This window comes from Peromyscus californicus, unplaced genomic scaffold (genome assembly GCF_007827085.1).
Source record: "Peromyscus californicus insignis strain IS unplaced genomic scaffold, ASM782708v3 Scaffold_10__1_contigs__length_136768540, whole genome shotgun sequence".
NCBI classification, from domain to species: Eukaryota; Metazoa; Chordata; class Mammalia; order Rodentia; family Cricetidae; genus Peromyscus; species Peromyscus californicus.
The window spans coordinates 50719710-50844126 of record NW_026294391.1 but is presented as its reverse complement, the minus strand read 5'-3'; the positions used below and the strand labels follow the sequence as shown (position 1 = coordinate 50844126).

At 41.3% G+C, this 124417-nt stretch overlaps 2 protein-coding genes and 1 long non-coding RNA gene across 15 annotated transcripts; 2 read left to right on the top strand and 1 right to left on the bottom strand.

The window, feature by feature from the left end:
• Positions 1 to 21122: 21122 nt before the first annotated feature.
• On the bottom strand, positions 21123 to 72991 carry Apoo (apolipoprotein O). Of its 5 annotated transcripts, XM_052732773.1 has the most exons (11): positions 72191 to 72403; positions 71117 to 71194; positions 70644 to 70708; positions 58621 to 58728; positions 56218 to 56337; positions 51818 to 51872; positions 49190 to 49285; positions 44503 to 44594; positions 39965 to 40045; positions 25401 to 25466; positions 21123 to 21376 (listed from the first exon to the last, which is right to left on the bottom strand). In XM_052732773.1, exons 4-10 carry the CDS (start codon positions 58633 to 58635, stop codon positions 25431 to 25433), a joined length of 495 nt encoding a protein of 164 aa, XP_052588733.1. In that variant the 5' UTR covers positions 58636 to 58728; positions 70644 to 70708; positions 71117 to 71194; positions 72191 to 72403; the 3' UTR covers positions 21123 to 21376; positions 25401 to 25430. The 5 variants fall into 5 exon arrangements, with proteins under 5 accessions (XP_052588733.1, XP_052588743.1, XP_052588723.1 ...); XM_052732783.1 differs by lacking the exons at positions 71117 to 71194; positions 72191 to 72403 and adding an exon at positions 70813 to 71001; XM_052732763.1 differs by lacking the exons at positions 70644 to 70708; positions 71117 to 71194; positions 72191 to 72403 and adding an exon at positions 72867 to 72991.
• Positions 28674 to 44496, top strand: LOC128107192 (uncharacterized). Its single transcript, XR_008216997.1, has 3 exons — positions 28674 to 30835; positions 33252 to 33342; positions 41904 to 44496. It is a non-coding gene; the product is annotated as an uncharacterized LOC128107192 (long non-coding RNA).
• Positions 72992 to 73179: 188 nt separating the features above from the next.
• Positions 73180 to 101726, top strand: CUNHXorf58 (chromosome unknown CXorf58 homolog). Of its 9 annotated transcripts, XM_052732733.1 has the most exons (8): positions 74285 to 75499; positions 78668 to 78758; positions 81828 to 81922; positions 82316 to 82427; positions 91991 to 92122; positions 96502 to 96731; positions 99934 to 100090; positions 101521 to 101726. In XM_052732733.1, exons 1-8 carry the CDS (start codon positions 75348 to 75350, stop codon positions 101686 to 101688), a joined length of 1137 nt encoding a protein of 378 aa, XP_052588693.1. In that variant the 5' UTR covers positions 74285 to 75347; the 3' UTR covers positions 101689 to 101726. The 9 variants fall into 9 exon arrangements, with proteins under 9 accessions (XP_052588635.1, XP_052588644.1, XP_052588628.1 ...); XM_052732675.1 differs by lacking the exons at positions 74285 to 75499; positions 81828 to 81922; positions 91991 to 92122; ... (1 more) ...; positions 99934 to 100090; positions 101521 to 101726 and adding exons at positions 73180 to 73289; positions 74197 to 74277; positions 83833 to 86232; XM_052732684.1 differs by lacking the exons at positions 81828 to 81922; positions 82316 to 82427; positions 91991 to 92122; ... (1 more) ...; positions 99934 to 100090; positions 101521 to 101726 and adding exons at positions 73180 to 73289; positions 74197 to 74277; positions 83833 to 86232 and having other exon boundaries at positions 75364 to 75499.
• The last annotated feature ends 22691 nt before the right edge of the window (positions 101727 to 124417 follow it).

The following is a 124417-nucleotide window of genomic DNA, read 5'->3' as shown; positions in this document are numbered from 1 at the left end:
CTCAAGCTGTTTCTCTGGGTTGTTCCAGATATCTCTGATAAGCATTGGATTCCCAGTCATTGGGTATCCTCCGCTGATGCAATAAGCCAATCAAGCCAAATTAATAAGACCAGGCTTAAAAACAGAGCAAAGCAACTCCGGGGTGACTCTCAGAAAGGCAGGAGAGAAAATCACATGGCAGGTCTATCAAGGAGGTTTTAAATGGGGGGGGGCCTGACCCTTAGTGGGCTTTCTGAGGGTGGGGTTTGGAGAGGGTCCCCCTCCCCCCAGGCTGGAGATCCCCAGCAATCCCCCAAACAACACAGGTTGTTGCTAGTGGTTGCCCACTAGAACTTGCTGGTAAGACCCTATTGCTGAAGACACCATTTGGCCACAGGACTTGGAGTAATCAAGTTGGTACTGACTGGGGAACTTCCTCCCACTGGCTAGCTTTCCCACTAATGAAAGCTACTGTGTAGGCTGGCTGCTGGGAAAGAAAAGCCATTAACAGTCCTACCCAGCTGTGAAGCCTGCAAGCTGTAATAATGACCAGCCTGTCAAGGTATGCCAATAGGTACAGGGGTAATTTAATGCAAGGCATCAAGGAACTAAATGACTGGTGACAAGTACAAACAATGCTAAAAATAAAAGGAAGTTTAACTAGCATCTATATTATCTCTGTGAAGGGAAGAACATCTCCCTCTGTTGTTGTTGGGTTTTTTGTTTTGTTTTTGTTTTTGTTTTTAGTCTAAGAAAAGTCAGTATTGGTACAAAATGACCAGTGGATTTTTTGGTATTTACATAGCACTGAAAGGTGCTTTGTAATTATATAAAGAATCGCTATAGTGATCAAGTAAGTTAGACACACAGATATTACTTCTCTATAGAGACATATCAAAGTATAAGTGTGGCAGCATTATGTTCAGGGTCATTTCAAAAATCACTAGAAGGGCTGGAGAGATGGCTCAGTGGTTAAGAGCACTGACTGCTCTTCCAGAGGTCCTGAGTTCAATTCCCAGCAACCACATGGTGGCTCACAACCACCTGCAATTAGATCTGGTGACCTCTTCTGGCCTGCAAAGACACATGCAGGCAGAACACTGTATACATAATAAATAAAATAAATCTTTTAAAAAAAATCACTAGAAATATCTACTATTCCTGTTCTATTTCATTTTCAAACATGTCAGAAGCTGGTCACTTCAGAGAACTGCTGTACATATGGGTCTGGCCTGGTACAAGATGTATAACCTCTCCCCTCATTCAGAGTTCTCACATGATTCTCATCATTAGTTGTATTACTGCACTGGAGGCCTCCTAGCCCCCATCTCCACAACTTCAGCATTAGGGATCGGAATCTGTCTCCCTTTCAATCTGCCATGGGAGAAGGAGGCCACCCCCTGTCCCTTCAGAACGGCACTGGCCAGTCTCTCAATATTGACTGACCTATGTTCAACTGCTATTCATCTACTCTTCTATAATAGACTATGCATTAACTAAGGTATATAAATGAATAAAGGCAAACAACTGTGTTTCACAAGACATATAAGCAGGGCATGGTGGTGCATGCCTTTATTCCCAGAACTAAGGAATTCAAGGTCAGCCTGGACTGTATAATGAGTTTCAGGCCAGCCAGGGCTACATAATGCAACCATATATTTTTAAAAATAAAATAGGAAAAGTATCTCATGTTAACAATCTCATTTTTAAAAAAGTTGAAATCACTATGCAATATGAACTTTTGTTTTTAAAGTATTTTCAACCTTTCTACCCTAAAAAAATAATAAATGGTGTAGACTAAAGTTCTCAGAGGAAAAGCCACATCTACTTTAAATATTCTACAAAGCTATCGACAGTTGGAATGCTACAGGACCAAAGCCAAATTATCTTGGGCTATCATAACTCTGAAATAGAGCTCTACTCAACAGACATGATTGAACAGCCTGTGACTAGTAGGTACATCCCAAAAGCTAAGAACAGGATCTGAGGCCTAGAGCAGAGCTCCCCAACTCCCTCACTATAACCACTGTCAAGGAAAGAAACAGCTCTCACCTCAAAGCAATAAAAGACGTGGTTTATTCTGGAGTCAAATATGAGTTGCCATGGTCCAGGAACATAGATTTAGCTCTCCCCCAAATACCATCCATGTTCCAGTGAGGTAGCAATTTCATACACTTTTTATAGTGACAGAATAAAGCAGCCCACAAATCAAGACACTTTTCCAAATACATCAGTGGGCACATCAGGCAGGCAGGTTGGAGCAAGATGGGGAGAGGCCTGCTGTAGGCCTTCAAGGCTACCTGACAATACTTTTCGCCCTTTGGTTGGTAGAAAACTTGATTTGGTTTAGTTAATTCATTCCTAAATGTTTTATCTGTTTGTCAGGATGGTAGGTCTGACAGAGAGAGGGGAAAGAAAAGGCTTTTCAGTAGGCTAAAGGTCACTAAGATAAACTGTTATTAGGTCCTGGTACTGCCACATTCCAGCCTCTCCACATCGAGGTGGGCTGTTTTGTTTGTTTGTTTGAGACAGGGTTTCTCTATGTAGCCCTGGCTGTCCTAGAACTCACTATGTAGACCAGGCTGGCCTCAAACTCACAGAGATCTGCCTACCACTGCTGGAATTAAGGCAGGCACCACCATGTCCAAGGTTTTAAAGAGTCAATAAGCCTTTGCAGACTTGATTTCTGTCAAAGAATTCTCACTCACATCTGGTTACCTAAATGTATTTGAAAAGGGTCTTCAATTGTGATTTTTCTTTGTCTGTTACTATAAAATTTCATGAAACTGTTACCACATCTAAACATGGTATTTGGGGTAACCTAAATCTGTGTTCCAGGGCCAGGGTCACTCATCTCCAGAATAAACTCTTCCCTTTGAGGTGAGAGTTATGTTTTTGTGGTGACAGCAGGTAGATATTGCACTGAGTATTACATAATGAATGAACAAAACTTCACATACCTCATAAATATATTCAAAATTGATTTCAAAGTATGAAAAATACAGTTTAAGAAAAAAATAAAATGTACCACTAGGAATGAAAAACTTGTAAGGAAAATTATAAGATACTATGACCACAAACAGTATGTGGCCTCAATATAAAACTAGATCCTTACATGCCAAGATAACTAAAATGACAGAACATTTAATAAAGAGAAAATATTAGTTGGAGTTACCCAGAAACCAGATATTGCATTTTAGTAAAAGAACCCTGAGAATACCCCCACTGAAAATCCCATGGAATCTATAGCATTTAAGGGAGAAGAAAAAGAAGAGGGGGGAAAATGAAGGGGCGGGGGGCGGGGGAGAGCTCTGTCGCATTTTTTTCTAGCACGAAGGGCGGGTTGGGGGGGGGAGACAAGCAGCAGGCGGCAGCAAAGAGCAGCACTACCATCTACTGGACAGAGCAGCCTATATTCAACCACTGCGAACGAAAATCCAGCTTTTCTTGGGCTCGTCGACCCACTGCCCAAGTGAGAAAGGCTGTGGGAGCCAGGCGGCAAAAAAAAGGGGGTCACAGGCTACAGGATTACATTCACTAAGAACATGCTCTGCAAGGTAGTCTTTGGTCCCGCCCTCGGAGCCATAGCAACAGCAGCAGGAAGTCCGAGGCGCACAGGAAATACACAAGCCAACGAGTCACTGGATTGGCGGGTTTTGGGTCTGCGCAATGGTCAGAAGTGAGGTTGCAGGCATTAGCCCTCACTCCTGGATCCTAATAACCTACCTCCGAGCCTACACGAGTGGGTAGGTGCCCCTGCAGTCTCTCCTTTTCAGGGACCCTTCTGCTTATCCATCCCAAAGTCTCCCCACCTGCAACCCAGCCCAGGGCAGCACAGAAGACCGTGCTTTTCTGTGGTGTCCAGGAGTAGCCTGTCACCAGCATGTATCGAAGCAGGACAAGACTCTGCCCTTAAGAAAGCTTTGCTTATATATAAACAAAAGAGGTTACAGTCCGCCGGCCTACATGATCTCTAAGCTCTTCTCTATGTTCAGAAAGCAAAGGAAGCTGGAAGACAAAGGAAATTATGAAAACAACTAAACTTAGCATTCCTGAGGCGTACCAGTCACCCTGAAGTAACCTCTAAGCTCCAATCTGCAGCACTGACAAACTACTGCACCATCCTTATACTTAAGCAATGATTTGTAAGGAAATGCCAATCTTTTAAAAATCTAATTTATTTTTCTGCCTATAAAATAGCCTGTGACTCACAGAAGCAAGTACAAAAGTGCATCATTGAAATCTAAGTTCCATAGAAATTTTAGACCTATTTCATGTTAGTAACTTTTAAAAATATAAATATAGTTGCACGTTTCATCTGTGTGTATACACACATTTTTTTCCAAATAGCCTATCGTACTTTTTCCTATATGTAATTCCTTCCCAATTTTTAAAAACTGTTTTGTTGCAGGACCCTTTGTTTGCATGTGTGAAGATGCAGAGGAACTCCCCTGCTAAAATTAGGATTCCAGGGCTTGTGCATAATCTTACCCATCATACCATCATGTGCTAAGGACTGAATATGTACTTCTAAGAACCAAAGCTTACATGCTTTGGGATGCAAGGAGACACCAGAACAGTGACCTGACAGCAGTGCTCCAGAATGTTCTGTCTTTGTCTAAAATTTTAGTGTGGAGAGATTGTATAGGTCATCCAAGGCAAGGTATCCTGTCAAAGGAAGAATAAAGGGACTGAAAACTTAAAGGTTATTAAAGGTTAAACTGATGCACACCAAGGTCAGTGAGGCCAGATAATAACACCAGAGCTGAAGCAGGGTTAAAACTTACTTAGGGAAGGAGTATGGCACACGACTGTGGTGATTCCCAGTTTTGAAACTGCTGTTAAAGATACTAGAAGTTTCTGACTGCCAGAATGGTCCTTAGAATGTCTGTCTTTCTTTCATTACATTCCCTGGTGCCAAAGACTGATCCCAAGAACTCTCCATACTATGCATATGCAATACCTTGAAACTATATCACCAGTCACAAAATACTCATTTTAAAAATCATAGTCTCTTACATCCTTTCAACTAGTAGATAGAACCTTTGAGGCAGGAGGATCAAGAGTTCAGACACCACAGGGCAGTGGTGGCACACGCCTTTAATCCCAGCACTCGGGAGGCAGAGGCAGGCCTGTGAGTTCCAGGCCAGCCTGGACTACAGAGATCCAGGACAGGCACCAAAACTACACAGAGAAACCTTGTCTCGAAAAACCAAAAAAAAAAAAAAAGGTGAGACACCACACACACACACACACACACACACACACACACACACCCCAGTGGAGCATAAGCAAGTACTTGAGTTCTATATCTAGTATAAAAAAAAATCATGCTACACTCCCATCACCCATTTATGTACCTCAATTTTTTAAATTAATATATAATTACATCATTTCCCCTCTTCCCTTTCCTCCCATGCCTCTTCCCAACCTCTCCCATGCCCACTGTCTATTCTCTTTCAAGTTCATGACCTCTTTTTCTTTCATTATTATTATGTTATGTTTTATATTTGGGAATGATTGCCCCATGGCCTTTCTAGATCTATAAAATGTCTACACAAAACACAGTGCTTACCTCAAAACAAATATGAGACAGTTAGCTCTTAAGCAAAATATAAGTAACCATGGCCTGGGAAAACAGTACTCAGGGCACTCTGAATCCAACACTGTTTTTAGTTACGGGACAAAACGAAGTCATAAGTTGGAATATTTTTTAAATACTTTCACAGAAACAGCACATTATAGCAAAGCAGGGGCAATCTTCACTGGATGTCTCAGCTACTATCAGCTGACATTCTTAGCTCTTGAGGTGGAAGCTCTGGCACAGAAACACCTCATGAGGAAGGAACAAGGGGCACTTTACAGAAATCCTTAAAAGTGTTTTACAAAGGACTAAGTCACAAAGTCCAACTAACTCAGACAACCAACAGTATTGCAAGCATCATTATTTATCAATCAATATCCAAATATTGTGTTCATTGTAGAGATTCATTTTATAAAGTGCTTTCAACCTCTACTTTTGCTGTTTTTAGCAAATGATTTCAACATTACTCTAGGTCAGGGGCATGGAAAAACTGCATCTTTTAAGATTATGGCTATACATTAGCTTAGGCTGTAAAAACTGATTGCATGGAAAATCCAAGGCAAGCAAGGTTGGTAGTTACATTCTTCTCTTAAAGGCAGGTTAAAACAAACAGGCTGAGTGCACAGCAGGACAGCAGTCTTACGTCTTAAGTGACCTCAGAATATATTATTAACTACAGCTGTGAGGTCCAGCATAAGTTCCAGTCTTTTAAATATAAGAGATTTTGCCACCTCCCGACTCCCTATTTCCCTCTCCTTCCCTCTCCCCCTCTCTCCAAAAAGGAGGAAGTGTTTGAATGTTTGAACCATCATCTGGTACTCTAGCCAGCTTATGTATGATAATTACTGTCTAACTTGCAAGTATTTGGAAAAACAGAGATTGAACTAAAGATAACCTAAACATTTACTACCTCCAAACTGGTTTTACTTTGTATACTTAAGGAAGTCCTAGGCAATAAAATTTTCAAAAAAACACAAATAGGTGGCCTGTTTTAGTTAAAATGTAAAATAATGTGTAAAAAATACTGGAAAAAACTGCTAATTCATATTAAAGAGTTTATCAAATAACTACGAGTTAATGAGATACTAAAATAAAAAATTTAAAAGCTTGTTAGAGTTGATATCCTAAGGATAAATTCTAAAATAGCTCCCTACTCATCTCTTCCTCTGCCCTTTCTTCTTCATCTCTTACGTATCTTACAGTGTTCCTTGAGCAGCTTTTTTCTCCTTTGAACTCCCATGCTTACATTAAAGTGTCTTCACTACACAAACCAGTCCTAAATTCCTTCCAGCCTGAAAGCTCAAAGTCTGTGGAGTTTGGCCTGAGTGGAGGTCCCTAAAGCTTAGGGGAACTCCTCAAACTCTTAAAGATTACCAAGTGAAGCTAGGTCTGTGTCCTCACCACAGCATTCCTGAGGATTTATGCTGAGATCCATCTTCAAGCATTGTTGAGTTTCTCTATCTGGCCTTTGTCTGATGGATCCTGTTAAACCTGGGTTCTGTGTTCCTTGGCTTCTGTTTTTCTACCCAGAAACCAACTACATGCCTGAATGCTACTGACACCAGAAACAGACATTTCCTAGAACTCTGCTCCTGGGTCATATGTAATAGCATGGTTTTTTTTGTTTAGTTAGTTGGTTGGTTGCTTTTTAGTTTTTTGGGTAACATCATAAAACCTGATTCCCTATGTAACTGATCTGGCAGAAATGAAGATATTATAAAGAGACACAATCTGGCTATCAGATTGTTGAAACATAGACCCTAAAATATGAAAATTTCCCCAGGAATCTCACGGTGGGAGAAGAAAAGGGCACCAGGCAGGGAGGGCACTTGTCTTAGGAAAGAGATTCTTTTCAAACTGTTCTAACAACTTGTGAGACCACCTTACAGGATGAGACTGAAGCCCAGTAAGTGGCCTTGACCACACACTGACCAGGACTGCTTAGATATGCACCTGCTTGGCCTTCTAGTTAAACCTTGATTTCAATTGGGGGCCTGAACAATGGACTTGAGGGGTTTCTGGATCTTTCTGTACTCTTCCCACCGTGACCACACTGAATAAACCTCCCTTTTCTGCGTTCCACTTTTAGTTTGGCTCTGTTAATTGCCTTATTGAGGAAGGGTGACCAGACCTGACTTGGGACAAATTGTGACCTCTGAGTTCCATATCACCTCACATCTAAGTCAATTTCTTACCTCCTAGAAAGCAGCCTGGTGCACAATAAACAGCCCCTTCAATCTCAGCTAATTAGAGAGAGAACGAGGAGAAAAAACATTACCAAACTTCACCTTTTGATCTTTTGTTAAGCTTTTCTCCCATCTTAAAGAAAGAGAGATAAACTTTCTTTTATGTGTCATGTGTCTGATAATTGCTTTGTCATTTTCGTATGTTTTTGTGTCAAACAAAATTTTAACAAACCATGAACACTTCAGTTCTAATTTTTATTATGTGCTAAAAATATTTTTGGCATGCCCAATTAAACTGCATTTGCAGATTTACAAATTTAATATTGTGATCACATATTAAAAGGCTTGATAAATACGTACTACCTTATAAATTTTGGTACTCTAAACATCTTAAAACCTACTAAATAAAATGATACCTTTGGTTATATATAGTAAATGTTTCATAAAACCTTAAACTGCTAATTGTTTATATAAAACAACATTCATTAGAGAGCCATAAAGATTTCATTAAGCTTATTATTATTATATACATATATTTTGATAAAGATTTCAGTCTAAAACAGATTGTGTGTGTGTGTGTATATATATGTATATGTATATATATGTATATACACATATACATATATATATATATATATGTTTTTTCAATTGTGTTGTGGGGAACATAATAATAATGATTTCTTTTCCCAAATGTTAAATGTTAGGCTTTTTGAAAATTAAGGCCAGATTATATAAGTTAACAGTATGTTTACTGAAGATCTGTTAAGTTTCCTTTTCACAATGGGGATTATAAGAAAAAGTAACAGCTCATTCTGGCAAAGATGTGGGGTAAGAGGAACATACCTCCATTGCTGGTGGGAGTGCAAACTTGTACAGTGACTACAGAAATCAATATGACAGTTCCTTAGAAAACTGGGAATCAATCTACCTCAAGACCCAGCTATACCACTCTTGGGCATATACTCAAAGGATGCTCCATCATACCACAAGGACACTTGCTCAACTATGTTCATAGCAGCTTTATTCATAACAGCCAGAAATTAGAAACATTCTAGATGCCCCTCAACAGAAGAATGAATAAAGAAAATATGGTACATTTACACAATGGAGTACTACTCAGCCATTAAAAAAAATAACAAGCATATGGGAAGAACTAGAAAAAAATAATCCTTAGTGAAGTATCCCAGACCCAGAAAAAAATATGGTATGTATTCACTTATATCTGGATATTAGCTGTTAAGTCAATGATAATCAAGCTACAATCCATAGAACCTCAGAGGGTAAGTATAGAGAGAATAAGGTATTAGAGGAACAGACAGGAAAGGGAAATAGAGTAGATAATTATGGATAGATGGAGGGTGGGATGGAACTGGAAAATCAAGTGGGGAGGTGTAGTGGCATTCCTGCTGAGCTCCTGGCTTGGCTCCAGAGAGCAGCACCTAGCCCTAATCCTTCCTTTGTTTAACCACACCTTTTGTTTCTCTTACCTTTTGTTTCCCTTATCGTACTATGTGAATCTTATTTGAGAGTCAAGGATCAGAGAGTCCCCCAAAGGATCAAAGGCCTATACAAAACTTGGTCCAGGAAACCCAGAAAACCAAGGTACCTACCTGATAATTCAAGTAAATTGCACCTGGCATTTGGTCTCTGGGAGCTCCTTTTGGTTTGCTTTGAAGGTACGAAAATTAACTATCTAAACTGTAAAATGGAGTAAATAAATATGCCCTAGGTGAAGGGAAGAGTGCTTCAGTCCTTCGAGGCTGGACCCCCCTGCAGTCATAAAAGACTAGATTCATTCTTAAGATGCCTCTGTGTCTTCATTCCACGGACCCGCATGAACCCACATACTTGTGTAACGACCACACAGCTACATTTGGCGCCCAATGTGGGGCTCAAAGAAGGAAAAAGATCCACAGAAGGACAGAGGAGCCGGTCATCTTAGGACTGGAGGGAGCGCTCTCAGGGTAAGAGGACTCCAGGATCGGCAGGGTCATGGGGAATTTAAATTCCCCATCTCAGGAGCAATAAAATGTACAGTTGCTAAATGCTTGTCAAAATAAAAGCGGTAACTGCACAATTTTTAAAGATAAAAATACAATGGCTCCTGAGATAGAAAATAACTTTTGCCGGGCGGTGGTGGCGCACGCCTTTAATCCCAGCACTCGGGAGGCAGAGGCAGGCGGATCTCTGCGAGTTCGAGGCCAGCCTGGGCTACAAAGTGAGTTCCAGGAAAGGAGCAAAGCTACACAGAGAAACCCTGTCTCGAAACCCCCCCCCAAAAAAAGAAAGAAAATAACTTTTAAAAAAAGGACCTTTCTCAATAGAGAAAAGGGAAAGAAAGAAAATTAAAAAAAAATCTTCCCAATAAAAAAGAAAAATAGGGTAATTTCCCAATTTAAAAAAAAAAATTTTAATCAAAAAAAAAAAAAAAAAAAAAGGATTTTCCTGGTAAAAAGGGGAAAAATATTGAAACTAGGCCTAAAGATTTTAAGGCCCTGTAAAGAAAAAAAGAAAGAAAGAAAAAAGCCTCTTCCCAATAGTAATAGAAAAAGAAAAGGCTCTTTCCAATATAAATATTTCACGGTAGCTAAAACTATGAGCTCTTTCAGTCTAAAAACACAGAATGGAGGTATCTGAATTACAAAGAGTCAACAGATGGGCCTCACTGCTGCTGGCTGAACTAACAAGCAAGCCCAGAGCTTAGAATTTTGTTGTCTGTTTGCTTAACTTTGGTTTAAATTTTTTTTAATTTTATTTTTCCCTCAGAATGAAAATAACTCAATATTAAAAATCCCTTTGTGAAAAATATTTTCTGTTTTTCCTTTATGGTGGGAATAATTCATTATTAGGATAGTCCCTTCATAGGAGAAAGAGGAAGTTTTAAAAGGCCCAACTTCTGGTAAAAAAGGGTTACAGTCAAGACATAAAATGCTGAGTCAATGCTGTTTAAATTTCCAAAAATATTAATCATTCAATGGATAAATGATGTTCTCTTCTTTTGATTGTCTAATAATGTTTGGATGAATGTTTGATTTTCATGATAGATAAACTAAAGAAACAGTATTCATAATTTTCAACTATATATTAGGTATGGCTCTTGTCTGTTGATCGTTACTAAAAATTTGGCTCTGCTCTTTAAGTTGCTTTCTAGAAATTCTTGGTTTAATTCTATGAAAATATAACACCTGAAACAGATTGGGTTGTTAGCTTATTAAATAATGTGATTGCTAGGATAAAAACCCACGAAAAATAATCTCTTACTAATAAAGAGGTTACAAAATTATTTTTCCAGTAAATAAAATACAGATAAATTGTTTGATCCACATTGTTAATAATTGGCGATTTACATTAATGTGTTACTTGGGATCTATAAAAAAAAATCCTCTTTTTAAGATTTTATAAAAATACTCTAAAAGAGTATTACCTAAAGTTACCTCTTCAAATCCTATAAAGATTGTATTTAATGCCTTTATAGATAACATATATAAAAAGGACCATAAAAATAAAAGCTACTGATACCTTTAACACAAAATGATGCCTATATGTAAAACTAGAGGCTTTGAAAGTACAGGAAAAAAATTTTGACAAACAGTTATCAATGATAAATTACCTAAATTAAGGTAAAATTAAATAGGATTGAGATTAAAGGATTATTGGATTCTAATGCTAGATATATCTATAATTTCACAAGAATCCTGGGATCTCAACTGGCCTCTACAAAACGTCTCCACTCAATTTGTAGACATTTGAACCTTATCTCAAATAAAACAATATAAAAGAGATTAAATGTATACAGCCTAAAAAACAGATAAAAATGTTAAAGCCTTATATGGCTGATATAGTCATAAATTTATAAAAAAAAATTGTTACAACAATGGAGACCTCAAATTAATATTCTTACAATTTCAAAAACAGCTCATAAATTGATGTTTAAATTGGGATATATTCCTAGAGAGAACATCAAAAAAAATTAAAAGGATAATAAAGGTTATACAAAAACAAGGTAAAATAAAAATTGGCTATCCAAATTTAGAGTAGGGACCACTGCCAGTAGCCCAACATTATGTCAGTATTTTCTAAATCAGCCACCAAAAAATGATATGTAAATAATTTCCTCAATCTATTATTTATCATTATATGGATATTGTATTGGCTGCTTCTGATACAGATACCTTAAAAAATGTTTAATGTAGTACAAAAAAAATTTACCCTGTTACGGATTACAAATTTCTCCTACAAAAATACAAAGAGGAGATTCTCTTAGCTATTTAGACTATAAATTAAATAAACTGACAATTCAGCCTTAAAAAGTACAGATTAGGAGAGATAGACTGCTTGCTCTTAATGATTTTCAAAAATTATTGGATGATAATAACTGGTTATAGCCTACAATATGATTGTCTACTCAAAAATTAATTGTTTCAAAATTTACAAGGTAACTCAGATTTAAACATTCCAAGACAGTTTACAGCTGAGGCTAAAAGACAATTAGCCTTAGTAGAACATAAATTACAAAATACTTATATAGATAGATTAGACCTTATAAAGAGATGCTTATTAAACAGAAGGGGGGATATGAGAACCCCCCAGAGATAGACTAAATAATGCCCTATTAATTTTAATTTTTAAACGCTAATTAAACAAACAAAATTGAGTTATGAAAAAAAAATTGCTGAATCGAGTCAGCCCATGTATTATAAATATTTAACATCAAAGTAGTTTAGAGAAAGTGTTAAGTTAGGGCCGAGGTTATGCTTATGTTTCCACAGGAGACCTTTACAACAACTAATCTTTCCACCTGGGGACAGCTTAAGAGTTTATGTGACAAAGGAGAGATGATACTTCTCATGACTCACAAGCTTCTAAATGCTACAAACTTATTTCTTGCCACACTTTCTGTGGTAACGGTGCAGGTAAAAGGGATGGATCATAATTATTGGACTTATATCCCCAATCCTTCAATTAACATAACAGTAAGTTGGGGAGATAGGAATATTCCTGTAGTGGTTAATGAATCTTCTTGGCTACCTGGTCCTTATAACAACTGAGGTCCTGCTCAGCCAATATAGGAGGGTAGAGTGATTGACAATTACACTGTTGGAGTACAAGGAATTCCTATTTACATGGGGGAATAGAATTCAATGCCTAAAATTAACCTCTCAAGTATGGTTATCCATAGTCAATACTACCCAAGATTATTGTAATAAGTTTTATAGGCTTCATATGTTTGGTTTTAAAGGACAAGAGATTAATGCTACTAGTTCCATAAATCTACCGTTCTGTGAGATGAGGGTTACCAACAAAGAATCTGACTGGATACATTGACAACAGTTAAAGAGTGAAAAACCTCGAGTGCTAATTAATATCTCCAATAGAGACGTCATTAATTGGAGCCCTTATGGCTCACCTCAAAAAAATATTCTCACTCAGAGTTAAGATGGAAATGGTATAATATAAATGGAACTATGGAAATCAATGCTTCTACTAATAAACCTATTCGATGGCATGGAGTTGGAATGACAGGTCCTTTCCTACAATTTGGCGATTCAATTCAGACTAACTTGTGGAAATTAGCTTCCACCCTCTTAAGGCATGAGAAGAAAAATTAAACATTAAGGATAAGAAGTACACTGTCCTTTAGACTAAATCAAAGCCATCCTATTATGGCATGTGTACCATTGCCTTACTTGCTATTAAAGGGGCCTGTATGATGGCACCCAAATAACTACAGTATCGATTGTAAACGGTGTACCCTTCATACCTTTGTGAATTCTAACACGTTTTTAAATTTGACCTTTAAAAGTTTATATATTCTTAGAGCAAGGCCATCAATCTGGATACCGGTAGAGTTGTCGAGGCCATGGCAAGACTCTCCTGTGATGATCCTGGTACAGAAGATCGTTGAAAGAATATTAAAAAGAACACGTCATATGGCTGGACTGATGGTTGCAGTTATTATGGGAATCACTGCATTGACAGATATGACAGTGACGGCTGGAGTAGTGCTTCATAAAGAAATCCAAACCACTAAATTCATTAGAGACTGACATAGACATTCAGAAGAACTTTAAACTAAACAAAGTCAAATTGATAGTGAGATAGTAAATGAATTAACTGAATTAAGGCAAGCTGTTGTAGTGTTAGGTAATCAGTTAGAGATTTTAAAGAAACAAAACTAAAATGTGATTGGAATGTTTCTTGTTATTGTATCACACCCTTAAGATTTAATGAGAACAAATATGATTTAAAAAAGTTTAAAATGCATTTGTTGGGTCACCCTAATGCTTCTCAAATGGTTTTTCATTTACAAAAAAAAAAAAATCAAAAAAACTTTTACAAAAAAGTTACCTGATACAAGAATAAATATAATAAAAAATCTAACAGATACTATAGCCTCATTCAATCCTACAAATCACTTTAATAGATTTCTTATCCTAACAGATGTTGCCCTTATATTAGCTATAATGACTTTAATGGCTTTAAAATATGTTTTAGTATACTTGCGTAAGATTGTAAGACAAATCGATAAAAAGAAGGCTATATTTACTGTAAGGCTATATAACCTTCAAGATAGTTGATTTTTTTAATTTTTTTTTTTAATAAAAGGGGCATCTGTAATGGCATTCCTACTGAGCTCCTGGCTTGGCTCCAGAGAGCAGCACCTAGCCCTAATCCTTCCTTTGTTCAACCACACCTTCTGTTTCTCTTACCTTTTGTTTCTCTTATCACCCTATGTGAACCTTGTCTGAGAGTCAAGGATCAGAAAGTCCCCCAAGGATCAAAGGCCTATGCAAAACTTGGTCCAGGAAACCCAGAAAACCAAGGTACCAGACATAATAATTCAAGTAAATTACACCTGACATTTGGTCTCTGGGAGCTCCTTTTGGTTTGCTTTGAAGGTACGAAAATTAACTATCTAAACTGTAAAAAAGAGTAAATAAATATGCCCTAGGTGAAGGGAAGAGTGCTTCAGTCCTTCGAAGCTGAACCCCCCTGCAGCCATAAAAGACTAGATTCATTCTTAAGATGCCTCTGTGTCTTCATTCCACGGACTCGCATAAACCCACACACTTATGTAGCGACCACACAGCTACAGGGAGGGGGGAAAGAAGGGGTTGAGGGAGGGAATATGGGGAGAAACAGTTAAAATGAAGAGGCATCTAAGGGGCAGTATGGAAACCTAATACAGTAGAAACTTCCTAATGTACGCATATATGAAGGCGATCTAAATGAAATTGCTAAATAATGAGGGAGGCAGAGTCCCAACTGGCCATATCTTGTCACTAAATGAAGCTTCCAGTACCAAGAATGGATTACATCTAGTTGAGTTGTTGACCAAAGGAGTTCCATGGGAATCCCCCAACAACCCAGGCTGTTGCTAAGACTACAGGTTGTTCTCCACAAACTGATGGCAAGACCCCATTGCTGAAGACAGCACCCACACAACTAACTGAACATGGAGAGGTAGAGCTAGTGACTACATAGAACCTTCACCCCTATGTTCTAGTGTCTTTGGTACAGGAAGGTACTCTGCAGGTTACCAAAAGAGAAATGCAAACACAAACCCAGCCATGTAAACCCTTTGATCTACAACTGTGTCCTGCTTGTAAGATATGCTAGGGCAATGGTGACACAAAGCTTGTGGGAGTAACAAACCAATATCTGATTTGACTTAAGGCCCACTCCATGATGGAACCCTTACTACCGATAGCACTAGGGTGACTAAGAACCAGAGACTAGATAGCCAGGGACCACGGTAAAAGCAAATACTCCTGTCTAAAAGAAGAAAGGGGGTGTGGTGATAAAATGACTCCTAATGACATTCTGCTATACTCATAAATCATTGCCTCATTCAACCATCATCAGAGAAGCTTCCTTCTGCAGCAGATGGGGAACAAGTACAGAGAGACCCATAGAAAGACATTATGCAGAGAGTGAGAGGCCTTGGAACGTTCAGCCCTAGACGGGGTGTCTCCATCAAATCCCTCCCCTCAGGGCTCAGAAAATGACGGTTTATACATCACTATGGGGTCCAGAAAATAATTGAGGAGCTGTGAGATTGCTCAGCAAGTAAAGGTGCTTGCAGATAAGCCTGAGGAGCAGAAAGAGTGTAAGAGCCAGAGGGGATGGAGGACACCTGTACAATAAGGCCCTCTAAGAGCAAAGCACATATGAACTCACAGAGACTGAAGCAGCTTCTACAGCTGCCTACATGGGTCTGCACCAGGTCCTCCACATATGCATTATGGCCTCCAGTTTAGTGTTTTTACAGGACTCCTAAATGTGCAAAATAAGTGGGTCTGAATCTTATGCCTTCTCTTGGGTTCTTTTCCCTCTGTTGTTTGTCAGATTCTAATGTAATAGTTCTGTCTTATCTTATTATATTGTATGTTATATTTTAATATATCTCTTAGCAGCCTGCTCTTTTCTCATCAGATTCAGATGGGTTAGAGGTCGGGAAGAACCTGGGGGAGTAGAGGGAGGGGAAACTGTAACCAGGATATAGTATGTGAGAAAAAAAATCTATTTTCAATAAAAGGGAAAACTAAAATAAAAAAACAAAGCTCTATTCACGTCTTTAGCAAGAACTGATGCTGGGATGAGATGGGAGGCTCATGCTCCAAGCAGCCTTCACCTTCCTTAAAGCCGAGGACAAACCTGGCTGCCATCAGTGTTCTCAGATACAGGCAGCCAAACAGCCTGTAGACAAAACAAAAGAGAACTGAGGACATGCACTGTCATAGTCTTTTGACTGATTGGTTTTCTCCTGTTTGGGATTAAAAATGCCCTGTGTTATTTAACCCTTCGAAACCTTCATGCTTTCTGTATTCCCTGGAAAGTTGATTTTACACAATCTAGATTCATCTTAGAATAATGCACCACTTATATGTCTGATCTTCTCTGATCCTTACTAATGGAATTTCTTGGTTTCGAACTAAATTAAATTACGCCAGTCTCCTGAGGATTCAAGAATTTGTTTCTCCTCTATTAACTATTAATAAGAGACATTAGTTTTGACTTTATAAAGTCTTACTTTGTTATCAGCACAGACAAATTAACAAGAGACAAAACCAGAAAATGACGCTTTGTACATCATTATGGGGCTTAGAAAACAACGGAGGAGCTGTGAGATGGCAGAGCAGGTGAAAGTGCTGGCGGACAAGCCTGATGACTCAAGTTTAATCCCCATGACACACTTGATGAAAGTAGATGACGGCTGGATGCTCTTCTCTGACCTCCTCACATGGACTGTGGCATGCACTCTCCCATACATAAATGTAAAGTAAGATTTGGGGGGGAGTAAATTATAGTCCACATCACCTGACCCTACCAGGCTAAATGCCATTTCCACATCCATGATGACTTTTAGAGAGCAGTCTTCTTCCTTATGATTTGGTAAAAAGGCCTTACCCTGTCAGTATCACAGATACCATGCTTATCTGTATGGAACACCAATGCACCCTGTTATGCTTTGTAGGTGGGAGGATAAGTTGGCATAGTTATTATATAAAGTACTATTAAGTTTCTTTACAAAATGAACAGATCCATCAATACCATTTATGGGTATGTATCAAAAAGAAATGCAATCTATGTTGTGGATAAATGTCTAATGTCCCAGGTTCATTGTAGCACTACCACAACAGCTAAGATACATGGATGAATGTACTTTTTAAAATGTGTTCTCACTTACCGTGATAACCTGTGCATCTCCCTTATAGCAATTCTTGGCTATTTCAGATGTGTCCTATACACTACAGCTTTAAAAATATCCCTGTGTATTAAAATACAGATGAATACAACATGATGAAAGAGACCAAGTACTGATCTGGTTCTTAAATACATTTATTTGAAGACTGGAGCATTTAGAGCAAGTATGAAACCAGCAAGGATTGATGCACGGAGTTTCAAATATGTTACTAAATCAACCCAGGCCAGAGATAATATTGACTTAGACCAGGATGACAGGATGGATTTGGATATGGACGAATCTAAACACATTCCTGGCACTTCATGTAAAAAGAAATCAATGGAATTAAGTGAGTAGAAGAGAATATCTTAAAGAGGACAAGTAACACAGAGCAAGAGCTGCAGCTCCATGCTTTAGAATAATTTCATTACACAGGTTTGTTACTGCTAGGCTCTGCCACAGAAAAATTCATTGAATCTCTCTGTGTGTCACCTCTTCAGATCTGTAACTTGGTGTAATAGTGCCAGCTCACTATGGTATAAAACTCATATGGATTACAGTATACTCCAGACAGTCCTGAACTGTAGAGTGTGGAAAAGTTAAACTGAGCGTAAGCAATCAAGCAAGTTGGATGTGACTAGCTGTTGCCCCTGGGACTTGCCTGCCATGCTGGACTGTAACCTAGAATTATGAGCTGAGTCATTCCTTTCTCTGCCTCAGTTTTTGTCAGGATATTTTCTCACAAAAACAAAGCTGAAACTAGGATCTATTTTCTGGGTAGAAATGAGAGACAGAGTCAGGCAGAAGCATTATATGAAAGCACTAAATGACTACTTCAGAATATCATGGTCAAAAGTATAGAAAAAAGGAATATCCAATTTACATGATCCTCTGTGTGTGTGTGTGTGTGTGTGTGTGTGTGTGTGTGTGTGTGTGCGCGCGCGCGCGCGCGCGCGCAGGACATTTTGGAGAAGATAATGAGGAACAAGGATTTTCATTCCATCTCTCAATGTTAAAAGAAATGAAGATGAAAACATTTGGTTTCTAGAGAAATGTCTTATAATCATCAGCTATCAAAGGACCACAGTGGGAAAAAGCCCCCAAAGAAATTGAGGAACTTATTAACCATGTACCATCCTTGGTAGCAGGAATATTATAGAAAGTTTTGGAAGTTATGGTCCTCCCCTGTTTGAGTTCCTGTCCTGACTTCCTTTGATGATGAACAGTGATATGGAAGTGCAGGCAGCACTATTCATCATCAAAGGAAGTCAAGACAGGAACTCAAACAAGAACCTGGAGGCAGGAGCTGATGCAGAGGCCCTGGAGGGGTGCTGCTTACTTGTTCCTCATGGCTTGCTCAGCCTGCTTATGGAACCCAGGACCACCAGTCCAGTGATGACACCACTCACAATAGGTTGGACCCTCCCCCATCAATCACTAATTAAGAAAAAGCCTTACAGGCTTGCCTCCAACCCAACATATTCCCATGACCAGGAATAGTACACATGTGAACACACACGTCACTAATATATGACCATTCATGCTCAGAACTACACAGGTGACCACATGCATATGTACCAACATATACATCAGGACTCGGGATTTTCATGCATGTGAACACACACATATGTGTCAACATACGGCCTTGCTCAGGAACTGCCTGTGTGTAACAACACACATACACCACCATGTGGCCATGCTTGGGAACTGCACTTATGTGAAGACCACCATATGCACTGGCACAATCATACTGTGCTCAGGAATTGTATATATGTGAATAGCACATATGTGCTAACATGTAATTACACCTAGGACTGTCTGCATGTGACACTCACATATGCCCCAACATATTCCCACCATCCAGAACTTACAGTTAGGAGACATTCAGGTAATTATTGATTAATAATCTCCAAAGCATGCTGAGGTATAAATCAAGTAATCTCAGTGAAGAAACTTGTGGAATCTCTACTCTGCAGAAGTATCAAAGATGAGCCAAATGAAGAAAGCCTAAAATAACAAGAACATAGTTGTAATTTTGACACAGCTTAAATAAATGCAAAGTATGAGTCCAATAATACAAAAGTACTTCAGCATAAAAGAAAACAAAAGGCTTCTGGGTAGCTAGGAGAATACTTATAGAGTCCAATTTGTTTCAGCTCATTAAAATGAACTGAACAGGTAACAATACCAGCACTGTTCCTGCCAATTTGGCTCTATGAAAAATATTCAATATTAATTTAATAAGTATATACCTATTTGTGTGTTTACTGTCTTTCCAGGTGCTGTCAAAACTAAACTGACAGTACAAGAATACAAAAGGATTAGGTTCCAAATCTTATGCATTTCACATGCTGTCCACTTGCCACCCTTCTGGGCTGGCTGACAAGTCAAAAGAGGCTCCTGTTGGCCCCATTCACCCTGGAAGTCCAAGAGTTCCATGAGCTGTGAGCTGAGGAATCACAAAAGAGGAGGCCACAGACAGGGAACCAGTACACATAGCAGTATCTTCACTGCCCCACCAGCATGGACACACACTACTTCACTATGCATTTCTCCCTGGCATTCAAGAACTGGAAGGCCTATCCAAACTAGAAGACAACCAAGACAATCAAGGTCATTGTTACTGTTTTCTGAATGTGTCAGTATCTTACTTACTGTTTTATTGCTGTGAAGAAGCACCATGACCAAGGCAATCCCTATAAAAGAAAGCATTTAACTGGAGGCTTGCTTACAGTTTCAGAGGGTTCGTCCATGATCATCATGGCAGAAAGCAGACAGGCATGACTCCAGAGCAGTGGGTGAGCTTTTCATCCTGAATCACAGGCAGAGAGAGTGAACAAGACAGGGCCTGGCATAGGCTTTTGAAACCTCAAAGCCCATCCCTAGTGATACACCTCCTCCAACAAAAGGCCATAGCTCCTAATCCTTCCCAAACAGTTCCATTGGACTGTGGACCAAGCATTCAAACATATGAGCCTATAGGGGCAACTCTCATTCAAAGCACCACAGTTAAGAATCTGGTTCCTTCTGTTGGTTTCTGAAGCATCACCTCTAAGCTCTTCTCCTCACTTCTGGGTTGTAGGGTCCAGTCTCCTGACTGCCAGCTGGTGCTACCCTAAAGAGTAAATATTGCTAGGGAAGAGCGCACTAATTGGTTATCCAGTGCCAAACAGCCAGCCCTGAAAACATACATACAAGTAACATTATATAGATTAAAGAGGTTATGGTTAGGAATATGTGTGAGGTTATGGTTAGGAATATGTGTGTGTGTGTGTGTGTGTGTGTGTGTGTGTGTGTGTGTGTGTGTGTGTGTGTGTACATATATATGCATGCAATAACAACTGATGGCAAAAAAGGCCATGGATGTGACAGAGAGCAGGGAGGGGTATATGTGAATGTTTGAAGGGAACAAAGGGAAGCAGGAACTAGTGTAATTAAAATAAATCTCAAAAACTAGCAACAAACAAACAAAAAGATCTCAAAGTGAGGCAAATAAAAGCCAACCCTTAAAAAAACATTGCCTTTAGCAAACATACACATGCACACACAGAGACACAGACACACACACGCACACACACAGAAACGAGCCTCTCACACTAACCATGTGTACACATAAACCATACAGATAAGCACTAGAGATGCTCACTTAACCTGTTACTCTTATCAGTAAAGAAAGCAGGCCAGCTCTTTTTGAATCTGGATTTTAATTATGTACATAAATAGTGATATAAGAATGAGGAGTTCTAAGGCTTGTACATTATTTCCATGTGAAGGACTGCAGATTAGTTGGCCTGTAATATGGCATCACCCAAGATAGCAAAGAGGCTTAGTGTTGTTTTTCCTGAAGAAAGCCAGTTTACTATATCAAATACTGACTCTCTGCCATTTGTCTGTAGAAATACTGATTTACCGACTGGAGTTTCCAATGTTTACCTATAACTAAAAGAAAGAAAGAAAAATATAAGTTAACTGTACCCAGGAAAACAAAAATGACCCTAAAATTATGCATTTTGAAATTTATTTAGGTTTAAATTAATAAACAATATTTTTTTTTACATTACTATTTTCATCACCATAAAGAGAATGAGCTAGAGAACACTGTACCTAGTCTCATTTTGCAGACAAGTGAACCAAAACTCAGATTGTGTTCCATCCATACTCCATTCAGACTTTCAACCAGCTGAGTACCCAAGCATGCTGAGGTATGATGATGCCAAGCACATGCCTAAATGGCACACAGCAAATATCATGAACCTCTTGCCCTCTGAAGCCAGAGACATACTTCCATGTATCAGCTGAAGGACAGTGCAATCCTCATACCTTCCTTTACCACACATCCTTCCTTCCAGGAATGAAACACACAAAACTCACACCAAAGCCAAGCTTAATCTTCTCCAGAGTGTCTTTTCCTTCATATGTGATAAGCATGCTCAGGAACTAGAAGTTTATCAATATTTTTACATGCTGGGGATTGATCCCAGGGCCTCACATGTTAAGCAAGCACTCTAGCACTCAACATATAGCCCAACATCTGAGAAGCCAGTGACTGATTATTCACTTGATCTTTTAATGTAAAATCAAAAATTCTTAAACATGGAAACAACTAGCTAATTGTTCTCTCTCAGTTTAACCTTTTTTTGACTTCCTAAGAATTTAATAGATTTACTGTTTTGTTAAATTCTGGAAACAACCTATATTAACAAGGATTAAGTAAGCCATGGTAAAAGTATAGACTAGGAACTAACTATGTAAATAAAGAAGGGGCAAAGTGGACCTACAAATACTGATGGAGAATATACACAATAAATTAAGCTGAAGAAGCAAATTCATTATTGAACACACCTAAACATAATGCTGTCTATTAGATATATTAACAAAAAATGGAGCCTAATCCAATCACACTTTCAGATCCAACTGTTGCTATATGAGCAATAAAGACAAGAAAGGAATGAAAAGTGGAGTTGACACTAAATGGATGTATTTAGTCACCATTTGAACGTGGCAAATGTTTTTTATTTTTATTTTTCGAGACAGGGTTTCTCTGTGAAGCTTTGCGCCTTTCCTGGGACTCACTCTGTAGACCAGGCTGGCCTCGAACTCACAGAGATTCGCCTGCCTCTGCCTCCCGAGTGCTGGGATTAAAGGCGTGCACCACCACCGCCCGGCTGAACGTGGCAAATTTAAGACCAAAAAAGCCAAAGTTTTCAATGAATAAATGAAGAACAAGAAACTATTACATTTAAAAGACAATTAAGAGACTTATTCACTACAATGTGAAGGACAGATGATCTTTGAGTCCTAGTTCAAATAAACCAACTAAAAAAGTTATTAGTGAAAAGCCAGGATGGCTGTACAAGGCTGTATCCCCAGCACTCAGGAGGCTGCGGCAGAAGGATCACAAGTCCAAGACCTACCTGGACTACACAGTGAGGATGTGTCTGAAAAAATAACAGTAAAGTTATTACTGACACAAACAGGAAGATCTATACACCAGATATTAGAGGGTATTAAGGAATTACTGTCAGTTTCTTTTGGTATGATGATAAAATTATACATGCTTTCATGGAGTTTTCTGTGTACTTGCAGAACAATATAAAGAAAATGATCTCATTTTGTCAAAAAAAAATAAAAGCATGCAAATGTGTATCATCTATTTAAATACACATATACTAAAAAGTCTGTAATGTACCAAATTATGAACAGAAACTATCTGGAAAAGGAATAATGACCAGGCAAGCTTTTAAAATGTTTATCTGGGGTTGGGGTTTACTCAGATAGAATGTGTAAAACCCCAGGTTCCACCCCTAGTTTCCAAAAAAATAGTTACAACCAACATATACTGTTTCTATTTTTCTTGTGCACAGAGTGTATATGTGTATGCATGTGTTCATTCATGTGGGCATGCACGTGCACATGTACCTGTTGGCCAGAAGGTACATTGGGTATCTTTCTCATTGTTCTCTACCTTATTTTTGAGACACGGCCTCTCAATGGATCTGGAGTTCACTGAACTGCCTAGACTAACCAGTCATAACGCTCCAGGAATCCACCTGTTTCACTTCTCCAGTGCTGGGATTACAGGAACATAGATAGCACCACATCTAGCTTTTTACATGGGTGCAGGGAATCCAAACTTAGGTCGTCATGTTTACATGGCAAGCACTTTGCTGACTAAGCCATCTACCTAGCCCCCTACTGCTTTTATAATTAAAAACTAAACCACCAATGAAGTTCCAAAACTTCAGGACCAAAACTCAAGGTTGTATATACAGTAAGTTGAACACTGGTCTAGACTACCAAATGGCTTATTACCCAGTTTTTCTTTGTCAGATCTCATCCCTATAGAGAAATACAAACACTTCTGTGTAAAGTGTCTGAAGAACCTGTATGACTCTCTGGAAGCTCACTCTCCAGTATCCCTTCTGCTGCCATATCCACAGAAATGCTGATTCCGGGGTGGAGGCCAGGCCTCTGCCTTTTAACAAGAGCTTCTTGGTGTCAGTTATTAAATTATTTGTGTAACATCAGAGAACTACCGACTTTGCATTAGTATAAATGTCAAAGGAGAACTGGATTTGTTCTCTGTGACCTGTCAACCAGGATCAGGACCACTCTGTAGGAGTCACAAGGAACTACCTTTTGCTTCCTATAAGCAACAGCTTCCTAATCTAGAACTGTCCAAAGACAGATGCTCTGGGAAGTGTTTCCTATCAATGGAACAAGAGGGTGATGAGCAGAGCAACAGGGGATTCTGCTTAAGGCTAGGGGTTGCACTGTATGATCTCTCAAATTCCAAGTGATATGACTCTCTGGCTCTCCAAAAACATGGAGAGAGTTGAAAAAGTAAAACCTCAAACCCAGAGTTTTGTGAATTTGAAATAGCAACTATGATGTACAATACTATAACACAACTTTTTAAGACGGGTTGAGTTTTAGCTCACTGGTAGAATGCATGCCTGGCAAGAGAGAAACCTTGGGTTCAATCTCCAGTCTCTCTGTCTCTCTGTCTCTCTGTCTCTCTCTCTCTCTCTCACACACACACACACACACACACACACACACACACACACACACACACCCCTCTGGTCATAAAAAAAAAAACTCATGTTCATTTCAGGAAATGTGAAAAAAATATAAAGTTAGAAATAAAAATGCACGTTCAAATTTTCTATATATCTCCTGGTCTAACAAAATATACTGTCGCCGTTCTTCTCCAATAACTGTGGCTCTGGGCCTGTCCTCCTAGCTACTCAGGAAGCTGAGGCTTGAATATTGCAAATTCAAGGCCAGTCCAGGCAACTTCATAAAAAAGTGTCTAGAAAATAAAAAGGAAAGTAAGGACTATGGGTATAGCTCAGGGGTAGAGAGAATGTTTGCCCAGCATGTGTGAAGCCTGGGTTCAATCCCAATACCACAAAAAAATTTATACATGCTCCCATGCAATTAAGTATTATCGAGACAATAATAATCCTCTTTATAGATCTATCATAACTAAGCTAGTTTCATGCAGCTGAATATCTAGGTTATTTTTTAATTCCTTATAATTTGCTAATGATCAGGAAATCACAAGATCTATTATATAATTTTAATATATACACAAAATACTAATATAATTGTTTTTTACTTAGCAGGTGCTTGGTAAGTAAATATTAAACAAACAGACAAAAAGTAATAGTGAGTTGAACATAATACCAAAAGAAATTGCATTGAGTTTCTAACCTCTGTCTGGTTCTAGCTTATCTAAAAAACCCTAGTACTTCTCAGAAAGAAACACAAACATAATTACATAAGCCATGGCACTTAAAGCCAGAAATTAAAGACAGAATAAAATATGACTCTTACGTTTCCACATCAAGGTGAAAGTGTACTATAATTAGTTAATTAACAATAAATAATTTCAGCTAGCACTAACAGTGCTGAAAATAACCAGGTTTTTTTTTTGTTTATTTGTTTTATTCTTTACCTGATTAAAATGGGCAGAGCATGGAGTTTTCTATTTATTTCCAGGTGAATTCTTCACATTTCCTGGCTTGTAAAACAAAATTGAAAGCTTTAATGCAACTTGAAAAGAAATAGTGAAATTCAGCAAAGTGTCTTCAGTATTTGGCTGAATACAAACATGAAATATTATTATTTTCTTGGAAGGTCGTCAAGCCATTTTGTTGAAGGTCTGAGGTAGGGTGTCAAACAGCCTGGGAAATACGAAATTCTCACCTGGGGCTGCAGTTAGAGATGGTAAAGGTGGTTACAATACAGGATGACCCATTTCTCAGTAACCTGAAGAGATTAGTTGGTTTCCTTCAGTGCCCTCTTGTGGAAAGTAACTTGGGCACAGGGGATAGAAAAAAAGCTACAGGAATCCTTATTCTATAGATTCAGCCAAACGGTTGATTCCATAAAAGCAAAATCAAATCAACAGTGAAAAGATTTCTTATTTCCCCGAAGTTAGATTTAATTACTGCATGCCACTATCACTGTAGAGGGCTTGACACTTGTGTTATCCATAAGGGCCAATTCATTAAATGTACACTCTCAAAGAGGTTTCAACTGAACGACAACCATTCTGCCTGGCTACCCTTGGCAAACATATAATTAATTAGGTCATATCATACATGAAAAGAAGTATAGTGGGGGAAAATTCATGTGCTAAAGTTAAGGCTTTCCTTTCCTGTATGTTTCTAAGACTTAGATTCTGAAATCCCATTAATAAGAACTGCTTGGATATCAAAGATAAAAGTCAGGAACTGGCAGTCTGAACAACTCTGGGTTGCAGCTGGACAGGCCGTGAGGCTGTGCTTCTGTAGACTAGACTTGATGCAGGTGTCCCTGGTGGCACTCTCTCTCATCAGCACTCAGGACTGAAGAGGGGATGAAAAAGCAAGAACATGTGACTGATGGCCACTGCACAGCATAGCTTCTAGGCAACTTTAAAGCCTGCTGGGGTGGTTTAGAACCGTTCTCTATGTGTTGCTTTATGCCCATTATACCAGCATAATTAACACTGTCCTCTCTCATTCACAAGGGTACCCTAGTTTGGATGATAATATGGTCACCCATCTACATACCACAGCACTTTATAGGGGAGTTCTGGGGATCAAGACCATATGCACTGCTTGTGACTCAATATAAAATCCAGAAGCTTGTCTGATGGAACTCTACAGGCCCTAGTACTAGTGCTGCGCTCTCCCTGCACAGTCACTCCCCACCCCCCATCCCACATGTACACACATGTGAACACACACCTCACTACAGCCCCTTGGGCCTTTCTGCTGTTACTCAAGCTTGTCAAGCTGCTTTCTGGGACATGGTTTTTGCAAAAATGTACTCCTTGTCCTAGAATGGTCAATCCAAATTGCCTGGCAAAAATAATTATTCATCCATTTCTCAAGATTTTCCTTGTATCTTGTCCTTCAATTTAAGTTATATTAGAACCTTTAACACTTTCACTATTCCCATCTTCTTCCTGATCTGTATTATGTCCTTCATGTTTGAGTCTTTCATTAACCCAGAATCGTCATGAGCACATACTAGCCCTGGAACCTCCTATCACACAGCATTCAGATGTTTGTTGAATAAAACAAATGGAATAGAAGGGAAATTAGGGATCTAGTGAGGATCTTTGTTGCAAAGTCTAGGACCAAACACAGTGTTACAAACCTATAATCTAAGCACTTGGAAGGTAGAAGAGGGAAGACTGTGAGCTTATGGCCAGTCTTGTCTACACATAGAGTCTCGAAAAGGGGGGAGGGGAGGTTGGGTAAGCGATTCATTAAAAAATAAGAGATAAGGCCGGGCGGTGGTGGCGCACAGCCTTTAATCCCAGCACTCAGGAGGCAGAGCCAGGCGGATCTCTGTGAGTTCGAGGCCAGCCTGGGCTACCAAGTGAGTCCCAGGAAAGGCGCAAAGCTACACAGAGAAACCCTGTCTCGAAAAACCAAAAAAATAAATAAATAAAATAAATAAAAAAATAAGAGATAAGTCAAGTGTGGTGGCGTACACCTTTAATCCCAGCACTCAGGAGGCAGAGGCAGGCAGATCTCTGAGTTTGAGGCCAGCCTGGCCTCAAAAAACCAAAAAAAATTTTAAAAAGACATAGAAAAGGTAATGGCTAACTACTGGGTCTGCCATAAAAGTAATGTGGCTTCCCACCTAATTAAACATATTTACATCTCAATTAACTTACTACTTGCCAAGTATATCTAATGATATTCTTAGACAGTCTATCTATACCTGACAGTCTCCCAACCTCAAAAAATAGGGTGCCAAACTTACAAGCTTTTCAAAAATCATTCAGAAGAAAATAAGCAGGCAGAGCATTCCATTCTACTGATTGAGAAAAACAGTCTGTTGCTAAGAACATGGTCTTATTTAGATATGTATCACTTATAATAATATAAATCAGAACCAATCTCACTAAAAAAAAAATACTGAACCCATCCACCCATGACCACATTACAAATTAAGAGCTCTCTTGAGACTACACCATGATCTCAAAGGAAACAACATTCTCACTTCAAAAAGCAGCTTGTGATTTAAGAACAAGCCAAAAGTCTATTTTTGTGTTTTCAGAAAATTTCAGAAAAAATCTCCTTAAAAAATAATTTTCCTTATGTGATTTTAATGCATATTTTTCATTTTTCAATGTATTATTACCATGTGTATGAAGACAAATAACAATTTATGTTAGCACAACTGAAACCGTTTTTAAAAAAATCAAAACATTGGTTCCTAATTACTATGCACTGTTATGTAAAGGGGGATTGTCAGTGTGGTGGTTAATCTTCATTGTCAATTTAACTGGATTTGGAATCACCTAGGAGACACAGAGGTGTGTCTGTAAGAGTGTTTCCACAGAGGTTTAACTGAGAAGGGAAGACCTTGCCATGGTCATGGTCTCAGGTCCCAGACTAAACATAAAGGAGAAAGTGAGTGGAGCGTCAACATTCCCTGCACTATGCTTCCTGTTCTGTTAAGATGTGAGGAAATAAGAGTCACAGCTGAGAGCCATTTCCACCACCATGCCTTTCCAGCCATGACGGACTGTACCTTCAACCCAAGACCCAAAATACGCCCTCCCTCTCTTATGGTACCCCTTATCAGGTACTCCATCTCAATAATAAGTAACTAATACAGCCAGCCAAACATTGGAAGCACTGCAACCTCCTAAAATGTGTGAGTCCTAGAAAACACACACACACACACACACACACACACACACACACACACACACCACACACACACACACACACACACGGGTCCTGAACTATTTTTCATCAATTGCTTAACTCCTACAAAATGCAATTTCCTTACTTGTAAAATGGAGGTACTAAAAGAGTACCTGACAGGCTCCTGAGTAAAGAACACTCTGAGCTAGGTTCAATGGATGTGACCTACTGTATATGATAGTCTGTATATACTGTATATATATAATAAAAAGATACGTACTGTATATGATATAATAAAAAGTAGCTAATAAATGGAACTAGCCTAAATGTCTATTAGAGTAGATAAATGGACAAAGAAAATGTGGCATGTATCCCTTAGTAGATGGATTATAAACAACAAAATTTTTGTCATATTTGCAGAATAATTATATTTGCAGAATATAATTGGATACAACTGAAGATTATTATGTTAAAATAAGCCAGACTTGGAAAGACAAAGACTGAATGTTTTCCTTCATATGTGGCTCCTAGATTTTAATTTGTATATGTATATATACATGCCTGTGTGGGTGTAGGTATAGGTATGAAACTAGAAAAGTGAACCATGAGAGGTGAAGAAGGGGTCTTTAGAGAAGGGGGGTACTAGAATATATCTGATATTAATTAAATACAGGGGGTTACTGTATAGAGAAGGAAGGCTAAAAGGGGGCCAGGGGGATGAGAGGTGGGAGGAAGGAGGATCAATAAGAACAAAGTATTTATGGAAATGCCAGAAGAGAATCCATTATTCTGTATGCAAATGTAAGAAAACAATGCAAAAGTATGAAACAAGCAGTGAGGACAGATGACCTGCTAAAGATGCCAACAAAACTCCAGTTCACTGGAGCATGACAGGCAGAATGTGGCTCCACAGATGTCTGTGTCTGAGAGCCTGTTACTGGGCCACCTTCAGATGAAGCATGCATCAGAATTACCCTGGATTATGTGACTGGGCCCAGCGGAATGTGAAGAGTTAATAGAGTCTGAGGAGGAGGCAAAACAAGGGGGTCAGAGAGAGGAGACTTGAAAAAGACCTGTGTTGCTGCTTCTGAAGACGAAGGAAGGGGACTGCCAAGGAAGTCTCCAGAAACTGGGTCAGCCTCAGTTGCCAGGCAGCAAAACAGACCCAGGTTTACAACAGCAAGGAACTAAATTCTGTCAACAACCTAAGGGAACAGGAATTCTGCTCTAGGGCCTCTGGAGAGGAATATAGTCCTGCTGACACCTTGATTTAGTACTGGACTTCTGACTTACTGTGCAAAGATAATAAATCTGCATTGTGTTCAGCTGGAGTATATTTATTGTTTTCAGAGACAACAAGAGACAAGATTGTGCTGGAAACTTCAAAATTTGTTACGAGCACAGAGTGTTATTTAGCAGTAGAACACTTAGCTGGCCTGTATGCAGGAGCATGGCAAAACAGTACGTATCTGTTTAGAGGGTAGGTCATTTACTGTTCCTACCTTAGAAAATTAAAGAGAAAGGAAGGATAGTGTAAGAGATTTGCCATAAAGCTAAAGTTCTTCTGAATATATGCCATTGCTCTTATTTAAGACTATTAGAAATAAAGGAAGTAGGTAATGATATTTTTTTAAATAAGATTGAAGAGCAGACCTTCAGAACTTATTCATCTTGTTTGAAACTTTCTACCCATCAATTAGCAACCTCCCATTTCTCCCTCCTCCAGCCCCTAGCACCTACCATCAGTCAACCTTTGCTTCTACGAGCTTACTAACTCCATATACCTCACACAAGTGGAACCACATGGTATAGGACCGTCTATGACTAGCTTATTTCAAAGGCAAAATTTTTTATATATAACATAATTCTTTATTGACTCTCTGGGAATTTCACATCATTCACCCAAATCCCGCTCACCTCCCAGTCTCTCCCTATCCACCCTTCACCTCTGCATCGTCCCCCGAAAAGAAACCACCCCCAAAAAATTAAAAACAAAAACAAAGCCACCTCGCTCTCCCATCTTTCCTGCCTCTCCAACACTTCTTCATTCATCCTAGTGACACTGGAAGCTTTAGTGTGTCACACAATACACCCTTTTGTCCAATCAGCTCCACCCACAAATGTTCACTGCGATGAGTCATTGGTCTGGTTCAAGGCCTCTGGCACTCCATCATCAACCAGACCCTCGCTGAAACTCCTCTTGTATATTCAAAGGCAAATCTTTGATGATCACGTAAGTTACTCTCAACTAAACTTGTGTTTAAAGAGCTAAGAAATCTAGAATGGAGGACAAGAATGAACAATGTTTACTTAGGGTGGTGGCTGCTGTTTCTCTTGCGTTTTCCCGCTGAGCAAGCAAAGGCCGGACTAAAACTGTTAAAAGCTCAGCTTGAGAAGTTCTACTCAGTTTTCATGTTGAGAAAAGTTTGTATTTCTGTGTTTTTCTGACCTTCAAATAATTATTTTTGGCCTTTAACACTCATTTGAAAGTAACTTGCTGCAGATTTTAAAAAACATGGTGAAAAGCAAAAATCTGACATTTACTGGGAGATAGTTGTGTTTAGCTAATAATTATAAGAGAACTCGAGCTCTGTGGAGCTGCCTATGGTAGACAGGCATGTAATCCTCCCAACAAATAGGAGGCTGAAACACAAAGACAGCCACATGTTCCAGGCTACCCTAGACTACAAAGTAAGACCCTGTCTTTTAAAAGAGCTATCTGTGACTCTAAGGACTGATACATGAAATTGGCCTCTACCTCTGCTCCTCAAATCTGAGGGCTGGGATTATTCTGAAGAGGTTTCAGATTAACAATGAATAATCAAATACCTACATTCTTATTAAGTTTCTAGAATAAAAGAATTACAGAGAAGATCAGTAAGTCAACTATAGAAAGGATTTTTTACTATCTAAACAGTAGCCATGGTGTACATGAGATCCCAGCACTCCTAAGAATGAAGCAGGAGATCCTAACTTCAAAGCCAGCCTCGACTACACAGCAAGACTCTCCTCACAAAAACAAGACAAACAAGACTTCTGTGCCTACATAGAGCTTATCAAAGGATCCAATAGAAAGCTGCTCAAGCAGCCTCTGGGTTAGCTTGCCCTTTTGCAGGCACTACAGAGAACTGCTAACTGTATGTTTCCAATCAGCAAAACCCATGTAAGAAACACCATAGGCCAACTGTGTCAGATTCTTTCAACAAATAAAAATAACAGAAAAGTAAAAAGGCTTGTTAATTAAGGATCTTAAAACAAACAAACAAAAAAAGAGGTAACTAGAAGTCATAAAAAACTTGGCCTGGTGGCACACGCCTTTGATCAGGAGGCAGAGGCAGCCTTTGATCAGGAGGCAGAGGCAGGCGGATCTTTTGAGTTCAAGGCCTGCCAGGGCTACACTGTGAGTAAGAACTTGGGGGCGGGGGAGAGAGGGAGAGAGAGAGAGAGAGAGAGAGAGAGAGAGAGAGAGAGAGAGAACACTAAAGTGAAAGGATTAAGTACTAAGGTGATAAAGCCATAAAGAAAGGTAGCCAGGCATGCTGGCTATAATCCCAGCACTGATGAGGCAGAGGTAGGAAGATGACCAAAAGTTGGGGGCCACCTGAGTTACACAGTAAGCTCCTGTCTCAGAAACAAAATGAGAAAGTTATTACGATAAGATCCAGGCAAGCAGCAGCTGTTTCTGAAGAGCTGGAGAGGGCTGGGCCTCAGATCAGCTCCACAGAGGGTTAAGTGGGAAGCTGGCTGACTCTTATTCATCTTAGATCATGGTTAACAAGTGTTTGCCTTTAATAATTCCCAGCTGTAAAAAGGGTTTTAGAAGGTTCTAAAAGGTTAAAAGCAGTTTAGTAGGGGAAACTAAAGAAATCTTGAGTGTGAGATATATATTAGATAATATTACTTTCAACAGTGAAAGAGCTTTCCTGGGTATGATGTTACCATTGCTGTTCATATAAATGAACCTTCATATTCTTTGGAAATACATACTGGATTATACATGATGTATGAAAAGTGTAATGAATATCTAGAACTTTCACATGGTTCCATAAAAGAACATACATGTGTGTATGTGAACAAAATGCATGTATTAAAGGATGGTAAGACAACATAGCAGATACTAATTAGTGAATCGAAGTGAACATGCTAGTTTTGCAACTGTCCTGTAATTTTAAAACTTACAGCTTTGGATGGTGGCTTATGCCTTTAGTCCCAGCATTCTGGAGAGACAGACAGGTGGATCTTTGTAAGTTTGAGCTCAGCCTGGTCTACCTAGCCACGGTTACATAGAGAGATCCTGTCTCAACAAATAAATAAATAGATAGATAGATAGATGAAAACCTTATTTATTTATTCCCTCTCCCTCTCCCTCTCCCTCTCCCTCTCCCTCTCCTCCCTCTCCCTCTCCCTCTCCCTCTCCCTCTCCCTCTCCCTCTCCCTCTCCCTCTCCCTCTCCCTCTCCCTCTCCCTCTCCCTCTCCCTCTCCCTCTCCCTCTCCCTCTCCCTCTCCCTCTCCCTCTCCCTCTCCCTCTCCCTCTCCCTCTCCCTCTCCCTCTCCCTCTCCCTCTCCCTCTCCTCTCCCTCTCCCTCTCCCTCTCCCTCTCCCTCTCCCTCTCCCTCTCCCTCTCTCTCTCTCTCTCTCTCTCGTCTAGAAGCAGACCGATCTCTGGTCTACAGACATGAGTTCCAGGATAGCCAGAGCTGTTACACAGAAAAACCCTGTCTCAAAAAACCAAAGAAAAGGTAAACCAACTTCCAACCAAGTCTCTCTCTCTCTCTCTCTCTCTCTCTCTCTCTCTCTCTCTCTCTCTCTCTCTCTCTCTCTCTCTCAAAATAGACACTGGTAAGTATTTATTTATTCTCTCTCTGTGTCTCTGTCTCTCCTTCCTCTCCCTCAGAGTTAGATGTGGTAGTGCACACCTGTAATCCCAGCACTCAGGAGGCAGAGGCAGGTGGATCTCTGTGAGTTCAAGGCCAGCCTGGTCTACAAAGCAAGTCGAAAAACAAAACAAAAACAAAAAAAAAGCTGCTCATAGTTCTGTGTACAACAGTATGCTGAAAACTACCCAATTAGCCATCATTGGATATATTTTTCCACACAAAAATATATAGTCTACAGAAGTCAAAATAAGTAAGCTACTGTCTTATATTGCTTATAATCATAATATTAAAGGGAAAAAATACACATAGTAAGGCTCAACTGAGGTAGTTTCTATGTTTATATATGGTATATGTATAAGCCAAGATAAAGGAAAACTACCCAAGCTAAACTGTGTGAGAGGAGGGCCCACACTTACAATCCGAGCACTCAAAAGACTAAGGGAGGAGACTCGGGAGTTCAAGTCATCCTCAGCTGTATAGTGGACTCACGGCTAGTCAGGACAGCATGGGACCATGTATAAAACAAACAAACAAAAAGGAACATGGAAAATCAACCACAGTGTTTTATAATCTATACCTACATGGTTGAACACAGAATAAAACTTTAGAGAAAAACAAGGAGTAAAGAAACACATGTCAGTTAGTGTTCCCTCTGGAAGATAGGAGGGGCCTTGGTAACTTCCTAGTTCTGAAGGTAGGTAGATGATTCAGACATGTGTGGCTATATTGTTGGACTGGAAACTGTATTTATGTCATATATTCTTTCATAGAAAAAAGAAACACAAACCATGTTGTGATGGCAGTATTTCTGGATACAGTTATCTTTACATTTTAGAGAAGTTCATTTTAGCTGAAGCAAATAACTTTTAAGTGACCAATGACAATGGCAAAATAAAATATGCCTTTATCCTAATAACTATTAGAAGACAAAATGCAAATGTTTAGAATCAATTCCTAAAAAGGAGATGGGGCCGGGCGGTGGTGGCGCACGCCTTTAATCCCAGCACTCGGGAGGCAGAGGCAGGTGGATCTCTGTGAGTTCGAGGCCAGCCTGGTCTCCAAAGCAAGTACCAGGAAAGGCGCAAAGCTACACAGAGAAACCCTGTCTTGAAAAAACCAAAAAAAAAAAAAAAGGAGATGGAATATGGCAGAGCAGCAAAATGCCACAGATTTGTTTTGGGTACTTGAGAGTACTATAGTTACATAGAAAAGAATACAGCTAAGACCTGAGCCACTGATGGACAGGGTAGCACACACCTATATCAAAGTTACTTAGGAGACTAAGGCAGGAGAACAGTGTGTTTGAGGTGCCAGACTCTCCTATATGGGAAGAAAGTCTCAAACAAACAAACAAACAAGAAAAATCCTGGTCATCATTCACACCATTTTAATTTGTGTATCTGTGTGTGTGCAAATGTGCACAGTGTACCTACTTGTGCGTGTGTGCAAATGCACCGCACACGTGTGTGTGTGTGTGTGTGTGTGTGTGTGTGTGTGTGTGTGTGTGTGTATGTGTGTGTAGGCCAGAGGATAACACCAGTTGTCATCAGGTGCCATTTGCTCATTTTGAAGAAGGGGTCTCACCGGGCAGTGGTGGCGCACGCCTTTAATCCCAGTACTCGGGAGGCAGAGGCAGGAGGATCTCTGAGTTCGAGGTCCACCTTGGCTACAAAGTGAGTTCCAGAAAAGGTGTAAAGCCCTATCTCGAAAAACCAAAAAAAAAGAAGAAGAAGAGGAGGAGGAGGAGGAGGAGGAGGAGGAGGAGGAGGAGGAGGAGGAGGAAGAAGAAGAAGAAGAAGAAGAAGAAGAAGAAGAAGAAGAAGAAGAAGAAGAAGAAGAAGAAGAAGAAGAAGGGGTCTCACTGGCCTGGAGCTCTCTTATTAGGTTAGGCTGGTTGTCTAGAGAGATCATGGAATCTACCTACCTCCACCTCCACAGGGCTGGGATTACAAGGGCATGTCAGCATGCCTAACTCTTTTTATGTGGGTTCTAAGGTTCAAACTCAGATCCTCATGCTTGCAAGGCAAGTACTTTACTAAGCTATCTCCCCAGCCTGCATTTAAGACTTTAGGTTCCTGCTTTAAAACACAATGTCCATTAATTTCTTTGACTGTACACACCCCAAAATATGTACTGCATCACTACAGTACAAAAAAATCCAAGTTAGAAAACACTTAACTGAGACTGGTAATTACACCTGACTTGAGGGCAGTGGCAGCACGCGCCTTTAATCCCAGCACTTGGGAGACAGAAGCAGACCGATCTCTGGTCTAAAGACATGAGTTCCAGGATAGCCAGAGCTGTTACACAGAAAAACCCTGTCTCAAAAAAACCAAAGAAAAAGTAAACCCACTTCTAACCAAGTCTCCCTTTATAAAGTGCCCCACCCCAGCAAGTCCCCTTCAAACAGCCTTTTTCTGTGCCTTTCTTCTGACACTTGTGTTTGTTTTGTATTTCAGTTGTATGCTTCATCCCCGCAACTATGTTATGAGTTGATATATATTTAATTGCTCTGATATTCAATGAAGAAAATATACTCAGCTTCAAGGCCCCCAAAGATTCCTGTCCAACATTGCTTAACTCTTTGCTCTCAATTCAAAAACAAATTCATGGAGCTTAACTCACAGGTTAAGATCTGTTCCTGCAGAGAACCTTAATTCGGTTCCCAGAACCCACATGGCAGCTCACAACCGATGGTAACTCCAGTTCCAGGGGATCTAACATCCTTTTCTTGCTTCTCTGGGCACCAGGCATGCAGATGGTGCAGACATACATGCAGAAAAAGCACTCATACTCATGTAAAAATAGTAATAGTAGTAGTAAATTAATGAAAAGAAACCCTTCACCATATGATTAACATGCACAATGAAAAATAAACACATGAAAAACAAAAATAAGGGGGCTGGAGAGACGGCTCAGTGGTTGAGAGCACTGGCTGCTCTTCCAGAGGACCCACGTGGCAGCTCACAACTGTCTGTAACTCCAGTTCCGGGGATCCAACACCTTCACAAAGATATATGTGAAGGCAAAACACCAGTGCACATAAAATAAGAGTAAGTAATTTTTTAAGGTTTTTAAAAAAAGAAAATTAAAGTAAGAAAGGGAGTCCTCCTACAAGGAGGTCATCGACTAAAGGTTAAAACCATTGTTTTCCTGCTTTCCACTTATTCTCAACTGCAAATAGTCTTGAACCATGCTGTCCTTCTGCTGGGTTATAATTAGCATTTGACGAAATAGTTAATTGAAATGTACCTGTAGTTTTAAAAAAGTCCAAAGACCTCTAAAAACCATGAAATCCAACAAGGTGCTGGGGGGGGGGGTCGTCATAATATGTCATCAGAGAAAAGGGTACTTCATTATCAAATAATTTCTGAAATCTAAGTCTATCAAACCTTGATCTAATATGACTCCCTACTATTTTTCTCTGAAAACTTGTAGTAAACATCTAACATAGTGAACATCAATTTTCTTTCTCTTGCTGAGGACAGCCATCAGGAGGAGTATGCTTTGCTGGGTAAATCCATGAAAGAGCACTATAAAGTTCCTAGTCACTTTGAAAAAGGCAGCGGTGTAACAGACAAAACACAACTGTAGACCCATAATGATGAATTATTTACTCATTTCATTTTTATTTTATGTGTATGGGTAATTGCCTCCATGTATGTCTGTGTACCACCTGCATGGCCAGAAGATGTGGAGCACCTGGAATTGGAGTTACAGACAGTTATGAACTGTCATGAGGAAATTGAATCCGCATGTGCGAGAAGAGTAGCCAGTGCTCTTGACCACTGAGGCATCTCTCTAGCCCCCAATGATGAGCTACTTAGAAATCTTTACCACCCAACTCCAAGAAGACTTGCATAAAAAAATCTATGAATAGCTTTAAATGCCTTGGGTTTTATCATTTTTTTCTTCCTAGGGTCTTCAAATTACCACAAAATGTTGGTCTGTTTAATTTGTTCCAACTACAGTCCTGCGTTAGGTTGAATTCTCTGAACAGAGAAAGGGGTTTCCCAGTGACACCAACCTTTGCTTTGGTGTGCATGCATGTCTGCAGACATCACAGCAACCCACAGAGGCTCCTAGAAGATCCTCCTCTAAAGTTAGTATGCCCTAGTCTGTGGTTGCACCACAGCCCAATGAGCAGTAGATACTAATTTGGTCTCCCTTTTCATGATTCTTTCCAGAGACATGTACAGTTTTTTTTTTCTGATGTTTAATTTTTTCCCATATAAAATTCTGGTGTGTGCTTGTTAAGGAGATTTTTAAACAGGTAAGAAGGCTTCCAAAGAAAGTATCAGAAGTGAAAATAAAAGTAGGTTTATTCTTTACAAGGCAGTGCCAGGTGACATGTGATACTGATGCAGAATTTCCTTCTTAAGAGCTAGTTCAGCCAGCCCTGGTTGTTCACACTTGTTATCAGAGCACGTGGGATGCCGAGGCAAGGACTGCTATGAGTTGGAGACTAAAGGCTGGGTTGGGTTTTTTGTTTGTTTGTTCGGTTTTGTTGTTGTTGTATTGAGTGGTAGTGGGGACTGAACCTGGGGTCTTGCACATGCTACATAAGCACTCTACCAATGAACTATATCCCCAGCCCTTAATAAAAGAGCTAATTTAAATGGGCTCAAAGGGGACTAACTCCTTATAAACCACCAGTATAAAAATCAGTCTTGGGGCTGGAGAGTCTGCTCAGTGGTTAGAGCACTTGTTCTTGCAATGAACTCATATTCAATTCCCAGCACCCACATGGTGACTCACAATCATCTGTAACTCCAGCACCAGGGAATCCAACACCCTCTTCTGGCCTCATGGGCACTAGGCACACATGTGGGACACAGACATACATGCAAAGAAAACATTCATACACATAAAATAAATAAAATCGGTCTTAACATTGCACTGAAAGGCTATTTATATATACAATGAGGAGGGCTTATAATTTACTCTGATTAATGTTACTCCTAAATCCTGATATTTACACATATATATGTATGTGTATCTGTGGTGCTGGGGCTTTGTGCATACTAAGCTCACATTTTTCTCTTCCTTTTTTGCTACTAAACCACAACTCTAGTGAATCTATTTAAAGACATTTTGATGAGTGCATATTGTGGTACAAAATAACGGGCTTCATTATGACATTTTCATGCATGTATTTAATATACTTTGATTATAATTGCCTTTGTTACCTTCCATTTACATATTTTATGAGTATTTTCTTTTGAAATAATTGGAGTCCAAATGAACTTGCTTTGATCTATGCTGCAGGTTTGTTAACAAAAGAGCCCCAATTTGCCTTTAGCTGGATATCTGAACACACAGGAGGCACAATGCCTTGTTCTGTACTGAGTCTGCTTTATCACAAAAAAAAGAGACCATTTCTACAGGCCACATGCAATCAGCTATGTGGCCACTAGGAGACTTGAAAAGTGACACATCCTTATGATGGCACAACCTCCTCTTTCTCTGCTACTCATCCACCAGATAACACAGAGAATGTGTGGCCTATGACAACTCCCCAACACATTTGAGCCTCAAATGGGAGATGAACAAATAATACTAAAGATAAGAACAGAGCTTATGATTAAGTGTAAAATCAAGGGAGGGTATATGTCTCAATTATCCTTTTTTTTTTTTCTTGAGAGCATAATATATTCCATTGGAGTCCAGGGCTTTTTTCTTTCAAGACAGGGTTTTCTGCGTGTAGCCTTTGCTGCTGTGGAACTCCCTCTGTAGAGCAGGCTGACCTCAAACTCACAGAGATCTGTCCACTCTGCCTCCCCAGTGCTGGGACTAAAGGTGCCACCACTGTCTGGCAAACCCAGGGCTTTTTTACATTACTTAATTACTTTATGTGTGTAGATGTTTTGTTTGCATATGTGCTTATGTACCACGTATGTGCCTGGTGCCTTTGGAGGCCAGAAGAGGCAGATTCCCCAGGAACTGAGTGACAGACAGTTGTAAAGCCACCACGTGCTAACCCAGGTCCTCTGGAAGAGCAGCCAGCGCTCTCAACCACTGAGCCATCTCTCCAGACCCAAGTATTTTTAATTTTTTAATCACATTTATTGTGTGTGTGTGTGTGTGTGTGTGTGTGTGTGTGTGTGTGTGTGTGTAGAAGTTAGAGAACAACTTGTGAGTTTTCTCTTTCCACCATGTGGGTTCATCTCACTGACCTTGAATTCATTTATGGTACAACTGTTAGACAATACGCTTCACTCTGAGGAAACTATATATAGAACAAAATAGTATAAGGCTACATTGGGATGCATTTTAGTCACCATTTTTTGACCTATTGATAATAACCAAATACTCAGACATTCTACTAATCTTCCAAAAAGGAAACTTCAAAAGCTGAGTAGGAGATATAACTAAAAGCCAACAGAAAAAGCAATTAAAGGAATAAGGTTATTTAAGTATTTTACCAAACTTTAGAAGAACCACATATTTAAACCAAAAGGAAGATAATAAAAATGTTTCTCACCTTCTGAAAATGTTCCTTCCACAAATCTTCTACAACTATGTACCCTCGTAATCCCCAGTCATATAACTTCTCCCCGCTGACCTTGAAACACAAATAGAAAAGATTGATGAACGTTCCATTTGTGAATGATAAACAAGAGAATTTTTCTCCTGTCTACAAAAGTACTGCATTTGACTGCTGTGTGTGGGGGTATGTAACTACTATAGGAAGTTGTGGGACACATCCATTAAACCTGCATAACATTCAATGGTAGAGCACTTAACTAGGAAACATCGTGGCTTCAGTCTCTATTAGCACAAAAGAAAAAGAAAAGATAATACTACCTCAGTTTGGTGGCTCACATCTATAATCTCAGCACCCAGGAGGCTGAGGCAGGTAGGTTGCTGCAAATTCAAGGCCAGCTTGAACAACAGAGTGAAATCCTGTCTCAAAAGCAAAAAAAATATAAACAGAAACAAGTAAAAAATAAAAATAAAAATAAATGAAAAACCAAAGATAGGAAAAAGGACGAGAAGAAAATGGTCTGGTTACATTTAGTTATCTCTTAAAATAGCTTGATAAAAATTGTAAGTATATATATTTTTATGACTGGTGCTAATGATCAAACCTGGGGTATTATATATGTTACTGATACCTTCATCCCAGCTCCCAGAAGATGTATCTTCTAAACTAAATGTAGGAGACCACTGATGATATGGAGAATTCTTAAAATCATACAGAGGAGGAAACTTCTACCTAACCCATCTAGTACATTACAATCAACCAAGCCAAGTTAAGGTGAAAAAAAAATCATTCATTCCTTTTAAAGACTTAGATATAAAATATGTGAACCCAATGAAGATACATACAATTTTCCTAGGCACAGCCATGATGAAGTCTTTTAATTACTATAGAGATTTTGTAGGTAGCATGATCCATAATCATCTTTCCAACATCCCATGAGTCCCTGGCCTTAGAGAGGTCATGACCTTAAAATGTATTTGCCTATCTTTGGCTATCTGGCTTGAATTACTAGAATTTGTGTGTGTGTGTGTGTGTGTGTGTGTGTGTGTGTGTGTGTTTCAGTGTTTTGCCTGTATGTATATAGCATACCACACACGTGTCCAGTGCCTGTGGAGGTCAGAGGAGGTCAGAAGAGGGCATCAGATCATCTGGGACTGGAATTACAAACAGTTGTGAGCTGTCATGTGGGTGCTAGAAATCAAACCTGGGTCCTCTGCAAAAACAAGTGCTCACAGCCACTGAGTCAACTCTCCTGGAAACTTTTTTCCCAAGTAGTGGGCCTTCAAAAAAATGCTTCTAGTAATTTGCATTCATTGGTTCTACTTATAACAAAGAATGCTGATTGCTCTACTCCATAATAATACTTCAAAACTGTTTTTATTTGGTGTGTGTGTGTGCTCTTGTGCACACAGGCACATGTATGTCTGCCACATGCACACAGCTACACGTGGAGACCAAAAGAGGACATCAGATCCCTTGGACTGGTTGTGAGTTGCCCTGATGTGGGTGATGGGAATCAAACACTTCTGGATAAGCAGTAACAGCTCTTAACCATGGGGCCATCTCTCCAGCTCTTAGATTTTTGTTTGTTTAGTTTTTGAGGAGACAGGGTTTCTCTGTGTTGCTCTGGCTGTCCTGGAACTCACTTTGTAGACCAGGCTGGCCTCTAACTCAGAGCTCTGCTTTCCTCTGCCACCTGAGTACTGGGATCAAAGGCGTGTGCTACCACTTAGAACTCTCTTCTTAATTTTTATAATTAATCTTTGTATAGTGCTGTTTTACAAAACACTTTCACATGAGTTATCCCTATCCTACAGAACAATAAGGACAGGAAGACTGTAAGGATACACTCAAAGGCCACGACCTGTCTAAAATCCCAATGCTTGTAAAAAAAAGAGTGGTCTCAGCCTAGCAAATACCCTAACTGTCATCATAGAGCCTTTGTCCAGTGACTGATGGAGGCAGATACAGAGATCCACGGCCAAGCACCAGGCTGAGCTCCGGGAATCCAACTGATGAGAGAGAGGAGAGATACTGCAGGTGAGGGACGTCGAGATCACGATGGGAGGACGTGCAGAGATGACGGACCACACTAGTGGAAGCCCATGACCTGTGGACTGGTGGCTGTGGAGCCCCCCATGGGACTGGACTAGGACCTCTGCATACGGAAGACGGTTTTTTGGCTCAAATTGTTTGGGGGACACCCAGGCAGGGAGATCTGTCCCTGGTCTATGGGCAGGCTTCTGGAATCCAGTGCTGTGGTGTGACACCTTGCACAGCCTTGGTGCAGTGGGAAGGGGCTTGGACCTGCCTAGGCTCAGTGTGCTGGGCTTTGCTGACTCCCCATGGGAAACCTCAATTTGGGAGATGTGGGGATGTGGGGTGGCTTGGGAAAGAGGGCTGGGGGGGTGGGAGGAGGGAGGAGGGGGGGTCTGTGGATAGCATGTGGAGTGAGTAGAAAATTTCCTAATAAAGAAAAATGAAAAAAAAAGAGTGGTCTCTGTAACATGTTGATTTCTGCATGTCATATTCCTCAGTTTCACCTACTACTCTTAAAATATATGATATGCTAAGAGTCTTAGGATCCTTGTTAGATATGTTGAGCATTTACCACATAGGATACTGCTATTTTCAGTGTTTCACATTTCTAAAAGGAAAAGAACATTTTCCATCAATATGAGGGTATTGTATTTTCTTTTTTGTGGTTTGGGTATGGAACCTTACAAATGCTGGGCAAGTGCTCTACCACTGGGCTACTACTTCCCCTGCCCCAATCTATTGGATTTGTATATTATTTTTAGCTATATACTACTGAACAGAACAGAATTTAAGTGGCTAAGTGGTCCATCCAAGTTTGAGGTTTCTAAAAAAGAAAACTGAAACTGTAAACAACATGATAAAAGATCGGAAAAATCTCTTTCAAAGTTGGTGCTCTTCTGGCATGGTTTTCTTGTAGAAAAATATGCATGACATGATTTTTAAAAGAAAGTCAAAATTAACACAAAATTTACCATCTTAACTGTTTTAGGAGTATACTTCAGTGGTAGTAAGAATATCCTTATTACTCAACCGTCACCACTACCCACTTCCAGATCTTTTTCATTACGTCCTACTACCTTGGTGGTGGATACAGAAGATGTTTTGCAACAAATGGGAGGCACAGAAGGCAAAAGAGTGCCTCTCTCTGAGGACAACCACAGCTGCCTCACAACCAGCAGCCAGGCCCTGCCTACCATTTACTTCTGAAACTGGAGGAGACTAGAATGACGTTTAGTTTTTTTGTTTTTGTTGTTTTTTTTTTTCTTTTCTCTAGGCAAAGCAGACATTATTAATTCTTCCTGAGCTGGAGCAAGAGCAGGGACAGAACATTAACTTTCTGCTTCCAGGACTGTTACAAACAATCTCATAATCAAAACCATCAATTTCACTGCTGTGGCCACTAGATTCCCACCTACAACTGCAGCCCAGTCTGGGAATTGGGACTTCTATCATGAGGCATTCAAGGGACCCAGTGTTGAGTTGGCCTGATTCTGAGGACTGCACTGCTGCCTCTTCCTAGGACAATATGTCCATGTGATAATGGAAGTTCTGCCCAGCAGTTCCCTATGTCCCTAAAGCCTGTCTTCCTCTTGCCAGTTTGCCCAGGGTAAATCAGTGGTTCTCAAATATCATGGCATGTGAGTCACCTGGAAGCCCTGCTAAAGAGATAGCTAATCCACATCCTTACACTGCCTAATTCAATTAGTATGGGACAGAGCCTGAGAATTTACATCTCTGACAAGTTCCCAGGAGGTGCTAATCCTACTGATCTTAAGGCCATGCTTGGAGAACCTGTGATCTATCCTTCCCCAAGTTACCAGTCAACTATAGTCTATGTACTTGACATATCATCAAACTGAGGTCTGAAGGGTAAGAAAAGCACAGTTAACTAACTGAGAACCCCAAATAGGACCTTCACACCAGAGGAGAGCACACACCTCATGCTGCAATAAGGAAAGTGAGTATGGCACCAATACTAAGGAGAAAGCATGAAGGCCAGAGCACAGACTGTGCAGTAAGGGCAGGCTGAAAGTCGCCTGCAACTATCAGCTTTGGACAATGAGTCTCTAGACTTCTAAGTGTATGAATGGTATCTTAACTTTTCTTGGATTAATATTCAAACTAGCATGCATTCTCTGAACAGTGACATTACTGGAAGGAGGGCTGGCACTGAGGTAAATAGTGAGGAAAAACTTTTTTTTTTTTGGTTTTTTTGAGACAGGGTTTCTCTGTATAGTTTTGGTTCCTGTCCTGGATCTCACTCTGTAGACCAGGCTGGCCTCAAACTCACAGAGATCCGCCTGGCTCTGCCTCCCGAGTGCTGGGATTAAAGGCCTGCACCACCACCGCCCGGTGTGAGGAGACACTTTTAAGTTGGCTATGAAATAATTTTTAGTTTGGTGTAATAAGAACTGCAAAATAAAATAAATCAGGAGAGCTATCAGTCACACAAAAGCAGGACTGGGGGACATACTTGCTTACTGGGTCTGACTTACCTGGGCAAAGGCAATGGCTTGTTGTGGGTAATAGATAGAGGCACCTAATCCCATGAAAAAAGGAGGATACACCAGCTTCTTTAGTTTTGAACCTGATCAATAAAAATTTGGACATTATCAGATGATATCCTTACTCTCACAATTTACTTTATACTTTTAATGCCAAACAAGGTATCTTTGACTCTGCTGTGGATGTCGCTCTGTATAAATAAAATGCTGATTGGCCAGTTGCCAGGCAGGAAGTATAGGTGGGACAAGCAGAGAAGAGAATTCTGGGAACAGGAAGGCTGAGTCAGGAGACATTGCCAGCCGCTGCCATGAGTACCAACATGTAAGATACTGGTAAGCTACAAGTCATGTGGCAAGGTACAGATTTATAGAAATGGGTTAATTTAAGATGTAAGAACTGGATAGCAAGAAGCCTGAGCCATTAGACCAAACAGTTTAAATAATATAAGCGTCTGTGTGTTTATTTTATAAGTGGTCTGTTGGATTGCCGGGGCTTGGTGGGACCCAGAGAGAAAACTCCAGCTACATGACTCTAAATTGTAATATTACTTAATAGTACATACAATAAAACGAATTGCTACTTCTTTACAGCTTTGTGATATAATTATACATTTCACCCATTTAAAGTACAAAATACAAAGACTTAGCATAGTCACAAAGCTCTGTAACCATCATCACAACTCCGTTATTCTCAAAAGAAACCCCCCACCTTTGATGGTAAAACATATGCTTAGCATGCACAAGGCCCTGAAATTCCCAGCACCAAGAAATGAAGAAAGGAAGGTAGGAAGATAGGAAGGTAGGTAGGTACGAAGGAAGGAAGGAAGCTAGGAAGGTAGGTAGGTAAGTGTGAAGGAAGGAAAGAAGGAAGGAAGGAAGGGAGGGAGGGAGGGAGGGAGGGAGGGAGGGAGGGAGGGAGGGAGGGAGGGAGGGAGGAAGGAAGGAAGGAAGGAAGGAAGGAAGGAAGGAAGGAAGGAAGCTCAGCCAGCCAGCCAGCCACATCCTCCATCAATAACAACCACATAATGCTGAGGTTGAGAGAAACCTATTTTCAATCTCTATGTATTTGCCTACTCTGGCAATTTTATACACATAGTATCATACAAAGTGTGATCCTTTGGGACTGACTTCCTTCAGTCAACAAATATTTCAATAGAGCCACCATTTATTAATTATTAAGGTGTCAGGTGGTGGTGACATATGCATGCCTTTAACTCCAGCAGTCAGGAGGCACAAGTAGGTGGATCTCTGTGAGTTTGAGGTCAGCCTGACCTACACAGTGAGTTCCAGGACAGCTAGAGCTACACAGAGAAACCTTGTCTCAAAAACAATCAAAAATATTAAGTATTAAGGCAATGTAGTCTAAGTTGGCCTAAAGGTATGTACTCCTTTGCCTTTTTTCCAGGTTTTATTTGTTTGATTGTGTGGCTTTGCTTTTCTGGCTTCATTTTGCTTTTTGAGATGGTCTCACTATGTAGCCCAGACTAGTCTTGAACTTGTTATTTTTCTGCCTCTGTCTCCTATGTAGTAGGATTACAGGTGTGGGATTACAGTGTTGGGACTACCAGCATGCCCAACTTGAGAACGTTTCTAAGGAAACAAACTTAAAAAATAATAATAATAATTTTGTTTCTAGGGTTTGATTTTTTTAAAGCAAACTGACCACCTTCGTATTTAAATACAAAAGACAATTGTTCCATTCCTCTCCTTCCTGAGATTTCATTAAAACAGCAGTAAGAAAATAAAATACAGATCAGAAACCCCTGGCATATAAATCATGCAGGTTGGGAATGTAGGTCAGTGGTAGATTACTTGCTTAGCTTAAGTAAAGCCCTGTGTTTCATTCCCAGCACCACAAAAAAAGTATCACCTGCTAGGACTATAGCACAGTTGGTAGAGCATTTGACTGGCACGTATGAGGCCCCAGGTTGTTCCCCAGTAACACACACACACACACACACACACACACACCAATTAAAAAAGAGTATGGATGCCGGGCGGTGGTGTCGCACACCTTTAATCCCAGCACTCGGGAGGCAGAGTCAGGCTGGTCTCTGTGAGTTCAAGGCCAGCCTGGGCTACAGAGTGAGTTCCAGGAAAGGCGCAAAGCTACACAGAGGAACCCTGTCTCGAAAAACCAAAAAAAAAAAAAAAAAGAGTATGGACAGAAATGAAAGACCAGTTGGCATTGTCTTGAAGAAGGGATGTGTGGCAAAGGAGAGAGCAGATCTTCCCAAGGCACAGATGGCAATGACTATGGGCAATAGAGAGAGCAACCAGGAAGCAAGACAGGAAGATAAATACAAGTCCTGTCCATGGAGTGGGTGACTCCTTTCTTCCCTCCATGCCATCCCAGTGCAAACCTGCTCCCGGAAGTCGTGACAGGCCAATTTCAAAAGCAGGGCCAAGTCTCACGAAGAAAAAAAAATCATTAATTTTATGCTGAGAACCAATACTACACACACACACACACACACACACACACACACACACACACACACACCAGTGTTAGTGCTTAAGACCTCCACACAAAGGCAGCTCCCATCATCCAGCTTGCCCTAACATAGAACCTGCCTACCAGCAAGCCATATCTATACACAGAGTTCTTACTAGCATTTCAATTGCCTCATTCAGAAACATGACTGGACAACCAGGGATCAGCAGACATTGGAGGAGAGCCTGCAACATAAAACAGAAAGACCAAGACAAGCAAGAAGAAAATCAAATGACCCAACAGGAAACAGAACTGTAAAAACAAAGCTAAACCTGTTAAGTGTCATCGAATCAACAGAAGCTACTACACTAGACAAAAACAGTTCAACATAAAAACGAACAGCCACAGAAAAAGACCTCATGGAAATGACCAAAGGAAAATATTCAAAAAATGAAAAAAAATAAGCAAGGAAACATAAGACACACTATGGCCATTTAGAAAGAACTCAATTCTTAATTAAAAGCATTCAGGAAGGAAAAAGAAAGCAAATCCTCAAAGAAAAAGCAGATACGTATCACTCTGGAGCTAAAGAAGGCACAGTACAAGGGCTAAAAGTATCTGCATGTAGTCACCATGCCATACAAATTCAGAACATTGAAGATCTTCAAATTGTCCAAGAATTTAAAAAAAGGAGAAGCAACAAGTATCCAGACTGGCTATCCATTCTGCCATCTGCAATGTCAGATGCTAGTTTGGATGGAAAAGAACTCCAAGCTATCTAAACTGTCAGTATAAGGAATAGATATATAAGGTATTGGCAAGTTTGCCTCTCATAATTTTTTTAAAAGCAACTTAAGCATGTAGTTCACCAACATGGCTTGAACACACCACGAAGAAGGTGACATAAAAGCCCAGAAAATAGGGCTCAATAGTGGATCTGAGAAGTCCAGGCCAGGTTACAGGGTGATACAGAACTAGGCAGATACTAAGTTTGGAGAACCTAGCAACGAGGTGAAAACAAATGGTAGAGGGTGAAAGAGGAAAACGTGCGGGGCTTTATTCCTCAGCGGAACCAAGGAGGGCACCAGTGCAGTGTTCAGCCTCTGCCTCTAAAACCACTTTCTGCACGAAGAGGGAAGCCTTAGAGCAACCGCTATAAATCTCTGCTTCTCTTTTATGGTGGTCAGATTACAGAGTTCTTTGTTGGGATATTTCTATTTGGAATTTTTGTTTGTTGTGTTTTGTTTGAGAGAGAATCTCAGTCTGTAGGCCAGGCTGGCCTGGAACTCACTATGTAGCCCAGACTGGTCTTAAGGCAAGCTTCTTGCCTCAGCCTCCTGAAAGCTAGAATTACAGGTATGAACCATCACACTAAGCTTCTAATTGGAATTTTTGTAATATCTGTATTTTATGCCATAAACATTTATTTTACAACTAGTAAAATTCCAGATATATCATAAAAATAATTTCTTCCTAGAGAAACCTTTTACCACCATTTTGTGATACAGCAGTAAAATAGAGTAATATTTTCTTGTCTTGGGGTAGAGCCTAGGGCCTCAAGCACACTAGGCAAGCATTCTGCCAGAGGTATCCGGCCCAGCCCTACAGTAATATTTGGGGATACTTACGATGTTCTTTAATTGTAAGCATTTGTAAAGTCTCTATATCATCACTAACTGAAGGTGTGACAGCTGAAGAAGTTAAAAAACTAGTAAATCACTGTCCTACTTGCTGTGATTAATAGCCTGATCCTAACAGTTCCAACATTTACAGTTTGACAGGTGTGAAAGACTTTGTTCACTCTTTCTATACCAAAGAGCAATAGATATTTGAACAAGCAGATGTGCTTATTAATTATAACTAATTTCTTTTTCTTACCAAGAATATACAATTTCTATGTATGTTTAACATCAAATGTAATGGGGTGAACAAGGAAATGAATTATATGTTAAGAAGTCCGGTGGCGCACGCCTTTAATCCCAGCACTCGGGAGGCAGAGCCAGGCGGATCTCTGTGAGTTCGAGGCCAGCCTGGTCTCCCAAGCGAGTTCCAGGAAAGGCGCAAAGCTACACAGAGAAACCCTGTCTCGAAAAAACCAAAAAAAAAAAAAAAAAAAAAAAAGTCCACATTTAGGAACCAATTAATCTGAAAACAAGTAAATATAGATAAAGAACCTAACATATATCCCATCTCTCCCATATAAACTGACTGGGAGATATAATAAACCTACAAAATTGCACCTACCTCTAGCAAAAAGGAGTCCAATAAAACCAGCAAAACCAATAACACCAAGTCTTGGGAAAAATCCAGGAGGTGCACTTTGGAGATAATCATAGCTGTCTACAATAGAATCAGATTGGGAAATAACTCCATAAATTACTCATTAAACCCAAAGCAAAAACTCATACATAACTAGACACACAGTACCAAATGTTTCCCAACCACCCATCCTTTGCTTTCTGCTAACAGACATTTGTTTTTTGGTTTCTTAGGTCTGGTTTCATTTAGTACGGAGAGGCTTTGAACTCATGATCATCCCACCTCACCTCCCAAGTGTTCGGATTGGAGGTGTGTGTCAGCAAGACCAGCTCACACTTTTTTAAAGATAGTCTGGCTATGTGGCCCACGCTGAATTTAAACTTGCATTATATCCCAAACAGGCTTGGAACTGGCAAACCTGCTTCGCCTTCTGAGAGATGGGATTCTGGATGCACACCACCAGGGCCAACTGTGTGTGTCAATATGCTTCTTTTCAACACATTCTTTCAGGAACCAAACACATTCAACTCAGAAAAGCAAGCATCCTTTGCCATCTGAACTTTTTATTTGAACTCAAGAACAATATATTTGGATAATGAAGGAAAATTTGTGATGGCTAGGTTCTGGTCAACTTGACACAAGCCAAGGGTCATCTGGCAAGAGGAACTTCAATTGAAAAAAGGACTCTATCAGAATGGCTTGTAGGCAAGTCTATAGGGCATTTTCTTGATTAATGGCTGATGATATGGGAAGGCCCATCTCACTGGGGGTGGGGCCACCCATAGGAAAGTGGTCCTGACTGCTATAAGAAAGCAAACTGAATGAGAAACCTTGGAACACTCAGCCCTAAATGGGAAGTCTCTATCAAATCCCTCCCCTAGAGGCTCAGGGACCCCACGGAAGAGGAGGAAGAAATAGTGTAAGAGCCAGAGGGGTTGGAAGACACCAAGAAAACAAGGTCCTCTAAATCAACATGAGCAAAGCTCACATGAACTCACAGAGACTGAAGCAGCATGCACAGGGCCTGGCCAGGTCTGCACCAGGTCCTTTGCTTATATATTACGGCTCCCAGTTTAGTTTATGGGATTCCTAAGTATGCAAACAAGTGAGTCTCTGATTCTTGTGCCTTCTCTGGGGCTCTTTTCCTTTTGTTTGTTTTGTCAAATTCCAATGTGTTATTTATCTTATTATATTATATTATATTATACATGACCTTATTTGCCATGCCTACGTATGTCTTAGGACTTGGATTTGCACGATGTCTCCTCTCCTCTCCTCTCTATGGAGCCAGCCAGTCTCCCAGCGAATTAGAGCCTGCTTAGGCATTGTCTCCTCTGGAGAGCTCATCCGAAGCTCATCAGCATAGAGCCTGCCTCCTTCTCTGAAGTACCATCAGATGTGATTCTCTGCACCACCCTTGCTATCTCATCCTAGGGTAGCTCGTACTTCACATTCATGTGTGTCTATTCTCTCCACACAGAACATATGTTCCCTCACGGTGGATTGCTTAGACACGTTTTAAGACTGCACCTGAAGCCAAAGCCTAGCTTCTTCTGGCTATATGCCTTAACTGTGACTGCTGGAAAATGGACTCACTGTCTTGGTATAATGGAATGCTTCTTCTAGGAGTCTTTGTAGTAACTCTGTGTTCAGGAGGAGAAAAACAAATATCTCAAATAATGCCTGCTGCCATTAATCAGTGGGAAATGACAGGTTAACAGTGAGGGTCACTCCTCGGTTACAGGTCTTATTCTGCCATGAGAACAAACCCCTGGAAAAGCAAGACTTTAATGTGCTGAGATATCCTAAAGAGAATTAAATACTTGTCAATATCTCTACTGTTTAACTAATTCCAGGCTGAAATTAGACAAAACATAGATCATAAACTCAGTCTGTGGGTGCACATGGTAAGTGCCCATAAGTGAGACACAATCAAGGACAATAAAATCTAAAAAATGTAAGAACACTACTATTTATGGAAAAACCTCTCCCAAATACAGAAGCTCAGTTCCTTCCTGCACCTAGATTTGTACAGCTTTTTTTTTAAATAAGTTTTTGTTTGTTTGTTTTGGGTTTTTTTTAGACAGGCTCTATGTAGTTCTGGCTGTCCTGGAGCTCACTATATAGAACAGGCTCCCTTGAAATTGCAGAGATCCAGCTGCCTTTGCCTCTGCCTCCTAAGTATTGGGATTAAAGGCATGAGCCACCACGCCCGGCCTGTGCAACATTTATTAATGGCAACTAATGAATTACTATGATTCAGAAAATCTGGTGAGGAGTAAGCTCACATTGCAGTTTTTTTTTAGCACTGGACCTCACATAAGCTAAGAAAACATTCTGCTACTGAACTACATATCCCCAGCCTGAACATTTTTTGTTTAATTCAGGGCACAAGCACTTGCTAGCCCAACAATCCTAATAATGTTGAAGAGATTGATGAACTCTGAAATCTGATTCAAACATAGATTGTCTTCCAGAAAACATCTACATAGCTCTAAATTTTTCCATTCAATTTCAATGACTCTATGGTCTCCAATACCTATTCATGAAAACCCAGTTCAATAGTTCAATAGGATGAAGTAACTGATTGTGCTTCATTAAAACTCAACTTACCTAATCCCCACTGGAAGAAGCGTTCCACCCTGGGTCTAGTTTGGGAGTATATTTCCTAAGAAGATAAAAAGAAACAGAATGAGTAGGTTTGTTGATTGGAATCATTATTAACCCTGTTCAGTATTAGAGATGAATCTTGAGCCTCCAGCAGATTAAGCATATACACTACCATTGAGCTACACCTCTAGCTATTAACAGTTTTTAAACAAAGTGATCTACTTTAATTTTATTGCCTTTTTTATCTTTTGTAATTTCCCTTTCACTAGTAGCCTGTTCATCAGAATGCTTTACTATTGCCACAGGCAGCAAAGATTTCAGTAGAATGGTTTTTTAACAACCTACTCCTCTAACTCCTAAGACTGAAGGAAATAAAATTGAGGAGTTAGAGAGATAGCTAGCTCAGTGGTTAAGAGCACACATTTTGGGCTGGAGAAATGGCACAGAGGTTACGAGCACTGGCTGCTCTTCCAGAGGACCCGGGTTCAATTTCCAGCACCCACATGGCAGTTCACAACTGTCTGTAACTCCACTTCCAGAGGATCTGACACCCTCATACAGACATACATTAAATAAATAAACCTTTTAAAAAAAAAGCACACTTTTTTTTTCTTTGCATAGGACAAGAGTTCAATTCCCAACACCCATGTCAGGTGGCTTACAACTAAGTGTAACTCAAGCTCCAGGAGGATTCAATGCCTCTGTTCCTCACGGACACTTTAAGTCAGGTACACATATCCACACACACTTAAAAATAACAAAAAAAGCCAGGCGGTGGCGGAACACTCCTTTAGTCCCAGCACTCGGGAGGCAGAGCCAGGTGGATCTCTGTGAGTTCAAGGCCAGCCTGGTCTACACAGCAAATCCAGGACAGGCACCAAAACGACACAGAGAAACCCTGTCTCAAAAAACTAAAAAAAAAAAAAAATCCTAAAAACAAGACAAAATTGATATTCTTGATAATCAGAGGTGATCCTTTCCCCATGAGATTATTAACACTGTCTTTCAAATCAAGGCTATTTTATTATTTGCCATGATTTTAGAGCCTACATTTGGAAAATGCTGCTTTGAAACAGGAATGGGCAGCTTTACTGAGACCAATGAGTTGATAAGTCAATTTTAAAAAGACATCCCAATCCTAAAGTAAAAGAAGTTATCAACATTCTCTTAACAATACAATGGCTTTGAGGAGCTAGAGATGTCCCTCAGTGGCAGCGCTTACCCAGCATGAGTAAGGAACTGAGCTTTATCACTAGCTCTGGCAAGCAAACAAATAAACAGGTCCCCACCCCAAAACAAAATAAAAGTGCAACCAATAAAATGGATTGTACATGGGGCTGGAGCAATGGTTCAGCAGTTATATTCTTGCAGAAGACCTGGGTTTGATTGTCAGCTTCTGGATAGGGGCTCACAGCCATCTGTAACTGTAATCCAGGGAACAGGACACTCTCTTCCACATGGTGCACAGACATACATGCAAGCAAAACACCCATACATATAAAGTAAATAATAAATAAAGATTTAAAAAATGGCTTGTACATGAATATCAAATGGTCCTAAAGGAAATGAGGACTTAGCTAAAAGAACCTTCAAGAACTCTACAGTGGAGAAGGAAAGTAATACAGGGATTATCAAAGAGTATCAGAACTAGCTGTCACTTAGGAAAGGATTGTTTTATAAATGTTGGTCCAAATCAAAACTAGTTATCCACATACTTTTAAATGGGCTTGTATAATGAATGCTGAACGTGGAGGAGGATGGGAAGAACTGATATCACTTCATTAAAAATCAACTATTGTTTTCATGTTGGCTACACCTGCTTTTTTCCATCTGTAGAAAGAAAAAAAAACAGAGGGCTGGAGATATGGCTCAGTTGTTAAGAACGCTTGTGGTATAGTCATGAAGTCTGGAGTTCAGATCCCAGCACCCATTTAACAAGCCAGCTATCCCCAAAACACCTCTAACTCTAGCTCTGAGCAATCTGATGCTCTCTTCTGGCCTCCATGTGTGCATACACTCTCACAGGTGCACATATATGCACACATACACACACAAACACACATACAAATAATAAAATCCATCTTTTTTAAAATGAGAAAAAACTGCCAGGCAGCAGTGGCGCACACCTTTAATCCCAGCACTCAGGAAGCAGAGCCAGGTGAATCTCTGTGAGCTCGAGACCAGCCTGGTCTACAGAACGAGATCCAGGACAGGTACCAAAACTACAGAGAAACCCTGTCTCGAAAAACCAAAGAGAGAGAGAGAGAGAGAGAGAGAGAGAGAGAGAGAGAGAGAGAGAGAGAGAGAGAGAAAGAGAGGGAGAGAGAGAGAGAGAGAGAGAGAGAGAGAGAGAGAGAGAGAGAGAACTATATATCAAAGTCTAGAGGGACAGTCTATTTATTTTGCTGGCTTAATCATTTTGCCATTTTAAAGTTTCGATCAGTTCTTCAAGAAAGAACAAGAAATTTCATTCTTCATGAAGAAGTCAATGTACCTAATAAAGCCATCCTAATTACAAGAAAAGTTTCCTGTTTATCAGTATTAAAATAAGCATGTTAATAACCAGCATATGATGTAGACAGATATTTTGTTGCACCAAGTATCACAGAAAAAAAGTATTTTAAAAAAATCTCAAGTTGAAAGGTAAAGAGACAAAGTCCTTTTTTTCCTAAGACAGGGTCTCCTTATGTAGCCTAGGCAGGCTCCAACCTAGGAGCAACCATCCTGCTTCAGCATCTTTAGTGCTGGGCTCCCAGGCATGTGCCACCACAACCAGCTGACAAAAATATTTTCATTACACAACAAAACGGGCCAGGGAACAGCTCAGTAGTAAAGTGTGTGTGTAGTGTGCTTATAGCGTTGATAGAGCTTGTGTGTGCTTTTTTCCAATTGTCAGTTGAGCAATGGCATAATTGATGAAATTTAAATTTTAACCAAAAACCCTAGCCATGGCTAAAGAGTATCTGAGTGCTGTAATAGAAGGTAGATACCATAATAAGGCAAACTTTGGTTTCAGATGACTTAAAATCAGAATACATTCATGTCCACAACAACAAATGCCTGGAACCTAAAACATGAGCAAGGACAGAAGCCACTGGAGTGAACAGTTCACCAAAGTTTGGTTGGTTGGTTTTTCCTTGCTTGTTTGTTTTTCAGACAGGGTCTCTCTGTGTAGCCCTGGCTGTCCCAGAACTATGTAGACCAGGCTGGCCTCAGACCTCACAGAGATCTGCCTGCCTCTGCCCACAGAGTGCTGGGATTAAAGGTGTGTACCACCACACCTGGGTAGTCATGTCTGTATGACTATCCCTTATCTGAAATATATAGGAACAGATGTTTGTTAGGTTTCAGAGTTTTTGGCTTTTTGAGTTTTTTGCATTTATAGATTGAACATCCCTAGTATGAAACTCTAAATCCAAATTAATCTTGGATTACGAATGCTCAGCCTGTAGTGATTTGTAGAAATTCTAGAGGGAGAAAGAAATCTCAATTTTCTGTATGTGTATACATGATAAGCATGTACAGGTATGTGGTGTGTATACAGGTTTGTGTTGCCTGTGTGTGAGTGCAAGTTTGGGTACAGGTATTCACACATGTGTGCACATGTTGTGAGGAAGTCAAAAGTCACCCTTGGGTGTCATTCCTCGGCAGCCAGCTACCTTGTTTATTAAGATGGATGTCTCAGTAGGACCTTGGTGTTGATTAGGCTGGCCAGTGAGCACCAGGGATCTAGCAAACTCTGTTACCCTAGCACTGGGACTGCAGTATATGCCACCATGCCTACCTTTTAGTGGGTACTGGGGACCGACCCCAGGTCCTCACTAATAACTGAGCCCTCTCTCCATCCCAACATCACAATTTTGATAGACATTTTTATGTTTGATTCATTTCCTTCCAGTAGTATTCCATGTTTTCCCTGATACATACAACAGCTTTATACTAACAAACCAACAAGGTAATCCTTTGCCCTCTGCTCTCCAGTCAAGGCGCCACAACCTTTCTGGTGGGAGGGAAATCCCCCTTGCTGCCACCATGATACCAGATTTCACTGCATCTGCTCTCTGGTTAGCATTTAAGAACACTTATAAGTCAGACGCTCTTAACTTTGGACTCTTTATTACACCTTTTTCTAAAACATGAAGTCAGGGCTGGGCCTGATGGCTTACAGCTGTAATTCCAGCACCTATGCTGGTCAATGAGGCAGGAAGATCACCAGCCAGTCTGAGGACAATGTAGTCAATTCCAGGCCAACCCTACAGAGTGAGATCCTAAGAAACTAAAATAAATCAATAAATAAACAGTCATTAATAAATAAATAGTAATTAATAAATAAATTATGAAACTAAAAATTCAAACATACAACCAATAGAGACTTTTCACTATTAACTCTTAAGTAGATGTACCTGACACCAACTTGTATATGGCTCACACTGATGTCGGAGTTGTGAGATGTTTTCTTCAAGTTGAGTCCTTGGCTCCTCCACATATTTAGATTGATTCTCAGGAACTGAGTAGAGTGAAAGCTACACGTATTAAAACAAAAAGAAAAGCATATACTATGAGACCATGTAACATATGATCAATTTTGTAGGTTAATATTGCTAATAATTTGTAAATACCAGTTACCTTAAGGGTTGTATGCAACCTCTAACTTTCCTTCAGATGATCTGTGTGCCTTGCTTCCTCAATAAGGTCAAGGCCAAGAGGGCAGGACTACACAGTGTCCTGGCTTCTCCCTATCTACTCTATCCACTGTTTTGTTTTGGGAGTGTGGAGTAACTACTGAACCTAGGGCCTCAAGCAAGCAAGGCCAGCACCTCCAGTCCGCTGATCCACTTTACAGATTGGAACCTGGTGTCTGACCTCAAACTATTCTACTATGCTAAAGGGTAAATGGAGGAGGTTTACTTGCGGGGAGGGCACAAGTCATGGCGCATGTGTGGCGGCGGTCTGAAAACAACTTTCTGAGAGTCAGTTTTCTCCTACCATGTGGGTCTCAGGGATCGAACTAAGTCATCAGGCTTGGCAGCAAGTGCTTTTATCACTGAGCCATATTACCAGCCCTTGAATTTTGTTTTGTTTTTAAGAAAAAAAGCTGAGAGGAATTGAAGAATAATTGATTACATGGATCAAATATCAGAATGCTACTGATCAAAGCAGGTGAACAAATTCATTGTCTACCTAGAAAAGGGCCTTCTCAGTAGACACTACTAGCCACCTCTTCCCGTCGACAATGCTACTGTTCTAAAGCCTGAGAGGAGAGGAAGGGAAAAAGGAAGCTTACTGGCTTTATGTAAACACCATTCAAGTAACCTTGCCTGGCCACTAGGGGCACCTGTACATCATTTTATTCCAAGGCAACAGAAATTGAAGAAAATAAAAAATCCAAATAATTACTGGGAGGTACAGACCAAAAAAAAAGAATATAAATGATGAAGAAAAGATGTCTTATTTCACTGATCTATTATATACTAATATTTATTTAAGCTTCTTTGAAAGAAAAATAAGAAAAGTTTTCTTAGCTTGCTGAGCAGTGCAGAATCAGGCAGGCCACTCTGAAAAGTGAGCTGTACAGAGCCCCACAGCTGGATAGTGGGCAGAGAGTGAGAGATGTTGGGACACACAGTCCTAATGGCATGTCTTCACCAAGCCCTGCCCTCGGCTCTGGGAAGTATACAGAAGAGGAGAGCTGGAAGAACCAGAGGGGATGGAGGACAGTGAAAACAGTGTCTTTCAGACACAAGAGGACTGGAGCACATATGAAGCCAGCATGCACAGGGCCTGCACAGGTTCAAGCTAGACAGGGTCCCAGTGCTGAGAGGGGAAAGTAGACGCAGGCTACTATCCCTAACCAAGAAGCTATCTCCAATTGACTACTTCTTGCAAAGGAAAAATTAGTTCTCTCCAGTGGAGTCTCACTGGGGATATTAAACACATTTAAGAACAGGTCCCACCAGGCGGCGGTAGCATACACCTTTAATCCCAGCACTCAGGACACAAAGCCAGGCAGATCTCTATGAGTTCGAGGCCAGCCTGGTCTACAGAGCAAGATCCAAGACAGGCACCAAAACTACAGAGAAATGCTGTCTCAAACAAAACAAAAAGAACAGGTCCCATACCTAGCAGTAAATGGCCAACACAAAATGAGTTCAATGGTATTTTTGTAGACTTTTGTCCCATATTGCTTTGTTTGGGCATTTTATTTTCTTACTGGCCTTTTTCTGTATATTATAGTTTCCAATTTTGTTTTTATGGAGAGAGAAATGTTTCTTGTGGTTTTTGTTTTTTTTTTAAATTATGATTTGTTTGGTTTTTCTGTCTGTCTACTGTTTTCTAAAGAAAGAGAAGTGTAGAGTTGGGTGGGTGGACAGGTGAAAAGGATCTAGGAGGAGTTGGGGTGGGAAAACAGTGATCAAAATACACTGTATGAAAAAAATTTCTCGAATTAAAAAAATAGGTATGTACTAAGAAAAAGGAAAAGTGAGCCGTGTTTAAAATCCACTGGGATATAGTAAGCTCTCCACTAAAAACTAAATCTATGAGCTATTTCTTAATTATGCTCCTAGGTAAATTCCACTACCATCTGTGGAAAAAACAGAGTTCAGCAATTTCCAATAGATAAAACAAATAAACTATCAGGAAATGTATATGTCTTCCTTTCGAATATTTTCAAAGTGTGCTAAGGGTATACGTTAGTATCCATCCAGTACCTCAAAGAGTAAAACTAAATCTTGATACGTAATTTATAAAAATTCTCCTAACTAAATCAGATGTTCACTCTGTACCATACAGTATCAGCACATTACCTCATCAACCTTCATGTAATTCTTGTAAGGTGAGTCCTTTTTGGGTGCTGCATAGACTCTGAAGGTGAGCAGGCTCAGGCTGGCTGGCCCCACACATCTCTGAATTACCTGAAATGCAAAGGCAATCTTAAATCTTTTCTCCATGCCACAAAGCAAGTACGACGAGGTCAGTAGGCCGATACCCTCAGCCATTCCCACCCAGAAAAGCTTAGTGCCCTTTCTGAAAAGTAAATGCATTTCAGAAATTCTGAGGATGTCAAAATACAAGCATGTGTTCTGGATGAGTTCAAATTTCAAAACTTCATCTTAATTTCTCAAAGATAAAATTCCAAAGCCTTCAATTGAAAAATTTAAAAAGACATAGCTAGGCAAATTGATACCAATCTATATACGAAAGATATATAAATCTCTGAAAAACATCCAACTCTAACTCACCATTCCTTCCTCACACCCACCTTTCTTTCTCTACATTGTGTCTCAGGAATGGTGACAATCTCATCAGAAACTCTGAGATCATTTGAAATTCACTCTCAGAATACAATAGATCAATATTAACTATAATCATTGTGCTGTGTACTAGATCTTTCCAACTGTATCTTCCTAAAATTTTGTATTCTTTGACTGATAACCTTCCTCAATTCAAATCCCAGCCACTGGTTGCTACCATTCTATCTGCTTCTATCAGTTCAGTATTTTTAGATTACATTGAAATAAGAGTACAATATGAAATAATGAACAATTACCTCCATTTAGACACACTATAATATATGCATACTTCAAAACATCGCGCATGTGTGTGTGTGTGTGTGTGTGTGTGTGTGTGTGTGTGTATTACATGCCTTTCTGCCCATTTAAGATTAAAATAAGCAGCTGGTGGTGGTGCATACCTTTAACCCCAGCACTCAGGAAGCAGAGGCAGGCGGATCTCTATAAGTTCGAGGCCAGCCTAGCCTATAGAGTGAGTTCCAGGACAGCCAGGGCTACAAAGTGAAAACCTGTCTCAAAAAAAAAATTACAATTAAATCCCAAGGTCATCTTCCCGACCACCATCAATCCTTTTGGTCACTGAGTTCTGGTAATTATGCCTATTAAATGATCTCACTTCTACCTGCTCTTCTTTATTCCTCCCGTGCAGTCCTTCCTTGAGCCCTCATTTCTTTCCTGGATTGTTTTTAGCAGCAACCTAAATGGCTGCCTAGCCATCTATGGATTCAAATCACCACAGGAGAAACTATAACGATTAATCTAAACTATATCCCTGATTAGATTCTTTCTATCCTTACTTGAGATTTTTTATTTATTACCTAGGACTTTTATGTGAACCAAAGATTTGCTATAACCAGCCACGACCACTTTCCCTATCCTCACTCTGACTCTGGTCACAAAACATAAACTTTCTGTATTTTTCTCGTGCTGTTTTCCAGCTACCTGGGTTCGCTGATTGCTAAGAATGCTTTGTCTTTTTCCAGAGAACTACCTTTTTAAAAGCAGGGAGGAGTCATGCTTTTACTTTATGTTTTTTCTGTCCATGTATTTATGCCTATCAAGTTCGGCCCTAGCAGGTTGGAATCCCTCTGAGAATGAGGTGTGTCTTATTCCTATTTCTACTGCTACAGCTGGGCCTAGCACAAAAGAGATGTTCAACAACTGCTCATTCATTGCCTGTTATGATACACAGGGAATAGAAGAGAGAAGAGTGAAGGATATCGTTTTATCTAGGTAGCCATGTTTTAGCATCTTAGAAATCATAATACTAAGATTTGCAGTAACTATAATACAAAAGACTAAGCCACTTGGTAATACAAATCCTTACTACAAGAATTCAGCTGCTTGGAACTCTCAAAGTAAGAACTCTAATATATTAATTTGTCAGAGGTTTTGAAGATAGCTAAATAAGGCCCAAACTGAGACAGAAAACTAAAAATTGGCTGAAACAAAAGCTGAATTGCCATCTCAGCTCTGCAAGCCCCAGGAGGACTGTCAGAGTTCCCTTGCCCATATGGCTAAATCTTTCTCTCTGGTGTGATTCTATTCTCCAGCACAATTTCTCTAATACGATACATTCTCTAGTGTAGATCCTCTTTCAACTTTTTTTTTTTTTTTTTTTTGGTTTTTCGAGACAGGGTTTCTCTGTGTAGCTTTGCGCCTTTCCTGGAACTCGCTTTGGAGACCAGGCTGGCCTCGAACTCACAGAGATCCGCCTGGCTCTGCCTCCCGAGTGCTGGGATTAAAGGCGTGCGCCACCACCGCCCGGCCCTCTTTCAACTTTTATTTCAGAGCCCATCAGGGACTTAATAGTCAGAGGAAACTAAGCAACTGCACCAGTATTTGCTTAGATGGGGCCCCACTAAATGCTGGAAAGGTGTAGGATGCCATTATTCACAAAGAAAACAAAAAACAAACAAAAAGTCAAAGGCCATCCTCCTCCCTTTGCCAATCAAGTAGCTGGGATTACAGGCATATGCCACCATAGCTGGTGGCTGCCATTATCTTAAATACCTTGTCGTTTCTTTGTCTCTCCCTTCTGAAGCTTGACAAGGACTTATGATTACAAAACCAATCCAGCCTGGTAAGCAGGATTTTACGTGATAACAATTAGAAGAAGCCAACTAGAACTTGATTTTCAAATCGATGTTTCATGCACACCTGCTAGATGTCAGACACAATAAAGTAGATATGGTCCCTGGCTGAAAAAGCTTCTGAAAAACTTCAGTTACTCAAAAAACCCAGGCAGCCAAGTATGCAGACTTCTTGAGTACAAGGTCAAACCTTGGGCTACAGAGTGAGATCAAGACCAGCCTAGGCCTCATAGCCAGGCCCTGTCTCAAACAAAAACCAAGTAAGACTCAGGCATAGACTAATTCTTCAGCTCTAGCCACAAGAGTCGATTCCTGGCAGTTAGCCAAGACAATAAATCTGGCACGGCCATAAACATTCAGATCATAATGGGTACACAGAAAGCTAAACTGCTTTTGCTGCTTTGCAAGTTAAAGAGTACCACCCAGAATTCTGCAGCTTGGGGACCACATTACTATCCCAGTAAAATTGCTTTAAAAACAAATGTAAAACTCAAGTTAATTAAGATGCTTCCAAATCCCCAAACCCCTGACAACTTGCCCTCTAATTCTATGGAGTATCCAGTGGATAGTCTCTTCATTTTTAAGGAGGAGGCCCGTGCTGGCCGGTTTTATGTCAACTTGACACAAGCTACAGCCATTTGAGAGATGGGAACCTCAACTGAGAAAATGTTACCATAAGATCAGGCTGCAGTTTAGCGTGTGGGGCATTTTCTTAATTAGTGATTATTGTGGGAGGGCCCAGCCCATTGTGAGTGGTGCCACCCCTGGGCTCTCCAAGAAAGCAGGCTGAGTACACTATGGAGAACAAACCAGTAAGCAGCACCCCTCCATGGCCACTGCATCAGCTCCTGCCTCCAGGTTCCTGCCCTGGCTTCCTTCAGTTATGAACTACAGTGTGAAAGCATAAGGCCTTTCCTCCCCAACTTGCTTTTGGTCGCGGTGTTTCAGCACAACAATGATAGCCCTAAGACAAGGTCCTTTATTTATTTTCCCAGAAGTACATACCTTTCATCTTACTAGGCTTTCCATTTAGATTATGTAGCTTTCCTTTTCAATTAAAGGTGTTTTGTGTGCCTATGGACATGCAGGGTTTCAGAATCATCAGAAGACTATTTGAAAAGCAGATTCCATCACTTTCCTCTAAAAAGTCTGACTCAGTAGATCTAAAGGAACCCAATAACGTATTCCCACCACAAGGCAAGTTTCAAAAATCACCATTCTACAAAATGCTTAGGGAACAGATACTCACCATAAGCTGAATAATCAAGTGCACTTATTTTTAAGAACATTTTAAAGACAATAAACTGAAATGAAAATTGTCTAAAACATTAAAAACAATAGCATGATTAATTTATACTCCAGAATATCCTCCCATCTTAATCAAGGTACAACTAATATTCTCCTCTTCCTTCTCCTCCTTTCCTTGAGGAGGGGTACTAGGGATTAAACCTAGGGGCTTGTGCATGCTAGGCAAGTGCTCTATACCACTTGAGCTACATCCCCAGCCCTGACACTCCACTCTTAATCCTCAACTATTACCTTAACCTTCTATCAGCCTTCTATCTCCCTCCATGAACAAATGTGGCTTTTGATTTTTAAAGATGTATTTCTCTGTTGTGTTGGCGGGAGTTACAGGTGCTTGTGAGTCACCTGATGTGGGCTCTGGGAACCAAACTCTGATCTTCTGAAAGAACAGCAGGTGCTTTCACTGCTGAACTTCTCTCCAGCACTTTTTTCTTTTCTTTGTTCTTCTTTTCTCTTTTTTAACAATTTCTGGACTTTTGTTTTATGGTTATGGTGGTACCGAGACTAGAACTCAGGCCCTTAGGCATGCTAGGCAAACTCTGTACCAGTAAGCTACATCCTAGACTATAATTTTAGTTTTTGAGACAGAGTCTTAGTAACCCAGCCTAGCTTTGAACTTGATATTTAGCCAGAGATGACCCTTAACTTCTGATCCTCATCTCTACCTGTTGGAATTATATGTGTGATCCACCATGCCCCGTTTATAAGAATCTAGGAGCCGGGCGGTGGTGGCGCACGCCTTTAATCCCAGCACTCGGGAGGCAGAGCCAGGCGGATCTCTGTGAGTTCGAGGCCAGCCTGGTCTCCAAAGCGAGTTCCAGGAAAGGCGCAAAGCTACACAGAGAAACCCTGTCTCTGAAAAACCAAAAAAAAAAAAAAAAAAAGAATCTAGGGCTTTGCACATAAGAGGCAAAGTACTCAACCAACTGGATTTTATTCCAAGTCCCTAAATGTATTTTAAAATAGACAATAATCACAAAAGTATGTACATTTTTAATTTAATAAAGCCACCCAACAGACTGATGTTTAGAGTCAGTGTTACTGGGAATGGCCTCTGGAAAGAGCAGTAACAAAAGAAACCAATGGTTTAAAACATGGGATGATTTTTTGAACACACCACAATCTTTGCAGCTATAGCCACAGACGCTACATGGGATCCCATTTAACAGCTGCTACTTTTGTAATATTAAAAATCGTTTCAATCAAGTTCCTTTTAATATCAAAGTCAGAATTTCAACTATAACCTAATCAAAGTAATTTGGTTGCAAAAACTGTATGACCAAATCTATAATGCTTTATGTTTATTTTCAAGAGTCTTCCTACCTCGCCCAAATTGGCCTTGAACTCTCCATCCTCCTGCCTCTAGATCCTGAGCGCTGAGATTTTGAGCATGTACCATCATACCTGGCTCTAATGCTTTAATTACTGCATTCTAGCTATTATATCACTTGGCTGACTGTCATATAACCTGTACACTAAAATGTGAAGCTCTTTCCAACGTTATATAAAATCATTTTAAATCCCTGTGGGAAATAAATGTTACTTGAACATTTTTAAAGTAAATGTCATTTAAAATTAGATATTCTTATACTTACAAAAAGAGGTATAACCACGTTTTCCCTCAAAATGTTATACTGATTATTCAATTATTCATCTTTTCCAATAGCTTCCATTCTCAAAGCATTTATTCATTTGAAAGAGAATGCTCCTATGACTGAGGGTATAATGTAGCTCAGTGGTAGGGTACCACTGTGTCTAGAATGCTTCAAGACCCTGGGTTTCATCTTCCATACCATGCACACTAAAAACCTTTACTTTTGACTCTCCAGTTGTTTATGAAGTAAAACTCCAAAATGGGGGAGCTGAACAGACGGCTCAGTGACTAAGAGCACTGGATGCTCTTCCAGAGGACCCAGGTTCCATTCCCAGCACCCACACGGCAGCTCACAACTGTCTGTAACTAGTTTCAAGGATCTAATGACCTCTCCTGGTCTCTATGGGCACCAGGCACACACATAGTACACAGACATGCAAACAGGCAAAAACACTCATACAATTTTTAAAATGTGAAATGGATTTTTTTTAAGTCTATGAAAACTGACCACACTTTCAAGGTTATTCTTGTTCTAAATAATTAACATAAAACCAAAAGTTTAGATATGTGAAATTTTTAAGCTAAAACAAACTGATGAAAACATTCAACAATTTGGTCCAAATAACACTACATAGGTGTCCATAGGAACATTACTAATAATTTCTTGTAAACTGAATTAAAAGTAAAGAGAAACATTTCAAATTCACTCACAAGTCTAGAAGCATCAAAATAGACTACCTTTCCCTATAACAGACACTCAATGGGTATCTCCATGTTACACAGCCTCCCCAGCTTTGTATGCAAACAGTCAAATGTTCCACCACTGAGCTACACCTCTAACCCTTACCCAGCGTTTCTATGATGGGCACACATCCAACACAACAGAGGCTTGCTCTGGGTAAGGGGTGAAAGGGAGGTAGACAATGGAAGTGTGACCACTATCTGTACCATTTGGACTTTTTAAATGAAACAATATTTCAGTATTGGTTATAAACTTATTTTAAAAATAGGTATTTTCTAAGAAGTAACCTTGATAAATCATATGTAGCCAGAATTTATTGTTACCATTTACATAGCATATTAAAAAATGAAATTCACTTTTCATATGCAATCACAGCTTCCATTTCTAAATGCCTCTGGATCAAAATTTAAGACTATAAGAAATTCATTTTCTGTATATTGAAAATAAGAACAAGAAAGCAGAGCTGGAGAGATGATGGCTTAGTGGTCAAGAGCACTAATTGCTCTTCCACAAGACCCAGGTTCGATTTCCAGAACCCTTATGGCAGCTCACAACTGTCTGTAACTCCAGCTCCAGGGCACTGGATGCCCTCTTCAGGTTTCCACAAGCACCAGGCACACACAATGTACACACACACATCGAAGCAATCACTCTAACACATAAAATAATAAATAAATCCTTTTTAAAAAGAAAAAGAACAAAAGCCTACTGTAAAATGACATTTGGTTTTAAAAGTAGGGGAGGTAGACTGTAGAATAATTTCATTGATATTTTTAAAAGGTCATACCAAGGGTATACATAGGTATGCTCAGAAAAGTGTCTGCAAAGATGCTACCTGTGGTTGCCTAGGAGTGGGGCTATTAAAGGTGATTCTTAAGTAGTATCTGTATGTCTTGAAGTTTGTGAGGTGAATATTGATTTGTTTACAACACACAAAGGAATAAAACTAGCTGGCTCCTGAAGATTTTCGAAAAACTATACCACAAAGTATGAAGATCCTTCCAAATGAAGGAAAATAATTTTTTATAAATGCATTAATCAGCACACACATGGTGCACCTATCTACATGCAGGCAAAATACTCATACGCATAAAATAATATAAATAAATCTAAAAAAAAAATAAATGTTCAAGGACAGTCACGGCTATTCAGCAAGTCTGAAGCCAGCCTATTTGAGACCCTGCCTAAACAAAAAAAAAAGAAAGAAACAAGAAGAAAAACTACTTCCTGCTATTGCAAACAGAACTATTTATGAGAAGCTTTCAATTCTGTAGTTTTGTGCCAAAGTAGCTGATATTTCCTAGTTCTTCTGTATCTACTATAAAGACTATAATCTTAAAAGATAAGCAAAGAAAAAATGAGGCTTGAAAAAAAGATTAGTATCTTTTCCTCACAGAAAACCATTTTATTTTTTTCTGGGGTCAAGGGGCAAATATCACTACAAAATTACGCCAATAAAGCAAAGAAAATACATTTCTTCTGCAATTGTTTCATTTTTTTAAATCCTGTAAAAATAGCTATCTGATTTTGTCAAATATACATAGAAAAGTAACAAACTTGTGTAATAAACAGGAAGGAAATCTCCTGGCCAAAGAGTGTGATTATTGTTCATTGAGGCAGGTTTGGAGTCACAGACTTGGAACACACACGACACGTAATTTACTGGGCTCCAAATGTATTCTGAACTTCCTCATCCAGATAGAAATTGATTGCAGAATGCCCAAAACTCCAAAAAGGCCTCTCTCCCTCCATCCTCTGCCCTCTCTGAATGCCATCCTAAGATCCGCTCAACCTTTTCTAAACTAAGGAAATATAGGAAGGAAAAATTGCAGAGGAATATTCATTTACTTCAAGTAATGCACTTATATAACTAAAAAACACATTATTTAATAGGAAGCACTATCTTATCAATGTGAAATATTTATAAACCTAGGTTTCATCTCCCAAATGCAGCACCATCTACACAGAACAGAACTCTGAACTCTGAGATCGTCTTTCAGCCTCATCGAAGCTACTTTTTTGTGCTTTAAAGAAAACTGAAAATTTAAGCAAAAACCATGTCTAAGATTCAATTAGTTGATGACAATCTGGATTTATGGTAAAAAAAAAATCTTTGCTTAAAAAGGAATAAAGACAAGATAAATAATATTCGGGCTATATTCAGCAACCTGAACAGATCCTAAAAACAAGCTCAGAGGCAATATTTCTCAGGTGCCATAAGTCACGATACACAGTGTAGGAGAGCTGCTAGAGTCCTTGTATCCCTCTTTGCTTCCTTACCTTCCTTACCTTCCTAATCTAGGTCATAATACGAGAATGTGAAAAGTGATTCATTGAGCAGCACAGAAGAATACAGGTTGCTATTTCACAAAGACTGACATTTGTGGAATGGGGAAAAAGATCCTTTGCTAGGTCCATTAAAAGACTGCTCAATATGAATAGACATATCTGAAATACAATCCACTGAGTAGTCCTCCCAAATAAGACATCTAACATGACCGTCTGAATCTCTCTAGCACCCACAGAGGGCTCCTCATCTTCACAAAACCAACGCCCCCCCCCCCCACAAAAAAAAATCCTTAGGTGGGAACTAGTATGGGCTCTGAATAAAACATAGTGCATTACTCCTGAGTGTTTTGGCTAAGGTCAATTATAAATTATACTACATTGCTTCAAGGATTCTCAAAAGAAGTCTTAAGACAAGTAACCACTTCAAATCAATTTTTTAAAAAATTCACTCATCATATAAGTATACTAATGCATAATTGTACCATAAAATACACCTTAACATTCAGTTAGAGCATATTAAAAACTCAACCCTTGTTCTAAAATCTTCCTTCTCCAAGTCTTAGTATACAGGGAACACAAAAGCCACATTAAGAAACTAGCACTGACCAGGCAGTGGTGGCACAAACAAAAAAAGTAGCACTGCTGAAGTTTCCTAACAAAACAAACATAAACTAGGGGAAAACTTAGCAAAAGTTCCACAACATTTTCTTTAAGATTATGTTAGTACCTCTCTTGTAATGTGGAGTTGTTCAAGGTCTTAACATTGCACGCAATTCTCCACTGACTTCTTTTGTTTTGTTTGTTTGTTTGTTTTGGTTTTATTTTGGTTTTTTTGGGTTTTTGTTTTGTTTTTGTTTTTTGAGACAGGGTCTTTCCATATAGTCCTGGCTGTCCTGGAACCTACCATGCAGACCAAGCTGGCATCTGACTCAGAGATCCACCTGCCTCTGCCTTCTGAGTGCTGAGATAAAAGACAAGCGCCACCATATCAGCTCCTCCACAGTGTTTGTGTGAGGATTTTCTTCTCTGTTTGGAAAACCCATTCAGGGCCAGAAAGATGGCTCAGCAGTTAGGAACACTGGCGGCTCTTGCAGAAGTTCAATTCCCAACAACCACATAGTGGATCACAACCATTTATTTTATTTATTTATTTTTGTTTTTGTTTTTTTCAAGGCGGGTTTGTGTAGCTTTGGAGCCTGTCCTGGAACTCTAGACCAGACTGGCCTGATCCACTTGCCTCTGCCTCCCGAGTGCTGGGATTAAAGGCATGTGCCACCACCACCCAGCTCTCACAACCACTTATAATGGGATCTGATACTCTCTTCTGCCAAGCAGGCACATGCAAATAGAGTATTCATATACATACACAAATAAATCATAAAAAGAAAGAAAGAAAACCTTTTCAACCTTGGCTGGTTAACATCAAAGGTCTGAGCAAACATGTTCTTTATAAAGTCTGATACCCACTGCTGGTGTTCTATGTGTTCTATGTTAGTTCTCAAAGTTTCACAAATGCTCCACAAACTGGCTGCCTAGACTCCACCTTTGGAGATTCTGATGTCCATGGTCTAGAGTCCACACTGGTCATGGAAACTTCCGTAAGCTTCACGGATGACTCAAACATGCAGTCTAGGTCGAGGCCCACTTCATTATAATGTACTTACTTTATCTGTACCAATAATCACATGTGAGATTGAAACCAAAGTTTCACAATTCCCTAGATCACTGGATTCCACCTAACAAATAAATCTTGGGGACTAGAGAGATGAACAAGCAGTTAACAGTGCTTCCTGCTCTTCTATAGGACCCACATGAAGCAGCTTACAACTACCTCTAACTCCAGCTCTAAGGGATCCAGAGCCCTCTTCAGGCCTCCAATGGTGCCAGCATACACATGGCATTCACTCCCACACACACACACAAGTGAAAAAAATAAAAATAATTGTTTTTTAAAGTAAAACTGAACTATGTGAAGGGCCCTAGAAATTATATCTTAAAGAACTGTGATGCCTGGCTAGATTTAGGAACTCTCTTCTAGATAAGAACTGAGTCATTTCACTTGTATTCCACAGAATATTAACTAACTATGCCAGGCCATAGCCAGTGATAAATAAAATCTGTGAAATGAAGAAACTCAAGTATCGCACATGAGAACTGGATTTATGTATTCAGTATTCAAACTTCCTGCTACAACACAAAGAAAAACTGCTTCCAACAACAGAATACAAATACTGGCACACTTTTCAAATGTGATTTTTTTTAAATCCATAATGCTCCCTACTGCCCTGATCATGAATAACCAAATAAAAGCAATGGTCACAGGGCTGGAGAAATGGCTCGGCGGTTAAGAGTACATATTATTTTTACTATTCTTACAGAGGACCCCAGTTCAACTCTCAGCATCCACATCAGGCAGCTCACAAACACCTGGAACTCCAGCTTCAGGGAGCAAACACTTCTCTGACCTCCTTGGGCACGTACATAAACACACATACATACACATAAATAAATAATACAATTTTAAAAAGAAAACAACAGTCACAGTTTTAAACACTGAAAATACCCATAACAAGCTACACACATTGTACTTCCTTACCAACACCTACACTATCAAGCCTTGTCCCTTCAAGTCCTAGTCTCCCCAAGCTGGCAATTCCCAAAGCCAGACCAATCCTACCATTTATTCTGTCCCCTCTAAGCAGAGACTTGTAGTAGCAAAACTCTCAGCAGAGTCTTTGCAACCCCCTTTTTTTTGGTCCCTAGTCAGTGCCTCTTCCAAATCCTACCCCATTCATGAAGTCATCAACCTCAAAAACACAGGGAACGTGCACTAAGGATCTTACTAAATAAATTCTTAACTATTCAATATGTGATGACCAGCAGCATCAATGACACTGAGATGCTCCAAAAAAAAAAAAAAGAGAGAGAATCTGAGGCCCCATCCCAATCTAGATTTTAACAAGTCACATGCACATTAAAGTTTGATGGACTGTGGCTCTCAACTGCTAATACCTGGTATCACAATAAAATTTTTCATTCACCAACACCCATGATTTTATTTATATATGATATATACTTATTTTTACACATAATATAATACTGGAAGGCATTCTGCATGCTACTAGAGGAAAGGTAAACACCAACCCAGCTACACACCCTGTGATCTACAATGATGAGCAGCCTGCAAGATAGGCTGGTGCAACAGTGGTACAGAAGTTGTGGGAGTAATCGACCACTATCTGATTGAAACTAAGGCCCACTCCATGAGACAGAACCCATGCCTGACACTGCTAGAGTGGCCAAGAACCTGGCACTTGATAGGCCACTAACCTAGGGGGAAAACAAATACTACTGTTCTGCTAAAGGAATGTAGCAATAAAATGACTTCTAATGACATCCTGCTATACTCATAGATCAGTGCCTTGCTTAACCATCATCAGAGAAGCTTCCTCCTGTAGCAGATGGGAACAAATACAGAGACTCACAATTGAACAATATTCAGAGAGTGACAGACCTTGGAACACTCAGTCCTAAATGGGACGTCTCCATCAAATCCCTCCCCTCAGGGCTCAGGGAACCCTGTGGAAGAGGAGGAGGAAAGATTGTAAGAGCCAAAGGGGATGAAGGACACCAAGGAAACAAGGCCTTCTAAACGCAGCATAACAGACACACGTATGACTCACGGAGACTGCTGCATCATGCACAGGGCCTGTATGGGTCTGCACCAGATGGGGGCCCAGCGCTGAGAGGAGAAGTGGACCCAGGTTCCATTCCCAGCACCCACATGGCATCTGACAACCATCTGTAACTCCAGTTCCAGGGAATCATATGCTCTCTTCTGGCCTCTGAGCACCAGGCAAGTATGTGGTACACAGACATACATGCAGACAAAACACTAATATACATAAAATAAAAAATTAAAACTAAAACAAATGTTCAACACATCTAAAGACACAAAGAACAACCCCTGAAATTTCCAAAACATACCCAAAGGGAGTGGTACCAGTCAGCTGAGAACCACAGTGGTTCTACAATCACATCCTTTTCCTTCCCTCTTTCTCCCTCCTGTAAAAAAAACTTATGAGTCATCAATCTATGCTAATCTTTCATTTCCATCAATAAACTTAATATGTATGACGATCATGGAAGATTTTCAAAGAGCCCAAGTCAATGAACATGTTCACAGACTCCTATGAATATACCTGACAGGGGCATTGTTGGTTGCTGATTCAGTTTCCATTACACCTCTTCCTCCCAAAAGAACCCCAGTGTTCATGAAACCATTCCTTTCCCATATGTTTAAGCAAAATTATCCTGTTTAACTTAAGCTAACCAGAGCCCAACATTCCCCTGGTAACTGCTATTGGGCTAGGGACAGACATGTTGGTCCAATCAGACCTGAAGGAAAAACATAATCCAAGCATGGGAGTGTTATCCTCTCCTCTTCCCCTAACGAATGACAAAGTATTGTTACTGGTTGTCATCTTGTAAGCGTAAGGAAAGCTGACAATGCCATAGTAAACCCAGAAGAGTCAGGTCTTTGATGACACTGAGCCAACATATCAATGAGTTCAGTGTCCATCCTTTCTCTGGGTTTAGTGAGAGAATTTTCCTCAGTTCTCTGTGTAGTTTTGGTGTAACAATTAGATTTTTTGATTACCTTAATTTCACCAATAGAAAAGCACAGTCAGGGGGGAGTTAAATGACCTGTCCATTATCATATATCGAGAAACTGGCAATCCCACAGCACTGGAAGGCAAAACCATGGTCTGATTTTGCAGCCCATATTAATGTGCCAGGAAATTTTTAATCTGCAGGAAACTTTTAAATGGGTAGCATAAATTTGAGATTTTATTAGCACTATTCTGTGAATGTTTCTTGGCGTGTTGATTTTATAATTTTATAGATTTCTGGCTGCTTGTTGTTTTTTGGTTTGGTTTGGTTTGGTTTTTGTTGTTGTTGCTTTTTTTTTTTTTTTTTTTTTTTTTTAGAAAGGGTCTCTTTATGTAAGCCTGGTTGTCCTGGAAATCGCTATGTAAACCAGGCTGGCCTCGAACTCACCTGCCTCCGCCTCGCGAGTGCTGGGATAAAAGGCACGCACAGCCTGTAATTTTTTTAATGACAAAATATAACTGATTTTTAAGAAAGAATAACTATGATAAAATACAGGTTTTTGAAAGTCTTCACTGTAAACGTCTTACGGAGTACAGGAGTTCAAAAAAAACTGTAAGGGAGGGGATAAGAGTCGACTTTTCCACACTAACGCTCACTAGGGAGTAAGCGCCAGCTTTCCCTACTCTTAGCCTTTCCCTCCCCAGCCTCCCGGACATCCTCCGAAGCTGACCCTCCCCCACCCGCCATGCCAGGTTCTGAAACCTGATCCTGCCAAGCAACCAAAGCCTCATGCCCGGACCTGGCCTCATCCTACCCACGACCCCAAAAGGGCATGAGCCGAGGAAGTGGGTACTACAGCGGCGTCTTAAGTCTTCAAAATGTTCCATTCGCGAGAGACCTACTCAAGGGCCCATCCCACCCATCTAGGGTTCCATGCCTCAACCTCACGCTGCTGGTACCAGGCAGTGAATGAATCGCTGGGCCAGGACTTAGCCAACCCAGAGGTGGGCAAAGCCTCGGGGGGAGCCGAGTCTGATCCCCAAAGGCCCCACGGGAGCGTAGGAAAGGCTCCGGTAGTCTGAGAGGGGGCGATGACAGCTGTGACCCGACTCAACGCTCTCACCTTGAACATGTCGCTGGCAGCCGCGGCTCCCGCAGGGTCACCCCTCCTTTGGGCCCGCCCACTATAGAAAGCGACTACGGAAGCCGGGTTAGATCCTGATTCCTTGGACCGCGAACACGCTGTGGTGCACGAGATGATGATGTTCCGCCCTCAACTCAACCCGCCAAAAGCTCCAGTCCAACTCCACTAGGTGGCGCGTTTGAGTTGCCTAGCAACCGAGAGGCGCCCGCGCGCGGGAGCGTGAAGAGCCCAAGCCCCGCCTTCTTGTCCGTCCCACTGTTGCTAGGCGGCAAAAGGCTGCAGCTCCGTGTAGGCGGCAAGTGCGGAGAAGAGAAGGCGGCTCCTTGGCGTCCTGCCGCGCTGGGAACCAGCTTTGCCTTCACCATTGGATGCCCGGCTGTGATGGGAATCCTGTAAGCTGAGGTAGCCAGGCGGTGGCGCCCGTCGGACCTGGGGGGAGGCTGTGCCAGCCTTTTAGGGTGAAGCGGCACATCGACTTTGGGGCTTCGATTTACCTCACCAAAGGTTTTTCCTTAAAGAATTTACCGTATGCTAAATGTTCCTTAAATTTTAAGACTAAACTAAATGCACTGTCATTTAATCGCAAAAAAACTGACCTTTTTTAAAAAAAAGGACTAAAGTGTAAATCTGAGAATCAAATATTTGTCCATTTAATACTTGTAGAAGTAAAATGACAGTATTTAACTATTCACAAGGAAAACAAGCGTTAACAGTGATTTAAACGCGTAATTTCATTCCTCTCGCACAAGTCGGTGGGCATGGTTCTCATTGCCGAGTGTCCGAGGCTGCGGGAAATCTGAAGCGAGGATCGAGTTCCAGGTAGTCTGCCTTTGAAATCTCCGCGCTAGCCTCAGCAAACGCTAGCCCGTCCCGTAAAAGACGGTGTATTTCGTATTTCGATCTGTATTTCTGTCCTAATTCGACAGGGGATGGAAGCCACATGGGCATCCTGACGATTTGGAGATTTGTTCGGTGGAGATTTGTTCACTGTCCTCTTACCCAAAGACTGCTAGACACACACCTGTCTTTTTGAAGATATTAGTTTTTTTTATTTGACGCGAGGAAAAAACAACAAAACAACAACAAAAACGCCCGTCTGGGGCAAACTGGAGCATTTCAGTAAGAAAGTGTTAAGTTTGTCGTAGTATTTGAGCTTTGGCTTGGTGAGTTGTGGTCAAGGGGGTTTTTTAAAGCAGGACTTGGAAGAGTTAGCAAGCTTCGGGAAGGGGGAAATGCTAAGGCTCAGCGGAGCGAGCGCCGGACCAACTCCCAAATGTTAAGGGCGGCTTTTTTTTTTCCTTCTCAACAGAACTGTATGTTCCAAGCCATTCCCATCTCCAACCCCTAAGGAGAAATACTGAATTGACTCTGAAGGCTCTGCATCACTAAGGTAATATCTTAAAAGTGTGAAGCATAGTGATAAATTACAGCAGAAGCTCTTAATGCAGGAGGTACGGGAACTAGGCAAAGCGGAAAGGGACAGCTTCACCTTCGCTAAACTCTAACTGAACTTTAGCATTTCTTTCAAGTACAGTGTAGGCAACAAGCCTCCCAGTATTAGCAGTACCTGTGAGTGTCACCAAGAGAAAGCAGAGATCTTTTCATACCATTTACAGGCACGGCAGCTAACTAAAAATATCGCTTATGCTCATTACTACAAAAGTACAGTGGTTATTAGATTTTGTTTTATGCATAAAGAAGACACTGCGATTTCATTTTAAAAAGGTATTTTTGAAGATATGACTAAGAATTTGAAAGCTTCATCCGAACTGGAATATAATGCTTCAAACAGTAAAATGTTACAGGCAGAATCAAGTAATTTCAGATATGCCTGCTCACATTACCAAAGGGGCACTGAACTATGAAGAGATTAAGTAATTTGCCCAAAGTCTCACAAGTGTTTAATAAAAACTGCACAAAAAAACTCTACAAAAAAATGTGTGAAAATCCTCCACCTGGTTTCCACAGTCAGCAAAGTACCTCCTGCCATTAAGTAATTTGTGAGGAGAATGAATGTCCCTGAATTACTTACTGCTCACAAAGGTTAACTTCAAGAGCCAGATGTGGTGGTGAACGTCTGTAATCTCAGCACGTGGGATGTTGGGACAGGAAGACCAGCTTAAGGCTACCCTCTACTACATAAGGAGACTGAGGCCAGCCTCAGATACATGAGATCCTGTGTCACAAGAAGAACCATTAACTTCAGCTGTGGGGTGAATAGGAGGAAAAAGATCGCGAAAAGATAGCGGAGGGGGAGGCCAGTTAGGAGGTCATAGATAAATTCACTGTCTTTCCGACAAACCACATGGTATTTTCAGTATGGAAAGAATGTAAACTGTAAACGCCACTGAACACACAATGCTTTCTTTTTAAAGGGGTTCTAAAATGAACAGGACAATCATATGGCATTTGAGTCTAGTCCAAATGTAATAATGTGGGGATTATGGCCTTAAAAGCTTAATGTATGTGTGTTCAGATTACTTCTTTGTAGGGACAATGAAAAAGTCCTCAAATACAACAGATACTCGTGCTCCAAAATCAGATAGTCAGCTCCCAGAAAAAATCCACAAGACACAACCGGCACGTGCTGCAAAGAAAAAGGCAAGAAAAGAGTAAGAAGCCATCTTTTTGCCTTTTGTCATTTTTCCACAACTAGACAAATTACAAACTTACCTGGGTTTTTGTTTGTTTGTTTGGGTTTTTTTTGTTTTTGGTTTTGGTTTTTGGTTTTTTGGGGTTTTTTTTTTGTTGTTTTTGTTTTTGTTTTTGTTTTACAAGACAGTGTTTCTCTGTGTAGCCCTGGCTGTCCTGGAACTCCCTTTGTAAACCAGGCTGGCCTTAAACTCACAGAGATTCACCTACGTCTCCCTCCTAAGGGCTAGAACCAAAGGTGTGCACCACTATGCCTAGCTAAACTTACCAAGTTTTCTCAGATAACTTTAAATATTTCTAATGTGTAAATTAAAATTTTGGTGTTTTTAAAAATTACCTTCAAATTGAATATTATAGCTTTAGACTTTCATAATTCACAAAGCATGTTCACACATCCACTTGGTAATACTCCAGCCTTCTGAAGCAATTGTGTTATTACACATTATCAGTGAGAAAAAGAGGACTGGAGAGATGACTCAGTAATTAGGACCCCCTTCCTAAAGACCTGAGTTCTGATTCTGGCACTCATGTTAGGCAGCTCACAACGGCCTGTGGTTCCAGCTCCACGGGCTCCAACATCTCTGGACTCTGTGGGGACCTGCACTCATATGCGAACGTGCACACGTGCACACGCGCGCGCGCGCGCGCACACACACACACACACATATAATTAAAATATTTTTAAATCTTAAAAAAGGTGAGAAAAATGCAACTGGGAAAAAAGTTAAACCAGTTAATGAATGATATCAGCTAGAATTCAAAAGATTTATTTCTGTAGTTTGGGCCTTTTTTTTTTTTTTAAGAGGAATGACTGGCCTGGAACTCACAGAGATTTGCCTGACCCCTGTTCTCAGGTGCTGGGATTAAAGGCATGCACCACTATGTTCTTTTCTATTTTTGATGTGTGTGTGTGTGTGCGTGTGACAACCTTAGGTGTCATCTTTAGGAATACCAACCATTCAACTCCTTTGAGACAAGCTCTCTCATTGGCCTAGAGTGTGCCAATTAGACTAGGCTGGCCAGCAAGCTCTGGGGATCCTCCTGTTTCCACATCCCCAGCACTGGTATTACAAACACATGCCACCATGCCAGGTATTTTTATGTGGGCTCTAAGGATCAAACTCAGGTCCTCATGCCTGATGGTAGGCTTTTACCAACTGAGTTATTTCCCCATACCTCCTCAGGCCTTTTCTTCTCTACATCTTCTCCCCTCCCCCTCCCCCGCCCAGAGCTGAGGACCGACCCCAGGGCCTTGCGCTTGCAAGCGCTCTACCACTGAGCTAAATCCCCAACCCCAAATCTAAATCTTGTAGTCTACATTTTGCCAGCCGGTGGTGACATTGTACAGATGTCCCTGTCTTTGCATATAGCCCTATGAGAGATACTGACCAGGTGGGAGAGCCCTGGAGGAGAGACCTGTGAAATCAGTTGGTGCTGGGACATTATCTAAAGTTAATTATTTCTCTAGCCTGACTGGGACGAACCTGGCTTAAACAAAGATAAGAAAAGGGAATTTCTTTTTCTAGGTCATAATTATAAGCCCCTAGAAAAGAAACAGAGCCTCGTGTAAATTCAACTATTCTAGATTGCCTTTTCATTGCTCTTGAATCAGTTAGGCAGTGCTTTTAGTAACTACCTGTAATCCCAGCACTAAGGAACCTGAGGCCGGCCTGGACTAAGTTCCAGGCTAGTATGTGGTACATAGTGAGACCTTGTCTAAAAATCTTTAAAAAAAAAATCCTGACTACAAATTATTGTATGTGCTGTGGGCGTGTGCAAGTTTGTGGAAGGTATACATGCACTTGAAGGCCAGAGATCTTCCTCAGTAGTTCTCTAGCTGTGGGGGGGGGGGGGGGGTGTGTACATGTGTGCACAGGAGCGTTCACAGACACCGAGTTTCTTCCTCTATTACTCTCCACTTCATTTACTTATTTCTTGAGACAGGGTCTCGAACTGAATCTAGAGTGCACAATTTCAGCTAGACTGGCCAAAAAGCAACTGGAATCCTCCTGTCTGCACCCACCCCACCCAGTGTTGTGGTGTACTTTTCCATGGTTGCTCATGCTTGCCCAGCAGTCTTTAACAACTGAGCCATTTCTCAAGCCCCTTCACCTTATTTTTTGAGAGAGGCTTTCTCACTGGACTGGAATTCACTAACAAGGCTAGGCTGACTTGTCCAGGAGCCTCAGGGATTCACCTGCCTCCACTTCACCAGTGCTGGGATTACAAGCTTTGCAAACACATACATCATTTTATATGGTTTCGAGCTATCAAATTCAGGTTCTCATTCTTTACCCACAAAGCTATTTCGCCAGCCCCATGAATGTTTTTAGAAGGCAAATTTGCCTTCTCACATCTGCTATATTCTCTCTTTCTCCATCCCTTTCCCTTCTATCCTCCCTGCCCTCCCTCTTCCTCCCTGCCCTCTCTCTTCCTCTCCTTTCCCACCTCCAACCCCCCCCCAGCAGTGGTAGGAATTAAATCCTAGGATCTCTGACTAAGAATATACTTAGTAAGTTCTTACCTAGTGTGTACAAGTCCTTGGTTCAGTTTCCATCATCACATAAAACCAGGCATGGTATAATCCCAGCACTAAGAAGTTAGAGTCAGGAGGATCAGAAGTTTAAGGTCATCCTCACTTGCATATCTAGCTCTTCAGAGCCAGCCTGGATTACATGAGACACTGTCTCAGAGAGAGAGGAGACAGAAGAGAGACAGACAGAGAGAGAGAGAGACAGAGAGAGAGAGATTCTCACACACACCAGAACTGTACCCTCAACCCAAATTCACTGTGTAGTCAAAGCTGGTCTTGAACTCTTGATCCTCCTGCCTCCACCTGCTAAGTGCTGGGGTTATAAGAATGTGCCACCATGTCTGGCTTTATGTATGTATCTTGATAAAGTTTTAGGCTCATTTTTTTATCTCAGGGGAAATATTCATTTTTCCATATCCTCACTCTGATTAGAGACTACAAATACTAGTTCCAGTTACTCCACCCAAAGGTTCCCCATTAGGTCAGTCTTAGTAATGGGAAATAGAAGAGGATGCATAAATTGAAAGTTGTCTAAGATTTCAAGAAAATGAAAAGTGCTCATAAATCGCTAACCTCTTTTTCTTATAATTAATAGAGACATTGCAGCAACAAAAATACAGAAAGCCTGGCTCATTTATGTGGACAAAACATTGTTTAAACTCCTAAAACACGCAATTTGTGCAGCGGTATGTATTTTTTTCTCTGACAGATGTTATTCCTTAATTAGTTAATAAGACCAGTTAATTAAAGATAGAACAAATAACCCTCTTTATCTCTTTGACTTAGATATAATAATAGTATGTAAAGTTCTAAAATTGCTTCTTTTGTTAATCTTAATGAATATTTCTGGGGTTTTTAGATTTATTTATTTTTATTTTATTTATATGTATGGATGCCTTCAAGTCTATCTCTACACTGTAGTATGCAATTCCTTTGGAGACCAGAGAGAGCAGTAGAGCCCCTCTCTGGGACCAGGGAGTGAAAGACAGTTGTAATGTGGGCAGTATGAATGAAATCTGGGTCCTCTAGAAGATCAGTCAGTACGCTTAACTTCTGAGCCACCTCTCCAGACCTCTGGGTTTATTTTTGCTATGAATGAGTATTACTATTTTTTCTGAAATTAATGCAGCTGTGTTTCAGTTTTTGAATTTGTGTCCTTATTTGAAGATAGGAGACAGTGATCTTCCAACAATAAAAATCTCTGAATTAAGAACTAGGGTTATAGCCGGGCGGTGGTGGCGCACACCTTTAATTCCAGCACTCGGGAGGCAGAGGCAGGTGGATCTCTGTGAGTTCGAGGCCAGCCTGGGCTACAGAGTGAGATCCAGGACAGGCACAAAGCTACACAGAGAAACCCTGTCTCGAAAAACCAAAACAAAAAACAAAAACTGGGCTTATACTGGGCAGTTATAGTGCACGCCTTTAGTCCCAGCACACGGAAGGCAGAGCCAGGTGGATCTCTGTGAGTTCGAGGCCAGCCTGGTCTACAGAGTGAGTTCCAGGAAGGGCGCCAAAGATACACAGAGAAACCCTGTCTCAAACCAAAAAAAAAAAAAAAAAAAAAAAAAGAACTGGGGTATAAGGCACCTAGGTGGTGGTGCACACGTGCACACACCTTTAATCCCAGCACTCTGGAGACAGAGGCAGGCAGATCTCCAAGTTCGAGGCCAGTCTGTTCTACAGAGTGAGTTCCAGGACAGCCATGGCTACAGAGAAACCCTGTCTCAGAAAAAAAAGAAAAGAAAAACTGGGGGTGTAGCTCAGTGGTAGAATGTGTTTTCAACATGCATGAGGCCCTGAGTTTGATCTCCAACACTGTAGAAAAAAATCCCGAATTTAAAAATGCACTTTTCTTTTACCCAGCAGTTTCACTTATTTTTAAAAAAGATTTCTTTATTTCTATATTTATGTACTATACATGTGTCTACATGTGAGTCTGAGTGAGTTTATGTGCACCACGTGCATGCAAGAGCCTGCAGGAGTTACAAGCAATTGTGAGCCCACATGTGAGTGCTGGGAACCAAAGCAAGATCCTCTGCCAAAACAGTACGTGCACGTTATTAACCACGGAGCCATCTCCGGCAGTTTCACTTCTAAGAGTGCATTCTACAGTATAATCTCATTGCAGCATTGGTTCATAGAAGCAAGGAAATGTCTCTGTTTTCATGTGTAAAGCTTGCAATAGTAACACAATTCTGCAACAGAAGGATAACCAAGATAGCTTGTTAGTGAAAAGGGCAAGTCAGAACAGTAGAGGAATATAATCCTATTTGAATAAAAATGACAAACAGATGCCCATCCTTCTTCCCCGAAAAAACAAAAACAAAACTGGACACTCCAGAGTCTTAAGGCTTGCTTCAAGTAGTCTACTATCAGAATAGTCTCATTAGAAGAGTTTTAGCAGTCCTGAAAAATAGAGTCTGAGCAATATGTATACTTCTTCACTATCTTACCCATAGACCTATTTGTATTATCATACGAAACTCATTTTTAATTATCATGTTACTTCTTTCCTCTTAATTTTAGGCTCTCAGTAAATAAATGAAGTTAATCAGTTATTTTTCACATCTTTGTTCCAAAGCTTCAAATTAATACCTCACGTTAATAATGCTTTATCTTAGCTGTGTGGTGGTGGCACATACCTTTAATTCCAGACCTCTGGAGGCAGAGGCAGGTGGACCTCTTGAGTTCGAGGCCAGCCTGGTCTACAGAATGAGTTCCAGGACAGCCACGGCTGTTACACAGAGAAGCCCTGTCTTGGGGGAAAAAAACAAGAATAAAATGCTTTATATTGTTAAAATCCCATTATTGTGCATTTTGTGGAATTATCACAGGCATAAAATTGAATAGGATCATTTAAGGAAAAGAATGGAAATTTTAGAGTCAAGCAGATCTAAGATTGAAACTTAGCTTTCTCATTTATAACATGAGAGTGATAATATTCTACTTGTGTTGTTGTTAGGATTAAGTGAGGTTGTATATATATATATATATATATATATATATATATATATATATATATATATATATATATACATACATGTATATGTATATATATATGACTATGATACCACCATATTACACGGTGAATAAAAGATGCTTAAAAGCTAGTAACTTAATATCATTATCATCCCCATACTACCATGATTCATTCAACATTAAACAATTGTTAAGTTTCTTGTGTATTTCAGGTACTGTATTAGATTCTAGGAATATGATAAAGAAGAAAGATGCTTCTTCTACCTTCATGATGCTTATAATCTAGTTGGAGACACAGATAAGTCTATAGATAAATGCAATAGATTGTGGGAAAGTATTATCATAGGGATCTCAAAATGCCTGTGATCTCAAAAGGCATGGATACTCAAATTTGAAGCCCCGTGAGTTGAAATAACAGATGAAAGGCTATGTAGATGATAAATGGAGGAGTCAAGAATAGAAATCCACCTCTTTAGAACCCTGAGCCCAGGGTAGTGTTCATTTCACTATACTTCCATTCTTCTTGTTGTTGTTGTTGTTGTTTTGATTTGTTTTGTTTTCTGAGACAGGGTTTCTCTGTGTAACAGCCCTGGCTCTTCTGGAACTCTCTCTGTAGACCAAGCTGGCCTCGAACTCAGAGATCCGCCTGCCTCTGCCTCCTGAGTGCTAGGGTTAAAGGCATGAGCCACCACTGCCCAGCTGCTTCCATTCTTAATCAGTAAATGACTTCTGGATGGGATACCACTTTCTGTTCACAGTGACATCATTTATTTCAGGAATATTGTGTGGCACATGAACTACTGAAGAAAGTAAGCCCCAAAGAGGCTGCACTTGTTAAAGATCCTAGCATGAAGTGTAAAGTCAGATTTCGGTAATGTAACTATGCTGATTTATTTCAGAGGATAAATAATAGAAATGATTATATTTCATACTGATTATTTCTCAGGACCAAATTAAAAAAGTGTGTCCCTGTTTACATTTGTTATGTAAAAAGACTTAAGACGTGACTCTGGCTATAAATTGACATGAGGTCTCACCACCATTGTGTCCCTAAGTATGAGAATAATTGTGACATGAGGTCTCACCACCATTGTGTCCCTAAGTATGAGAATAATTGTGACGTTCACCTTAGGATCCATTTCTTTGCTGGATCTTTATATGCCCTATATTTGAAAAACAGTATGAGCTGTGCTAAGTACATGAGAAAGAAGCAATGGAGCCCCACAATTGATGCCACATCACTAATTTTTTATCTTTATTTCAGATTTGGTGGTGAAAAGTTTCCACCTTTTATCATGTTCAAAATTTTTTTTAAAAATGATGGCCACGGTAACAAGTATTTCAGCGGGAAAGATTTACTAAAGCCGTCAAGTAAGGTGATGTTGCATGATAGATGTATTATGTTAATATTGCTTCTTAACATCTTTGTGATATCTAAATTGCATTCCAAGTATACAGGCTACATTATTTCACCATTAGTCAACCCACCAAGCCTTTTCCTAAGCACCATATTTCAAAGTGTCTGGGCTAAAACAAATTTGAAATGTATTAATTATATGAGGCTCCAAAAAATATAATATATATCAGTTTTCTTTGCATTAAAATTTTAAATTCTGGGGAGGCAGAGGCAGGTGGATCTCTGTGAGTTCAAGGCCAACCTGGTCTACAGAGTGAGTTCCAAAAGTCAAAAAAAAGGAGATATATATATATATAGATATATATATCTATATATATATATATATCACATATAAACTACATATTGGTTTATTTAGACAGGATTTCTCTTTGTATCCCTGGCTGTCCTGGAACTCACTCTGTGGATCAGGCTGGCCTCGAACTCAGAGATCCGCCTGCCTTTGCCATATTGGTTTATTTAGACAGGGTTTCTCTTTGTATCCCAGGCTGTCCTGGAACTCACTCTGTGGACCAGGCTGGCCTCGAACTCAGAGATCAGCCTGCCTTTGCCATATTGGTTTATTTAGACAGGGTTTCTCTTTGTATCCCTGGCTGTCCTGGAACTCACTCTGTGGACCAGGCTGGCCTCGAACTCAGAGATCCGCCTGCCTTTGCCATATTGGTTTATTTAGACAGGATTTCTCTTTGTATCCCAGGCTGTCCTGGAACTCACTCTGTGGACCAGGCTGGCCTCGAACTCAGAGATCCGCCTGCCTTTGCCATATTGGTTTATTTAGACAGGGTTTCTCTTTGTATCCCTGGCTGTCCTGGAACTCACTCTGTGGACCAGGCTGGCCTCGAACTCAGAGATCCGCCTGCCTTTGCCATATTGGTTTATTTAGACAGGGTTTCTCTTTGTATTCCTGGCTGTCCTGGAACTCACTCTGTGGACCAGGCTGGCCTCGAACTCAGAGATCAGCCTGCCTTTGCCTCCAGAGTGCTAGGATTAAAGGCGTGCGCCACCACTTTGGGCATGAGAACTATATTTTTATCTTACTCTTGAGGGATAAATTCATGTCATGTTCATCTTCAGAGTAAGCTGAGGCTGTTTCTATAAAATAGCATCGTTTGTTTCTATTCTAAGATTATATGATCGGACTTTTCCAGGAAATTGAAATTCTCCTGGGTCAGTTCCACTGTCCCCATTCTTAAGCTTAAGAAAATGAGAACCTCAGAAGGAATAAGTCACTAGAAAACAGTATTTATACATTAAAACATTGTATAATAACTTCATTAATTTTTTTGTTTATTTATGAAGTAAATGTCGGAGGGGGAGGAAATAGCCCAGTGATATAAAAGAGAAAATGTGACTTTCCTTTCCTCCAGCATCCTGAAAGCTTCGTCACATTCCCTGCTGTGTCTCCATCATCCACCTGTCTGAGAACCTGCTAACAAACAGGAGGAAGACAGCTGGGTTTTAGGAAATCCCAAATCAACACCTGAGGGAGATTGACGAGACTCTAAAATGATGGGTCAAAAGGTAGACCTCTACACCAAAACTTGGTCTGCCAAAGGCATTAAAGTTCAGGATTTACAGAATCGGAGAGTACCAGGGGGGCGGAGAGTTCCCCCACGAGAAGAGAATCCCAGGATGAAATGCAGAAACTGTGGGGCCTTTGGACACACTGTAAGAAGCAAGAAGTGCCCTATCAAGTCTTGGGATGGTGCCATGGCACCACTACACTTGGGCATCGTAAAGAAGGAAAAGGAGAACCGAGACCCACGAAAGCGACAGAATCCTCAGAGCCCTGAGCCAGTGAATGAGACAGAGAAAGAGAAGAAAGAGAGAGAAAGATTAGAGCAGCAGAGGAAGGCTCTCCTGCTCAAATTTCCCAAGAAGCCCCCCGAGAGGAAGCCTCAGAGTTGGAAGGATACGACACATCCTGGTGACTATCTGAGGCGTCCGAGCAGACCATCGGTCTTCCATGTAAACAAGAAATTATCCCTGAACCATACTCAAACTAATCTGCCATCAGTCAAGAAATCAGATGGGGAACATGTGTGCCATACAGCACCTTCCACAGAAGACCCTAATATTACCTTACCTCTCAAGGAAGATAAATGTCAGACCCTGGAGGTCCCTAACATGCCAAAAACAACAGTTGGGCACAGTGATGAGGAGCCAACCTTCAGTGAGAAGCCAACAGACCAAAGCACAGAGTATTGCTTCCATCAAGTCCCACAGGCTGCCTTCAAAGTGCAGGAGATGAACCCCATGCTGAACACTCAGTCACCAGCCCAGCATTCTGATGAAGACAAACACTCCCACACAGCACATACAGATAGCCAGCGTGCTGAACTCAGCTTCAAGGTAACCCATAAGAGAAATCTCCAGCTCCCCACCCAGATTATCCAAAATCCTCCAAAGAAACGACGGCTAAGCTCCTACCAGAGACCCCAGAAGAGCACTGAGAAGCCTATGTTGGAGTCTTTCCGTGTTGTGCCATGTTCTAGTACCAGCCAAGTTGAACCAAAAGGATTACCTCAAGTGACCGGTGTTGAGCAACAGCCTCCACACAACAGAGCTCTTCTGAATTTCACCCAGCCTTTCACTGAGTCCCATCATCCATTGTCCAGCCACGTTCCAGTCCAACCTCTCCGAATGGTCTTTACTAGATTGAGAAATGGCTACTGGAGCTCCAGGATCTTCGAAGCTTCCTCATCCCATCCTCCTGAAAAGAAGATGTCTTCTGATAAGATCTCACCCTCCCTGAAGCAGTCTGAGAAACCATATCCCTGGGTCCCACTGAGTGTCTTCATAAACACCCGTCCAACCTCCTCCTTTGAGGAGAGTCACTGAGAAGAAGGTCACATCAAAAGAGACTCTGTCTCCAGCCTCAGAGGGACTTGTAGTAGACTAGGAGTGTTGAATGGAGGAGAGAGCAGAGGAAGCTGACTGAGCCATTTGATTGGGGTCCTTGGGGGTAGTGGAGCATATGAACTGGTGGAATACCATCAACTGAGCAGCAGACACAAGACACCATTCGGATCACATCAACTGGACTTCACACGGAGTTTACTGAGGTGAAATGTTAAGGAGTCCTCCATGAAGTCTGTAAGAACTTGAGTTGGCAAGTACATGTGTTTATTCACACATAAGCAGAAAACCAAAATTAACCTGTTTGGCATCCAAGTGTCTATATTAGTGGAAAGTCTGGGTGACCTCCAGGACCTACATCTTCATCCTGACCTCAAAAGGGAGCTCTTGACTGTCAAATGTGTCGATGAGAACTGTCGTGAAGAAAGCTCTCTTGCCCTTACAGATGTTCTTCGTTAATGACTTGTAAATAGGTTTTACAGGTACGTTTCAGTGTTAATAAAGTTCTACAAACTATGCCAAAGAGAAAGGGAGATGCACCGTTATGCCTTTCCCCAAGTGCTGCAGCTGTCACTCTCCTGGAGTGATCAGCCCCAATCGTTCCTTATGGTGTCCTCATTTTCCCTGGGAAATTAGATGTTAGAATTCTGTTTGTTCTTGTTATTAAGATGTTATCACACTATTCAGCCTGACTTTTTCAGTGAACACTACAATGGTCTTTTAATGAACAGAACATACCCAACTTGAAGAGAACAGTTTGGACTGCCCTTGTCCCTTGCATTCCTTTGCAAAACAAACTTGACTAATATGTATACTCACAGTCGAAAGAAAACTTGCAATGGTGGGATTTTTCTCATTCTAAGTTTACATTTTTTGCTCTTTGAATAAAACTTTTGTTTGCAAATTAATCCAACTTTTCTGTTTACTTACTTCTTTTTGGTGTTTGTTTGTTTGTTTGTTTGAAACAGGGTCTCTCTATGTAGCCCTGACTGCCCTGGAACTCACTTTGTAGTCCAGGCTGGCCTTGACCTTCCTGAGATCTGGCTGCCGCTCCCTCCAGAGCTCTATGATCAAAAGCGTGCATCACCACACCCGACTCTCACTACTTGAACTTCTGGTTGCAATGCCCTCCACCTCCAGAGTACTAGGATTACAGGTGTGGGTGTGCCGACACACACACCTAGTTTATGCAGTGGTGAGGAGCAACTCAGGGCTCCATGTGTACTAGGGTAGCACTGTACCAAGTGGGCTATATCTCTAGCTCTAAGTTCATTTATTCTTTTATTACTATGCATATGGATGTTTTGCCTGCATGTATGTCCGTGTGCCACATTTGAGTCTGGTGCCAGAGGAGGTCAGAGGAGGATATAAGATCCCTTGGAATTGAATTAGAAATGGTTGTGAGCCACTATGTGAATGCTGGGAATCGAACCCATATGCTCTGTAAGAGAAATCAGAGCTCTTAACTGCTAAGCCATCTTTCCAGTCCCTCATTTATTTCTTTATATAAGTGGGCCAGTTTTAGTTTGTTCAGATGTCTAGTCTAAATTCACTTATCTTTGAAAATATTTTTGTTATTTTTATGTGTATGGATGTTTTGCCTGCATGTCTGTGCACCACATGCATGCCTGCTGCCTGAGGAGTCCAGAAAAAGGCATCAGATCCTCTGGAACTGGAGTTACAGTCATGAGCCTCCAGGTGGGTGATGGTAATCGAACCCAGGTCCCCTGGAGGAGCAGCCAGTGCTCATAACTGCTGAGCCATCTCTCCAGCCCCTCTGATTTCACTTGTAAATGAAGAGGAATTGAACACATTTTTGCTCCATCATTCCCCTCCATATTTCCATTTCTTGTTGCATTTCCTTCTCATTTTCCAGCTGTATCTCTCATATATTCACCAAAACAAAAAGCAAAGCAAGTGAAAGGAGGGAAAAAAGGAAGTTAGGAACAGTGGTTCTCAACCTTCCTAATGCTTCCAGCCTTTTAATTCCGTTCCTCATGGTGTGGTGACCCCCAATCATAAAATTATTTTTGTTGCTACTTCATAACTGCAATTTTGCTACTGTTATGAATCATAATGTAAATATGTGCTTTCCAGTGGTCTTGGGAGACCTCAGTTCAAGGGTCTTTCAATGCGCCCCCCCCCCCCCCCCCCCCCCGCAACTCCGCAAAGGATCGCAACCCACAGGCTGAGAACCACTGTTGTAGAACAATAGAATAATGATTTGTATGTGTGAGTGCGTGAGTGTGTGTGAGTGTGTGTGTGTGTGTGTGTGTGTGTGTGTGCTCTCATTTCGTTTTCCACTTTGACAATCTATTTTCTCAGCATTGGTATTTACAAGAGGTTGTCATTATTGTTGGTCCACCAGAGAATTTTCTAAAGCCTTGCTACCCAAAGCATGTGCAGCCTTCCATACTGGCATCCACTGGACCATTTTAAAATGCAGAACCTTGAGACTAGAGAGACGGCTGAGCAATCAAAAGTGTACACTACTCTTGCAGAGGAGCCAAGTTTGATCCTTAGCACCCATATCAGGTGGCTTACAACCACCTGTAACTCTAGCTTCAAGGGATCTTGTGTCCTCTTCTGGCCTCCTTGGGCACCTGCATGCATGTGCACACATGCACACACAATTAAAGAATAAAATAAAGCTGGGCGGTGGTGGCGCACACCTTTAATCCCAGCACTCGGGAGGCAGAGGTAGGTGGATCTCTGTGAGTTTGAGGCCAGCCTGGGCTACAGAGTTAGTTCCAGGACAGCCAGAGCTAACCAGAGAAACTCTGTCTTGAACCCACCCCCCACTCCCCAAAAGAGCGAGCATTTGAAGAGACTTGGAGATGTATAACTGAGATTTGAATGCTTAGCTGTTTCTACCATACTGCATACATTTTAAAGCTGAAGCAATCCCTGCAGTTAGTGAGCTTTTATTTACTCTGCATCTGCATACAATTGTAGTTGAAGTTTTCCTGTGTACAGCCAGCTCCTGCGTCCTTGCATAAATAAACACAACAGGCTAATATTATTTAAAACCGCTTGGCCATTAGCTCAGGCCTACCACTGACTAGCTCTTACACTTAAACTCAGCCCATTTCTGTTAATATAGACGTTACCACGTGTTCCGTGGCTTTACCTGTGTACCTGTTACATGCTGCTCCCTGGACGGCGGGCTGGCATTTCTTGACTCAGCCTTCCTCTTCCCACAATTCTCGTCTCTGTTTGCCCCGCCTATACTTCCTGCCTGGCCATTGGCCAGAGCGATATACACAGCATACAATGAATTATTTAAAACCAAGTGCAAGGGTACCACTTGTCACTACTTCCATAAGTGGGAATTTCCAGCAAGAATGAGCAACTGACTATGTACGGCAGATTTCTGACAAGAACATCTTGACTTGGGCAGCGCTCTTTATTTTTTTTTTTTTCCAAACACCTTTATGCTTGTTTAAATGAAAACGTTCCCATGTTGGAATACTTGGTCCCTGGGCAAAACCTAGACCAAGCAGAGAAAAGTGAGCAGAAGCACAGAGCTGAGAGCGCCGCAGGCGCTAGGCAGGTGGTGTGGGGAGCAAGTATGTTGGGGGAGGGGCAAGCAAGGATGAGACTGGAATGGGACCGGGCCAGGCTCACCTTGGGTTTTATTCTACACCCAGTAAAAAAGATGTGGTCTCCTAGCTTCCTGATCCAGCCACCTGCTGCCATGTCTCTCTGTTATTTATGGACTCATTTTCTGGAGCTGTAAGCCAAAATAAACTCTTCCAGAAGTTTCTTTTGATCATGGTATTTTTCACAGCAACAGAAAAGTTACTAATACACTGTCTCACAAGTAGGCAGAGAGTTTGTCTTACGCTTCTAGGCATGGTTTTCTTTGGCTGAGGGACTAGAATAGACCCAATGAATACATCTAAGGCAATACATGACAAGGAAAACTGGATCTTGGAAAAATTGGTAGTAGTGACTGAGCACGGCGTTGGAGGGAGGAGCTAGTAATAAATACCTTTTCTAGGTATCCTGAGCTAAAGTAAAATACAATTATTCCTAAAGAAATCCCTAAAGCAGAAATTCCATGGTTTTATACCTATTTAGTGTGCAATGATTTGCTTTTGCCTTTCGTGTGGTTGAGCACGTTAATTCAAACCCACAGGACATTGTAATAAAACATAATAGATTCGCCAATACCATCTTTTCTTCAGGTATATGATGTGCAAAAAAATTGGTGAAATGAAAAGCAAAAATAATCCACCCATGGGAAAGCTCCTCATATTTTCATTAAACTGTTCACTTTGGTGCATTAAGAATAAAATGTGACCACTGAAATATTTTCTTCCCATTTTGTTTTCCATATGCATTACCAAAGCTTTGGAATTCAAAATAAAATAGAAAAGGACTATTCTGGATAATAAAACTGAGAATTAGAGAGGAAAATACATGGAGGCAAGCTATTGGTGTTGGGCTTTGAATGAGAAGAACAGCAGCTCTGGGTTTGGACTCTGACAGACCTCTCTCCATTCTCTCACCATAGCAAATTCTGAGGTCCAGAGGGAAAAACGGATCTGGAATAGAAAGAGATTTGAGTTTTTCTTCTCTGCCAGCCTCCCTCCACATAAGCAGCGCCTTTGTGGTCAGAAGCACCGATCTATGTTATAAATGGTCTTAGATGATTCAGCACATACTTAGGGCAGCATTGGAGTATTGAAGTCTCACCTAGTATGCATAGCTATTATCAGAAGGCTAGATATATGTGCAAGGATTTGGTAGGACCAGAGCCAAGACAAAGAACTTGAGCCTCTGTACTTTCTGGGATTTTTCTCTCATTGGCCTCTCAGATGTTTTCCTGCTGACATTTTTAGAAAGAAGGAAAAAAATCCTCCATTTGCTTTTCTTTGGCTACTGAGAAGGAAATCTAAGGAAAGGGAGGTGTAAGCAAGCTGACGTGTCCACGTTTTCATTTGGAAGCAATGAGGTCACTAACAGAAAAGAGTGTCAGGTCCAGTGACACATTTTATTCTAGTTGCTGGGGCACCCTATTTAATCACCAGGTGAGTTTTCTTTTCACTGACAACACACGTGAGGTTATGGTGTTCCTTTGTTTTCATTTAAATGAAAAGAACAGTTTGTTTTGTTTTCTTCTGTTTCGAGACAGGGTTTCTCTGTGTAGCCTTAACTGTCCTGGAACTTGCTCACTCCCTAAGTAGACCAGCTGGCCTCGAACTCACAGAGATTTGCCTGCCTCTGCCTCCTGAGTGCTGAGATTAAAGGTGTGTGCTACTACCGCCCTGCTGAAAAGAATATTATTTTTTTTTTTTTTTTGGTTTTTCGAGATAGGGTTTCTCTGTGTAGCTTTGCGCCTTTCCTGGAACTCGCTTTGGAGACCAGGCTGGCCTCGAACTCACAGAGATCCGCCTGGCTCTGCCTCCCGAGTGCTAGGATTAAAGGCGTGCGCCACCACCGCCCGGCTGAAAAGAATATTTTTTAAAAGAAAAAAAAAAAACTTTAAAACTATGGTCCAGGCTGGAGAGAAAGCTTAGTGGTTAAGAGCACTGTTCCTGTGAAAGATACTAGTTCAGTTCCCAGCATCCACATCAGGCAGCTTACAACTGACTGTAACTGCAACTCCAGGAAATCTGATGCCCTCTTCTTGTCTCCTTAGGCATTATATTCACAGGCACAAATTCACATGCATATACATATAATCAAATATAAAAATAAAATCTTTTTTAAGATGTAAAAACAATTTTTTATGGTGTGCTGGTGTGTTGTTTGCACGTATGTCTGTGCATCACATGTGTGCAGTGCCCACAGAGGCCCAAAGAGGGCATCACAGTCCCCTGGCATTGGAGTAACAGATGGTTGTGAGCTGTCATGTGAGTGCTCTGGGAGAGTAACAAATGCTCTTAATTGCTGAACTATCTCTCCAGCCCCAAATAAAAACCTTTTTTAAAAATAAAAAATGCCGGGCGGTGGTGATGCAGGCCTTTAATCCCAGCACTCGGGAGGCAGAGGCAGGCAGATTTCTGTGAGTTTGAGGCCAGCCTGGGCTACAGAGTGAGTTCCAGGACAGGCTCCAAAGCTACACAGAGAAACCCTGTCTCAAAAAACCAAGAAATAAAAAATAAAATAAAATAAAAAATAAAAAACTATGTTCCCTTGAGGACTGTAGACTCACCTACACCTGTAGTTTTATTTTAAAACTGTGCATCAGTGTCTATGGGGACAAATTTCAAATGGTTTTAAAATCCCTGTATAAGCCAGACATGGAGAGCCATCTCTATAGTCCTAGCATTTGAGAAGAAGTTTAAGCCCATCCTTGACTACATAGCAAGTTCAAGGCCAGCCTGGGTTACATGAGACCCTGTCTCAAAACCAGTCCCTATATAGCTGGGCATGGTGGCTCATACCTGTAGCCCCAGCATTGAGGGAGCTGAGGCAAGAGCCTTACTAGTAAGTGCTTGGCCAACCTGGGCTACAGAGTAAGCTCAATCTTATTTTAACTCCTTCCTCTCTTCCCCCCCAAACAGCTATATTATTTCCTTTCTGTAAATGTAGCCTTTCTATTAATAGCAAGATTGCAAAAGACAGGAACACTATTTGCTATATTTGTCAGAAAATAGATAAAATGTGTGCCAGTGACTAAAAATATATTATTTTTAAAATCTACTTTCTTTATAGGCAGTGGCTGATGCTTACAAGATAATGGGAGAAAGGCTATTTTATCAACAAATTATGGAAGATGAGCATTTTTTCCAGAAATTCAAAGTAACTGATCGTATGGATGTTGTCACAGTGCAAGATTATATGCACGTAAGGAATTTAGATGTAGATGTTGAAAAATCAAACAAAAAAAGGCTTTCCTGGCCCTATCCTCCAGGAAGAAAGAATCATAATTTTGAGGGGTTTTTTTGTTTGTTTTGTTTTGTTGGGTTTTTGTTTGTTTGTTTGTTTTTTGGGGCAGGGTTTCTCTGTATAACAGTCCTGGCTATCCTGGAACTCACTCTATAGACCAGGCTGGTCTCAAACTCAGAGATCTGCCTGCCTGCGCATTTCAAGTGCTGGGATTAAAGGCATAGGCCACCACTGCCCAGCCCATAGCTCTTTTTTTTAAATTGTGGTAAAATGCACCCAACATAAAATTTACCATTTGGGGGCTAGAGAGATGGCTCAGCGGTTAAGAGCACTGGCTGCTCTTCCAGAGGACCCAGGTTTAATTCCCAGCACCCACATGGCAGCTCACAGCTGTGTATAACTCCAGTCCCAGGGGATCTGACACCCTCACACCAATGCACATAAAATGATTTTTTTTTAAAAAAAAAAATAGTCTTTAGGGGGCTAGAGAGATGGCTCAAAGATTAAGAATGCTTGCTGCGCTTCCAGAGAACTTGAGTTCAGTTCCCAGCATCCACATCACACAGTTCACAACCACCAGTAACACCAGCCTCAGAGGATCCAGAGCATACACACACGCATACACACACACACACACACACACACACACACACACACACACACACACACACACGATAAACAAAATGTGATGTTTTTAAGCTAATGAGTGAAAAGCTACCTCTGGTTGCAGGATACAGAAAGAATTGGAAAGCAACAAAAGTTCTATCCAAATGGTCTTGGTAGTCCAGGGGAAATGGTGGGTGCTCGGTTTAAGGATGTATGTCTACAGATGCGAGAGAGAGAGAAAAGGCAGTGGGTCTTGGTGACAGACAGGGAGAGAAACTGAAGGAATGTGTCTGGCATGATTCTTGGATTTCTGATTTGCATAGCTGGACAGAGCAATGCTGAACTGGGGCACTTAAGCAGCATACCTGAATAATAATAATAATAATAATAATAATAATAATAATAATAATAAAACAATAATAATAATAAATGCCTTTGTAACACTCCCTCCCAGTTTCCTACTAACAATCCAAAGAGGCAAGCATTGACAAAACAAAAATTGCCGCTATTCTGATTCCTAATGTAATGGTAATAATAATAATATATGTGACCATAGCTTCTTCATTTGGGTGCCTCACTTTGACATATGAAGTTATGCAAAGCCTTAGAGACTCTTGACTGTGTTTTCTTTCCTTTAGAGACTTAACCTAGGAGACTAGGGAATTAGACCAGAAAATAAAAGAAGCTAAGGATGCCAACTATCTTTGCTAATGACATGAGTCACAAACTCACAGGTTGTGAATATGTCCAAGGATTGGGGTCACAGAGAGAGGCCCCCAAATGTTTACACTGGAAAAGAGAGATAAGATTACTTGGGGGGTGAATGGCATTTTTAAAGATTTTTGCAGGCATGTCGTTTCCTTTCATCTCCAAGTTTGTAAATCCTGTGACCCTCTTTATGGATGAGAAAAATAAAGCTTTAACAAGGTCCAAAAACTCACGCAAGGTCCCAAAGCGAATTAGTGGCCGAGTAGATCATTGACAGGGCTGAGATATTTACTGATTGTACTACTGCAGTCCTGGGAAATAAAGTCTGCAGGCATTCTCACTGTATGGAGTGTGGGACTAAAGGAACTGATGATACAAGCTGAAACTATACAAAGCACATTTCACATTCTCTATTGTTTTGAGACAAGATGTCACGTAGCCCAGGCTGACCTCAAATTGGCTATATAGCCAAAGGATGACCTTGAACTCCTAATCTTCTATTCACCACATTCCAAGTGCAGGAACTACAGGCCTGTGCCACCTCTCCTTGCTGTTTGCTTTCCGATGTGTGTGGGTCTGATTTTGTTTTCAGCATAGGAGCTTGCATGATAGGCAAGCACTCTACCCCTAAGCTATGTCCCCAGCCTCATACAAAGCAAATTTAAAAATCAGTAGAGAAAATTGGTTGGCACATTAAAAACAACTGGATGTGCTGGTGCTTGGCTGTAAACTCAGCACTCAGAAAGTTGAGGCAAAGAGGATTTCAAATTTGAGGCCAGCCTGGGCTACATAGTGAGCTCCAAAGCAGCCCTGAGTTACATAGCAAGATCCAGTCCCAAAACCAAAATAAAAACAAACATTAAAAGCTCTCTTATAACAGAAATGAAAGACTCAAAACATTTAGTACAGTATTATTTAATACATTTAGAAACATTGAGAGTGCAAGTTTTATTTCTTTGTAAAAACTAATCAGCTGTGAAAACACTAAAACCAATGAATTGGACACCTTAAGTGGGTGAAGTATATGAAATGTGAATCTCAATAAAGCTGGGAGTGTAACGGATTGGGGGGTATAGCTCGATGGTACAGTGCCTTGAGTTCGATCCCTACCACAGTCAAAACAAAGAAAAGCCATGGGGGAGAAAGCATAATCAAGGATAATGTGAAGCCTGTGGCTCAGGCCCGTAATCCTAGATGTTTAGGAAGCTGGTGCAGAAGGATCACAAGTTCAAAGCCTGCCTGAGGTACAGAACAAGTGACAGGCCAGCCTAAGTAACTTAGCAAGATTGTGTCAAACTTTAAAAAACAATTTAAGGCTGAGGGGTCGAGCACCAGCTTAGCATGCACACAGCCCTAAGCTCCACCCTCAAGTCCATCCCCTCCCAAAAGAGCCCTTGGAAGGATGCTGGCCTTCTTGTTCTCACATAAGTGATAGTGGGGACCGCTGTCTCTGCTGTGGCTTTGTCAGTTGTCACACGCCTAAGTTTGAATCAGCCACTGATTATATGTAGCAAAATACGTTAGATTTCTCATCATGTGAAGCTTTTTCTGCCAGGGTCACTTGGTTCTTCTTGTCAAAGCCGCTTACGCTGGTAAGTTCACCTTCACCAGATCCCTCTAGCTGTGTAACATTTGCAGGTTCTTAAACGGTGCCGGCTCCGTACAGCCACCTGTTTCTTCTACAACTCATTTTCCATCGGATTCCAGTTTCATTTCCAGTGACACCACATTCGGTTTCTTTGCTGGCCAAGTCTGTCTTCGGGAAAAAAAAAAAAAAAAGATTTCTTTTTATTTTAATCATGTGTTTGGGACAAGATTGTGTGCACATATGTGCAGGTGTCCAAAGAGGCCAGAAGAGTGTTGGAGCCCCTGAAGCTGGAGTTACAGGGGGTTGTGAGCCCACTGACATGAGTGCTGGGAACCTAACTCAGGTCTTTTGCAAGAGCAGCGTATGCTCTTAACCGCTGAGCCATCTCTCCAGTTAGTCCCCAGTTCCCTCTTTTGATGGTCCATTTTTTTTTTTTTTTTTTTGGTTTTTCGAGACAGGGTTTCTCTGTGCAGCTTTGCGCCTTTCCTGGGACTCACTTGGTAGCCCAGGCTGGCCTCGAACTCACAGAGATCCGCCTGGCTCTGCCTCCTGAGTGCTGGGATTAAAGGCGTGCGCCACCACCGCCCGGCTGATGGTCCATTTTTGTAAAATGTCACATGGGTTTATCATTGAGAGACAAAGAGGCCACAGAAGTACATATTTGCTGTCTGTATGTGAACTCATTAATGGATTCACAGTGACCAAACACTGACAAGTTTTTAGAGACAGGCCATGACTTGTCACTCCATATGATTGCACGCTTGTCACTAATGAAGTAGGCTGTGAATTGAAGATCTAGCTGCAGAGTTTGTGCTTTTATGCAAAGGTTTGCAGTTATATTGTGAGAATTGGAATCAGCCACTTCTTGTCGAGAGACTGGTACTACAAAACAAAATAGTGGCAACTGCCACTTCTGCATGATGTCACATGGGTACATGTGCATGTTTGTGTGTATGTGTGCGTTCACGTGCACGTGAAAGTGGGTGCACACAAAAGTTTGAGAGTATGTAGGAGACTCTAAAGGCCTATTCCTAGCACTGTAGCTCACCATTACCTATCTCTTAAACACACATTTATAATGTTAAATTGAACTCATAAATTGTGTTTTTAAATTGTGATGTTTTAAATTGGAAAAAAAAGTAAAGCAAGATTCCTACAAATAAAGATAAGGAAATTCTCCCCTGAGCACCAGAAATTAACTCGTCATTTCTAAAACCGTGTGTGCCAGTGTTTATGCATTAGATAAATGTTTAGTGAGTGTGGTGCTGTGTGAACTGAAGCTGCGCGGCATGGGTCCTGCCTTCCAGTAAGGGAGTTAAGATGAACGTAGATAACAGAAACATCTAGTTGGAATGAAAGTCATGGGAGAGAGATTCAGTAGAGTTTGGAGATGAGGACCAACAACTGAGCATTCTGCATTTTTTTTCCCATATAGTACTGCAGTCTAATGGATAAGACCCCTGCATCATCTGGTGGCAGGAATAACCACTGGCGAAGATTAACCCTCAGAAGCATTCCCAAAACAATGATGATGTATGACATAGTTGATTATGCAGAGTCTGGAGTAATCTCGGACCGTTTACAAAAAGAAATGAAGTATTTGTCACAGAAGCCACAAACAGAAGCGATGCATCAGCACCAGCTAGAGACTGTTTCTAAAGTTAGGTAAAAGACCATTTTTCTTGAGGTTACAACACTAAAAGCATTCCTGAAAATGTTCCCTTTCTGATACACAGCCCACTAAAGATAATGATAATCATACGGCACACGGGGAGACTTGAGTTGGGGAACACTGTCCCAAACGTATGCAACTTTGTAAGCAGAACACTAGCAAAAAGGTCAATTGGTACTGAGGCGATGACTTGTACCACCAGGCAGGCACCTCAGGATGCCAAGAGGCTGCCCTGACATATGCAGAGACAGCACAGTGGTTAAAAAAAAAAAAGTGCTGGTGACTCATTGGAGCAGGCAGGCCCAGAGAGAAGCTCCTGCTAGAAGAGTAGCCTCAGGCTAAGGCTTCCCTTCAAGAGAAGATAAGAGGCAGTGCAATCCCGGAGTCAGGAAGTGGTAGGGCACAGTAGAATGAGTCAGGGGCTGAGTGTGCCTCTCTGGCTCTCTGGGGAGAGGCGCCTGCGTGCAACTGTTAATATTTTTGTTTTCATAAATACAGCCAAAAGAGCATCCATTGCCCATGCACGCAGAGCTGAAGGCTTTGCCCTTCCTGTTGAAAGCTGTAATTGTTCTCTCTCTCTCTCTCTCTCTCTCTCTCTCTCTCTCTCTCTCTCTCTCTCTCTCTCTCTCTCTCTCTCTCTCCCTCCCTCTCCCTCTCCCTCTCCCTCTCCCTCTCCCTCTCCCTCTCCCTCTCCCTCTCCCTCTCCCTCTCCCTCTCCCTCTCCCTCTCTCCTGGCTCCCGTTGCCTAGGATTAATTGTATATAAATTACAGTGGTATTATTCTCTTCTTTACCAATAACAAGCAAACCAATTCGTAGTTTGGATAACCATGTTGTAGCAAAATATATGGATTAGGGTCTGAAATGACAGGGACAGAATGTTATTATTCCAATTAGGATTACTTTTAATTTCCATTACTAAGAGTCACCCAGCCCATCTTATTTATAAATTAATCTGGCTTTCTTAAGAAAAAGAAATGATGATAAGGCTGAAGAGCACTTGTTGGTAATGTATTTTCACACATATGCTTGCAATAAGAAATATTCCTTTAGACCACAAAGAAGACCCTGGCAAGCAAGCACACTGAGGAGTCTCAGGACTGCAGATGAAAGGTGTTGAGCCAGAAACCTAATTTAACTCCTTTATTTTATAGTCAAGGCTGTGCACTTTCCAGACAGATAGCCTGGTTCAAGGCACACTCTGTCATCATGAAATAGACTTTCTCTAACTCATACATATGAGCATTGAATATAGAACTTAACCCTATTACCACCAAGGTCAAATAAATGATGTCATTTTCTTCACTGCCATATATAACTTTGTGCTCCCTGATATTTGGATTCATGCTACTGATTATCCAAGAATGAGTCATTTAGGAGCCAGACAGCTAGCCAATTTTTAAATCAACTGAAGAAGAAAAATATTTTCATAAGAGCATCTTTGGATAAAGTCCTAGTCTGGGATCTCCCAGAAGCAAACCCCAAGACTAGGAATTGAGTTGGAACAATTTATTTGGGAGGTGATCCCAGAAACTACTGAGAGGGTAGGGCAGTAACCCAGACTGTGTGTTAGCAAGCCAGTTACCACTGGAGCTACCTGGAGCTTTATCCCTCCTGGGAATGTTAGAGTCACTGTACAACATTCAACTCAGTTATTCCACTGGGTACACTAATGCCCCATGGCCATTGGTTAAGTGCTGGCCAGCAGGGGCAATATTCTTGGATTCTTTTAACCTACTCTGTACATGGACTCTTGTTCTGAAGGGCGATTCTAAGGATGAATGACCCAGGTGCTGGCAGGAGGCTATTGAACTGATCTGCCCTTGATAGTAAAGCTAAGGGAGTGAGGGCATGATACCAGCTGGCCTGATCCCAACCCTGGTCAAATAAAATAGCTTCGCTAGGCTGGGGAGAAGGCTCAGCAGACAAAGTGCTGCTGCGCAAGCATGAGGACCCGAGTTCAGATCCCCAGAGCCCATGTAAAAATCCAGGCAGGTGTGATAGCCACTTCTAATCTCAACACTCAGGACACAGACAAGCTCTCTAGCTAGACTAGCCAGATATGGTGAGCTCCATATCCAGAGGAGACTTATTTACCCTCAATAAATAAAAGAGCAATTGACAAAGACACCTGACAGCAGCTGTGTGGGCCTTCACAACACAATCAAACAAGTATGCACACAAGCACTTGCACACACACGCACACATGAGCCCACATACATGTGAACATATGCGCACACACACACACACACACACACACCACACAAATGCATACACAGAACAATAAGCTTCATCATGAAACCCATTACTTTGTATGCTAACCTGAAAATTAATTTTTAAAAGAAGCTTGCTTTTTCAACTGTTATGAAATGTAAATTCCGGCATTAGTCATGACATTTTAAAAATTCATGCTGAGTATGGTGATGCCTTTAGTCTCAGCATTCGGAAGGCTGCCTCTATAAGATTGAGGCCAGCCTGGGCAACATATTGAGATCCTATCTCAAAAAAAAAAAAAAAAAAAAAAAAAAAAAATCCACATGGCCACTCCACAGTGTTTTCTAGGAAGGCTTATTTTGAATGACAGCAGGTTTTTGCCATTTTTGTCATGGTAGTTGCCAACGTCACCATCACATATACACCTCCACAAGCGCCAGGTAAAGAACAATACTATGCCTCCCCCCCCCACCCCCCACCCCAAAATGGTCTTGCTGCGCAGCTCAGGTTCGCTTTGAGCTCAGTAATATAATCCAGCTTGCCTTGAACTCATGCTCTTCCTGTCTCTGCCTCCTCAGTACTAGAAAGTGTGTGCTACCATGTCTGGATGTTTAAGAACTGAAAATGCAGCCGGGCCGAGGTGGCGCATGCTTTTAATCTCAGCTCTCCAGAGGCAGAGGCAAGCAGATCTCTGTCTGGAGGACAACCTGATCTACAGAGTGAGTTCCAGGACAGCCACGGCTGTTACACAGAGAAGCTCTGTCTTGGGGAAAAAAAAAAGAAAAGAAAAGAGAAAAGAACAGTGCTATGTAAAGTCCCAGAAATGATGACTTTAACCTAAAAGCTGACATGCAGTTTTGCTCCACATACTGAAGTCTCTCAGGATGCTAGACAATATCTTACAGTTTAGCATGGACTTCACATTCCAATCTTATTTTGTGCTCTTTTATTTTTGTCTGTCTCTAATACAAATGTCTTCTAGGTATCCATCCATTCCAATTGTCCGCCCTTTTTACCAGCCTTGGGATCAGCAAGGTAAAACGAAACATTTGGGGCGTCGATCCAAGCAAGCACAAAAGAAGGTTCAAAAGATGAAACAAGCCTATATGGCAGCTAAAGAAGAAAAGGCTTCCTCCAAGGTAGCTGCACGTTTAACTAGCAGTGAACTCCTTCGTTATTTTGGACAGTTTTCAAACTGCCTATTTTTAGGGTCCGAGAGAAGCCCCCAAGAAATCACATATGCAATTTAGCAAGAGCATTTATTTCCAGCATGATGGGGTGGCAAATAGCGACCCCGAAGGGGGGTTCTCAAGCTTTTGGGGGGGTTCGAGACAGGGTTTCTCTGTGTAGTTTTGCGCCTTTCCTGGAACTCACTTTGTAGACCAGGCTGGCCTCGAACTCACAGAGATCCGCCTGGCTCTGCCTCCCGAGTGCTGGGATTAAAGGCATGCGCCACCACCACCTGGTGCTCCTTTTAAGCAGAGTTAGGGGAATTCCAGAGTGGAGGGATTAATCTGGTGCTCACTGGTGGAGGAAAGATTAGTCTTGGAGTTGATAGGTGGGAGGCTGTAGTGGTTAGGGGCCCGTTAGTGGTGGAGGGGTCTAGTGTCTAGGGTCTTGTTGACGAGAGGGTAAGAAAAGCTATCTTTAACTAGCAGAAGTCTGGGGGGGACATCTGCTGAGCCAGCAGAAGGGACTTGGGGACCTGCTGAGCCAGCAGAAGGGGCTTGGGGTGCCTGCTGAGCCGGCAGGAGGCTGGGGGCGGGGCACCTGTTGATTGGTTGTCCCTAAGTTGTGGTTTTCCTGAAAACTGCTTGCTCAGCTCCAGCCTCTTCTAGTGAACCGAGAAACTAAGGCCTGGTCCATGTCAGGGTTGCTAGGGCAGCCTGTTATGGCCCTGGCTTGGCCATCCAGTCCTTTCACCTATAAGTAATTTTATTTGCACAAAGAAATGCAAGTTTAGCCGGGCGGTGGTGGCGCACGCCTTTAATCCCAGCACTCGGGAGGCAGAGCCAGGCGGATCTCTGTGAGTTCGAGGCCAGCCTGGGCTACCAAGTGAGTCCCAGGAAAGGCGCAAAAGCTACACAGAGAAACCCTGTCTCGAAAAACCAAAAAAAAAAAAAAAAAAAAGAAATGCAAGTTTAAGGCTGAAACACCTTTGACATACGTACCTGGGTAGTGTGAAGTTATTTTCCGGTAACACCCATTTTCTTTTATTTATGTATGTATGTGTTTGTTTGTTTCACTGTGTATCCCTGACTGACCTGGACATCTGTATAAACCAGGCTGGCTTCGAACTCATAGAGATCCACCTACCTCTATTTCCTGAGAGCTGAGATTAAAAGCATGCACCATTGAGCCTGAGCCGGGTGGTGGTGGCACAAGCCTTTAATCCCAGCGCTCAGGAGGCAGGGGCAGGTGGATCTCTATGAGTTCCAGGCTAGCCTGGTCTACAGAGTGAGATCCAGGACAGGCATCAAAATACACAGAGAAACCCTGTCCCAAATAAACCAAAAAAAGAAAAAAGCCAAATATGAAACAGTCTGCTTTTATTTGTAATTGCACGTAGGAAGCACAAGCAGACACATCACAAGTAAAGAAGGTCATATTCTACTGTCCATCATTTGAAATTCTGGCCATTGAAGAAACCCCATCAAACACCAAACTGGAAAAAGAAGAAAGGGAATTATTTGCCTGGTATCAAGACCTATATGTTAAACATTCCTCATTGTTTTGAAACACTAATTGACAGAAAGCAACAGTTGTTTAACAATATTGTTGTCTATAAATAAAGAGCAGCCAAGTAGAAAGACGTCTTTGGTATGCTTTCTTAATCAGATACATGATGTATTTGTAAGCCCTTTTGTGTTACCATAGGTGGGAATGGTTTTTAACCTGAATTGATTACTTCCATTAGATGTCCTGGAACTAGCAATATACATTTCTTTTCAAGAAATCAGAAGCAAATTAATCCCTAGGCATTTGATTCAATGTTGATTTTTTTTTCATTAAAAATTGAATTCACAGGATGAAGGGCTGTTCTTGAGTCGGCCTCCATTACCTTTGCTTAGTTGCATGCTTACTATGCATGCACCCAGCTTTAGACAGTTCTTTAGCATTGTTATTGTGAATAGAGCTGGGACAATACAAGGCTTTACAGGTATCACTACTGTATATTGATTGACTTTTAGATTTTGCATTATATCCCAAAGTGGTATACTTGGATTATATGCAAGCTCTACATTTAGTTTTATGGAAAACCTCCATGATGATTTCCACAGTGGCCGACTACATTTCCACCAACAGTGTATAAGGGCTCCTTTTCCTCCACAGCATTTGGGTTGGTTGGTTTGTTTGTTTGTTTTAAATTCTGTCTTCCATTTATGATGAGAACTGGGTCTTTTAAAAAGTGTGTGTGTGTGTGTGTGTGTGTGTGTGTGTGTGTGTGTGTGTGTGTGATGTGTGCATTCCAGTGTGGGTGTAGTCATTCCATGGTGCACATGTGGAGGTGAAAGGATGACTCTCAGGAGTCAGGAGTCAGTTCTCGGGTTTGGGGAATCAAAACTCAGCTTGTAGGTTCCTGTGACAAATACTTTACCCACTCTTCCATCTTGCCAACCTGCTATTTGATTTTTTAGAGTTCTTCATATATTTTGCCTATTAATTCACTGATAGATAATTGACAAAGATATTTTTCCCAGTCTATAGGCTTTCTCTTTTCTCTGCCGATTTTTTTTCCTTTGCTGAAACTTTTTAGTTTTGTATAATCCCATGTCAGTTATTGGGATTATTCCTTGCCTATACCTGTATTTTGAAGTGTTTAACCTGTTCTTCTCTGGTAGTTTCAAGATTTCAGATTTTACATTTAAGATCTATGATCCATTTGAATTGACTTTTGTGAAAGATAAGAGCTAGAAACCCAATTTCATTCTTCTATATGTGAACATCAGCTTTCTCAGCATCATTTGTTGAAGCTGGGATTTTTTTTCTTTTTTTCTTTCTTTCTTTTTTTTTACTGAATGAATTTGACTCCTTTCTCAAAATTAGGTGTCTGTACCTGCAGATGTTTATTTCTATTCTATTCCGTTCCATTTGTTCACATGTCTGTTTCTTATTGCTATGACTTTGTAGTATAGTGTGAGGTCAGATAGAGTGATACCTCCAGAATTAACTGTTCTGCTTAAGATTCTTCTGCTATAGTGGGTCTTTTGTGCTTCCATCTGAATCTTAGCATTATTTTTAGTTCTGTGAAAGTGTCACTTGGATTTTGATAGGGATTGTGTTGGATCTGTGGATTGCCTTTGGTAAAATAGTCATTTATACGGTATTAATCCATGAGAGGTCTTTTCCATCTTCTAGTGCCTTCTTTAATTTTTTTCTTCAGTATCTTAAATTTTTCATTTTAGAAGTCTTTCACTTCCTTGATTGGGTTCATTATTAGATATTTTTTGAAGCGATTGTGAATGGACTCTCTTTCCTAATTTCTTTCATAGAAACTTCATTATTAGTACACAGAGAAGCTCCTGACTTTTTGAGATAGGATCTTACTATGCAGGTCTGGCTTATCTGGAACTTGCTATGTACATCAGTCCGGCCTTAAACTCAAAGATACCCGCCTGTCTTTCCTGCTGAGTGCTGAAATTAGAGTCATGTACCACCACACTGGCCTAAAGCTGCTTATTGTGTATGTTGATTTTGTATCATGCTATTTTGCAGTAATTGTGCATCATATCTGGTTTTTGGTGGAGTCTTTGGAGTATTTGAAATATGTGATCATGTCATATGCAAATAGGGATAATTTGACTTCTGTTCTATTTGTATCCCTTTTATTTCTATATATTTTTTATCTAATTGCTCTGGCTAAGACTTCGAGCACAATATACCCAATTTGTCAATTCCTGGGATTATTTCGTGTGCTGTTAAAATCCTGTTCAGAGAGTCCTTGTCTCTAGCATATCTTAAAATGTTTTGCTTAAAATTTCCTGACTCAAGAAAAGACGGAGAAAATTCTAGATAGTCTAGGAAGACTAACCAAAAACCCTAAAGCTAGATAAAGTGGGCTTTATTCACATTTAATTCTGAAATTATGTATGTATTTAACCACATCTTCAAATAACATAAAATAAAATCTACAGGCTGTGGCAGTCAGCTTGCGGCCTCTGTAACAAGTGCCCACTGTAACCAACTGATCAGGAAAAAGTTGAGTTTAGAAATTTCTGTCTACTGTTAATTATCCCACTTGTTTGGGGCCTTTGGGAGCAGATCACGGCAACAGATCGTAGTGGAATATAAAACTGAATCACCTTGTGGTCTAGAAAAGAGACAAAGAAGGATCCAGAGGGCACACCGTTCCCTTTAATGCCACTCACCAAATGACCTGAGGACTTTTTTCTAGGCCCCGCCTTTCGTGTCTGTCTGTGCAGTTGGGAGGCTTAAGCAAGAGGGTCAGGAGGTTACATAGTGAGTTCAAACCCAGCCTCACCTACATTAGACACCATTTGAAAAATCCAAGAATGAACTGGAGAGACGGCTCAGTGGGTAAGAGCATGGACTGCTCTTGCAGAGGATATTAGTTCAGCTTCCAGCACCAACTGCCTGCAACTCTAGCTCCTAGGGGATCCATCTCCTTCTTCTGGCCTCACCTCTGTACACTCACATGCACAGACAGACACATACACATGACTGAAAAACCAAACCAAACACCCAAACTCCAAAATCAGGGCCTGGAGAGATGGCTCAGCAGGTAAGAACACTTACTATTCTACTAGAGGACCTGAATGGGGGTTCTAGACTCAACTCTGGAGGCTCACAGTTGCCTGTAAGTTCCAGCCTTAGAGGATTTGATGCTCTTTTCTGGCCTCTGTAGGAACTGCGCGCACGCGCGCGCGCACACACACACACACACACACACACACACACACACACACACACACACAGACCATGGGAAGCCAGCTCCCAGATCTGCTTCAGGGCAAACAAAAAGAATACCTCAGAATAGCAAGGGCTTAGGAAACTGTTTTATCTGAAGGTATTTAGAAATAAGTTTCTATCTATCTGACTGGTAAAATAAGGAAACACACACGCTTTCTGATGGAAGCTTTCTCTTTTACTTCATCTTAAAAATGGTCTCTGACTCTTTCTATGTCCACACAGCTACATATCTCCACACCTCTACATTCTATACATACAGCTACATATCTTTCTGTAAATAATACGGCTATACATCTCTGCACACAGTTACATCTACTTTCACATGGCTACACAGCTTTCTTTTACATACATTTCTCTTCTACATCTCTTTTCTATATAGCTTCTTCTTCCTTGCCTCCACACTTACAAATCTCCACACAGCCACAGCTAAACATCTCATTTACACAGCTCTCTCACCATACAGCACTTTACACGGTTCCTAGGCACAGCTCCTCTATGCAGCAGCAGCTCTTTTAAACAACTCTCTCTTCTCTCTCTCTCTCTCCCTTTCCCTCTCTCTCTCTCTCACTCATATACATATACTTCTTATACATTATTCACTCACTCTTTACTCACTCTCACTTCTCTCATGCTGCTTCTTCATCTCTCACTCAGTGAGCTTTTGAGCGCACACACACACACACACACACACACACACACACACACACACTTCACTCGCATTCTACACAGTTGTCTCTCTCCACACCACCACTGCTCTCTCAGAGCCAAACTCTGGACAATTATAAGTTACATTTCCAGGGTCCTACCCATAGTTATAACGTAAGTTTCTCTTACGCTAGTAATGTCACACTGACCCATGCACGTAGCTCTAAGTTGGTGAGGGATCCCAGACATTAAACAATTGGCTGAACCTTGAACCTCAGACGGGGACTAATTGCAAAAAGTCAATTACTGAGAAAGTTATGTCTAATAAAGTTGCTTCTATCCTGACCTGAATCAGCAACAAACAACACCTGGGATATTGACCTCATGTGTTTGTCTCTAGGGGCAACCAGCCTGCTTTGACTAAGTCTAAAGTTAACTGTCTACGTAAAAGGCTGTCTTTGTAGCCGGGTGGGGCATGCCTTTAATCCCAGCACTCGGGAGGGAGAGCCAGGCGGATCTCTGTGAGTTTGAGGCCAGCCTGGTCTACAGAGCGAGATCCAGGACAGACACCAAAAACTACACAGAGAAACCCTGTCTGGAAAAGCAAAACACAAACAAACAAACAAAAAAGGCTGTCTTTGTGACTGAGAGCTCTGTCAGTCCGAATAATGTAAAATATAGGCAGAAATCATCTTCCTGATCATCCACAGCTATGTGTGCCCAACAAGTATAAAACACACCACCAAAGAAAGGGCTGTGGAAAGAACCGCATAGCTGTTCTTATTAGGGAGGCATAGCAGTGACACCTGAGAAAGTTACAAACAGAAAACCACCAGTCATTCACAGTCAATAACCCCACGGCTTTGCCAAGTGCCCCCCCAAACAGGGAATCAGGGGTCAACTTGTTAAACACTAGTTGTCACTGTCATACATTCCCATGGCCCCTGCACACACACACCTCCTCCACGTATATCCACATCATTAAAAAGAAAAGGAAAATATTTTAAACTCCTAAATCAAAATAAAACAAAAACAAATTAAAAAAAATATGGGGGCGGAGACTCAGTGGTGTAGGCAGAAGTTTCTGTCCCATCAGCAACTCCAAAATACCTGGCAGCCATTTCCCAAATTACCACACAGAAGCTTTCATGAATTATAAATGCTTGACCAATAGTTCAGGCTTATTACTAACTAGCTCTTACATTTTAAGTTAACCCGTATTCCTTATTTATGCTCTGTCATGTCGTGGTACCTTTATCAGCATGGTATGTTTATTTCCTGCTCCCTCTGTGTCTGGCTGGTGACTCCTGACTCTGTCCTTCTCCTTCCCATCATCCTTAGTTTGGTCACCCTAACTATACTTCCTATCTGGCTACTTTTTAAAAATCAGCATTTTATTAAACGAATTGAAGTGATAAATCTTTACAGTGTACAAGAGGATTATTCCACAGCACAGTGGGGTAAATTGCTTGCTGTGTAAGCCAGAGTACCCAAGTTTGGATCTCCAGTGCCTGTATAAAAAAGCCTTAGGCATGGTTGGGAATCTCTAACCTTAGCACACACAGCATGTGTGTGTAGGTGGAGGGAGGGCAGAGACAGGCAGATGCCTGGAATTTTCTGGCCAGACAGTGCCACCAAAATGGTGAGCTCTAGATTGAGTGAGGAGACCCTCTCTCAAAAAATAAGGTGGAGAGTGATTGAGGAAGACATCTGACATCAACCTCTGGCCTCCACACACAGGCACAAATGTGCACTCCCACACATATACACACACAGGAGCACGTCCGCAAGCGTACTGGAAGGACCAGAGCCAGCACAGGACACCCCAGGAGCAAGTTCTCAGCACAAAGGGAATATCTTTGCCCCAGAGAGAGAAAGGGCAGGGAATTAGAGACAAAGACAGGAGGCAGAGGACCGGGAGGAGGGGAAAGGAGCCAGGAAAACAGGGAAGGGACATTTGCCCCGAGGGACAAAGAGCAGAGCCTTAGAGACAAAGACAGGAGATAGAGGACAGGGAGGAGGGGAAGGGGACAAGGAAACCGGGGGAAAGGGACATTTGCCCCCGAGGGACAAAGAGCAGAAAATTAGAGACTAAAGGAGGAGATAGAGGATGAAGGAGGAGGGGAAAGGGGACAAGGAAACCGGGGGAAAGGAACATCTGCCCCAGAAGGACAAAGGACAGAGGAGACAGATGTGGCCCATAGGTGAATGGCAGTTGATTTACTTATTTTCAGTTCTATTTTTTAATTTTTTGTTTTTACAACCTGACCGCAGTTCCCCCTCCTTCTTCTCCTTCCAGTCCCTTCCCCCCCAACTCCATCCATCCACTCCTCTGTTTCTTGAGAAGTTTATAAAGGGAAAAGGAGGAACCCCGCGTTGTGACGAGTTGGTTAATTTTGATTTGACATGTTAACTAGGGCAGCCAAAAGAGGGATTTTGATTGCCGGACTTAATACTTTGATAGCTGGACCTTGGTAGTCAGCCTCAGGAGGCGGGCATGGCCCAATAAGGGACTAGACCTTGGGGGCTAGCTTTAGGAATGCAATCTAATGGTTTTCAGCAAGGGGAGAAGGGTGAAAGGCAAAACCTGTTTGTCGTGCTCAGGCCTGCTGGAGCCCCTCACATACACCATGCACATAGAGGGGTTTTACAAACAGACATCGTGTGATATAAAGGAATGAAAACTGTGTGAAGATGAATATCGCACTATTGATTACGTACAGTTGTGAAAAATTAGAGAGTGAAATACCCTTGGCCAGTTGTGCTGGCACCTGCCTGTCATCTCAGCACTTGGGAGATGGTGACAGCTGGCTGAGGGATAATTAAAGGGTTCATCCTTGGCTACATAGTGAGTTTAAGGCTGGACTGTGTGACAAGAGAGTATGTCACAAACAAATTTAAACTGTCCAATGAATGCTAGGCATGATGACATACATCTGTAACCCCAGCACATGGAGGGGCTGAAGCAGGAATCTTGCTAAAAAAAAAAAAAAAACCGGGCTGGAGAGATGGCTATGAGGTTAAGAGCACTGACTGCTCTTCCTGAGGACCTAAGTTCAATTCCCAGCAACTACAGGGTGGCTCACAAACCATCTATAAGGAGATCTGGTGCCCTCTTCTGGTGAGTGTATGCATAATAAATAAATAAAAATACATTAAAAGAAATTATATCTTTAAAAAAATCGAATCATTTGGGTATGTCTAAGCCAATTTGTATTTTATTGACCTAATGAGCTATCAGGGGACCATTAAAATTATTACTCATTAAATGAACTATAATATTTTTGAGACAGAGTTTCTCTATGTAGCTTTGGCTATCTTATCACTATTAGACCAGGCTGGCCTCAAACTCACAGAGATCCACCTGCCTCTGCCTCCTGAATGCTAGGATTAAAGGCGTGTGCCACCACTGCCCAGCAAATGAACTATAATATTAAGTGGAAAGTTTAAACCTGTATGTTACCTCTGCTGGCGTCCATGCAGACACACGTGCATACAAAACAAATACCCATACACATAAGATAAAAAGAAATAAAACGGCCAGGTGTGGTGGCACATGCCTTTAATCCCAGCACTCCAGAGGCAGAGGTGAATTCACGGCTAGTCTGGTCTACAAAATGAGTTCCAGGACAGCCAGGGCTGTTACACAGAGAAAAGAGAAACGCTGTCTCAAAAACAAGGGGCAAAAAGAAAGTGAAAAAAAATCATTAAAAACTAAAACAAAAATTCTAACTTTATACATAAAAAGAAAGAGCCTGGTGTAGTGGTGTATACCATTAATCCCAGCACTCGGGAGGCAGAGACAGGTGGATCTCTGTGAGTTCGAGGCCAGCCTGGCCTACATAGAGAGACCCTGTCTCAAAAAAAAAAAAAGAAAGAAAAAAAAGAAAGAGTGAGTAACAGAGCTGGGGCTGTATCTCAGTAGTAGAGTACTTTATCCTCGGAAGTACTTTATCCTCCGAAGCAGAGAAGAGGAGGAGGAGCCCAGCAGGAGGAGGAAGAGGAGGAGGAGGAGGAATACCAAATGCCTTCTCCACTAGCAGCAGTTGCATTGTGCTCGCACTTCGTCAGCAAACCACCAGAGGGAGCACTAGAACCATTTCTAGCCTCCGGAGCGATCGCGGTATTATTCTTGTTTGTTTTGTGTTTTGGTTGTTGTTGTTGTTGTTTTGTTGTCTTGTTGAGGGGTTGTTGTTGTTCCTGCTGTTTGTTATTGTTGTTTGAGACAGGGTCTCTCGAGGGATAACCCAGGCTGGCCGTGAACTCACAATCTTCCTGCCTCAGCTTCCCCGTACTGGGATTTTAAACAGGCAAAAGCGTGCCTGACTCATTTCTTTATTCCAAACCACCTAGTTTGGAGTACTCACTCAGTCACATCCTCTCTGGGGCACTAGTATGCTTATCCTGAGTCAGGCAACGGGCCCTCCTGCCTGTGAGCACGAGGATAGACTTTTGGGCTGCAGAGTGCTGAAGAGAAGTTTTCTGAGCTGGGAAACAAGCTAGAACTGAAGTAAGGTGACCAGATCAGACAGGGATGGAGCATGTATTCGCTCACGGAACATTAAAAACCCCTGCCCTCTGCTCTGACCAGACACTCAGGATTCTGGTAGTTAGAAGTGCACCCTCTAGGAAGTTTAGAAGAGACTTTTCTGGAAAGTCTGACCAAGAAGAAAGACTTCAAAATACTGGTATGGGGGAAGAGAGTCCTACACGTATTGGCTCAATCAGCCAGGGAGGCCGGAGCAGTGAGTTCTGCTCTACGCAGAGCCTTGGCTCTAGTTTTCTGGTACCTGGTTCTTAACTAAGCACAAAAACTGGGCATCACTGGACAGCTGAAGACGAAGAAAGCTTCTATTGCCTCATATTTTGGCATGATCTACAGAGTTCACACTCAAGACCACATGGCCAAATTACAAGTACAAACCACAAATGAACTCCTAATATTAGTAAATTTACAATTTAGTGTTGGGCCACCTCATAGCTATCCTGAGCCATATTCGGCCTATGGGCATTGAACATCTAGCAAGGATGACAAGCGGAGGGAAAAAAAAGTTTGAATAGATCCTCTGAATACAGAAACCTTTAAGAAAAATATAACTGCGGGGCAGTGGTGGCACATGCCTTAAATCCCAGCACTGGGAGGCAGAGGCCGGTGGATCTCTGTGAGTTCATGGCCAGCCGGTGTACAGAGTGAGATCCAGGACAGCCAGGGCTACACAGAGAAACCCTGTCTCAAAAAAACAAGACAACAAAAAAGAAAGAAAGGAAGGAAGGAAGGAAGGAAGGAAGAAAGAAAGAAAGAAAGAAAGAAAGAAAGAAAGAACAAAAGAAAAGATAACCAATGAGAGATTTTTTTTTAAAAAGACTGAATTATGGGCCAAGAGCAGTATAATTATATACATATTTATGAATGGGCACTTTGGATTTAAAGGATTAAATTTGAAATTAAAGAACTCTACCAAGAGGAGCTGATTGGTAGAGCTGATTGGGAGCTCAGTGGGAGAAGGTGCCTGCTGCCAAGTCTGATGACCAGACTTCGAACCCTAGGATCCACATGGTGGAAGGCAAGAACTCACTCCCACGAGTTGTCCTTTGACCTCCATACATGAGCTATGGTGTGCACATGCCAACAAACATGCACACAAAATAAATTTTTGATGCAATAAACTTTTTTCATCAAAAAGAACTCCATCAGGAGCAATAGAAACTACAAAATTTCGAGTGAAGCAATGGTGGTTCAAACCTGTAAGCCTAGCACTTGGGAGACTGAGGCAGGAGGATTGCAAGTTTGAGTTTAATGTAAGTTACCAAGTGAGACCTAGATTGTATTTTACATATTTATTTATTTATTTATTTATTTATTTATTTATTTATCTATTTATGTTTAACATTTATTTATTTATTTATTTTTGGGTTTTTGAGACAGGGTTTCTCTATGTGTCCTTGGCTGTCCTTGAACTCACTTTGTAGACCAGGCTAGCCTCGAACTCACAGAGATCCACCGGCCTCTGCTTCCCGAGTGCTGAGATTAAAGGCGTGTGCCACCACCACCTGGCAAGAACTGGATTTTAAAAAGAACAACTAGGAAGTTTCATTGTAGTATTTTAGGATACTATGACTAAAAGACAAATTGCAGTCTCCTAAATTTGCAGGAAGAAGAAACTACTCCCACACAATGGCTCTGGGGCAGACTTTTCACCAGTAACCCTGGAAGCTACAGGACAATGAAGTGAGACCTTGAAAATCCTGAGGTAAAGAATTTCACCTAGATTTCCAAAGCAAGCCGGAGTCTCACTTCAGGGGAGATAGAATAGGGGCGGTTTTTTCCAGTCTTGCAAGAGTAGAGCAATTTTACCTCCCATTTGCTTTTCTTGAACAACCCTGGAGGATATGGTTTCACCTAGAGCAGAGTGCAGAGAAAGAAAGATGAACTTGGGATCCAAGAAACAGAGTATCTAACACAAGAGAAGCGAAAGAAATACTTGAGATAGTGGAAGAAACCTCGAAATAGGAGCAGTGGGGCCGACCTGGGAAAAGAAATGGTGATTGGGCCAATCAGATGGCTCCAGAAACTTCTTAGGAAGAAAAAAGCATGAGCCTAAGGAGTCTCAATTATGACAAGTTTCCCTAACCAAAAGTCAAGGCATCCATGCTCCAGAAACCAGACCCATGGAAAAATGGGACAATTAGTAACTTCAGAAAAAAAATGAAAAGGTTTCAGGGAAAGGAAGAATAATGATAGTACACATTTGAGCATGAAATAACACACACACTGCTCTACCAGAAATTATAGTCTGACCTCATGGGAAGCCTGGAGGGATGGGAAGTGTGTACATGTGCAGTTGTGGAGGTAGATGAGGAAAGAGAGTTTGAGCCTGTCCCCAGCAGTGGGAAAACTCGGGTGACACTTAGCTCGGTTTGCTTGGGTTGCTGTCACAGAATACCAGAAACCAGGTGGCTTACAAGCAGCAGAAATTTATTTCTTGCAATTCTGGAGCCTGCAAAGTCAGAGATCAAAGCGCCAGCAGCCTTGGTGTCTGGGAGGAGGATCTGTGTGTAGGGGCGGTTGTCTGCGCTTTACCCCTGAAGGTAGTGGGTAAGTGCTAGGTACCTGTCATTGAAGAAGGGCTTTTCCCTGGGTCCTCACATACCAGAAAGGGGTACATGATCTCTCAGGAGTCCCTTTCGTAAAAAAAAAAAAAAAAAATTGACATTGTGTGTGTGTGTGTGTGTGTGCGTGTGCGTGTGCGCGCAGGCACACATGCCAATGTATGGGAAGAGAGGTCAGAGCCAGTCAGTTCTCTTCTTCCTCCATGTAAAACCTTATTTGAAATTATTGCTTCTGAAGATCAGAAAGTGGAGGAAAAAAGAACACACTCTCATGAGTTTTATGACATCACTGTGTAAGTATTTGATTGTTTTACATTTATTTATTTTATCGTGTGTGTGCTCTTACCAAGAGGCACATGAGAAAGTCAGAGAACAACGTGTGGGCTCTGGAGATTGAACTTAGGTCATCAGGCTTGGCAGCAAGCACCCGTAACCACAGAGTCATCTCACTGGCTCAGAAGAATTCGATTTTCCAAAGTCTGCACGCTGGACCAGCAAGATGGGGCAGCAGCAGAAAAGTACTTGACGCAAAAAGCCTGACAACCTGACTGTGAGTCCCAGGACTCACATGATGGGAGGAAAAAACCAACTCCCAAAAGTTGTCCTCTGACCTCCATATATGTGCCGTGGTGTGTGCACGCGTGTCTCTCTCTCTCTCTCTCTCTCTCTCTCTCTCTCTCTCTCTCTCTCTCTCTCTCTCTCTCTCTCTTCTCTCTCTCTCTCTCTCTCTCTCTCACACACACACACACACACACACACATTTCTGCATATGCATGCATTTGATTTTAAAAACTAAATTTAAAAAATGCAAGAAAAGAGCCGGGCGATGGTAGCCCATGCCTTTAATCCCAGCACTCAGGAGGCAGAGGCAGGAGGATCTCTGTGAGTTCAAGGCCAGCCTTGTCTACAGAGTGAGTTCCAGGACAGCCAGGGCTACACAGAGAGACCCTGTCTCAAAAAAAAAGAAAAAAGGAGACAAAGACATCTGTAGAAAACGATCTAAATGTACAGTTTAAAGATATCTTTTAAACGATCTAACAACCCTCTGCTTTGAAACCCATTCTCTCATGAATTTCTTTGCTTAGTTTGATTTTCAGGACTTCATTTGTTCGCTGCCTTGTGTACGGTGGACGCGGTGCTTCGTCAGAGAAGAAGCTATTTCAACAGGCAGTAGCAGCCACAGGGACAGCTTCATACTTGCCCTCCATAGCCACAAGTCCTGGGGAGTAAAGGCCTGGGCGACACTGTGTCGCATTAGGCTTTCTCCCTGACCTTCCTCCTCCAGGGCTCATGTTCCACTTCCGCTTCACCTCAGAGGCTCCATCAGGCAAGTGCAGAACTCAATGTGCAAAGGTCACCCCCTCTTACCCTTGAGGCAGGAGCAGGCCCCTGGAGAGGACACCTCTACAAATAGCACAGTGTCAGAGCAGCCACCTACCCTTCTACTCACCTCTACTAAGAGTGAGCACACTCCTTCCTTTTATGGTAATCATCGCTTTGTTTTACCGAGTCATCACCTAAGCACACATCCACAAACATGCTCATTTCAGTTCGCCTTCTTTTTATACGGCCTTCACTCCTTTTTCATCTAGAGGTGCCCTGCCTACCTCTTTTCAAAAGTTGTTTACATTTATTCGATTGTTTATTGACTTTTTATTTTTTTGAGACAAGGTTTCTCTGTGTAGCCCTGGCTGGCCCCAATGTCACTATGTAGAACAGGTTGACCTCGAACTCAGAGATCCACATGCTTCCAGTTTTGCCTCTACCTCCCAAGTGCTGGGATTGAAGTCGCACACCACCATGCCCAGCTTTTTGGTTTTTAAGATTTTGTTTTGATTTTATGTGTATGGCTGTTTTGTCCCCATTTATGTATGATCCAGCACTTGTCTGTAGTGCCTATGGAGGCCGGAAGAGGAAGTCACTCCCCTGGAATGGGGGTTACAGGCACTGGTGAGCTGCCATTTGGGTGCTCGGAAGCAAATCCAGGTCCTCTGGGAGAGAAGCAACTGCTCTTAACCACTGAGCCATGGTTCAGTGGGGGGGGGGGAGATTTCTTTTTTTTTTTTCTCTCAACTTGCTTTTTATTTATTCTTTGTGTCTTTCGCATCTTGCATCCCAATCCCATTCATTTCCCCATCCCCTCGCATCCAACCTCTGCCCCCACAACCCTCCCAAAACAAAATAAAATTAAAGAGAAAAAACAGGTATACTTGGACCTTTTCATCAGGACTGCCAGCTCCCCAGTAATAACACTTATTATTAATTATAAAAGATCGGCCATAACTTAGGATTGTTACTAACCAGCTCTTACAACTTAAATTAACTCATTTTTATTAATCTACATACTGTCACGTGGCTCATGGCTTTACCTGTCCTCCAGCATGTCTTGCTCCTTCTGTGTCTCCTGGTGATCCCACCTTTCTTCTTCCCAGCCTATACCTCCTGCCTAGCTAATGGCCAGTTAGCTTTTTATTAAACCAGTAAGAACGTGTGTTGGCAAAGACACATCTTCACGGTGTACAAATGATTATTCCACAATGAACAGGAAAAAAGGAAAAAATCCCATCGTGGAAGCTGCGGTGTGACACAGTGAGTCACGCAGTAAACCCCTTGTCCATATATATTTACTTGCAAGTGTTCACTGCAAAGAGCCATTGTTCTGGTTCGAGACCTCTGGCTTCTACTGTACCATCAATGCTGGGCCCTCACTGGACTCCTCTTGGTTATCCTGCTGTTGCCCTGTGTCCTGGAGATCCTACAGCTTTGGGTCTGCAGGACCGGCCCCTTCACGTGCTCCAGCAGATCATAGATCAGGTGGATGTTGAGGTGGGCTAATTCATAACCCTGGTTCTGGGCCTGGGTAGTTGCAGGGTTGGTCAGCCCACCACCTCTTCCCTTTCTCTTTCCCTTTCCTCTCCAGCATTGCCCAGTCTAATTCATCCCTTGAAGCAATGAGCAAGAGGTGGGCTAGTTCTGATTTCATGTCCTCAGGGTTGGCTCTTCCACACCTGGACATTCAGGGTCAGCTCTGCTGTGTTGCCCAGGAAAAGTGCAGGGGCCACTCTCCAGAGTGCTGCAGCTGGTGACCTCTTATGACCTCAGGGCCAGCTCTCCCACCTGCCACAGGTGTCCAGGCACTGGAGGAGGGAGGGCTCCTCCCCCTCCCCACACCACCATATGGCAGATGAGGTGTGGGGCCAGATGTCTCATGCTCTTGTTCTCAGGGTGGTTCACCCATACCCCTGTCAATAAAGTCAGGTCGGCTATGCTGCCCAGGCAGGGTGCAAGGCTCACTTTCCTGAGTGCTGCAGCTGGTAATGGGGAGGGTCAGCTTCCTCACCCACCATAGGTGGCAGAGGCAAGGAGGGGAGGGCATCTTTCCCTCACCCTCACTACCACCCACATGGCAGACAAGGAGGGTGTGGCCAGCTATCCCACTCTCACGATCCTCAGGGGCAGCTCACCCATGCTTCTGCCAATAAGGTCAGCTCTGCTGTGTTGCCCATTTTCCTGAGTCCTGCAGCTGGTAATGGAGAGTTGGCTCCCCCGTGCAGGTAACAAGGGGTGAAGGGTACGGGGAGGGGGAAGGACATCTCTCCTCTGCCCATGCTACCACATGACAGACGAGTAATGGAGATAGCTCTCCCATGTTCTCAACCTCTGGGCTGGCTCACACCTTCACCAACAGGGTGGCCTCTACTGTGCTGCCCAGGTGAGGCTCAGGGCCTGCTCTCCCAATTGCTGCAAATAGTGGGGGGCTGGAGCAGCTCTCCTGCTCTTTATGACCTCTGGGCCAGCTCTCCCACCCACTTCAGGCATAGAGGGGTGGGAGTGGGGAGGACATCTCTTCCCCACCCATGCCACCATATGGCAGATGAGGAGTGAGGCCAGATCTCTCCTGCCGACATCCTTGGGGCCAGCTCATCTGCACTCCTGTAAACAGGCTCAGCTCCACTGTGCTGCCCGGATGAGGTTCAGCGCCTGATTTCCTGAGTGTTGCAGCTGGTGAAGGGGAAGGTCATCTCCCTCGCCACCGCCACCTGGAGGTGGTAGGGGGGAGGTGGGAGGGCATCTGTCCCTCACCCCCACCACCACATCACAAATGAGGGAGATGGTACCAGCTATGGCCCTCTCACTCACTCAGGGCTGGCCCACCCACGCCAGACTGCAGGGTCAACTCTACTGTGCTGCCCAGGGAAGGCACAGGACCGGTTCTCCCAAGTGCTGCAGCTGGTGAGGGCTTGGGTCAGCTCCCCACCTGCTGCAGGTAGCAAAGGGCTAGGGGAGGAGGGCATCTTTCCCTCACACATGCCACCACATGCCATACAAGAGGGGCACGACCTGCTTTCCCATTTTCATGCCCTCAGGACCATCTCTCCCATGCCCCTGCAAACAGGGTCAGTTCTGTTGTGCTGCCCTGGTAAGGTGTAGGAGCCTCTCTCCTGAATGCTTCAGCCAGTGAGGGGGGGGGGGGGCTAGTTCCCCCTAGTGTTGCAGCCAGTGAGGGGCAGGGTCAACACTGTACAGCACCGGGCGGGCTCCTGGGTGCTGTGGAGGTGTTGCTGGAGTCCTCTCGTAGGCCGGGGATAGAAGACTATTTTTATTTTTTATGTGTATGGGTGATTTGCTTGAATAGACTATGTGCGTGCAGTGCCTGCAGAGGCCACAAGAGGGCATCAGATCCCCCTGGAACTAGAGTTACCACAGTTGTTAGATGCCATGTGGGTACTGGGGATCAAATCCAGGGTCATCTGTAAGAGCAGCAAGTGCTCTCAACCAGTGGTCATCTCTCTGGTGCTGCCTGCTTACCTCCTTTTCATCCTTACAATTTGTTGATTTAACTGGCTGCATCTCCCAGCATCTGGGGAGAGGAATTGAGACAGGGTCTCTCTACATATCCCTGGTTGTCCTGGAATTCACTATTTAGATCAAGCTGGCCTCACACTCACGAGTTCCACCTGCCTCTGCCTCTCAGTGCTGGGATCAAAGGTATACACCACCACACCCTGCTAGGATCTGTATTTTTTTTTTTATTGAATATCCACAGTGTGGCTAAAATCTTACCTGTGAGTGTTTTGTCTGATCATATGCGTGCCTGGTGTCACAGAGACCAGAGATATCACATGGCCCTGGAGCTAGAGTTACAGGCAGTTGTGAACTCCCATGTGGGTGCTGGAACTCAAAACTGGGTCCTCTGCAAGAGCAGCAAGTGCTGTTAACCACTGAGCCATTTCTCCAGCCCCTCATTGTTATTAAAAACATTGAAAACTGCCTTGCACACCTTTAATCCCAGCACTGGGGAGGCAGAGGCAAGCAGACCTCTGTGTGAGTTTGAGGCCAGCCTGGTCTACAGAGTGAGTTCCAGGACAGACGGCACTACACAAAGAAACCCTGTCTCAAAAAATCAAAAAGAAAAAAAAAGAAAACAACCTGAAAAACCAAAACTAATTCAGAATATATATATATATATATATATATATATATATATATATATTCAACAATTACTACATATTTGAAAAGGAGAAAGCTATGGAATAATTTTAAACTGTTTTCATCATTTCAAGCAACTTGTTTAGGAATAAATTAAATGCAGTTCACATTATAACATTAGCCTGGCCTCTGTATTAGTTGGTTTTTCATTACTGTGACAAAATGCCAGAATTGGTCAGCTTATAAGAAGGAAAGAGTCATTTTAGTACAGAGGTTTCAGGTCAGGGTTGTTTGGCATTGTCTTTTGGGGCCTTGGTGGCACAATGCGCTGTGGCAGGACTGTGTGACAGAAGAGGTCTGTTTACCTCATAGCAACAAGACAGGTGCCAGGGTTCCAATATCGCTCCTTTGATACCATGCCCCCAGTGGTTCAGCTTCCTCCCCTTCCCACTGAGGCCCACCGATTAATGCTTCTACCACCTTCCAGTAGCATAACCAGCTCAGGATCAAGTCTTTACCAATATGGCCCTTTGGGGAATATCTCCAAATCATAATGGTCTTCAACTCAGAAGACAGCTCCGAAAAGAGTAGGCCTAGCCAGATGTAGTGGCCCACACCTGTAACCTCAATACTTAGGAGGCCAAGGTTGGAGGGTTACTGTGAATTCTAGGCCAGCCTGAGTTATTGAGTGAGTTCCAGGACATCATGGGCTACAGAATGAATCTCTATTTCAAAAAAGGAAAAAGAAAATTGTCAGACTTTGTGTGAAATACATAAGGGACAAGGCACTCCTGATAAGTGAATAGAGGCAATATAGCAATGCCTTCCTAAAGACAATATTAACTGTTGACAATTTATGTAGAAGCTGCTGGTCAAGGTGGGTTCATTAATGATATACTGACCAAGCACCACTGATAATGACTGCAAATTTCCAAGGAGCAATTTTTGGGGGGGTATGAGGGGGTGCTGTCCTGGAATTCACTCTGTAGACCAGGCTGGCCTTGAACTCACAGAGATCCACCTGCCTCTGCCTCCCGAGTGCTCAGATTAAAGGTGCGTGCCATCACCACCCAGCCCAAGGAGCAATTTTTGGTAATCAAGTAATAAAGGATTTTTGAAGACAAGAAGTAATATCATTAATATTTCTAAATAATCACAACCATAGTGAAAAAGGGACATGGAATAAATGAGTTATATCCTATATACCCTCTTCCTAAGGTGATCCAACAGCACAATTCCCCTAAATAGTGCTAATTGTCTCTAGGAGATTATTGACAACTGGAAGAAATGTTAATTCACATCAAGTCATGTGGAATATTCCTTTACACTATGTGAAGATGTTGCTGTGATTGCTTTAATAAACAAGCTGCCTGGCCAATAGCTAAACAGGATAAAGTTAGGCAGGAGAGCCAGACTAAGAATGATGGGGAGAAGAGTAGAGTCAAAGAAGAGGCCAGCCAGATGGAGAATGAGTTGGATACACAAAATGGGATAGAGGTAAAGGCCACAAGCCTCAGGGCAATACATGGATTAATAGAAATGGGTTAAGTTGTAAGAGCTAGTTAATAATAAGCCTGAGATATTGGCCAAGCATTTATATATAAGATTAAGTCTCTGTGTGGTCATTTGGAAGCAGCTCCTGGGACAGGGAGTGGGCAGTCAGGACAGGAAAACGCCACCTAGAAAGTCAAATTTCAAGGCTTCCATTTTGTAACCTATAGTTGATTAAGTTATTTCACATGTCCTTTCATTTAAAATTAACTCATGGCTTATTTTCACATCAAACTGGTGACTGTAATATAGTAAATATACAAAATTAATCAGGTTTAGTAAGGGGAAAATACATTTCCAATTCTACTATTAAATCTTTGTTTAAGGGCTAGAGAGATGGCTCAGAGGTTAAGAGCACTGGTTGCTCTTCCAGGGGTCCTGAGTTCAATTCCCAGCAACCACATGGTGGCTCACAACCATCTGTAATGAGATCTGGTGCCCTCTTCTGGTACATAGGCAGAATACTGTATACATAATAAATAAATCTTAAAAAAAAAAAAAGAAAAGAAAAAAGAAATCTTTGTTTAAAGGCAACATGAGAAGCCCAACATCTTTGGCCAGGAAAGATGTAGAAAAAGTGAATATGGCCCAACATTCAAAACTGTCTGAGTCTAGTCTATAAATTTACAGTATTATATTCAGCTGTGATTCATAGAAATGACATTAAGCTTAAAATATTCAAGTGTGTCGTTTTTAAAGTTCTCGAAGAGTAAATCATTTCCTTCTGTATTTTGGGAAAGTGAATATTCATTTCTCCCTGGTGATATTAAATTATGACAATCTTTGGCATTCAAATTAACCTGTCAAATTGCATCCTCCCCAGTTCTCCAACATTTACAGATATGAGAAGCTTCTAAAAATGAAAATAAAAAGATATGATGGTTATGGACCACAATAAAAAAAATCATACCACTCCATCATGGAATTTTTTAAAGACTGAAATACAATCTAAGCATATTTTAGATCAATAATTATTACAGATTTCTATAAATAAGCTTTCAGTGTTAAAAGATGTTGGATCAGCGTTTCCGGAAATCTATGACTAATGCCATTATACTCTCTGTCTGAAGAGTTTTATTATGACATCATTTTTTTCAGAAACTTTAAATATTAATCCATAGGTTATTCTTAGTGTGTTTTATTTCTGATTCAGGGTACTTTGCCTCATTGTACATATAAATGCAATTCTTTTAGCATGCTAGAGTGAATCAAGTCAGGTGGCAGTATTTAAGTTTGCATCCATTTCAACCAAATTAAAATGCTCTGTGCAATGACAGTACCTGGCCAGTCTCTCTTTCCCTTCACAAACTACTTAGGAAGGCACAACATCAAAAGTATTGTTTTGAGACCTGTCTGCTCCTGTCCCCAGACTGCCCTCCACCTCTCAGACTCCAATGCTTCTTCTGTCCCAGTCTCCCGAGTAGCCAAGACTTGAGGCACGTGCCACTCTGCCTGGCAGGAACATTATTTCTCACAAAAATTTTAGAGTCACTTGTGTGGAATACATTTCCATAGTTCAAGTAATTTGGCAACAAATTAAATCTTGATATTCATGTTTTTCTTCTAATATCATGCAAATATTTCTCTGGGAGCTAATTTCTCTCACTGTGTCCAAAACGTAACTTCCGACCCTACTGTGGCAGATGCTGCAACTGAGCAACCTAGATCTCCTCGCCTTTACTGCCTAATGGACTTCCAGTTTGCCAATCCCTAGGCATCTTTGTTTCGGGCAGTCCCCTGCCCCTGGGCTCAGGCATGCAAAAAAACAGGCTAGGTCAATTTGGCTCTTGAGTTGGTCTCCCTCAGAGACTGAAAGACATCCCAACTCCTTCTGTCTTGTGGGGTGACTGAAGTGTGTGTGAGCTTCATGCTGGTTCTCAGTCAGAACTTTCCAGCACAGTAGAGTTTGAGGCCCCCACAGTGGTGACTGACATAATACACCTCCCCTCTTGGCTTGCCTCGACTTCCTTCCCTGGTGATTTCCTCATTTTCCTACGAAGGTATATTTTGTTTTTGTTGTGTTTTCGCACCTTCTCGGGGCCAGAAGGTTGCCTTGCCTGCACCCTGTTTCTGCTTCTGCCAGCCCGAGGCTCAGCAGCCTGGCAGGCTTTGTTCTTCGCACTGCATTTGAATTTGTCATTTCCTGGGCTTACAGCGCAGTGAGCAGAGCAAATGTCAATTGTGTTAGGAAATGGCTTTTCGGCTACTTCTGGATCTGTCTTCTTTGTACTCTGTGTTAAAAAACAGTCATTTTATTCCTCAGCTAATCCCTCAAGATAAACAAATCTACAATTGGTTCTGGCAACCTGGAGAGAAAAAATTGGGTCTCTGGAGTCGCTCTAGTCAAGCACAGGTTCCAGTCAGTGATTTCAAGGGTGTTATTCAGCTTTAAAATTCTGTGAATTTCATCCCCAACTCTACAGAAACTGTCCCATAAAATTGAAGAGGAAGGAATGTTTCCCAATTTATTTTATGAAGACAATGTCATCCTAGCAGCAAAAGCAGACAAACAAAGGTCATTTTTAAAAAAAAGAAAGAAAGAAAAACCACCTTTCAGCACAAGCTTGTTCATGAACTTGGACACAAGAGATTCTTTGAAAAGGTTACAAATTAAACTCAGAAATATAGAAAAAGAACTGTATGCACCACGATCAGTTGGAGATGTATTTCAGAATATTTGAGAATGTTTGCTATTCAGAAGTCAGCTGGGACTGGAGAGATGGCTCAGCTACTTAACATCAGTAGATGCTCCCATACAGGGTCTGGTTGGGATTCCCAGCACCCACATGGCAGCTCACCACCATCTGTAACTCAGTTCCAGGGCAATCTGTCACCCTCTTCAGACCTCCATGGGCACCCGGCACATGGTACACACACATACATGCAGTCCAAACATACACATAATTTTTTTTTAAATCTAAAAAATTTGAAAAAAAACCAATGTAATCCTTTAGCCATATCAATAGGCTAAAGTAATTGATTCAGAAAAATTACTTGAAAATTTTGAACACCCATGCATAATAAACACTTTGTAAATTAGGGAAACTTGGATAACTTGATAAATCCTATAGTGAACATCATACTCAATGGTGAAGACTGATGCTTTCCTCTAAGGTTACCCTAGTAATCACTCTTACTCAACATAGTACTGAGAGAGTCCTAAAGGTTGCAATAAATCAAGAGATGGGAATCAAAAACATATAGATTGGAAACAAGGAAGAGAACCCATCCATCCCTATTTGTAGGTGAGAGGATTGTCACCATAGAAAATTCTCAGGAATTTACTGGAGGGGAAAAAGCTTACAAAATAATGAATTCAGCAAGATTTTTTTCTTTTTCTTTTACTTTTTTTCTCCAGACAGGGTCTCTCTGTGAAGTCCTGACTGTCCTGGAACTATCTATGTAAACCAGGCTGGCCTCGAACTCACAGAGATTGGCCTGCCTCTGCTGCCTACGTGCTGGGATTAAAGGTGTGCACCATCACAGCCAGTTTATGAAAATTTCATTGTAAAACTTAAAAACACAGCTGGGTGTGCTAGAGGACATGGGGGAGGAAGGCAGGAGGGCAGCGGGTCAAGGTCAGCTACATAATGAGTTTAAGGGTGACCTGTGCGGGATGAGACCCTGTCTCAAAAAAAAAAAGAAGAAGAAAAATAATAATAGAAATAAAAAACACAATGCCATTTAAAATTACAGTTTAAGCCAGGTGTGTGTGGTAGCACATGCCATTAGCCCCAGCTCTTGGTAGGCAGAGGCAAACAGATCTCTGTGAGTTCAAAGCAGCCTGTTCTATATAGAGAGTTCCAGATAAGCCAAGACTACATAGTGAGAATCCTGTCTCAAAATTTTTACGTTTCAAAAAGTTACCTAGATATAAATCTAACAAGACATACATAAGTTCTGTGTAGTGAAACTTTAAATGTTGATGAAAAGAATCCAATTGAGAAATGCCAGACTCAGTAAGCACACAAATTCTGCCCAAGTTAATACATAGACTTAGCCGGGCGGTGGTGGCGCACGCCTTTAATCCCAGCACTCGGGAGGCAGAGCCAGGCGGATCTCTGTGAGTTCGAGGCCAGCCTGGACTACCAAGTGAGTTCCAGGAAAGGCGCAAAGCTACTCAGAGAAACCCTGTCTCGAAAAACCAAAAAAAAAAAAAAAAAAAAAAAACACATAGATTTAACACAAGTCCTACCGGAAATCCAGCAGGACTTTTTGGGTAGACTTAAACAAGCTTATTCTAAAAGGTATGTGAAAAAGACAAAAGAAAACAATTGTAGAAAAATAGGAATGAATTAAGAACAATGAAGAGGAATGAGTTAGGACATCAGCGTTCTCTGGAGCCCCAGGAATCTAGGGCACAGCCCCAGAAAAGAAGAAGCACATAGATCCACGGAGCAATGTAGAATCTGTAAATGAGCCAAAACGAGCGCTCAAAGGTGCAAAGGCAACTCCATAGAGAAGGTATAGTCTTTCCAACAAATGTCACGTAGCTGATTGGACAGCCATAAGCAAAATGAATACACAAAAAGTTTACACTGAAAAGTACACAAAAAAGAAATAAAAAAAGAGATCATGAATTTTTTATGTCATGTTTTTTAATATAAGACATAAACTTAAATCTTTTAGAGGAAAGTTCAAGAGAAAAATCAAGAAGTAGAATTAGAGTGGTTTCTTCGACAAGACACCAAAAGGATGATCCATAGACGTCAATAAATTGGACTTTAGGAAAATTAGCTTTTGGACAATGAAAGACCCAGCGAAAAGGATGGAAATACAAGCTACATACTAAAACAGCT

Coding starts and splice junctions, on each gene's coding strand:
- Apoo (XM_052732763.1), bottom strand. Junction 51,873..56,217: donor CATATACAAGTTGGTGTCAG/GTACATCTACTT, acceptor TTATCTTCTTAG/GAAATATACTCCCAAACTAG. Junction 40,046..44,502: donor AAGCCATTGCCTTTGCCCAG/GTAAGTCAGACC, acceptor TTGTGTTTCAAG/GTCAGCGGGGAGAAGTTATA.
- CUNHXorf58 (XM_052732668.1), top strand. CDS start 83,972: ATGATGGGTCAAAAGGTAGACCTCTACACCAAAACTTGGTCTGCCAAA.